The sequence below is a fragment of the Capricornis sumatraensis genome, chromosome 22, assembly GCF_032405125.1.
Source record: "Capricornis sumatraensis isolate serow.1 chromosome 22, serow.2, whole genome shotgun sequence".
In the NCBI taxonomy this organism is placed as follows: Eukaryota; Metazoa; Chordata; class Mammalia; order Artiodactyla; family Bovidae; genus Capricornis; species Capricornis sumatraensis.
This window is the reverse complement of record NC_091090.1, coordinates 29,614,413-29,731,645: the sequence shown is the minus strand read 5'-3', so window position 1 is coordinate 29,731,645 and position 117,233 is coordinate 29,614,413. Positions and strand designations below refer to the sequence as shown.

The 117,233-nt window shown below is 44.2% G+C and overlaps 5 protein-coding genes and 2 non-coding genes across 10 annotated transcripts in view; 6 read left to right on the top strand and 1 right to left on the bottom strand.

Moving 5' to 3' along the window:
- The first annotated feature begins 6,418 nt into the window (after positions 1–6,418).
- Positions 6,419–19,934, top strand: LOC138069363 (glutathione S-transferase A4). The gene is made up of 7 exons (XM_068960629.1): positions 6,419–6,456; positions 7,406–7,511; positions 13,034–13,085; positions 14,658–14,790; positions 15,638–15,779; positions 17,775–17,906; positions 19,413–19,934. Exons 2-7 carry the CDS (start codon positions 7,425–7,427, stop codon positions 19,533–19,535), a joined length of 669 nt encoding a protein of 222 aa, XP_068816730.1. The 5' UTR covers positions 6,419–6,456; positions 7,406–7,424; the 3' UTR covers positions 19,536–19,934.
- Positions 19,935–34,647: 14,713 nt separating this feature from the next.
- Positions 34,648–47,298, top strand: LOC138097934 (glutathione S-transferase A4-like). The gene is made up of 6 exons (XM_068994160.1): positions 34,648–34,734; positions 36,033–36,084; positions 38,923–39,055; positions 41,886–42,027; positions 43,427–43,558; positions 47,161–47,298. Exons 1-6 carry the CDS (start codon positions 34,648–34,650, stop codon positions 47,296–47,298), a joined length of 684 nt encoding a protein of 227 aa, XP_068850261.1.
- TRNAE-UUC (transfer RNA glutamic acid (anticodon UUC)) lies at positions 45,418–45,489 on the bottom strand. Its single transcript has one exon. It is a non-coding gene; the product is annotated as a tRNA-Glu (tRNA).
- On the top strand, positions 46,117–46,223 carry LOC138069840 (U6 spliceosomal RNA). The gene has a single exon (XR_011144108.1). It is a non-coding gene; the product is annotated as a U6 spliceosomal RNA (small nuclear RNA).
- A 27,531-nt stretch (positions 47,299–74,829) lies between the features above and the next one.
- On the top strand, positions 74,830–89,969 carry LOC138098064 (glutathione S-transferase A2-like). The gene is made up of 6 exons (XM_068994297.1): positions 74,830–74,945; positions 81,859–81,910; positions 82,737–82,869; positions 85,605–85,746; positions 88,158–88,289; positions 88,903–89,969. Exons 1-6 carry the CDS (start codon positions 74,859–74,861, stop codon positions 89,023–89,025), a joined length of 669 nt encoding a protein of 222 aa, XP_068850398.1. The 5' UTR covers positions 74,830–74,858; the 3' UTR covers positions 89,026–89,969.
- Positions 89,970–92,506: 2,537 nt separating this feature from the next.
- On the top strand, positions 92,507–107,368 carry LOC138097894 (glutathione S-transferase A1). 2 transcript variants are annotated; one of them, XM_068994119.1, is made up of 7 exons: positions 92,507–92,543; positions 99,247–99,359; positions 101,785–101,836; positions 102,596–102,728; positions 104,665–104,806; positions 106,015–106,146; positions 106,968–107,367. In XM_068994119.1, exons 2-7 carry the CDS (start codon positions 99,273–99,275, stop codon positions 107,088–107,090), a joined length of 669 nt encoding a protein of 222 aa, XP_068850220.1. In that variant the 5' UTR covers positions 92,507–92,543; positions 99,247–99,272; the 3' UTR covers positions 107,091–107,367. The 2 variants fall into 2 exon arrangements, with proteins under 2 accessions (XP_068850220.1, XP_068850221.1); XM_068994120.1 differs by having other exon boundaries at positions 92,522–92,543; positions 99,255–99,359; positions 106,968–107,368.
- A 9,823-nt stretch (positions 107,369–117,191) lies between these two features.
- Positions 117,192–117,233, top strand: part of LOC138098065 (glutathione S-transferase A1-like) — a 10,361-nt gene continuing 10,319 nt past the window's right edge. For 2 of the 3 annotated variants that reach the window (XM_068994298.1, XM_068994299.1), the window contains exon 1: positions 117,204–117,233. This exon is cut by the window's right edge. In XM_068994298.1, coding sequence (XP_068850399.1) covers positions 117,204–117,233 — 30 coding nt within the window. The other variant, XM_068994301.1, reaches the window with a different exon arrangement.

The window sequence follows — 117,233 nt, the reverse complement described above, 5'->3', positions numbered from 1 at the left end:
ACATTCTATTTTCTTCCATTTTTGAAGTCACTTTCTATAAGTACCCATAAAAGGGAAGCTTTTGAAGCCAAAAGGTTCTCCACATAAAGGTTAACACAGTGACTTAAACTTACATCCCTGCCAAGATGCATGACCCAAAAGTAAAGTTTCAAAGTAGCACAACCCTTAGAATGTTGCATTTAGCTCAGTTCTCCAGGCCTGGCCAGAGATAGATGATGAATAATTATTGTCTGTCCTCTGGTCCAATTATCAGGGCAATTTGGGGAGCAAGAAAAAATAGATGGCAGAGGTCCCACTGGTCTGTGAAGCCACAGTTACCATATGTCAAGTGTCCATCACGTGCCACATTTAAAGAACTCTAAACCCTTGTGTAGTTTCTTTCAACAGTGAGAACTCCATTGGGCAGAGGCTGTTCCATTGAGAGGAATGTTTACAGCAATTTTGAAAATGACAAAGCTAGTTTGGAGACAGAAAAAGGAAGTCCACTCTGATCCACCTCTGTCAGGCACACTCGCCTCCACTCGTGATTATCCGAAAGGCAAGAAGGAAGGTCACAGCCAGTGAACGTGACGGCATCTCTAGAGTGCATAGACTCAGTTTCTCCCAGGGCTCAAGTCACTTTTGTTTGGTTCTAGGATATAACAAGTGGAGTCAATAAAATTGTCATTTTTGTAAGTTGAAATGTTAGGTGAAAATGAATATTGGTACTTTGATAGGGTTCAGCCTAATAAGTGGGTAAATTTTTGTGTTGATGTATTAATAATATGTTGCAGCCCATGGTTCCCAAAGGGCCCTCACCTAAAATCAGGGAGCAATTTGTGTTTTCAAGAATCTGACTCAAAAAGGTACTTGACCAAGCACCATGATTGCTGGGGGCATGCAAAAAGCAAATGATGGATGTGGATTTGAGAGGTCATATTTTCCTGTTAACAAACTGGCAGCAAAGCTTCAGGAAATAAATATGTATATGTAAGCACAACTTGAAGCTGAATTTATTTCTGTATTATATTCTCATTATCTCAATCAACAGAGAATGTGTTTTCAGAGATGAGTCCTTTACTATGTGGTTAATATTTATTTCCCCTTTCTGTATTAGGAATGAAAAGTAAATTAATCTGAAAGCTTACCCACCTTGCTAGAAAGCTGGTTTAAAATCGTAAATACCCTCTAGAGAACCAGATGGATTATGAATGCCATATTCTTGGTCCTCTAGCTTATGTTAAGGTCATTACATTTTAATTGAAAAACCTACTTACCTGGTTACTATACATTATAGAATTTTTTTTCTATTACTTTTGTAGGGCCTCAATGCAGAAAATATTTCTCTTTTCATCCTCTTCCTCTTTCCTTTGTTTATCAGCAGACAATTTCCCTTATTCATTTGAAAGTCAAGAAGCTGACACTGCATTGAGTAAACTAGAAGGCTGAAAAAAAAACAAGGTCAGTTCTAAAGAACTAGCAAAATCCTCTAAAGTTCTCTTTGATTCTCACCCTGAAATGGGTAAAGGATGCATTGAGCATACAAGCTGTTTACTGTAGAAAGGGAAAAGTCACCAATACTTTGTTAAGTAAAAAGAAAATACTGCCTGTTGCCTGTATTTTTAGTTATTATAAGATTATAAAATCTACTACAAGACACCAAGAGGAGTGATAAGTTTAACTATACCTATCCACAACTGTACCTCATGTCAGGCATAAAGTTTTATGGGACGTCAGGAGACGGTATAGTGCCCAAGGGTTCGGTGACAGTGGTTATGCCAAAGGGTACGTGTGTGAACTGCAGGGAAAGTTGCATGAGCTAAAAGCTATTCTTCATGTGATTGTTCATTTCACAGTAAGCTGCTGTTAATTACTAAGCCCTCACCCAGCTCATATATGATTTAAATAGGAAGAAAACCGATTTTCTCAAGCAGTTTCTTACAGATCTCTTGCTTCAAGGACCATAAACATCTAGTAAACGGATGCTGTGTCATGTTCTGGAATGATAAAAAACACTTGACTCCAGACAAGCCATGTAAAACAGAATTGTTTTTAAGTAAAAATCACCAGAACTGTTGGAGTTCACAGGTACCATGTTTTCTTACGAAGTGGCATCAAGCCATTGTTTTGTGCCATTTAGGAGAGAAAAAGAATACAGGCTGTATGTTTTAGCTCAGTGTGTGATCCAAAGCAATATGTTTATAAGAAAATGTTTGATGTACTAATTATTTTCTATCATTTAAAGCATACTGTAGCAACTTGTTTAAGATATGTGGTTAATTTTTAGAATTATTTTTACAATTTCCAACCAAAGTACTGTATTTTATATAATTTATTGTGAGGACCTTCTCATGGAAACCAACCGAAGACAAACTGGGGGGCAAATATCACATTAATCTGTATTATCAGTTTCTTACAGACACTGCTAATGTGAATTTTAAATGGCCTGACTAGTCTTCTGATCTTGGACATTTCAGTACTGACAGCAATTTTGTCACTTGACTTGATTACAAGGGAGCAACTAAGAATATATTTAATTATAAAGCAAATATTCATAATGATGAGAAGATAGGAGGACCGAAAACTATTTACTCAAGCCCCTTCTGAAATAAAATGTTCCTTTTTGAATAGTTTGTCCTAAGGTGTTTAAAGACGTTAACTTTACTTAAGGAAAATTCTGCTCCAAATAAAGTTACAGTTTAAGAAAAATTGATTTGAGTGTTCCGTTTTTCTTGTTATGTTCTTCCATCAGACAATAACAGTACTTTTTCCTAATTTGAAACTTTCATATTTTATAACTTCTTAACACCTATTAGAGTATTTACTGCTATGAAATTGGTAGCATATACTTAGACCAGCAGTAGGAAGCAGTATTTTGCAATGTGGAGACTATTTAAATTTAGCTTTTAGCAGATTAGGTGACTAGGAATATTTTAACAAAACAAAAAGCACATCAAAACAATTGCTTGTTACTGATTTCATCATGATAAATACCTACCTTGTATTTTTCTAGTTTTCACAATACACTCACATGTACAACATAAACATGCACAGTATAAACCTTCAAAAGAAGCTGATACCTTCATGAATTCCATACAGGATTCCACAGGAAATTCATTTACCAAACATTCTTTGAGTCCTTGAAAGAATTTTGAGGGAAAATGATTTACCAATCAACCTTGTATTGGTGAATCCATAGATGTGCCCTAGCCTACCAGAACACCCCCAACCTGAGTGTGTCATCACCCCATTTGTCTAGTGACTCCCCCATCTCCCCTCAGCCTTCCCCTCCACCTTTTCAGATGCCCCATAGATTCAAGCTCTCAGTCATCCTTCCTGCTATCAAAGCCTGCTGTTAGAACAGCTGAGACTGAATTTAAACCATTGTAACTCTTTCTATCGTTTACTTACAAAAGCTCCTCTTAAACTGATTTTTAAAGCTTTTGATTTTTATTAAGGCAATGTTACCTGCTACTGGGGGGAAGGGTCAAAGGCTGAGACAAGTTCCCATGGCCTCTGAATATAAATATATATATCCAGTAGGTAGAAAGACACCATGAATAAGACTGTCCCAGGTTGAGAGGAACTCCAAGGGTCTCCAAGAACAGAATAATTTCAGGGGCTTCCAAGGAGCAGAATGACCTAAGGGTACTTTCATAGAATGGCAGAATTATAACAGGATTTTTTTTTATTTCTCCACAAACCTGTGTAATGAGAGTCTTATGACACTGCCTTAGTTTCTCTTTTAGGTAAACAAGATTGCTAGGATGATGTAACGTCTAATTTATTAGGTTGGACATATAAGTGTCCTTTTTCTTTTCTTTTGGTTAGAAGAAAATAGTAAAATACCAGCAATTTGATACGGTTCAACCAATTAGAAGAAGCAGATATAGAGGTTTAACTGATCAACAAAGTTGATAATAGTGTTTTTCCTGTTTAGTTCAATGAAAGTGAATCTTTGCAGAAAGGTGAGCAGGAAAAAACTGATAAAGATCACCTCCAGCAGGTCTGAAAAATATGGCTTGCCTACCTATGTCAAACTGAGTAATGTCTGTGTTAAGTCAGAATTAGAAAGATGAAATTGAATATATACTATTATCCCTGTGTGAAAATGACTTCCATTTCTAGGGGTGCCCAGCTGTTCTTATTTGCTTTTCTTCTTACTTTACATACTTTTTCTGGATACTTGCTTTTACTGCCAGATTAATCCATCTCAGTCCTCTCTTCTGAGCTGTCACTGGCCTCTTTCTTTAAATGTAAAAAAAAAAGGAATTTTATTTTTTTAGTTAAAGTATAGTTGATTCACAGTGTTATGTTAATGTCTGCTATACAGCAAAGTGCTTCAGTTATACATAATTCTTATTTACTATTCTTTTCCCTTATGGTTTATCACACGATATTGAATATAGTTCTCTGTGCTGTACAATAGGACCTCGTTGTTTATCCATTCTATATGTAATAGCTTATATCTGCTAACCCTAACCTCCCACTGGCCTTTCAACTGTCTAGTGACATTTACAAGTGTGTGGCTTTTGAGAATAAAAGACAAACCCATTCATTATTATGTCCTCCAAATCTTTATGGAGCTAGAAACCAAAGCACCATTCATTGTTTCTTTCCACAAGTGTTCTCTGAATGTCTTCTCTGCCCTAAGCATTATTCTAGGATCAGGGTATACAAAGGTACATTTTAAGAAATATGAAAACCCTCTAACCTGTTGGAATTTACATTCTATCAAAATTCCAGATAGATAACAAGATAAATATATAGTATATTATATGACAATAAATGTTACGAAAAGTAAACAAGAAGGATGGAAAAGAAAGCGTGTGTGCTTAGGGAGAGGGCATCAGTTTAGACTTCTCTTCCTCCCATCCACCCCCTTAATATCTTACCTTTTCTTACCTATCTTCTTCTAATTTATGATGCTACTGTAATACACACAGATATTTCCAGGTTTCTCTTTCACCACCCTGAACAGTCTCAATTCACTCTCCCTGTTTTTGCCAGAGAAATCTACAGAAAATAAATCTGATCTTGTCAGTTGCTGTAATTGATCAGCAGCACAGGCCTCTCAAGCCAGGTATTTTCAAGAACCCCTCCTGGGTGAAAACTAATCAACATTTATAGTCTGCGAAGGCAATGGCGACCCACTCCAGTACTCTTGCCTGGAAAATCCCGTGGACGGAGGAGAAGCCTGGTAGGCTTCAGTCCATGGGGTCACTGAGGGTCGGACACGACTGAGCGACTGCACTCTCACTTTTCACTTTCATGCATTGGAGAAGGCAATGGCAAACCACTCCAGTGTTCTTGCCTGGAGAATCCCAGGGACAGGGGAGCCTGGTGGGCTGCCGTTTATGGGGTCGCACAGAGTCGGACACGACTGGAGCAATTTAGCAGCAGCAGCAGCATAGTCTGCGAAATAGGAGAGGCTGCCTCAGGAAACAAGAAATAGTCCTTTTGGAGGCATATATTTTTAACCTTAAAATTTGTGTGAATTTTTCTATAATAATTTTGATAGTCTTAAAATATTTTTTAAAGTTCCAGCTTAATTACCACCCAGATTATAATTTTCGCCCCACTGATACCCCTATCCCAAGGCCCGCACTTCCTAGCCTGTGGATTAAACCAGTTTTGTCGAAAGTGTAGGAAATGAAGAGGCTCAAGATTTCACTGAGTCAAGGAACAGGAGATACATATAAATTAAAAATACATGAGGAATAAATAAAGTATAATAGATTATAATAATAAAAGCTGTAGAATTGTCAAAAGAAAGGCAGACTGCCACGTGCAGCGCCTCATTTGGATGTGTCTGGAGTCTTGGAAGCTTGACTACCCTACGTTCTCCTACAAATGGACCTTGAGAGCTTGTTTGGAGGTTCTAGCAGGGGAGCGCAGCTACTCGTATACCCTTGACCGAAGACCGGTCCTCCTCTATCGGGGATGGTCGTCCTCTTCGACCGAGCGCGCAGCTTCGGGAGGGACGCACATGGAGCGGTGAGGGAGGAAGGGGACACCCGCCTAGCCAGCCAGATCAGCCGAATCAACCCTGGCGATCAATGGGGTGACAGATGTCGCAACCAGATCGCCCTCACATCCGAGAAAGTACGGTCGTGCACGCAGTATATAAACTACAAGAAATTTCGCTCTTTCTGCATATGTCGACTTTCTCTTTGCTTTCTAAGTGCCGGATCTCTAAGCTATATCTTAAACTAAGGTTCAAACCTAACTAACACTTAAAAATTATTCCCTTAAATTGCAAAAATTGCTATTAAAAAGGGCTTGATTTGGAGTTGTCTGCGTATTTTCCAGCATGCCTTGCAGATGGGTGGAGCATGCTAAATATTGCCGTCTCTATTGGTGAAATATTCTGGAGCCTCGCCTACCGAGGGCGCCTCGGACCGCCCACTGGTCCCCGGGCTGCAGACCGCTCGCTGGGCGGCTTTGTGCGGTTCTGGTCACTCCAAGTGGAGCCAGGTCTGTCTCCCTCTTGTCACTCCCACCCCCCCTTCCCCCCCTCTTCTTGTTTCTCCCGGCTCCGAGTCTCTCACGCTCCTTCCCCATCCTGGAATCACCCCTGCATTCATCCTATCCCTGTCTCCCTCCTGCGGCCCTGTCCCTGTTGGGCAGACAGGAACCCCCTGGGTTGGGGTTGGGGGTCTTGCTTGGTCGGCGTGCGTATCCCTATTAACCCGCCCTGTGCAGTTCAGAGCCCTGGGTGGAAGGCTCTGATGGTCTCCCAGCGCGGACTGAGCGGCCGCGCGGAGCGGTAAGAGCCTGTCTCCGGTGCCGAGCGGTGGCCTGGGTGCAACAAGGGCCTGGGGGCTTCTGTCCAGGCGGGGCGGGGGTGTGCAGGGCCCGGGGCCACCACCTCGGGCCTGCCCGCAGACGCACGTCTTGCAGACAATAGTAATAATTGACCCCTCCTTCTGTTGCTGTGAGGCTCGAATCTGATGCGTGTGAAAGTGAATTCTTGCAGAGGTTCCATGGGTGTGGACGTCTCCTCCGCGGTCCTTGGTCTGGCCTGTACAGGCCGAATTTGGGAAATCTCAGATTTTCAAGGTCAAAGTATATGATGTTCTGATTCTGTGAAGTCCTGTGCTGCTAGCCCACATGTCTTTAACAGGAAATAGCCCCCCGCTTTCCAAGATCCAGAATAATAAATCATAAAACTATGAAACTATTTGAAAGGCAAATGTGGTGGTTGTTTTTTAAGGTTTTAAAATGGTGGTCTGTTTTTACTGATTGAGGGAAAACGCAGTTTAAAAACAAAAAACAAAACCCCCACAAAATCCCTCCTCCCCCAACCCCCACAGAACCCCCCAGCTTGTCAAAACCCTGAATATTCAGTTAGCCCCTGAATACTGGGCTGAGAACGCGAAATTGGGGCTGTTCTTTTGCGAGGAGTGCTGCGTTTGTATTTCAGAAAACCTGAAAAGGCCGTGATGGCCACGAAACCCAAGCTCCACTATCCCAACGGACGAGGCCGGATGGAATCTGTGCGATGGGTGTTAGCTGCTGCCGGAGTCGAGGTACCCTAGCTATACTGGTGTTTCTGCACAGATTTGTCTTATAATGTTGAGCTCTGTCCTCTCCCAGTAATATTACAGACCTGCTTCAATGAGTCAGAAGAGTTCTTCCTCTCAAGAATTTTTCTTTTTCTAAATGAGAGTGTAGTTGATGAAATTCTGTTTTACTTTCAGCCTTAATCATTTGCTTCTGACCTAGCACCAGTAAATATTTATAATGAGGAAAACAGGCATGAACCTGCAATTTGCCAATTACACCCAAAACTTGATGACCATAAAATCTCTAGGTTTAGGTTTGTTTCCTATTTACTTGAGTGGCTTCAGGCTTGAAGCCCCTGCATGCCCCTATGCTTTGGCCCACAGTGGTTTTGGTCTTGTTTTTGCTCCCTTCTTGGAGCTGCTTCTTGATAGAAACATAAAACAGGTATTAGTAGTCACGATTTGGGTGCGTGTCTGTGGTTGTGCCTGGGGCCCTTTGTGGAAGTAACTGCTTGTCGAATGCCCCTCATTCTGAATTTGATGGATTTACTCTCATTTTAACCTGTTCCCCTCTTCTCTGTTTCCTGTAAACTACTAATTTGATCCAGAAGTCTGATCAAATCCAGGCTCCTTTTCCTCCTTCTGTCTCTTTTTTTATTTCCTTGCCAGACTGCAGCAAAGGTGGTAGTATGGACATATTTCTCTTATGAGTCATCACAGGCACCTGACGTCAGCCTGTCTCGTTTTCAGCGTTGCTGAGTGTGATCATTGTGTTTCCGTGACATCAGCCTATTCCCACAGTATGAAGTTTTGCTCTGTTACCCTTTCAGCGACTGTCTTTGCAGCCTTGATCATCACCGTTGTTAGGGGTTGCAAAATGGTGATTTTTCTATTTCTGTTATTTCACCTAAGTTTAACTGTGATTCTCTTATAAAGAGTATTTGTTCACTGGTTATGTTCTTAATTACCTTGAAGCACATTACAGTTCACTTAAGAAAAGCAGGATAAATGCTTGATTCTTTCTCTCTGTCAATTTTCAGAATAATGAGTCATTACCCTACCAACCTCCAAAGGTGGTAAATGAAGATAGTTGGGTTTGGGGTTTTGTTTTTATTTGTTTGGTTAGGCTTTGCTTTCCTTGCCTGTCATTATATTTCACCACATAGCATTTTACAGTTTTCTAAGTTAGTTGATACCATTTTTATATATAGTTTCTGATTTCTGACTTGAGAAGTTGGAAGGTCTGATGCTCCTGGGGCCTCATTTTCATAGGGCAGCCGTTGCTGACTCTTAAGAGGGTCAGCCCCTACAGATGGACCTTTCTAGTTTACGTAGTCTCCACCATTCCCTATGATCTCAGAACACTTTCTCTAGTTGCGTTAAGAAGAGAGTGCAACAGTTCTTGATCCCTTGACTTGCGTCTGTTCAGCTTGTTTATGCCACCTGTCTAACCCTGTGGGCTTCTGAGCTTGCAGTTGTTGTCTTGTGTGTGTAGATACTGGAAGCCCTTGTCCGAATCCCTTCCTCCCTAGCCTCATTCTGTGCTTCCTACTCAGCTGTGGGTCAGGATTCTTGGTTACAGTCATAGCAACCCAACCCTAAGTAAGTTAAACAGAAGGGAACATGGGTCCTATGATCCACCTCCCCCGGACCAGGCAGGCAGGTAGTAAGTACTCTGGAGAGTACTTACTTAGCCCAGCATGGGGCGTGGGTCTCAAGTCCACTCTGACCAGGTTCTCTAACCAGGAGAAAGACTGGCCCCCCTCATGAGGGCTGACCACATGGTTTACAGGAGCAATGCCCCAGAGTTGGTACCGGGGATCCCTCCCATGTCTGCGTCCAAAGGCATTTTCAGCCACATCTGTGTTCAGTCAGATCTTCAATAGGCGGGAGGGCTGGGCTACAGCAGCTGGGTGAGTTCATGATTTCCAGGGTCACAGTGTCAGGTAGAGCCTGACGTGTAAAGCACGCACATCCCAGTAACCAGGAGCCTCACACCTGCTGAGAGGCAGCCTGGCCTAATTGCAGGAGTCAGCATCTTCCGACGCATACTTGGTTTGAGTCCTCAGACCCTGCTGTGTGCTGGATGCTGCATCTTGGCTGCTTGGAGCCTCATTTGCCCAAAGACCCACCACGCCGGGTCAGATCCTCCTTGTGAAGAGGAGGAATGAACAGTGTAAAAGAGAAGAGATAAAGAGACACAGATGCATAAAACAGCCCTTTGGACTCTGTGGGAGAGGGCGAGGGTGGGATGATTTGGGAGAATGGCATGGAAACATGTATAATATCATACGTGAAATGAATCGCCAGTCCAGGTTTGATGCATGATACAGGATGCTCAGGGCTGGTGCCCTGGGATGACCCAGAGAGATGGCATGGGGAGGGAGGTGGGAGGGGGGTTCAGGATGGGGAACACGTGTACACCTGTGGCGGATTCATGTTGATGTATGGCAAAACCAATACAATATTGTAAAGTAATTAGCCTCCAATTAAAATAAATAAATTTATATTTAAAAAATAACAAAAAAAAAAGAGAGAGAGAAGACATGAAGGCCACACACTCCTCATTCAGGACTTCTGGGCAGTTCGCTCAGAAGAAGAGGGTGTGTGGAGAGGGAGGGAGTGCATGACGTGGATGGGGGCACTTCTCCAGAGGATCCCCTGGGGGACCAGCACCCCGTCAGGGAACAGAGACCGCTGATTGTGTGGACAGAAACTGCACACTGTCTGTCCTTACAGCCCCGGGGCAGCCCCCAGACAGTCGCCAGCTCCTCCAAGCTCCGCCTCGTGCGCTTTTTACCTTCCTTCGTCTCCCGCCGTCTCATCTCCTGTTCTGGTGCTAGTTTCTTCTTACAGACCAATAGTTTTATAAAGTTTGACATGAGAGAGTCTCTCTAGTGAGAGAGAGCATGCATTTTGTTACATGTTTCCAGGAGTCAGAAATCAGAATTGGAACCATTTGGAAGGAATTTTTAAAAAGTTTTTATTGAAGTATAGTTGATTTATACTATTTCAGGTGTACAGCAAAGTGATTCAGTTATATTTTTGAGATTCTTTTCCAGTATAGGCTATTACAAGATACTGAATGTAGTTCTCTGCACTATACATTAGATCCTTGTTTATCTATTTTGTATATCTGCTAATGCTACTAATATTTTGTATATCTGCTAATCCCAAATTCCTAATGTGTCCCTCCTGCGCCCTCTTCCTCCACGCTGGTAACTATAAGTTTGTGTACTATGTCTGAAAGTCTATTTCTATTTTATAAACAGGTTCATTTGTGGCATTCTTTTTTCAAGATTTCACATATAAATGATGTCATATGATATTTTTCTTTGACTTACTTCATTTAGTATGTTAATCTCTAGGTCCATCCATGTTGCTTGGAAAGGCTCGTTTTTCTTTAATGTACATTCCTGGTCTCTCCCAGCTACTGGAGGTGGATCTTGGAGGGATGGGCCTGGGGTCTGGCACATTCACACGCTTTCTCATGTGCTTTGTACATGATCAGGGTCATAAAAGTGTGAGAGCAGAGGTGCAGTAGAAACACCTTGGCCTCACAGCTGACCGGCTGGGCGTTTGGACAAACGCCCAGAACGTTCTTACCCTGAGGCTACTGCTTCCTGGGCCCCAGATGGAGTGCCTCTAGGGGCACCGAGGCCCTCTCCTCACACAGGAGGGCTGGGAATAGGAGAAGCCATGCCTTCACCCCGTCATCTTGATGCCCGTCTGGTCGACTAGGTGAAGTAGAGGAAAGAATGGCCAGGTCTGTGCTACGCCTCTGTCCTTCCTGGGATGACATGGGGTGAGGGGCAGCGCAGGGCACAGGCTCGACTGGGAACCACCCAGGGACTTGGGGCCTCGGTGGGCATGAGAAGGACATCAGTGTATTCCAGCGAGCTGTATATGTCACAAGAAAAGGGACTTTCCAGTGTTTCTTTTCCTCCCAAACTTTTAGTTTGGAAACTTTAAAACCTACAGAAAAGTTGTAATAGTAAAATGGATACCTTTCAACTAAACTCACCAGGTGCCAACATTTTGCTGTTTGCCTCCTTCCTTCTTCTGTCTCTGCTTTTTTAATTCTTAATCATTTGAAAGTAAGTTGCAGACATCAGCGTGTGTCTTCCTGTTAAGAAAAAAATAAAATTGTCCCCATAACAGTAATAACATTGTCACAACTAAGGAAATAACATCAGTTTTACAACATCTTATATACAATCCAAATTCAGAAGTTGCCTCTTGTGCAGCAAATGTCTATATAACTGTTAAATGTATCTCTTTAGTAGTTATAACTACCACTCCCCCATCCAAGATCTAATCAAGATTTAGACACTTGGTGGTTATGTCTCTAGTCGCTTTTCATCTAGAACAGAATCTACATTTTGTTCTTTTCTTTCATACTCTTTACTTAACAGAGAAGGAGTGTGTGAAGGAGGGATTGAATCTCTTGCATGAATTTCTGCCAAGAGAAATAAAGAGTCAGTAATGTGACTTGGAGGCCAAATGGCCTGGAGAATTTTCAGAGGCGGTTTACCTGGCTACAGTCGAATCCCTTGTAAATAAAGATTTGCCCTTGAGAGCCTGGCTCATGCTTTTAGTCGGGAAGTGGATGGATGTCTAGGAAGCGGGAGCCAGACAAGTGATGAAGACCACGGAGCGGGAGCCGCAAAGGCAGAAAGTCTGTCCCCCCAACTGGCTTCCAAACCTGCCCATCCTGGAGGAGCTCAAAAACAACAGTTCTGTAGGTTGGAAAGAGTGCAGACCATTTGTATACTGCAGAGTGTCGCATGTTCTGGATACACCCCCGTTTCACCTTGCACCTCCGTCCAGGTTGAATTGGTTGGGATGCTGTTTCTGCAGTGTCGCTGTGTCTTCACTGTCACAGCAGGGACTGTGAGATGCCTCAAGGTGGCCCCAGTGGGGAACTGAGCTTGACCACTTGGGTAGGTGGGTGGTGGGATTCCCACATCTGCAGAGACATTTTTTCTTGGTCATAATAAGTAACCTGCGGGATGATGCTTTGTGTGAATATTCTATGCCCAATGACCCAACGATTTCAGCATCTTGATCCTTATCAGAGTCAGTTATTACATTATAGGGTGAAAATTGGTGATTTTCTAATTTTATTGTTAATTAGGAACAATTCTGCATTAATTAGTGCTAATTCTGGAAAAGAGAGCCTTCTTTCTTCCTTTTTTTGAATCATCATTTATGGACACAAGGATTTTTTTGGTTGATGATATTCTCATCTGTGCCTGATATCACTTGAATTGTCCCAAATGTGGCTAGGGAAGCCCTCTTGGGTAGGGTCCCACGTGTCTTTGCCTTTGACATATATCTGTTAGTCTTTGAGTACTTCCTCACTTTTTGACATAACAGAATCAACTTTTACTCCTGGGAGCCCAAGAATATTTAGAAACCAAGATATGGGTACTGAGTATGTTCTCCTGTCTGTTTTTGGGGCAGTTTAACTTGGTATTTTTGGTCCTAAAACCGTAATGACATTTCCCTTCTTTTTTTGGGGGGGGGTGTCTTTTTAAATTTAGTTCGATGAAGAATTTTTAGAAACAAAAGAACAGTTGCAGAAGTTGCAGGATGGTGAGTATAAAAATGTATTACTGTCGATAATGCTGATTTTTTAAAGAAACAATGTTTAAGTGGAAGGACAAAGATCCAGCTGACACTAAACATCCAGAACAGTATCCTAAAACCAGACAAGCAAGGGGGAACAGTGGCCGAAATTGCTAGAAAGTCACTTGATTTTCAGTAGTTCTATAAAAGCCAATCAAAGGGGGAGTAGTTCTTCCCTCTGTGCACCGGGCAGCCCTTCTCCATCTCTCTCTCCTCCCCAACCTTCCTCCACCTTTACCCCTCTTTCTTCCACTTCCTCATCCCTTCTCTCCTCAATTTCCACCTCCTACCTATTACCTGAGGCATCTGCTTGAAGTGTGCAGATAAAAGTCCCCGTTTACACTGGGCTGCTTTCTCAAGTAAGTACCAAACAGATGAGACAGCAGTAAAAGGCCTGCCTTTAACTCCTGGTCACACCCTCCCTCCACACCCAGACCCCTGTAAGCAGCCTCCTTCCTTGCCATCAGAAGGGTCCTGAGGTCCAACTCAAGGATCCCTGGAGAGGTACCAGCTCGGCAGGGCTGTGATGTCTCCATCATGAGTGACACTGCGCATGTGCTGAGTATTCATCTGCCCTCAACCCGCCTCAAGCCCTCCAGGACTGGGCTCTGTGCTATACTTGTGACTGTTCCTGGGGTTTGCTGTAGGTAAAGTGTTTGAGACAGTCTTCTTGAAGAAAGTAAGGGGTGACTTTTTGACCAGTGACTGCATATTTGGCAGTAGCTGGGCTGTGGCAGTGGATGCCTATACGTATCAGTCGGTGTCTTGGGCTTCGTCATCAGACTGACAAAGTGACACAGTCATAGACATTCTACGCGGATGGGTTGTTTTGTTTTGCACTGGCCATTGCAGGAGCCGCCAGCCACGTGTGACTCCTGAGCACTTGTGTCCATGGGGACGAAGGAAGTGACTTGTAAATTTTTCAAAAGTTTTAGGACTTTGCTGGTGACTCAGTGGTTAAGACTCTGCACTTCCACTGCAGTGGGGCTTGGAATCAATCCCCACTCAGGGAACTAAGCTTCTGCATGCCCCATGGCACAGGCACAAGTCAAAAAAATATTAAGCTTTAAAAATTTTTAATTGCTGTAGAGTTCCCTGGTGGCTTAGTGGTTAGGATTCTAGGCTTTCACTGTTGTGGGCCTGGGTTCAATCCCTAATCAGGGAACTAAGATCCTGCAAGCTGCATGCCTCAGCCACAAAAAAAATAGAAAATAAAAAGTTCAATTTAAATTTAGGCTTAACTATATGCATGTTACTACTGGCTACCGTATTGGCCAGCACAGCTCTGTAAAGAGATGTCTTCACTGTGTTACCCCTCACCCTTTACACTGAGACTAAGTGTTTTTCCTGGAATGAAAATTGAAAGGTTTATGTCCATGCTAGTTTTAAGCCTTGTTTTATGGCTAAATCAGCACCCCTGAATGAAGTTGGGGGAGCTTTACACTATTTCTTAAGGCTGTGGCCCCATTCAGCAGAACATTTATCGAGGGATGGGGGAAAGGGGAGAGAGCACTTCTAACTCCAGGCTTCTGTTCCCAGGTAACCACCTGCTGTTTCAGCAAGTGCCAATGGTTGAAATTGACGGGATGAAGCTGGTGCAGACCCGGAGCATCCTCCACTACATTGCAGACAAGCACCATCTCTTCGGCAAAGACCTCAAGGAGAGAACCCTGTACTGTGGCTCCTCCAGAGTGTTCTCAATTGTACCTCTACCAATGCTTAGCTCATTAGCCATCCTCCACAGCCCCCTGGTCCACCACATGGCCTATATCGTTAGTGCGAACAGGGAACAAACCTCCAGAAAGGTCATCAAGACCACTTGGAAAGTCAGTACAGAGAGTCTGAGTGAAATGAGAGGAAAGGATTGAGTTCGGATATTAGAGATTGTGTCTGGGGTGTGGTGCAGGTTTCAACATCCTTAAATGCTTTGATATTATTATTTTTTTTACCATTCTTGCAAATCTATTATCACTGAGTATTAGGAATCGGAAGCTGTTGTGACATTCAAGGCCCAGAATACTGTGCACTGGCTTATAATTTGAACTCAGAGCCTGGTCTTTGTACCTCCTGGATCATGCCCCTGGGCAAAGTGTTAGGCTCCAGTGTCCTGATGGGGTTACTAATAGTATATTCCTCATAATGCTGTAGGATTCAATGAAATGTTAGATGTAGGGTATTTAGCACCACTCCTCGTACACACTGAGTATTCTGTAAATGGTACCCACTATTTTTACAAATGTGAAGTTGTACACATCCTGAGCATGGGTGCTGGAGTGAGGGGCCAGGAGAAAGGACATCCATAACTCTGGTACTTCGAGATTTGTGATGGGTTTCTCTGAAGAAGTTTTCTGATTTATAACTAGAGTTGACTTTGCATCTTTGCTGTTAAGGGACAGGTGGAGATGAATGTTTCTTGATACTTAAGTAGCCCGAGCTGTAAGAGCAAAGCACTCTGGATATTTAGCTGTGGGGGCCAATGAGGGGCCACTGAGTAAATGCTTTTTGTGTGTGTTTTGAAGGATTGACATGTATGTGGAGGGGACCCTGGATCTTCTGGAACTGCTCATCATGCATCCTTTCCTCAAACCAGACGATCAGCAAAAGGAAGTGGCTAATATGGCCCAGAAGGCTATAATTAGATACTTTCCTGTGTTTGAAAAGGTAGGTGACAGCAAAGCCTGTGAAGACAGCATCACTAGACCACAAAACACCCCTCTTCTGCTCAGGCAGAGTAAAAGCTGAGCCCTGCTAGACCAAGCCTCCTGGGTTCCAAAGAGCTGACAGTTGCATCAGCACAAAGCCAGCATGTCCTGGAGCCTCCCCAACTCTTCCAGAGTCTTCCATGCTCTCTGGCAAAGATGCAGGCTCACCCCTGTGTGCACTGTCATTGCTTGCCTTTGCCAGGGGCCACCCTGTACAGGACACACACAGAAGAGCAGAAACCAGCTCCTTCATTCCTTCTTTCGTTCCATCCTACTTGGTAGTTGCATATGAAGAGAAGAACCATGGCTGTTTTATCTCTCTTCCCTTTTGTTCTCTTTTGTTATCTTCCTTGTCTCGTTTCTGTTTTTCTGAGCTTCAGCTCCTCCTCTCTTTTCCTCAGTGGAGAAAGACTATTTTAAATGCCTCAGTTAAAAAACAAGAGCAAGTAAAAGCCGGGAATTGGCAGATTTCCTCTGGCCATTGACGTGGAAGTAGCTAAGAAGGAAGAGAGGTACTTTCTGAGCGTTTCTGTCCTTGGTTTCATGGTCTCTTGCCTGCAGGAGCTTTGTGAATGTAAATATGATAATGCAGAAATGGGCTGTGGTGAGGGAGGAACAGGTGTCTCGGATAAAGGCACTGCCAGCTTCTGTCTCCCTGTGAGTCAGACTACGTCAGAACTCTGCTAAACATACGAGCTAAAAGTTATTACTTTCTTATTTATTTAGTTATTTATGGCTGCACTGGGTATTTGTGGCTGCACACCAGCTTTCTCGGGTTGCGGTGAATGACGGCTACTCTCTAGGTGTAGCGTGGGGGCTCATCATCATGGTGGTTTCTCACGTTGCCGAGCAGGAGCTCTAGGGTGCGTGGGCTTCAGCAGTTGAGACACGAGGGCTCAGTTGCTCCACAGCATGTGGAAACTTCCCAGACCAGGGATCAAACTCGTGTCCCCTTCATTAACAGGCAGATTCTTACCCACTGGTCCTGTTACCTTCTTTTTACACGTAATGAAAGAGAAACACAGAGAGACTGGGTGACATGCCTAAGGTGGGAGCCGGGACTGGAACTCTGGCCTCTGACTACAGTTCCAGACTCTCTGTGTTTCTCCAGTCTGGCTCCAGTCACTCTGTTTGATTTGGAATCATCTTAGAGTCCCTCTCTCTCTCTCATACACACACAGGCACGCACATACACATATCTGCAAAGGGGCTCTCCCCTAGTCTCCCCCTGTTCCTTGCTTCTTTCTAATTGCCATCTATTCCTATGAATCTCTGCACCTAACCCTCAGTATGGGAGTCAGGATAAATTCTCATTCTTTTTATTTTCTTGGTCTTGAAAGTGAAGTGAAAATGTTAGTCGCTCCATCGTGTTTGACTCTTAGCAACTCCACAGACTAGCCTCTGTCCATGGGATTCTCCAGAGAAGAATACCGGAGTAGGCAGCCATTCCCTTCTCCAGGGGATCTTAGAAGATGTTAAAGGAAGCCTGCTTTTTTAATTTACTGTCGTGTCTAGTTTACGACTGTGAATCCTGACAGTCGTAGAAACACAGAACTGGGAAATGAGATTAGACTCCTTGGACAGGACCAGTGGCTTACTTCTTACATCCTTCCCACCATCTCCTGAATGCACGAGGATTAATTCTTTTCTGTAGACACATTTACAGCTGTATCCTTTTAAAGCACCAGATGCTAAATCCAGAATTAATACTTCCTTCTGCTTTTCAGGGTCTCATTCTGTTATAAAGTAGAGACCTATGGATGCTGTCATTTCTACACCTTTTTTTTTGCTGATTCTCTCTTAGGGAACTTCCTCTTAATTGATGTTATTTGTAAAAAGATAAAAGAAAAAGGCCATGGTTTCAGCTCTTCTCAGATGCCGCACTGATTCCATAGCTATATTAGTTTCCCCATGTCGACTATTGTAACCGATATAAAACATTTATACCCTGCAGGTTTTACGGGGTCATGGACAAAGGTTTCTTGTTGGTAATCAGCTGAGTCTTGCAGACATAATTCTACTCCAGACCATTTTGGCTCTAGAAGAGAAAATTCCTAATATCCTGTCTGCCTTCCCTCACCTCCAGGTAAATAAACTAATGTTTTAGAAGATTGACCTACAACTCTTGGGCCGTCCTTCAATGTCTGTTGATTGACTGGCTCTGTTTTTGTATGTGTATGTAATTTTTTTGGTTCTCATTATGGTGGTGTTGTTGTGCAGTCTCTAAGTTAGGTCCAACTGTTTTGTGACCCCATAAACTGTACCCCGCCAGGTTTCTCTGTCCATGGGATTTCCCAGGCAAGAATACTGGAGTGGGTTGCTATTTCCTTTCCTTCTCCAGGGGATCTTCCAGATCCGGGTATCAAACCTGCTTCTCTTGCGATGGAAGGCAGGTTCTTTACCACCGAGCCATTGGGGAAGCTAGATTCTAGTTACTAAAATGAAGCGAAAGTACAGACTTGAAATTGGTTTTCTGGTTCCCAGGCCCTTAGAGCTGAGCAGTTTTTTACACATGAAACAAGTTGTCTCTTGATTTTGCTGCATGACTACACTCTTGGAACAAATTCCATGCTAGAATTTTTGTTAATATTAGTGACATGTGTGAATACTTCTGTAAACATGCTTAATTAAGGCTGTGCTTTGTACACAGGAGACATTTGGTAAATAGTAGCTTTTTAAATAAATGACCTCTTTATTTTGAAAGATTTTATTAGAATAATTATAGACAATGGATGTTCAGTTCCCATATAATTTAGAATTTTTACCAGATCAAATGGATTTTTCCTCTCAATTACTGAAAATTGTTAAGATTTGACTCTATGAATGAAAACAGATTTTTTTTCTTCCATTGCCATTTACATGAATATCTGGTGTCTGAACCCTAGGCTACAAAAATGCAACTGGCCTTCTTCCACACATAGCTGGAAAGAGAATTCATTTGTTAATAGGAGTAAAAATGTCCAAGGAAGCTGAACCTTAAAATGCAACTTGTAATGTCTGATGAATTTTAAAAGTATTTTTATTTAAACTTTTTTCTTAAGCAATACATTTGAGGTACTTCTCATGTCTTTTTTGTGCTTCTTCTTTTTCTCTTTAAGCAAGTATAATCCCATCCTAAGTATCTTTTTTATTTTGCTGTCTCTGAAGAGAGTTGACATCGTGGTATCAATTTGCATAAAGCCTGGTTTAGATCCCAACCACTGTGGCAGAAATTGTAAATAATCATACCAACAGATCAGCCCCTCAACAGATGTTGGATTATGGCTCTGTTTGGATGCCTGTAACAAATATTTATTGCAGACATTTTGATGGGCCATTTTGCAGCACCATATTTTCATAGAATGGCTCAGCCAGTAAAGAATCCACCTACAATGCAGGAGACCTGGCTTTGATACCTGGGTTGGGAAGATATCCTGGAGAAGGGAATAGCTACCCACTCCAGTATTCTGGCCTGGAGAATTCCATGGACTGTGTAGTCCAAGGGATCGCAAAGAGTCAGACATGACTGAGCAACTTTCAAGTTCAAGTTCAATTTTCATAGAAACAAACACCTTTGCTTTTATCCTTGAACTTTTGCGTTTTCTCTTTTCAGGAGTACACAGTGAAAATCAGTAATATCCCTACAATTAAGAAGTTCCTTGAGCCTGGCAGCAAGAAGAAGCCTCCCCCCGATGACATCTACGTGAGAACCGTGTACAACATCTTCATGCCGTAGGACAGCAGTACAGCTGTGAGTGAGCACTGCCCCCGGAGACTGCTGTGTCTGCAGTAGTGTCTTAATTGAAGCCAGGCTGCCATGATCCAGCTCTGTCGTGGTGCTGTGTATCTTGTTCCTAAGTTGGTCTTTGATGTCCTGATATCTCTTTGAGAAACATCCACCTGGTTTTTTTGTCCAGTGAGTGAGTGTTACAGGACCTCTTCTGAAAAATTTTTGAAGAGGTCAGCCTTTAAGTTAGATCTGCTCTGTCTGTTCATTTCCTGGTACAAGGATAGGTAGGACCTTGTATCATCTGTCCTCTGAGTTTTTGTCCTCTCCTAAGCCCATTCTCAACCCCCTCCAGTATCTTCCTGTTTTTAGTGTCTAATAACAATGGAGTTTTTACTAGATAGCGAGTAACTCTCCTCTGAGCTATAATAGATCTGTGGTAGTGATGAATGACTTTGATATTCACTAAAATAAAAGATTTACAAATCATTGCCCTGCTGCTAGAATTTTTAAGTTAAATTATTTGGAATATATAATGCATTCACATGGTTCAAAAATCAAAAATATACAAAAGGCTGTACAAGAACTTCCCTGGTGGCCTAGTGGTTAAGAATCTGCCTACCAATGAAGGCACAGGTTTGATCCCTGGTCCCGGACCTAAAATCCCACATGCCATGGAGCAACTAAGCCCACTCACCACAAGTACTGAAGCCTACGTGCTCTAGAGCCCATGCTCCACAACAAGAGAAGCCACCTCAGTGAGAATCTCACACACTGCAACTAGAGAGTAGGCCCTGCTCGCTGCAGCTAGAGAAATCCCGTGCGCCGCAACAAAGACCCAGCACAGCCAAAAATAAATAAACTTATATTGTTGGAAGTGTTTCCAGCCCTGCCTCCCAGTTGTTTTCAGTTCTGCTCCCTGCAGGTAAACATCATTATCATTTGTATATCCTTCCAGTTATATTTGACATAAGTATAAGAAAATATAAATATATATAACTTTTATCCTATTATTACCCAAATGGTTATTTAGAGGCTTCTAGTATTTTTGCACTTCAGAACTAAAAGTATGACTTATTAGTACTGTTTTAAACATGTGTTGACTTGTGTCTTAAATATTAATTGAGCTCCTATTATGTGCCAGGCAGGGTGCCAGAAGGCAGAACCCTAAAACAGAGCCCTGCTTTAGAAAAAAGTCACCACGCAGTAGGCAAGATAGATGCATCAATAGCAGAAGTAATTTTAGGAAAGAAAAAATTGCCGCTCGAGAGGAGCTAATACTTGGGAATTTAAAAACTGGAGAAAGGCAAGTATTTGATCCATGTCTCATAAAGAAAACACACTCGTTTCTTACTGCAAGAAGGATTTCTGCCCAGATGTGAAAAAACAGTCCCGAGATGACCCTTCATGCCTGTCACAATCAATGTAAGCCCCTTGGAGTTTTATTAGAGGAAAATCCAACACAGATGTGGAGATGGTTTTCTGCCTTCACATTTTCACAATTTGAACACTCAGTCATCACTAGATACTTACGACTGCTGAAGGAGCAAGGGCTGGCAGCACGTGCATCATCGGGCAGGCCTGGGCAGCACTGGTGTCCAGGCTGATGCTCCCACCAGCCTCCTGGGAGCAAAGGAACAAAAAGAAGAAACTGAATAGGTGTGGGGATGGGGGTGCGGAAAGAATCACCTTCTCCACATACAGGTCTGGCCTTGGCTTCGGGAAGCTGATCGCTAAGCCTTGGAATCTCTCTTACCATTTAGTATTTGGAGACGTGCCTGATAGGAGTATCTTTGTTTGCCAGAGGCCCTGGGCCAGGTAGATAACAACGGCTATATCATTTCAGGCATAGGCTTTGAGCCACAGCAACCATGGGATGTAGGGCGGTGCTCTGGGTCATGTGGTGTCAGCCCTACTCTAGAGGGGGCTGGAGACAGATCAGCCACCGGGTGATCAGTCATGCCCACGTGATGGACCTCCAATAAAACCCTGGACTTCCGGTTCTGCCGAATGAGGACATCTGGACACTCCCAGCCTGGAACCCTCCTGGACTCAGTCCTGTGTGTCTTTTCCCTTGACCGATTTTCATCTGTGTACTCTCTGTAGTAAACCGTTGCTGTGAGTATGACCGTTTTCTGTGAGTTCTGTGAGTCTTTCCAGCAGACTGTTCGGGCATGAGGCCATTTGGGGGACACTGTGTGGGCTTCCCAGGTGGCACTAGTGGTAAAGAACCCACCTGCCAGCACAGGAGAAGTAAGAGACATGGGTGTGATCCCTGGGTCAGGAAGATCCCCTGGAGTAGGAAATGGCAACCCACTCCAGTATTCTTGCCTGGAGAATTCCATGGACAGAGGAGCCTGGTGGGCTACAGTCCATGGGGTCACAAGAGTCAGACACGACTGAACAATTAAACCATCACCACCGTGAACCTGCAGTTGGTGTCAGAGCAAGGGCGGTCTTGGATTGTTCCCTTCTAAAGCTTCAGTGAGGGCAAACACTTTACCCTCACTTGGAGATTAATTTACACATGGGAGCAGACACTGACTTGGTAACAACCAGGGATCTCTATCGTTGAGTTGTGTAGGACAGCAGGAAATGGCAGCTGTTATATGACTGGCTGGGATTTCAATACCCAGGGCCGTTGCCTGATAATATTCGAGCAGACCAGAAGCCATTGTGCAAACAGTGCTTTGTGGGTTTTAATTCTCTCAGACACAAGGGGGCCCTCAAGGCTGGCTCTTGGAGAAGACAACCAGTCAGGAAGCGCTGAATTGGAGGATTAGCGAAAATAAAGATGAAGGCCAAGCTGCCTCCAGTGAAGACAGGTTCTCACATTGCTCTGCTCAGGGTTGCTGCTGCTAAGCCGCTTCAGTCGTGTCCGACTCTGTGTTACCCCAGAGACGGCAGCCCACCAGGCTCCCCCATCCCTGGGATTCTCCAAGCAAGAACATTGGAGTGGGTTGCCATTTCCTTCTCCAATGCATGAAAGTGAAAAGTGAAAGTGAAGTCGCTCAGTCGTGTCTGACTCTTAGCGACCCCGTGGACTGTAGCCTACCAGGCTCCTCCGTCCATGAGATTTTCCAGGCAAGAGTACTGGAGTGGGGTGCCATTGCCTTCTCTGCTGCTCAGGGTTACACGACCTTAAATCATTCAGTTTATTTCCCATGTTGGAGACAAGTTCCCCCTCCCCCATCCTGCACAGGTGCAGTTTCCTGGCCTTGTCATAACCTTTTTGGGGGGTCCAGACCTTTTAGTCTCAACAGCCCCCACCGTCCCAGCTTCATGAGCCACCAGACTCTGGTTAAAGAGCCAGGAGGTCAGGCAGCAGATGATTGTCCTCAAAGATGTCAGCAGGCTGTGTTCAGGAAGGCACCAGCCGTGTGAGGCAGGGAGACAGGGCAGAGAGGACCCATGAGGCCCTCGGGCTAGACCCCACAGCAGCTCAGCCAACGGGGTGGAAGGGCACCCTGCAGATAAACGGGGCAGTTGTGGGGGCTCCAGTGTCCTCTGGGACAAAAGGAGGAGCTGAAGGGTGTAAGGTTCTGGCATCTGTCAGAGAAGGAGGCGCAACAACTAACGAGCCCAGGACCCAACATAAGCTGCTTAGAGGGGCTTTGGTAGACTGGGTGCCCAAAGGAACACGAGACACTACTGCCTGGGTCCCTGAGGAGGGCGGGTATGGAAGGGCCTGTGGAAGGAACAGCAGAAGGTGAATTCCAGGGGCCAGGGTCTGCAGCAAATGGCCCAGGCTCTCATACCTGCTGGTGTTCCCACTTTGTTGTATGTGCATTTTATTCCCCTAACCCAAATTGTCTGCCCAGAAGATTCCGTACCAGGCTCCTTGTTTCATCAGCCTCAACGTTCCCACTAAGGGAGTCTTCTGATCATGAACTCTGGCCCAACCCCACACCCCATGTTTCTTTCTCATCAACCTATTTTATTTTCTTCAAAGCACTTGACACCCACCATCAATCTCTCTGTTTAACCAATCTGTGTCTTTAAAGTGGATTTCTTGCAGAAAACCAAAAATAAGGTCTTGTTTTAAAATCCACTGATGAATGTTTACAACATTCATATGGAGCTCTGTATCATGGTCACAGGTGTAAAGCCTTATATGGAGGCCACAGAGGTGGAGGCCACAGAGGTGGAGGTCATCTCCAAACTGACCAAGTCCCACAGTAACCATTGCCATGAGCCTCCCTGATCTAAACTGGCCAGCTCCCTGACCCCATATTAGGAACATATACTCACCCAATTACCCACCCTATAGCACCCTAACTAATCACCTAATGCAACCCTTCCACCAGGAATTTTCTTTGTCTTGAGACTATAAAAATTGGCTACTAATCCATGAAAGGAGTCAGCTCTTCCTTGAGCCAGCCCGCTGTTCTAACAGTGTCTCCTGCTTTAATAAACTCTATACTCCTCGCATTCTGTCTCGTGTCTGGAGATTCTTTTCCAACTTGTGCATAGACCACGACAGTTCACATTTAAACTGATTAGTGATGTGGTTGCATTAATCTCTACTCTTTTCTTCTTTGTGTGACTCTTCTCTATTTGTTGCCTTGGTTCTACGCCCCCCACTGTTTTTGCTTTGTCTTCTACTCTTTTTCTGCCCTCTCTGTTTTAATTGAGCATGTTATACAATTCTATTTTTTCTCTTTTCTTAGCATGTCAATTATAGTTTGTATTTTTCTGGTTTTAGTAGTTGTTCTGAAGTTTGTAATATTTATATACAGCAACACTAAGGCCGCTTCCAACAACACTATATCACTTCACAGGTGATGCAGGTACCTTATCAGTTCAGTTCAGTTGCTCAGTCATGTCCAACTCTTTGAGACCCCATGGACTGCAGCACACCAGGCTTCCCTGTCCATCACCAACTCCTGAAGCCTACTCAAACTCATGTCCATCGCGTCAGTGATGCCATCCAACCATCTCATCCTCTGTCGTCCCCTTCTCCAGCCTTCAGTCTTTCCCAGCATCAGGGTCTTTTCCAATGAGTCAGTTCTTCTCATCAAGTGGCCAAAGTATTGGAGTTTCAGCTTCAGCATCAATCCTTACAATGAATATTCAGGACTGATTTCCTTTAGGATGGACTGGTTGGATCACCTTGCAGTCCAAGGGACTCTTAAGAGTCTTCTCCAAAGCCATAGTTCAAAAGCATTGTTTCTTTGGCACTCAGCTTTCTTTATAGTCCAACTATATGACCACTGGAAAAACGTTAGCCTTAACGAGACAGACCTTTGTTGGCAAAGTAATGTCTCTGGTTTTTAATATGCTGTCTAGGTTGGTCATAACTTTTCTTCCAAGGAGTAAGTGTCTTTAAATTTTGTGGCTGCAGTCACCATCTGTAGTGATTTTGGAGCACAAAAAATTAAAGTCTGTCACTGTTTCCACTGTTTCTCCATCTATTTGCCATGAAGTGATGGGACCGGGTGCCATGATCTTAGTTTTCTGAATGTTGAGCTTTAAGCCAAATTTTTCATTCTCCTATTTCACTTTCATCAAGAGACTCTTTAGTTCTTTGCTTTCTGCCATAAAGGTAGTGTTATCTGCGTATCTGAGTTTATTGATATTTCTCCTGGCAATCTTGATTCCAGCTTGTGCTTCATCCAGCCTGGGATTTCACATGATGTATTCCGCACATAAGTTTAAATAAGCAGGGTGACAATATACAGCCTTGACGTACTCCTTTCCCGATTTGGAACCAGTCTGTTGTTCCATGTCCAGTTCTAACTGTTGCTTCTTGACCTGCATACAGATTTCTCAGGTACCTTATAACTGCTTATAATTCCTCTGTCCTACCCCTTATAACACTGTTGTCATAGATTTCTTTTATCCATAAGCTATAATCATTTGATACATTGTTGGCATTGTTATTTTGAACACCCTGCATTTATTTGCTTATATATTCATACAGCCTGTCTTCCCCAACTAGAATGTAAGCACTACCACCAACGCAGGAATTGAGTCTGACATACATAACCCTGGGGCTAAAACAGTACCTGGCACAGAGTGGTACTCAGTAAATATTTGTTGAATGAGCCAGAGGAATCTTTCTTTCTACTTACTTGAGTAACTTGATCAAACATCCAAACAACGGATGTAAAGTGAAGCCCTAGAGGTATGTACAAACTGGAATGCTCATTGGCCAATCTCTTGAGGGGGTAGAGCTTTCAATTATAAAGGAAAGGGTTATAAACCCGCACTTAATCCCCCTGAAGCACCCCAGAGAGGAGAGCCAGGAAGAGATAAGGTTAGTGGTGAAGTTCTTATCTGCTCTTTTTAGGCTTAGTTGGATAGTTTATTTTGTGACCAGTTTGTCACTTGTAGTCAGAAATTTTTTTAATTTTATGGTTAACTGAATGACTATTATTTCCTTTTATTTTTGTCGAAGTATAGTCGATTTAAAATGCTGTTCCATTCTCTGCTCTACAGTAAAAACTATTTCTAAACTTGCCTATATCAAACAAAAGGAACGGGTATTTTTTTCTGCAGAGTAGATACACAAATGAAAATGAAATAGCAAATGTACATCTAAACAAGGCCTTTGAAGACTATCATTTCGGTGCATGAAATGCGCATAATGTCAGACATTCAAATGCCCTTAAAACTGTGTTACATATTAAGTGTAATTTCACAAATAAGTATGTAAGAGTCAAGTGGTATTTCAGTTGATTGGCGCACATAACGCCCTTGGTGGAACTTAACGTTTATTAAGTTTTGAGCCATTACATTTTCTCCTCCTTGTCCAAACTGCATCGTTTTGAACACAGCTGAAAAGAACACAGAAATCACCCACCCTGTGCCGGGTGCCTAACAGGTAAACTCAACCTCCTGCGCCCCTTGTATGCTTGGAAGATTCAGTTCAAATGACCTGACACTGGGGTTTTCCCCTGGGGTCTTGCTTCCCCAGGGGATGGCGCCAAGTTGAAAGCAGGAGTCTCTAAGTCAAACCCTGACACAGGTTTTTCTAGAATTTGCCCCAGTTTTTAACAGCAGTGGGCCATGTTGTGGTTCACTTTGTTTATCCTCCAAGGAGTCTGGGATGAAAGTCTCCTCGCTCAGCTATACTTTTCATTTAAGTAAGTTCGTTAGCCTTGCGGGAAGACGTCAACATGAATCAATCTGTTAGACTTTAATGCAAAGGAAATTTCATTTCTGTAACTGAAATATAGAAGATGCTTAGCATGTGAACTTGGAACAAAATTACCTCCCTCATCATCCTATAAGTAATCCCCACTCCCGCCCCACCCAGGAATAGGGTTCAGCTATTTGTGTCTTTAAAATGTCATGTAAACACTAGTGCAGCTTTTGGTGAGGGTGGGGCGGGGGTGGGGGCTCGATGTAGGAGACTTTCCCTCTGATAGCAAGTCAAATCCAACTAATTAAGGTGTCAGATCCAGGGACTTCCCTGGGGGTCCAGTGGTCAAGACTCTGTGCTCCCCGTACAGGGGGCACAGGTTCACAGGGGGCACAGGTTCGATCCCTGGCTGGAAAACGAAGATCCCACGCGCTGCCCTGCTTTGTCATGAAGGCAAACGGTTCTGATCCACTGGAGAAGCAGAATAAATGTCAAGGATATTTCTAGTGATAATTCGCCTCTTGTATTCTGGCCCAAAACATCTGCTAAAACTGGCAACTACTTAAGTTAATCTCTCAAAACTTTCATTATCTTGAAAATTCAATAAAAGCCTGCTTTTTGCCTAACTGAAATCAAGGAAAATGTGCGTTGGTATGCCTAAATTATCCAGAACAACTGTTAACATTGTCAGCAGAATTTCACACCCACCGCCCCCGAAAGACTGGCTGATTTCCCAACATGTATGTTCAGCAGATAGGAGTACAGGGCGAATGAATGTAGGGGGAAAGAAGTAAGATTAGAAAGACTGTTAAAGCTGAGAAAAGGAAGATGATTGAATTCTGAACCAACTCCTCATTTTACAGTTGAAGAAACTGAATCTGTTTTTCCAGATCTGCCCAAGGCTTGAATCTACACACCTGATACTTGGTTAATCTTGGAGATTGGAGGAGGCCTTGCATTCTAGGGATTCCTCTCTTTAAGGGGGCCAGTGTAAATGATTCAACATAGGAAATGGACTTAGAATTCTGCCTGATTCCCTCTCCCCTTTCTTTTCTCTGTTCTGGCCCCACACCCTCCTGCACATCACCATTTGCTCAGCCTGCTTTTTAAACATCAGATTCTGCATTTCGTGCCTGTTCAGCAAACCCTGGGAGAACCTGGGGCCACACCCTCAGCCCCAGGTGTAGTTTAGTTTGGCTTTCACTCTAGATCTGGCTCCTCAAGCTTAATTTTAGTACAGGTGCATCTCGTTTTTATTGTGCTCTGCAGATATTGCACTGTTTCTTTTACTTTTTTCCACAAATTTTTGTGAAACCCTGCTTCAAGCAAGTTTGTCAGCATCATTTTTCCAATTAGCATTTGTTCACTTTGTGTCTCTGTGTCACATTTTGGTAAATATTGTAATATTTCAAATTTTTTCATTATTATTAATTTGTTATGGTGATAAGTGATCTTTGATGTTACTATTGCAAGAAGATTATGACTTGCTGAAAGTTCAGGTGATGGCAAGCATTTTTTAGCAATAAAGTATTTTCTAATTAAGCTATGTACATTTTTTTAGACGTAATGGTATCGCACAGTTAAAAAATACAGTTTAGTATGAACGTAACTTTTATATGCACTAGGAAACCAAAAAAAAAAAAGTGTGCCTCACTTTATTCCAATATTAACTTTATTGCCGTGGTCTGGAACCAAATCCTCAGTTTCTCCGGGGTCTGCCTGTGTACAAATGAATCCCCTGGTGGGGGGGGTCTTGTGAAAAATGCAGCCTCTAATTCAGTAGATCCGGCCCAGGAAATGAGATTCTGCGTTTCTAACAAGTTTCTAGACAAAGCTGATGCTGCTGGTCCAAAATCACACTTGTAGGAACTTCCTTGGTGGTCCAGTGTTTAGGCCTCGGTGCCTCCACAGCAGAGGGCATGGTTCAGTCCCTAGTCAGGGAACTAAGGGCCCACATGCCACACAGCCAAAGAAGCAAAGCAGAAAACAACAAATACACTTCCAAAGAATGCCTTCCACTTCCATTGGATTTTTTTTTTTCTCATATGTGACTGTTGCTACAATCTGGAGATATAGATGTGTGTGTGTGTGTGCATGCACACGTGTGTGTGCGCAGGCGCATGTGCCATTTTTTGAGTCCTTACTATGTTTGGCAGTTTGTACACTATCACATTTCTACCACTAACCAAATGATTTAGGGACCATAAGGAAACTGTAGCTGAGAGGTTTAAAAACTTACTCAGGTGAGAAGAGGAGCTGAAATCTAGACACAGGTCGTTGCTTTTGTTGGTATCCAGGGCCTGACTCAGATACATGTTCTTCCACATTTCCTAAAAAATTTTTTTTTTATTTTAGTTTTATCTGCTCAAATTTTTGCCCACTGGTCTTTTGTTTTTTGTTTTTTGGTTTTTTTTTTTCCCACTGGTTTGGACAACACCAGTTGGTTTTGTTTTTATTATTGAGGTATAAGTGTTCTGTATATATTCTGGATGAGTTCCTCAATCAGGTATGCTTTGTAAATAATTTTTCCCAATATTCGATTTGCCTTTTCTTTTTGTTAAAAAATACCTTTTGAAAAGCAAAGTTTTAAATACTGGTAAGTGCAATTTTTTAAAATTTGTGGTTTTTGCTTTCTGTTTTTTATCACATTAGTCATTGCTTAATTTACAGTCACAAAAAAAAGAAAAAGAAATTTAGGGCATGCTTGTTACTGAAAGACCACACACCAAATATCCAAAGGCTGTCATACCATCATGACTGCTTTCTGCCCACCTTGCCTTGGGCAGCTGGGGCTCTAAGTGGGATACGCATAACCCTGCTCACCTCAGGTAAAGCCGCACACAGGAGAAGTTCAACACCCCTAAGAGATGAGTCTCAATTCCTAATGTCAAAAGGGTCATGTAGGAAGGGTTTCCCTGGTGGCTCAGCAGTAAAGAATCAGCCTGCCAATGCAGGAGACGTGGATTCGATCCCTAATCAGGAAGATCCCACATGCCGCGGAGCAACTAAGCCCTCCACGGAGCAACTAAGCCCTCCACGGGGCAACTAAGCCCATGTGCCACAGCTATTGAGCCCACATGCTGCAACTGCTGAAGCCCACGTGCGCTAAAGTCTGTGCTCCTCAGCAAGAGATGCCGCCACAGTGAGAAGCCTTCATGCCACAACTCGAGATAGCCCCCACTCCCTGCAGCTAGAGAAAAGCTCTCATAGCAACAAAGACTCAGCACAGCCAAGATAAATAAATTTAAAAAATCATTTTTGTAAAAGGAGTCACGCAAGGAGTCTACTTTGGGAACAAGGTGTATTTAATTCGGGACACACCTGTCAGTCGAGGTCAACATAAAAAGCAGACTTGAAGAGATGCGAGTGAATCTATACTCAGCGTGACCCCTCAGGCTCTTGTTCTTTCAGCAAGCTGTGTTCTCAGAGCTGTTTGCATTTGGGATGAAATCCAGAAAGAATTCTTTTGTTCTTGGCTTCTTTGTTTCCCACGAGCAGGATGAATATTTCCATCACACCTGTTCTTTCAAGCTTTGACAATGTACTTTTTTTTAAACAATGAGAGTGGGGTTTACTTTCTGAAGCGTAAACTTGGGCCTCTGTGTTGCCAAGTTGTGGTTTGAAATTAATCTTTATTGAAATTCATTAGAGGTCAAGGATAAAGGACTCAAGAAGTTGGTTTAGGCCATTAATCTATAATGCCTTGGGAGTAGGGAGAGGTGGGGCTGAAGGAACCAAACGTATTTATATATACCTAATCTGTAAGGCTCTGTCCTTGTAATACTATATTCTGCATCTCTTAAACACTTATTCTGACTTACCTCTTCAGGGTCTGGATATGTCTATCACTACATATAAGGTTTTCAATGGCAGAAACCACATCTTATTTATCTTTGTATGACTGGAGTGTGCAACCTGGGACTGTAGCCATAGAAGGAGATCCATAAACATTTAACGTTGAAAGAATGAAAGAGCAAACACAGAAATCTTAACAAATGAAAAAACTGGTCTCTGTATATGCCTCATTGAGGTAACAACTGCCATGTGTCTAGGATAGTGCCAGGTTGGTTCTGCAGGAGATGGAAGAACTATGCCACGACTCCTGCCTACCAGGAGTTTAATATATTGTCGTGTTGAATCCAGGGGAGCAGTTCATCCCGGGCTATGGTGTGAGACTGTAAGATGTACTGGGCCCCTTGTCTGTCTCTGCTATTCTAGAAGGAATAGACCTCCTGGGATGGGTTGGGTGGGGATCAGAGTCCTGTTGAGACTCCATCATTCACCTGAAAGCCCAATTCGGAATGTTGTGGAGCGCGGGCTGAGAGGTGAGGAAGAGTGGCTGGTTGGCTAGAGGCAGCCGTCAGTGGGGCACATGAACACTTGCTGGGATTTTTACAAGAAGTGGTGGCTGGTTACTGCTGCTGCTAAGTCGCTTCAGTCGTGTCCGACTCTGTGTGACCCCAGAGACGGCAGCCCACCAGGCTTCCCCGTCCCTGGGATTCTCCAGGCAAGAACACTGGAGTGGGTTGCCATTTCCTTCTCCAATGCATGAAAGTGAAAAGTGAAAGTGAAGTCGCTCAGTCGTGTCTGACCCTCAGCGACCCCATGGACTGCAGCCTTCCAGGCTCCTCTATCCATGGGATTTTCCAGGCAAGAGTACTGGAGTGGGGTGCCATTGCCTTCTCCGAGCTGGTTACTAACAACTAGAAAAAAAGTTTCTGTCTTTTGAACTGGAAGGTAAGATTGCAGGCTATGGTCCTGTTTATCTGAAATGAGTTCTCCTTCATTGTAACCCTGGGCTTTGGAGGTTCCCTTGGGCACCAGGGAAGACTTGGAGGTAGTGGTGGGGAGGGGAGTGATTCATCCTTTAACCTCCTACACATCTTGAGAATGTTTGTGGGTCAGGCAGAAGTAAGTGAGCCGGGGAGGGAAATTGTGAACACAAAGGGTCACGTAAAATTCCCAAATACATTTCCTTATAGCAGCAAACCATGCACGTGCTCCAATTACCCTCATAATCACAAATGAAGGCAAAAACCACACCAGTTTTTACATTTTAAATATCTTCTATTGCAATATCTGGTCAAATTTCCTGAAGTTTTACCTCTCTTTTACAAATATCAGTTGCATTTGTGACAAACATAAATCATGTATAAAACAAGCCAATCTTAGCATAAAAAATTCTAAGAAAAGACCACATCCACCTGTAATTTGATTAAAGAAGCACAGAAGACTCTAGTTGATATGGGTGAGACATTATGGTATGTATTTTATCTATTAATTTTTTTCAATCCTTGGTCTTCACAACAACTCTCTGAGGCAGGGAATACAACCACTACCCTCATCGTAAGGATTAGGAGACAGAGGCCTAGAGAGATGGAATAAGGTTGTACAATAGTGAGGACTCATGACTCTAAAGTGCAGAGCCCCCAGCCTTTGAAAGACGGGAATAGTCACACTCACTTATCACTTCTGCTTGAGCATCCAACCCCATGTCTAACACAGAGCAGGCTGTACATGAACAGAATCAGATGCAAACTTGGGTCCACTTGCCTATGCTCAGTAAAGCCAATCTACTGACACTGGGTTGTGGTGACGGAAAGAGTGGCACTTATTGCAGGGTACCAAGCGAGGCGTCCAGGACAGCTAGTGCTCAAAAAGCGCAAGCTCTCCGATGGATTTCAGCAAAGCATTTTTAAAGGCCAGGTGAGGGCGGGGGCTGGTATCACATTATCAATCCTCAGGCTCTGGTAGGTCTGGGGCCTATGTGCTCATGATCGTCAAGTAGTTAGTTTCTCCCATTTGGTGATGGTTTTAGCATCTATAAAACAACTCGAGAATGTCCATCAGATGCTGTTAGTTAGGTACTTCAGAAAGGAGTGACAGGAGAAAAGGGGTCTGTTCCCAGAAGTCCCCACAAAGTCCTACAGTGAGTCACAAGCTTTCTCACTGATCGTTCTCTTGGACAGGCCCGAGAGGTTGTTACCCACATCCAGGAGGTTGCACTCAACGGAGCCCAGGCCTCGCTCTCACTCAGTGACTCTCCCCTCATTCCATTCCTGATGCCAGACTGCTCTCCGCTTGTCCAAAGTTTGCAGCTTCTCACTGATTCCACCTCGAAAGCACATATCTCTACATCCCTTCAAATGTGGACTGCCACGCCAGCAAGAAGCTTGTCCCGTTCTTAACACGTTTAGAATGGCATTTTGCTTACAGTCCTTTTGTCTGAGAGAGTTCTATATCATTGGCACCATTGGTAGCTGACTCTTGACAAGAATTAATACATAATCTGGAGCCTTCAAATCATGACACTCAGTGGCCACATGAGGTGCCCATCTCCTATGAGCAGTCCAGGGCTGTGAGTTTTCATCTAAGAGAATAACCAGACAGAAGAAAGACTATTCAGCCTACATTTTAGCACCCACTGCTCAGAAACAGCTTTTTGGAAGCTACCAGAGATGACTGTATTTAGATCCACGGTTTCTAAACCAAAGGGTAACTTTCAACTTTGGCTAACTAGGGGAGCAGAATAGAATCACTATAAAAAGAGGTTTACCAGGATTTCCTTTGTCCCATTGGCTTTATTTCAAACAGAATTTGGACCAAACATTTCAGGAAGACAGAATGACAGGCAGCAACCTCAGAGCAGCCCCAGTTTGACTTACCTCCTCATCCCTGTTTGTCAGGGCAGGTAGAGAGGGGTCAAATGGTGGGAGCGCTGTGCACCCAAGAGAGAGAGGAGAGACGGAGCTTCCCAAGTGAGACACTGGCATTCGACTTCACCAGTATGGCTTGATTTTTGTCTGAAAGCTGCAGAATGCCTGCAGACCTGGAGGGGGTCCTCTGAGCCAGGACCCATTTGTCAGTTGCCAGTTTCATTTGCCTCCTGACACATGCTCAGGGTCTGGAAGCTGGCCGTCTGGGTGTGAATGTCCCAGGCACAGGAGCCATCTGTGTGGCTGCGCCTTCCTCCTTTTGATTTCTAAGAGTGTGAGGGGCTGCTTCTATCTGGTCCTTAATCATCCTACAAGGGATACTCCAGGAGATCAGAGGGTTCAGCAGTTATCTTGTTGGAGAGAGGTTAAGAAGACACAGTCACCGTCTCCTATTCTCATATTTTCTCCACATTCGGTTGATTGTGCAATTCGTTTCAAGGTTTGTTAGTAGTGAGTGGCTGGACCTAAGCATAGCTTCTCTAATCAGAACTGTGGTGCCTTTTTAATCATTGTGTCTCCCAGGACAATACAGTGGTGGGTTTTCAAGAAGCTCTTGAAATTCTCATGCAGGAGCTAACCAGGCAGTTTAAAAGGAATGAATCTTGACAATCGAACATAGGCAGTGCCCGGGAAGTGGCAAGACAGCAGGAAAGGACTCAAACTTCTCCAAGAGTTAAACTGTAAATCCAACGCAGAGAAGTGGCTGGTTGTGGGGGAAATGGCTTCAAAAACCTGCAAGACTTTGAGAACCCAAGTGACTCTGTTCTCATAGGATTGTGGGTACTAACAGTCACGTTTCTCATCATAAACTAACTACTGTTATTCTGATTCTTTACTTCCTTGCGAGTTTTGTTAGCAAAAGCAGCCACTTTAAGTGGGATCCTGGCTAGCACGTTAGTGTGGGGCAGTTTGGTGCTTAACTGGTTTGTTTGTTCTTTCCCTATTTCTTAAATTGTGAGATAGAGCATACACACAGGAAAGTGCAAACGTATTTCTATACAGTTTAAAAATTAATTATAATGGCTAATTACTAATTCTGTTTCAGAAACAGAACGTTATCAGCATCCCAGAACCCCCATACCCCGACTCCAATCACAGCTCCCGTTTCTCCTCACTAGAGGTAACCACCATCTTGTGTCTGTCATAATCATTTCCTTGCTTCTCTTCATACTTTTGCCTCCTATGTATGCATCCCTAAATAATAGTTTTGTTTCACCAATTTTGGAATTAAGGGGAGATACACCATGTAGTCTGTGCTAGTTGGTTCTTTTAAATATATTTTCTTATTTTGCCCTTCAGAAAACCCAAGCCAGCAGTCATGGCGGCCAAACCCAAGCTCTGGTACTTCCACGGCCGAGGCAGGATGGAGTCTATCCGCTGGCTGCTGGCTGCAGCTGGTGTGGAGGTTGGTTCCCGATTGAGAAATGGAAGAGGGGGTAATCTGGGTGAGACTGAAGTGGTCCTCTTCACCTTTCAAATGTCAGGATGGTTCCTTTCAAGCTGTATCCACTCTTTCCCTTTCCAACTGCCTTCCTGAGGTGAAGGTGGGCTCACAGTCCTCTGCTTAAACAGGGGTAGGAAGGGAGACGCCTAGGGAGGTGTTCTGGAAGCTTCCTGAGCCTGGAAAGATCTTGAAGGATCACAGATTGAGGAGAGAGAGGAGACTCACATTTGAATCATTCTCTCAGTTGAGACCAGCTCATTTCCCAGGGTCTTTCCAACTCTGGTCAGCCCTTCAGTCCTGTTCTACCCATGGCTGTCCACTGGAACCTCAGGCCCAGCTGCAGCTTGCCCACCAACCCTTGGCCCTTCTCCTAAAAGCCTACCCCACTGGGATCTTTCCCTAACTTCAGTATTTTTTCTTAACCCTCTCTCTGACTTTTTCATAGATTTTTTACAAGTGCTTTGGAATTGTTCTGTTTCATGCAGGTGTAGACTCCCTTGTCCCTATTTGAGTGCCACCTCCTCTAGAACACAGACTTAGGATCTTCTTTATTTTGCTTTATTTTACTCCCTTTATCTTAACCCCCATCTCAAGGTCTGGTGTACAAAAAGTCACTCTGTCCCACAAAAGCTCTGGAAACTCCATCAGTAAATGATGGTACCCCTACCTGAATAATGATCTTTGGGTCCCTTTCACTGAGTACGTGAACAAAAAGAAATGCCTAATTTGACCTGATATGGAGGGAGGAGGATGCAGAAGAGAGAGAAGAAAAAAAGAGAAGAAAAGGGAAGAGGAGAAATCAGGGGGAGGAAAGGGCAAGAGTTTGGAGAGAAGGCAGAGCTAAGATGCGGACAAGGAAAAATATGAATGGGGGCTTGGGGATCCTTTAAGCAGGCAGCACCTAAGAAAGGCTGCCAGTCCCATGTTAGCCTAAGCTACTCTTACAGACATGGTCTGTCAGAGTTTTCAGCCACATGGTAGTTGATAACTTTGTGGTCTTTTCTTTCTTCTTTTTTTTTCTGGTTCAAGGTGATTTTTCATTTGAAAATGAATTTGTATGTTTATGCAGGAGATGAAAACACACTTATCCACTTAAAGGAGGAGGGTATCCTCTCAGTAACAAATTCTTGAACCAGTGCTAATTTTTTAAATTCTTTTTTATAAAATTTTCATTCTGGAAGCTGTTGGGAACTTTATACTGTAAGCATTTCTTTCTTTCTCTCACCTTAGGTCTATAACAATATATCTTTTTTTTTTAGTTTGAAGAAGAATTTCTTGAAACAAGAGAACAATATGAGAAGTTGCAGAAGGGTGAGCCTAGATTTATTCAATGTTATCGTATGGGAAAAATAAAACAAGATACGTTCCCAGAAATATTCGTTTCAGCACAGAACTCTAGCATGACAACCATTGGAAAAGGCACAGAGCAGGGTTGCTAGCACTGACTGTTCACTGTGCCCCCAGCATAGAGCTAAAGGTGTGACCGGCTCTGCCTCCTTAGCCTCGTAAAAATGTATCAAGTAGGTTATGACTCTGGCCTCGACTCAGCGACAGCCTGGGTTGATCCAGTGCCAACTGGCTCAATAATCCCCATCCCACCAGAGAAGCCTTCAAGGATTCTTCACAGTGATCCAGTGGGCCAGAGGAGAGGGAACAAAAGGGCGGGTGAATTAGATCTAACATATTCCCTGGTTCTCGTGGTTCGTATTCACTTTTTCTTAGTGGTTTTAGCAGATAAACAGAGAGCATTTTACCAGGTCACAACTGTAGAATCAAAACTATAGAAAAGATCATTACATTTGGAAGAAGTTCTTAATCCCTACAATTCCCCGATTTTCTCCCACTAAGAGAGAAGACTGATACTTCCCCAGTCCTACTTCTCACAGCCATAATGTTATTTTCTTTATCTAAGGAAACCCAGGGTCCCTATTGTTGTTGATAAGCAGTCATGAAATTACCACAGATTATTTTTTGAGAAAGACTTTCAGAGAATCATCAGCTGACCTGCCATTTACAAACGGCATGGCTTTGGGCAGGACTTTTCATTTCTCTTCATCCTGTCCCCTTGCCATACAGTAAGAGAATCTTTCTTGTCTTGACTGCAGAGTACCAGGAAATCTCATGGAGAGGGAAGACCTGCTTAGGCCTTCCCTAATTTTCATCCCGGACCTTTATTATCTAGATAGAATCCCTCTGAAGCGCCTCTTCCCCTCTTCCTCTTCATTTCTGCCCCATTTTACTCTAAATAAGGACAGTCACATAATAGTGGTTAAATACCTATGCATTGAATAAATGAATGGATGTTGTTGTGTAAACTCTTCCATGATCAATCTGGCAGGAAATGTTAGGGATTTCCCTAGCATGCCTAACATTCCCTAGAAATGCAGGAAATCCTAAGGAACCCTCCATCCCTCCCTGGGTCTGTGAGGCTGTTGAGGACAGCCTCCTGGGGATTGCTGCCATCTGTAAGCAGGGGCAGCCAGAGAGAGCACTGGACTGGGAGTCAGGAGGCCCCCTTCTGCCGGCTTAGCTGTCCCCTCTGGGTCCAAGCAAGTCACTTTGCCCCACTGGCCTCCACAGTGCACTGTACGTAATATGAACAAACTGAACTAAATGATCTCAAAGGTCCTCTCCTGTGTTCTTGATCTGAGACTTTCTTCAATTCTTCCGAAGAGGATCATCAGCTCCTAGAAGCAGGGATCATTTCTAATGGCTGTTTGCATCATTCATAAACAGCAACATAGAGCTCAGCTTTAGATGTTTATTCAGTTTTGGAGAAATGTAGAAATGTCTCAGAAAATGAAGGTTTCATAGTCTCTCCACTAAAAATAGTATTGATATTTCTGAAGTACCATCTTGCCCAAAGAAACTCAGTAAAATGGGCAGGACAGATACTGTTACAGATCAGAAAATAGGCTCAGAGAAGTGAAAGACGTGTCTGAAGTCCTCCATCACCCCCACAAGACAGGGACACTGCTGCTGCTAAGTCGCTTCAGTCGTGTGCGACTCTGTGCGACCCCAGAGACGGCAGCCCACCAGGCTCCCCCGTCCCTGGGATTCTCCAGGCAGGAACACTGGAGTGGTTTGCCATTTCCTTCTCCAATGCATGAAAGTGAAAAGTGAAAGTGAAGTCGCTCAGTCATGTCCGACTCTTAGCGACCCCATGGACTGCAGCCTGCCAGGCTCCTCCTTCCATGGGATTTTCCAGGCAAGAGTAGTGGAGTGGGGTGCCATTGCCTTCTCCAAGACAGGGACACTGGCTCCCTGGAAAGCTGCCACCACGTTCCCACGTCTCATTAGGTCAATTATTGGAAGCTGGGGAAATTAACTGTGGCCTTTGCCAGTGCGCTAGTGAAATCTGACTCCTATTCTGGGTAAAATTCCTTATTCTCATTAATGTACAGGTGTTAGTGAAAATTTAAAGGCTACTCATTCCTTCAAGACCCCATGAAAAAGTACATCTTTAAATGCAGTATTTATACAGGCAGTTCACTCAGAAAGAAGAATAATTTGATTTTACTGAACTTTGATTGTTGACAGTATTCAGTGTTTTACTTATGTTATGATGTTTCATCTTTTCAAAATCCTGCTCGATGGATATTACAGCTATTTTAGAGAAAAGGAAACTGGAGCTCAGATAAGTCATTTGCTTAAAGTCACAGGGCTTGAAGGGCCAAAGCTGACATTTGGGCCCAGGACCTGGGTTCTTGCTGTCACATCCATCCCATTGTCACGCAGACCTAGAGTGATACCCGTTGTACTTTTTAAAGAATTCAGACTCCATCCCTGAATCAGAGTATCTGGAGGGTGGGGTGAGTATTTTTAACAACCACCTCTTCCAGGTGATTCTTATACACCTGAAACTTTGAAAACCAAAAACACTGATACTATAATTCAGTCAGAGCAAATGTAGAAAGCCTTAAATAACCATGATTAACCAACATGCAAAAACCCATGAACCTATCAAGCAAATCTCACATTTTCCATTAAACAAATGGTAGGCATTTCCTCAGCAACTGGGGTCTTAAACTCACCCCTTTGGATGAAAACTAAGAATCACTCAACAAATTTAGAAGTGGACCCTCCTGCAGGCTGACCGCAACCATGGAGGGAGAGTCTCTTAACCTAATCTCTTCGCTCAAACCACAGATGGACGCCTGCTTTTCGGCCAGGTGCCTCTGGTTGAAATTGATGGAATGGAGCTGACACAGACAAGAGCCATCCTCAGCTACCTTGCTGCCAAGTACAACTTGCATGGGAAGGACCTGAAGGAGACAGTCAGGTACCACAGTGCCCGCGCCAATACTTGGTTCTTCTCCAAGCTCTGTCTTCCTACACTGAGACCCAGATCAGGTGCAGCCTTTCATCCTGGAGGGAGGGCAGGAGACAAGGGGACAAGAGGAGGTGCTTGTGCTACCCCGGTATGTCTTGCGCATGCTCTGAACACCTGCTCCTGGATGCCCCTTCTACTCTTCACAGAGGTCTGCATTCGACATTCTCATATTCTCTCCCCACTCCTAACAAAGTTTGTTCTCATAAAAAGATCTCATAAACTACTCTGCACAAAGGTGGCAATGACTGATTCAGCAAACAAATATTGAGCATGTACCAATGACCTATTCCTGCAAATAATGATATATAACATGTCACCATGAAGCCTAGGGACTTAAGTCAGCAAGGACTTGTTATTGCTCACTGGTCTATGGGGGAAGCCTTGGTGGCTCAGTGGTAAAGAATCTGCTTACCAATGCAGGAGACTTGGGTTTGATCCTTGGGCCAGGAAGATCCCCTGGAGAAGGAAATGGCAATCCACTCCAGAATTCTTGCCTAGGAAATCCCATGGACAGAGAAGCGTGGCAGGCTACAGTCAATGGGGTTGCAAAAGAGTTGGATACGACCGAGTGACTAAACAATGCCACCAGTCAATGGGTCATCTGCGTGTCAGCATTTTCAGGCCAGGCTTAATGTATCTTGGCTGGACTCACTCCTAGGTCTGTGGTCAACTGGTAGTCAGCAAGGAGAATCTGGTTGGGGTGCTGGCCGACCATCAGTTGGTGAGCAAGTGGCCACCTGTCTCTGTCTTCTTTTCCCGAGCTTGTTCTCATTGCAGCCAGGTAGGGTTCTCAGAGAGAGTGAAAGCACACAGGCTGTTAGCTTCTGGGCTCAGAACTGGGACCTCATTCTAGTGGTCAAATTGAGTCATGAGGTCAGCCCAAGCAGCAGACCCCATCTACTAATGGGAGAGCTGCCAAGCTTTATCACAAATACTGAAGAGTGAAGATCTGTGGCCTCTTTTTTTTTTGCATTTCTACACCATAGGGATCCACTCTGTGCTATGCACTATGCTAGGCCTGGCTGACCATGGCTGGGTTCTTTCTCCCAGGAATAGTGCAGTTTTACAAGAAATGAGTAAACTTAAAATGAAGACTTGCAACAGTAAAAATTTTCCTGAATTTGTGGTTGGAGATCTGTTCAGGGGACCTATCACAAATTATACTCAAAATTTTGTAATAACCTATAAGGAAAAATAAATATATCTTATGTACTTATAACTGAATCACTTTTCTGTACACTTGAAACTAGCACAATACTGTAAATCAATTATACTTCAATAATTAAAAAAAATTAGTCATCTGTTCCAATATCTCAGTTCAGTCCAGTTTAGTCACTCAGTCACGTCTGACTCTTTGTGACCCCATGAATCACAGCACGCCAGCTCCTTGTCCATCACCAGCTCCCAGAGTCCACCCAAACCCATGTCCATCGAGTCAATGATGCCATCCAACCATCTCATCCTCTGTCATCCCCTTCTCCTCTTGCCCTCAATCTTTCCCAGCATCAGGGTCTTTTCCAATGAGTCAGCTCTTCGCATCAGGTGGCCAACGTATTGGAGGTTCAGCCTAAGCATCAGTCCTTCCAATGAACACCCAGGACTGATCTCCTTTAGAATGGACTGGTTGGATCTCCTTGCAGTCCAAGGGACTCTCAAGAGTCTTCTCCAACACCACAGTTCAAAAGCATCAATTCTTCGGTGCTCAGCTTTCTTCACAGTCCAACTCTCACATCCATACATGACCACAGGAAAAACCATAGCCTTCACTAGACGGACCTTTGTCGGCAAAGTAATGTCTCTGCTTTTGAATATGCTATCTAGGTTGGTCATAACTTTCCTTCCAAGGAATAAGTGTCTTTTAATTTCATGGTTGCAATCGCCATCTTCAGTGATTTTGGAGCCCAGAAAAATAAAGTCTGCCACTGTTTCCACTGTTTTCCCATCTATCTGCCATGGAGTGATGGGACCGGATGCCATGATCTTTGTTTTCTGAATGTTGGGCTTTAAGCCAACTTTTTCACTCTCCTGTTTCAGTTTCATCAGCAGGCTCTTTAGTTCTTCACTTTCTGCCATAAGGGTGGTGTCATCTGCATATCTGAGGTTATTGATATTTCTCCCGGCAATCTTGATTCCAGCTTGTGCTTCCTCCAGCCCAGCGTTTCTCATGATGTACTCTGCATATAAGTTAAATAAGCAGGGTGACAATATACAGCCTTGATGTACTCCTTTTCCTATTTGGAACCAGTCTGTTGTTCCATGTCCAGTTCTAACTGTTGCTTCCTGACCTGCATACAGGTTTTTCAAGAGGCAGGTCAGGTGATCTGGTATGCCCATCTCTTTCAGAATTTTCCAGTTTATTGTGATCCACACAGTCAAAGGCTTTGGCATAGTCAATAAAACAGAAATAGATGTTTTTCTGGAACTCTCTTGCTTTTTCGATGATCCATTGGATGTTGGCAATTTGATCTCTGGTTCCTCTTGCCTTTTCTAAAACCAGCTTGAATATCTGGAAGTTCATGGTTCACATATTGCTGAAGCCTGGCTTGGAGAATTTTAAGCATTACTTTACTAGTGTGTGAGATGAGTGTAATTGTGCAGTAGTTTGAGCATTCTTTGGCATCGCCTTTCTTTGGGATTGGAATGAAAACTGACCTTTTCCAGTCCTGTGGCCACTGCTGAGTTTTCCATATTTGCTAGTCACACCAAAGAAAAAGTAGTGGATCAGGAAACCCCTCACACAAAGGTTTCTCTTGGATTGAGAGTTCCCGCTGTTTGTCAGGATCGACATGTACGCCGACGGCACCCTGGACCTCATGCTGATGGTGGCACTGGCTGCGTTCAAACCCCCAGAGGAAAAAGAGGAGAGCCTGGCTTTAGTTGTGAAGAAAGCTAAAACCCAGTACTTCCCCGTGTTTGAAAAGGTAGGCTGCGGGGATCCAGTATGGCCGAGGCAGTGAGGCCCAGCGTGAGGGTCTGCGACAGCTGGGAGCTCAGATCCTCCAGGGGAGCAGGGCGGGGCTGACATCTACGAGGGTGACCCTCCCAAGTCCCCGCCCCCGGGTCCTCCCCCTGAGCCCAGGCGGCAGTGGGGGTGGGAGGAGGGCGAGATTTGGGGGAGGGGCATACACAGTGCAGCAAGTCCCCTGGTCTACCTCCCAGGCTGCAGGGATCAGGGCCAGTGACATTCCCTATTGCTGATAAGAGTAAAGAGTGAAATCTTAAAAGGCAGAAGCTGTGTTGGTGCTGTTCTGCATTTGGACCAAAACTTTAATAAGGATTCCCAAATAAATGATGTAAAATTATGGAACCTCTAACCAAACAAAATTGGAATAAACCAAGGGCAGTGAAGGACTGATGCTGAAGCTGAAGCTTCAATACTTTGGCCACCTGATGCAAAGAGCAGACTCATTGGAAAAGACCCTGATGCTGGGAAACATTGAGGGCAGGAGGAGTAGGGGATGACAGAGGATGGGATGGTTGGATGGCATCATCGATTCAATGGATATGAGTTTGAGCAAACTCCAAGAGGTGGTGAAGGACAGGGAAGCCTGGCTTGCTGCAGTCTATGGGGTCACAAAGAGTTGGACATGACTGAGCAACTGAATAACAACATTTACCTTTGTTCCTTATTTATGGAATAAACTTGTGCTTTTTACATCTGCTACTCAAAGCAGCACCTGAGGAATTTTTATATTCGGTTTTCACTGGATGGTGAAAAGGCTCATGTTTGAACTTCTGGTATCCCACTGGTACCTTATCTGTGGTGTAGTAGCCAGATTCTAGTTAATTATGACCTTTATGTCTTCTCTGCTGGTGGGTACAGTTTTACTTAACCAGCTCTAGGCTCGTAACAGGAGTTCCACTCCAGCACTTCACCACCCAAATTGTCAGATCATCAAATTTCCAAGAAGATTGTGTGGATTGTGTGGATTGCGGCAATATATAAGGGTTAGTCGCTCAGTCGTGTGATTCTCACAGATGTGGGTTTGATCTAGCAATCTTCCTGGGTCAGAAATCTTCCCTGGAGAGGGGATTGGCTACCCACTCCAGTATTCTTGCCTAGAGAATTCCATGGATAGAGGAGCCCGGTAGGCTATATAGTCCACAGGATCCAGAGTCAGACACAACTGAGTGACTAACACACACACGTAAAGGTGTTAGTTTCATTTTATCCTTGCAAGCATTCTTGGAGATTATCAAGAAAAAGATTCTTAAGTAAATTTGATCTCTACAAAAAACCCCATGCTTTTGTTAAAAAGTGTTTAGCCAGGCAAAATAGTCTTTAGTTTTATTTGATATTCTTTATTTTTCTTTCTGCAGATTTTGAAAGACCACGGAGAGGATTTTCTTGTTGGCAACAAATTCAGCTGGGCAGACATACAGCTCCTGGAAGCTATTTTAACGGTGGAAGAACTTGAGGCTTCTGTTCTTTCCGACTTCTCTCTGCTAAAGGTAGAGTTTTAGCACCCACCCAGAGTTCAGGGAAACAGGAACAGACACAAAGACTGAAACAAAATATGCCCCCAGGCCAATCTCCAAAGAAAGTTAAAAAGGCTGTTTTAAAAATCGTTACTTCACTCGTTTTGGTAATTGTCTCCTGCTCACAGAATAGGATGATTAGGAAATAAATCCTTATGGAAGGAGAAAGATTTTTATTTCTACCATGAACATTTAATGCTTTCCGTTTTTGTGGTGCTTTGAGTGTTTGTCCTGGCTGATGGGTCTGCTTGTGTTGTTTTCCTCTCCAGCTCCTACCAGACCGCTTTGTCCCCTTTTCTCCCCCTGATGCTATCTGTTCAGTCAGTTCAGTTACTCAGTCGTGTCCGACTCTTTGTGACCCCATGAACTGCAGCACACCAGGCTTCCCTGTCCATCACCAACTCCCAGAGCTTACTCAAACTCATGTCCATTGAGTCGGTGATGCCATCCAACCATCTCATCCTCTGTCATCCTCTTCTCCTCCTGCCTTCAATCTTTCCCAGCATCAGGGTCTTATTCCAATGAGTTAGCTCTTCACATGAGGTGGCCAAAGTGTTGGAGTTTCAGCTCCAGCATCAGTCCTTCCAATGAATATTCAGTCCTTCCAATGAATATTCCTTTAGAATGGACTGGTTGGCTCTCCTTGCAGCCCAAGGGACTCTCAAGAGTCTTCTCCAACACCACAGTTCAAAAGCATCAATTCTTCGGCAGTCAGCTTTCCTTATAGTCCAACTCTCATATCCATACATGACTACTGGAAAAACCATAGCTTTGACTAGATGGACCTTTGCTGGCAAAGTATGTGTCTGCTTTTTAATATGCTGTCCAGGTTGGTCATAACTATTTTTCCAAGGAACAAGCATCTTTTAATTTCATGGCTGCAGTCATCATCTGCAGTGATTTTGGAGCCCCCCAAAATAAAAGTCTGTCGCTGTTTCCATTGTTTCCCCATCTATTTGCCATGAAGTGATGGGACCAGATGCCATGATCTTCATTTTATGAATGTTGAGTTTTAAGCCAAGTTTTTCACTCTCCTTCACTTTCATCAAGAGGCTTTTTAGTTCTTCCTTGATTTCTGCCGTAAGTGTGGTGTCATCTGCATATCTGAAGTGATTGATATTTCTCCCAGCAATCTTGATTCCAGCTTGTGCTTCCTCCAGCCCAGCATTTCCCATGATGTACTCTGCATAGAAGTTAAATAAGCAGGGTGACAATGTACAGTCTTGATGTGCTCCTTTCCTGATTTGGAACCAGTTTGTTGTTCCATGTCCAGTTCTAACTGTTTCTTCTTGACCTGCATACAGATTTCTCAGGAGGCAAGTCAGGTGGTCTCGTATTCCCATCTCGAAGAATTTTCCACAGTTGTGATCCACAGTCAAAGGCTTTGGCATAGTCAATAAAGCAGAAGTAGATGTTTTTCCAGAACTCTCTTGCTTTTTTGATGATCCAACGGATGTTGGCAATTTGATCTCTGGTTCCTCTGCCTTTTCTAAATCCACCTTGAACACCTGAGCTATGAAGGCCCTCAATTGCCCAGAGCCTCTGCTCAGAGGGTACTGCCTCTGCTTAATCGGAACCACTGAGCGACTAACACACACATAAGGGTGTGTGTGTGTGTCTGTGTGTGTGTCTATGTTCCTATGTGCCTACCTCTCTCCTGCTACACTGCCAGTCCTCAGACCTCTCTCTGAATCCTGACACTGCCAGACCTTATCTAGCTTCTGTTTCAGTTCCTTACAAAGATTTTCTCTAATAGGTGACCACAGGTTTTGTACTTCAAGAATAGCATTTTTTATTTTTTTGGCTTTGCCACACAACATGTGGGATCTTAGTTCCCTGACCAGGGATCGAACCTGTGCCTTTGCAGTGAAAGTGCAAAGTCTTAACCACCAGACCACCAGGGAAGTTCCAGAGCAACACTTTTTAATAACAAAAGTACATAAGACATTTGTATAACCCCCTCCCAAAAAAAAGACCTATAATCCTACCAACCAAATGATTATGCATTAGACTTCCTGACCTCTTATTTTACATTTTCCCCCCAAATGGCATCATGCTAAATATCGTTCTGTGGCCTGCTTTTAACATTTTTTTTCACTTATCATAAATATATTTATAGTCAACACATATTCTTCTGCAATATAATTTTATTTTCTTTTATTAGGCAGGAGAGTCTCATCTTTTTTGAAAAATCAGAACTTATATAAAAAGGGCATAAACTGTGAAATTTCATTCTCACCACCACCCTCCTACATTCTCACCTCTATCCTCCTACATTCTCACCTCTATAATCTCTTTTATTGGCTCCTGTGTGCCTGTCCAGTATTTATGCAGATATGAGGAAATATGAGTTATATGTTTGTCTCCCCTCCTCCCACTTTCTCACACAAAATGGAAAATTGTGTATATTATGTTCTGCCCTGGGCTATTTTTTTTTTAAACTAAACAATGCAATGCAATACAATCCCTGTCAATACAGGGATCTTCCTTTTTTCTTTTATATATAAAATATCATTTAAAATTACTGACCCGTGCTCTCTTTGGCAGCACATATGCTAAAATTGGAACGATACAGAGAAGATTCGCATGGCCCCTGTGCAAGAATGACACGCAAATTCATGAAACATTCCATATTTTTATATGGCACGTGTCTACATGGTGGCTATGGTCTGGGCTTGGAACGATTCTTAACCTGGATTCTGGACAGGTATCACATCCAAGATGTGTACTTGTACCCTCCATTTGTCCAGCGCTGAAAGCCATGACCAGTTCCCCCCCACCCCCAGAACTTCAAGGAAAGAACTTTAAGGTTCATGGAAGGAACAGACTGCCTCTTAAAAAAAGAAGCCAAAATCTTCCCCCTGCTTTTTTTTTTTAATTCCACTGGGGTATGTCCGTTTCTGTTTTCTCTTTCTTATTCCTGATACCACAGAAAGCAGTTCAAAACATTTTGAATATCAAGTAACATTGATGTTATCATTTTAAGGAAAAAATACCCATTAAAAAGTCTGGGAGAAACTGTGGCATGTAGCTCTGCAGTTAGGAGTATGTCTCAGCGCTTTATCCACCTTTAGGTTAAAACCTTTATGTCGTATGTACCACATATATGATTAAATAATTTTAAATTATGAAAAAACATTACTGACCTATTTCTTTTAGGGATATAACATAACTTATATAGTTTTATTTTCCGAGAAATATAAATTATTTCCAATTTTTCATTGTGGCAACATTCTTATAGTTATCTCACACTCTTACTTATTCTCTTATAATTAATTTCTAGAAAAGAATTGATACTTCAAAAAAATATGAGTTTCTAGAGTTATTGATATGGACTACCTAACGGTGTCAATGATTTTTCACTAAGAAAATTTCACTTATGCCAAACAGGCCTGCAGTTGTATTACTTTCTCAGGAATACCCAGCAAATATGATTCAAGGGAGTGACTTGTATTCAACATTCTAGGCCTCACCAATTGAGGATCTAAGCTTTCTACCTCTTGTAACAAAGTTTTGGGCTCCCTTAAAGGTTGTGACTGCTCTTAAGAGCCTGATTTTACTATTTCTCATTTCAGGAATTTAAGACAAGAATCAGCAACATTCCTACCATTAAGAAGTTCCTGCAGCCTGGGAGTCAGAGGAAGCCGCCCCCGGATAGCCACTATGTCAAGGTTGTCAGGAACGTCTTACAGCTCGAAAGGCAGCAGTCTTAGGATGGCAGAGTAAGGAACCAGTTGCAGCACTGGCTCCTGTCTCGAAGCAAAGCGAATGGTGTAGATTCTAGGAGTAATCTAAGTGCAGATTGTAAGTAATCTAAGTGTAGATTCTAAGTGTAGATTCTAGGAGTAATGTGTCCAAAAAGAACAAAACCATATTGCCATCAGCAGCAAATGCCAAGTAAATGCAATTTAAAAAAAGCCATTCTGATGTGATAAATTTTTAAGCTGGTCAATTGTGGATGATGGTTACAACTTTTATTAAATTACTACTCTGAGTAAATAAAGAGGAGGTTGATACGAAGACAAAACAAAACAAGAGCTTCTCTGATGGCTCAGATGGTTAACAATCTGCCTTCTCAGTCAGACACAACTGAGTGATTAACACGGTCAACACACACTGATATGAAATTCTTCAGGCAGAGGCCTGCAGAGGGCACTGTTCTTGCTGTCTGCATCTAAACCAGGACCATTAAGGGAAGTGGAAGTGAAAGTCACTCAGTCGTGTCCAACTCTTTGCGACCTCATGGAATTCTCCAGGCCAGAACACTGGAGTGGGTGACCTTGCCCTTCTCCAGGGGATCTTCCCAACCCAGGTATCGAACCTAGGTCTCACATTGCAGGCAGATTCTTTACAAGTTGAGGGAAGCCAGTGAGTGGTGATTTGAGAGGGCAGGATCTCTCCAACACCCACAGTGATTCTGAGTTTTGGGGACAGAAAAAAGTGGCAAATGACAAATCAGGAGTAAGATGATGGTGACACTAGTTAATCCTAAGAGGAAGCATGGGGGACAGAGAGTGTCCAGAAAACATTTTGCAGCCGTGGAAAAATCGTGGACAATTAGACAACCTTATTCCACTGAACAGAGACACCTGAGGCTAGGTTTTGCCTTGGTTGAACAATTCCAACTACAGTGACACTGAGATTAGACGCAGTGTTAGTTAATCTAGTTGCTCGGTCGTGTCTGACTCTTTGTGACCCATGGACTGTAGTCCACGAGGCACCTCTGTCCATGGATTCTCCAGGCAAGAATACTGGAGTGGGTTACCATTCCCTTCTCCAGGGGATCTTCCTGACCCAGGGATTGAACCTGGGTCTCCCTCATCGGCAAGCAGATTTTTTTTACCATCTGAGCCACACGGAAACATAACTGATGAATAATTATACAGATTGACCCAAAGTTTCCCTAGCCTTGATATACTTTCTTTAAAGGTGATTATTAAGTTCCCAAGTTGTGAAATTTGAAACTCAACCCCAGTCCAGGGCTCTGCTGGGGGTGGGATGAAGAGCTATTTAGGGTGATGTTCCAAGCCTTCTCTTGGGGGCAGCAGTCTCTGGACTGGGGCAGGGCCCCTGCCAATGACTTCGGGTAGACAACTTTACGAGCCCTAAACTGCTACTGGGATGTCTGCCCAGGCTACACACTGGATCTGTTTCTGCGTGTACACCTCGGTACATGACCTGACTTGTGAAATGACTTAATGACTCATCAGACTTCTTGCGGTTTCCTCAGGACCAACCACAGGACATGAGCATTCCCATGCTACACCCTGTCCCATCCTTTCCTCCTGCCCATTCAGACGACAGACTGCTCATCAGTTATGACAACCCAGGCCAGTCAGCACCCCCGCCCAGTCAGGGTGGAGCCTGAGACCCTGCTCCCTGTCAGTCAAAGCTCAACCTAGGGATCACATTTAGCAAATGGCCCCCTTCTCATCCCCGACCTGGGCAGCCGTGGCCAAAAGATGGTGAAGAAGAGAGGGAACGATGGGTGCTCAGAAGAAGCCTGGCCCTGTCCGTGTGGGATGGCTTTTTCATCTGACTTCCGCCAAAGCCAAGAGTCTGACCTGACAGAAACTAAGGAAAAAGAAAAAGAAATTACTTGGGGAATATTCAAACCTATAACCCAGTTTCTTTTAATGATCATTGCATGGTCTTGGTAAGTAAATCTATTTGGAAGGTTTTTACACTGAAAGATAAAATCCTTTCCTCATTAGATTGTTTTTAAAAACAACCACTTCCTGGGTCCTCACTCCTTGCCCTGGGACCTGCCTTGAGAAGCAGAGCATCGCATGGCTGGGTTCCCATGGCTCCAAGCTGGTTTTGCCTTGTTTTGCTTCATGGGTTTTGAACACAAGCCCTAGGCTTGAGCCCAACCTGGCAAGTACCCCAAAGGCACTGACAAAAGCTCAGCCTTGATGCCAGAGCAATTTTCATTGCATGATGATCCCATTAAGTGCAACTTCATGTCTTTGTTATAATTCCTTCTCTGCAGGGCTCTCTTTGGGCCCAGGGCCTGCTACACAAGCTAGTAGGGTAACTCTGGGTGCCCAAGCAAGTGAGCCTTGGAGATCACAATGACCCCCTGAGAAACATTCAAGATCCTACCTCTTCTTCCCCACACCTGTGAGTCTTAGCTTCGGACAGAAAGAGAAGGGCAAGTGAAGGTCATGGACTCAGCCTGCCCCAAGAGACAGAGGGCAGGGCCTTGCGAGTCCCTGTCCTCTCCCCCAGGGAATGCTGGTTGGAGATCCTGGTACCAACCTCGCTCTCCCGTTTCAGAAGTCTGGAATTTTGACAAATGAGAATGTCTCCTTTGGGTGGCTATGAATTTCCCCTATTGCAATGAAAGCCTATTTTTGTTTATTTGTTTGGGCCTCAGCATACAGAGAATCAGAACTATCCCCATTATCCATTCCCAGAAAATTTTAATCATCTCGAACTGAAACTGTATACCCATTAATAACTCCCCATCTCCCTCACCCCAGTCCTGGAGTATTATTAGAATTATTAATAGAAATTAATAGCATTATTAATAGAAAACACTATCATGTTTTCTGTCTCCATGAGTTTTCCTATTCTAGGTACCTCACTGCTGCTGCTGCTAATGCTAAGTCGCTTCAGTCTTGTCCTACTCTGTGTGACCCCATAGACGGCAGCTCACCAGGCTCCCCCGTCCCTGGGATTCTCCAGGCAAGAACACTGCAGTGGGTTGCCATTTCCTTCTCCAATGCATGAAAGTAAAAAATGAAAGTGAAGTCGTTCAGTTGTGTCCGATCCCTAGCTACCCCATGAACCACAGCGTACCAGGCTCCTCCGTCCATGGGATTTTCCAGGCAAGAGTATTGGAGTGGGTTGTCATGGAGTGTGTAACAGAATAGGACCCTATAGGGACTTCCCTGGACAGACACCCCCTCCCCCAGGTTCTCTGCTTAATTCCTGTCTGAAGTACCTAACTAACAGTTTCTGATGCATTTTTTTCCTGAGTTGTTTTACAGATGCTAAAACCTTCATCAAATGGAAGACGTTAACTACTTATGACCATGAGCGCTTAATCCTGAAACTTACTGGAGGCTGAGGGTTGATAATGTTAATCCCTGTGACACAACCCTATATCTTACCATTAGTCAATCCGAAAATTGTATGTGAGTTGATCACACACCTTGGGACTCCCCTTTCCCACCTGGCCTTTAAAAATGCCTCACTTTAGGATCTACTTCCCTGAGCAGGAACCGAACCCCAGTGCCCTGCATTGGGAGCACAGAGTCTTAACCACTGAGAGGCAGTGTGCTGCAGCAAAGACCCAGCACAGCCAAATAATTAAAAAAAAAAAAAAAAAAAGCCTCCCTGAAACCCACTGGGGAGTTCAGGCCTTTAGAGCATGAGTTATCCTAGACTCCTCTGGTGCCTTAAAATAAGCACTGCACTTTTCTTCCCTGCAACCCAGGGTCAGTAGATTGGCTTTACTGCTCAAAAGCAAGCAGATCCAAGTTTGGTTCAGTAGCAGCTGGAATCATACATTATTTGTCCTTTGGGGTCTCTTTCACTTTGCATAATGTTCCCAAGTTTCCTCCATGTTGCAGCATGTGTCAAAATGTCACTTCTTTTCAAAGCTGTCTTGTTTTCTTTCCTGTTCTTTTGTGGGGGTGGGAGAGGGGGGTTGTTTTTATTATTTATTTATCTGTGCTTGGCTGCACAGTGCCACATATGGGATCTTAGTTTCCCCAACCAGGGATCGAACCCACGCCCGCTTCATTGGGAGCACACAGTCTTAACCACTGGACTATCAGGGGAAATTCTGTCTTGTTTGTTTTTAACAAAGGTTAGCTTCTCTCCTGCTGTGTGACCCCCTCAGAGGCACTTGATACAGGATGCAGCAGGGTTTCAGGACCCGTGGAGCTGACACCGACCCTGGGTTGCAGGACCCTGTGCACACAGCCATCCATGTCGAAGAAGCCAGCTAGGATCCTGTTCTTCCTGGATTCTCCAACTTCAGCCCTTTTCCCCTTCACAATTAGTTCTCAGATTTACATAACCTCTCTCTGCAGTGTGTCCTTTATGCCTCATATTTAACTGTGGTAAAAGCGTTATCTGATCAAAAAGGGATTTCAGGATCAGGAAATAGGTACGGATGTAGCAGGGATCAAGGGTCCCTCCGGCTCCAACTATGCTGCTTCGAGATTAGAGGTTGCTCTAGACGAAGGTCATGAGAAAAAAGAACATCTACCGGGTGTTTTCTGCAGACCAGGCTCTCTTCCAGGAGCTCTATATCCATTAATGATTCCATCTTTTCAGCAACCTTCCAAGAGACATATGATCATTTGCGTCTGCCCAGGTGAGGAAATTGAGGCCCTGAGAAGCCCAAGGACCAGGATTCCCAGACCTGGGACTGGGTTGAGGGTGAGAAGCCAGGCTTGCTCCTGCCAGGGCCAAGACACTTTTTCTTCCAAAGTTAACAACAAATGACATAAAACACAAGCACAAACACATTATAAAACAGATCCAGATACTGTTGGGGAGCGATTATCCCATCTCATTTCTCAGCATGGTCTCTGATAACATTGAGTCCTGGCCTGCAGGGACCTCCTTGCTTGGCTCAGCCTCTGGTGAGGGCATTCTAATAAGCAGGTCCTCCAGATCTGTGGCTCAGGTTGGGAATGAAACTGTGACAAGCCCCTGTGTCCTTGTCTTTTGAAGTAAAATGCTGAGCCAAGAGTTAATGATTGGGAAATGGGAAGATGTAGAAACAAAGAATAGCTGTTAGACTAGGGAACTGGTAACAATTTGGACTATAATTCTGCCACATAGCAGAACCCCCAAACTCACAGCTCCCTGAAAGATTAGATAAAGGCCTGACACACATTCCTAAATTGTTTTATAGGAAGCAGACCCCTCCAGGTGAAAACTGCTGACCACAAGAATGTAGACCCAAAACTGGTTGAAATCAGAAAATTGATGATGCTTGAAACTTTACCTTGTGGCCAGTTGATCCAAGAATTATCCATGAGCTGATTACTCCCTGATCCTTGAACACTGTAAAACTCACTTCCCCCTCCAAGGTGGGTCACACAGCAGTCTTAAGGGTGTTAGCCAACTGTGGCCCCCTTTGTCTGGCAAAGCAATAAAAGCTACTCTTTTCTATCTCAGCCGGAACTCTGACTCTGCATTTCTGTTTGGCACTGGTGAACAGAGGCTGAATTTCAGCAGCAGGAAGAGAGAGCTGATCCATTTTCCTAGTAATGGTGATGGTGTTACTGTTATGTGTCAAAGTTCCTATTGCTCACCACACAACAGGCCAATAAATCGAGAGATGAGGTGTTGGGGCCAGGAACGGGGACTTTGTTTGGAAAGCCAGCAGACCAGAAGATGGTGGACTAGTTTCCCAAAGAACCATCTTATCCAAGTTAAAATTCAGGATTCTTTTATACTCAAGGGGGATGGGAGTGTGGCTGAAATTGCAACCTCCTTGGTGCCGACCAGACCCCAAGAGGGAGGTAAAAACCTTTGTTCTTGCAGCTGTCTATGTAGGTCTGGTCACAGTGTTACCATAAATCTCCAAGGAGACAAATGTTGTTCTCTGTTCTACAAATTTTTTATCTCTGCGAATGGAAAATCATCATACTTTAAAGGTCAGAGCCTTGAGAATGGGCTGTCCTGCGTACTTCAGGTTACAGGCAACGTTCTTTTATAGACGGTGCAGAGCCAGCATGACTAAGCACTGGCTATAGAACACAAGGGTTAGAGTTAAAGGAATAGAGCCCACCTAGAGTCAGATTTTGTGGAGTCCCATACTGAGGTCACAGGTGCAAGGCCTTGTACCAAGAGGCAGAGCCCACAGATGCAGACCCCAGAACCAAAGTCATCTTCAAACCTGATTGAACCCCATTGTAATCAATGCCAAAATCCTCCTGACCATCACCAGCAGGTTTCCTGACCCCAAATTAGATGATAAGAATACCCACCCTGGTATTCACCCCATAGCGCCCTAACCAATCTTCTAATGCCACCCTTCTAGCTTCCCTGGGCTTCCTTGGTGGCTCAGATGGCAAGCATCTGCTTGCAAAGCAGGAGACCCAGATTTGATCCCTGGGTGGGGAAGATTCCCTGGAGAAGGGCATGGCTACCCACTCCAGTATTCTTGCCTAGGAAATTCCGTGGACAGAAGAACCTGGCAGGCTACAGTCCATGGGGTTGCAAAGACTCAGACACGATTGAAGGGACTTGCCACACACGCGCATAGCCCATGCGTCAGGTTTCCCTGCCTCCACTGCATTTGCAGTGCTTTCATTATCTCTGCTTCTTGCTCTTAATAAACTCACTCCCTTCTCAAATACTGCATCTGGAAATTCTTTTCCAACCCACCCTCAGACTATCACAACAGATTGGTCATCGGCTGTTCCCTTCTTGGTGGGTGTCAAACCAAAGGACACAATCAAGTGAAAGCCCGGGAAAAAGAAGAATTTATTACTTGCAGTGTCTCCCAGTAAGAAGAACACTAGGGATCTTTCCCAAAGCAGTGTGTCCCTGAACTGCAATATTATGGACGTTTTAAGCTAAGGGTGCACACATGTTCATGAAGGGGCTTGAGCAGAAGATCATTCAGCGTAAAACTGGGCAGAGGTTGCCAGAGACCAGGCTTTAGCTGATAGAAGTCATGAGGGTCAGAAAATATCAACATCAGGACTTCGCAATGTTGGGAATAGTTAAAAGACCATTATTAGTTAAGACGGGTAAGTTAAGACAGGTCCAATAGTTAAGATTCCACACTGCCAAGGCAGGGGGTATAGGTTCAATTCCTGGTTGGGGAGCTAAGATCACATGCCCTACAGCATGGCCACACACACAAAAGTCACCATCATCATTTCTTAGGTTCCAACCAGTCTGGGCTCTCAGCAGGTGGTTATTATATCATCTTCCACCCGGGGGGAGGCCTTAGTTCTTGCAGAACTATAAGAAATGTATCAAAGTGTAATATGTATCCCTTAAGAAGGAACTGGGACTGTGTCTTATCACTGAATTATTGTTTCTTGTCTGCTGTTCCTGTGTTTCTGCATTTAGGTCCCCTAAGATTATTAATCAAGGAAACCTGTTCAAGGGCAATCATTGTGGCTAAGCTTGGACCACAAAATGGTTTCAGCCCAAGATGGCATCTCTTATGCCAAGAAAAACATGTTTGGCTCTTTTTTCTGGGAATGCTTCCCTCCTTATCTGCTTAAAATAATAATTGTGGGAGTCCTCGGGGGGAGGTTATGTGGCTTGTTCTCCTTTGGGGTATCCCCAGTTCCTGCCTGGTAAACAGAGGTCAGCTTCTGGCTAGATTTCTATTTGCTTGAGACAGTAGCCTTTTCAGAGGATATAGGGGCATTTGGCTTACCTCACTTATCCCTGCTTTCTGTTTTCTCTTGAATTCTCTCTCCATTGCCTCTGCTATTTACAAGGACACAATAAGCATAATAGCTACTGTCTTTGAGTGCCTGCTGTGTGTCTAGCTCTGTTCTAGACAGTTTCCACCTCTTAACAACTGTCTTAGAAGGTAGGTCCCAGAGAAGTTAAAGTAATTTTCCACAGTCATAGGGCAAATAAGAGGCTGAAAAGAATCTTGATCTGCCCAGCCCAGGAATGCTTGTTGTCAATCTCAGTAGCAGAGGAAGCGCAAGGATTGGGAAGTACCTGCATTGGCATTAGACTGTAAGTAACAGGGAACCAGTATAGTGAATGGGGTGTGGAGAATGCCCCCCAAGTTCCGCTTCAAGCTGGATCACCTATTCACAGAGCTGTCATGTACACCTAGAAGTAGCTGCTCTTTCCCAATAGTCTAAATGCCTTTGTTGTCCCTTTACAATTGCAAAAGAATCTGATAATCTAGTTTTATTGGACTGTTTTTCCTTTCAGGTCTTTGTGGTCGAATTTACAACTACAATTTAGCTGCATTTAATATTTCCAGAAGGTGTCATAGAGAATGGCTTTAGGTACTCAGGTGTGAAACAAGCAGAGAGAAGAGTCAGGGTTTGGAAGGAATGCCGGAGTTCAGTGAAGCGGATGATGCCTCCAGGGACACATCTGCCAAAAGGGAGGGCCAGCCCCAGTCTCTCCTGGGAAATGGAATTACAAAGCTTTTTTCACATGAAAGATTATCTGAACAGTTTCCAAAATCATCTTCAGTTTAATCAGGGCATCCACATTAAGAAAAGTAAGAAGATACCCTTGCAGCATCTGGTTTGTCTATAAACTCTAAAGATACATGCTTATTCACACAAATGAAATGAATTTAACAAAAATTAAAAATTGGACAAGCGTGTGAATGCAATGGTGAATTCAGGCTAGTGACCCTTCATAAATTTCAGTTTTTCTCTCCTTCCAAACCTGGAAGGAATACAGAACTGAAGATGACATTTGCCTCCAAGTTGGCCAAATATGAGGTGGGAGGGCAAAAACAACAGAGACGCATTATCCATGGCAGCCTCATGGCTGGCCCTGGGCAGGGAAGCCTCTGTTCCCAAATGCCCGCCAGGACCTCCTGCAGGAGGGTCTGACCCTTAGCAGCTTCTGTAGGTCTGGCCCCACAGTTCAGTGCTGCTCCCTGTATCAAAAAGAATTAAGCATTGAAAAGTAGGATTGTGGGAAAGGGGTCCCTTTACTCTAGAGGCAGAAAGATGAAATGAGTTCTCTGCATCTTTTAACACAGGTATCTGTGAGAACATAAATGTTCTGCCCCACCAGTCCACAAGTGCTCAGTTTGACCACTGCAGAAATCGCTGACAGAAAAGAGATAACATCCCTGGGTCAGCAATTCTGGCTGAACAGTGCTGTATGTGTCTGTTGCCAAAAGTGAATGATTAAGACCAACAGCTTGACTGTAATTGTGGCAGAACACAGCAGATGGGTCTGAAGCACTGATTCTTGAGACTTCAGCCATGGGCCCCCACTGCCCCCTGCTCATCGCGGTATGAATGGCTCCATCTGCAGCGTGCTCTTGAACTACCCACATGGTTCACGCATTTCACTGAAGTACAGCCCTAGGTCAGCAGCGTGATCATCCCCTGGGAGCTGAAATGTAGAGTCTCAAGCCCAGCCCCAGACCTGCTGAATTTAACCTGCGTCTTAACAAGATCCCACATATCTATGTGCCCACTGACATTTTAGACACGGCCTTGTATTCTTACTCATCTTTGCAAACAAACACACTCTTAGCTCCCCAAGACTGGGTCATAGAATGTGACCCTCAGCAGGTTTGAGAATGTTTTATCTCCTTTCACCCCCTATCTGCTGTCTATACCATATAGGAGCCATATAAACATATATCACACATATAAACATATATAAACATTTGCTTATTGAGGACAGTTTCAAGACTGCCTCTGACTCAACTAACCAGACACAAAAGATACTCAGGAATAGGGTTGCAGATTTAGCCAATAAAAATCCAAATGGCCAGTTCAATCTGCATTTCAGATTAGCAATGAATAGTTTTTTTTGGTACAAGTAGGTCCCAAATGTTGCCCATGTCCTGTGTTTTATCTACTCAGGAGTCGAAGCCCCGGGCTGCCCTGGCCACCTTCCCACTCTGTCTCTGCTTGTTTTATGTCTGAGACCCTCTCTTTCTCCCAGCGGTGGTGGCCTTGGTACAAGTTTCAGACCCCAGTTCATGGTCTGCTTCCTTTCCTCCGTGAGGGTGAGAGGGATGTGGAGACTCTAGCACAGACTTTGGCATCAGAAAGAACAGGGATCTGGCTCTGCCAGCTGGATGACAAGCACATTTTATCTTTCTGAGCCTCTATCTCCTTAGCTGTAGAATGAGGACCTTGGTCCTTTCAGTGCTGTGGAGATAGTGCCTGGAACAGAATGCCTCCACCGCCCCATCTCCCTGGCAGCCTTGGTTGCTTTTGATAACTGTTGTCCTTGGGTCCATACTCTTCTCCAGTTTCAACTCCAAAACAGGATGTGAACAGCACTTACGATACAAACCAATGCAGCCTCCACGTAGCATCTGCTACTGGTCTGCCTTCAGTTCTGATTTAGGCAGTTCCTAAGTTGCAAATTTAGGCTGAGATTCTTCTTCTTTTTTTTTTTTTCAGGTTGAGATTCTTTATTCAAGTAGCTTCCCAGGTAATATGTTAAGAACATAGTTGTAATTTTTGCAACTATGGCAACTATTTGTTTAAGAAGAAATCGTATTTAACTACCACCAATCAATAAGTTTTCGTGTCAGTGGTCTAAACTGCATTTCTAGCTAACACATATTTGGGGCAATTTACACATTCAAAGTTATGACCAACCTAGATAGCATATTCAAAAGCAGAGACATTACTTTGCCGACTAAGGTCCATCTAGTCAAGGCTATGGTTTTTCCAGTGGTCATGTATGAATGTGAGAGTTGGACTGTGAAGAAGGCTGAGCACCGAAGAATTGATGCTTTTGAACTGTGGTGTTGGAGAAGACTCTTAAGAGTCCCTTGGACTGCAAGGAAATCCAACCAGTCCATTCTGAAGGAGATCATCCCTGGGATTTCTTTGCAAGGAATGATGCTAAAGCTGAAACTCCAGTACTTTGGCCACCTCATGAGAAGAGTTGACTCATTGGAAAAGACTCTGATGCTGGGAGGGATTGGGAGCAGGAGGAGAAGGGGACGACAGAGGATGAGATGGCTGGATGGCATCACTGACTCGATAGAAGCGAGTCTGAGGGAACTCCGGGAGTTGGTGATGGACAGGGAGGCCTGGCGTGCTGCGATTCATCGGGTCAGAAAGAGTCGGACACGACTGAGCGACTGAACTGCACTGAACTGAACCCATTCCACAAGAAGCATGTCCTTTTTTCCCTCTTCTATTTCCACCTGCTTTTTCTGTTCCTTTTAACCACGATCGCTGGTACCACTAGAGGTCAGCAGAGGCAAGAAGGCCCATTCTATTCAGATGGGCAACTTGGTGAGAGGAAATCGAACTTTTCTGCAGTATTTTTTCCCAAATTGATGTATATATATATTTAATCTTTATTTTTATTAGGTATATTATACAAGTTGTACTGATGGCTCAGATGGTAAAAGCATTTGCTTACAATGCGGGAGAACTGGGTTCGATCCCTGGGTTGGGAAGATCCACTGGAGAAGGAAATGGCAACCCACTCCAGTACTCTTGCCTGGAAAATCCCATGGACAGAGGAGCCTGGCAGGCTACAGTCCACAGGGTCGCAAAGAGTTGGACACGACTAAGCAACTTCACTTCACTTCACTTCATACAAGTTGTATATATATTTAATAATATCTGAATAATTACAAAGGTAAAGAGTACCAATTTTATGAAGTGTGTTGCTTCTGCAGTTTAATTTGATTTTAAAGTCAAATCAGTAGCAAGGCCAGTCCTGCTCTTAATGTTGCAGATGCCAGCTTAGGGGTCTGGGTTCCAATTAAGGAAACAATTTTTCAAGACAATAAGAAAGAAGAGCTTGGATTAAAATATCAGATCTACTTGCTTTTCTTCAGTCAAGATTTTGACTTTGGCTTTTGGTTTCCAGCTTGCCCAATTTCTCTTAACATAGACATTTTGACCTATAGGTTTGCATTCCACTCTGGGTCAGCTTGTTCCATTTATGCCTGTAGGCCTCTTTTACCTTCTGTGACCTCTTTCATGCTCTGCATACTTCCAAGCACTTTGTTCCAAGGAGGGAGGGGTGTCCTGCCAGGGGTCCAAATCTGGTGTGGTTCTTCTCAACCTAACACCATCGCCATCTGGCTTTCACAGAGACACCAATTTGATGACTGGAGAGATTCAAATTGTTTATTTCCACAGTAGAGCCGTGTAGCAGAAGGGAGAGATATTGAAATAGACGTTCTTTCTAGACTACTTTATTGAAATGAATTTGGAATTTCTAACCCGTGTTGTAAAACGAAAAAACTGGTTGCTCTTTACATACTGGGCAGAAGCCAGGAGACTGGACGGTTGTTTGCTTTGCCTTGGCCTGTGTCTCTAAGGGGGAGAAGTCCCCCTCCTGGGAATGTCACAGCTTTCCTTCTCCAATGACTGGACAGAAATACACATCCTTGGCTCCCCATTCCTGAGTCAGCTAAAAAAGAACCTCTGCTCAAGGAGGCCCAACAATCTGTGCTTTTATAGTCCTTGGGGAATTCTTTCACAAGCACAGCTGGAGGAGCACTCCTCCGAGGAATGCCCTGAGGGTGGACTTGCCTTCGATTGCATTTCTGATAACCTCCTCTTTGCCTTGGCTCTGCCCCTCTTTTTGTGAAATTCTCCTGGAAAGTCTCTCCCAGCCTTTCAAACACCCCACTCCATCACCCTCTCTCCAACACTACCGCTTGAGCCCTGGAGGCAGAGACTTTTGCGGTTAAGATGCTACTTGTACATATAGCTCCCCTCTGTCAACACAGAAGGCAGATGATTGTGATGATGGGCAATTGTGAGTAATTGTATGCCAAGCATTTAACACATATTATCTTTTGAAATATCGCAGTAGTCTTACTGATGAAGGATTAGGTTCAGAGATGGTAAGCCACTTTCCAAGTTTCCTTAGTGATTGAGACAATTTTTTGCCTAGAACTCAAAGCCCCACACTTCTTCATGTACAGTTACCATAACTGGTGAGCTACAAGGACATGCTAAGCTAATACAAGGCAATGCAAAGCCAAGCTAAAGCCTGCGCCCAGGATTGGGTGGGAATGAGGCCCATGCTAATGTGCATTCTGCCCAGCACTAATGCACTCAGGATATGGTGTGCTGTCCTGAAAAGCTGTGCCAGGCTCCATGACACAGGGTGATGCTGGACTGTGCGGATCTGTGCCAAGGTAAAGTGAGTGCTGCTTCTGTTAATGGAGGAAAGTTTGGGGACGACTCCTTCCCTGGGCCGCAGTTCTTGGTAAGGATACAAAGAAGAAGAATCTAAGGTCTTACCTACTGCACGAAAGTTTACTGACAATACTGAAAGAAAGAACAGAGAGAACATCTCAAGAGAAAACTGGGCCACACCAAGAGAGAAAATGGTCCTGGAAAGCTAAGGTACAGAGTTTTTAAGGCAAGGTCATTTGCATAATCCAGGGGGTCATTGACTGACAGTCTTGATTGATAGTTGCAGGTTATAAAACAAGGTGCTCTACTGTGCGTGTCCTGCCCATAACTCAGTCTGTTATCATTAGATGTATGTGTTCATGGAATATCTGTGAGCAGTTAATGAGTCCAATGACCACCAAAAGTTACTTTATTAGATGATAATGTGAGGTGTGTCCATGTACAGGAGTAGCGAAATTTCTGCCCATTGGCTGGTGGGGGATTTTTCTGGCCCCTTGACTATTTTGGAGTACTGTGGGGTAGGGGGCACATTAGAGGGCGGGGCTGGTAAATTGCTTGGTGGGATTAGGCAGCCATTGGACGTTTAGCTGAAGGGGCCGCCTCTCCTTGCTCTCCTCACTAAAATTACATACATCCTGACCTCCCCCCGTTACCTCTTCAGAGCAGTTTGTCAGAGATCTCTGATAGGCTGTCTCCTGGACTACGGTTTTCATTTTGCCCCAGATAAAACTTAACTCACAGCTCTCACGATGTGCAGTTTCTTCACTTGACGTGTCTCTCCCTTCTTCTTTTCTGTTTGTAAAGAAAGTTCCCTTTTGCTTCCTGTCTGTTCTCCTGATTTTAATTAATTTATAAAGAAATGATAGTATACTAAAATTCCAGGGCATTCTAAAAGAAAATTAACTTACTCATAATCTTGTACCCCAATTCACATTAGTTTTCTTGTTCTGCTCCTTTGTGTCTTTGCTTCTATACATGTATTTGTCACCATAGTGTAGAAATAATTGAGTATTTTGATTCTTAATAATTGCCTGTCTAAAATATTTTATCACCTTTTTCTAAATGTCAAACACAGTATAGGCTTAATGCATAACACTTTTGAAAAAGCGACATAACGTGGTCACATACACATCCTGATTTCACAAGCCGAAGATAACCATCGTTAATCAACAACATGTGTATGCTTTCAGATATCCTCACATACCTCCTATAATCTAATGGGGTTTTGGCATTTAGGAAGCAATGTGATAGGAGTAGAAATGTAATTATTAAGACATACATATCATGCTTTTTTACTGCTCTGACCTAAGCACTTTGCACATCATTCTCACAACAGACTTAAGTCTTGCATTCCCATTTAACAGATGGAGAAATTGAATTACAGAAAGAGAAGATAATTCACCCCAAGCCACATAGCATCAAGTGCCACAGTGAGTTTACCCGGGCAGTCTGTCTCCAAAGGCTGGGCCTATAAACCACCACCATGACCAGAAGTCAAGCGCTTACCCAGCCCTGGTCTGTGTGACTGTGTCAGAGAAAGGTTCCAGCAGGCAGTGACACTTTAGCAGGCCTCAGTAGTGAGGGGGAGGGTAGCCAGGAAAGAGGAGGCAGAAGGAAGGCAGATATAAAGAGAGACTTCTAAGAACCAAGAGCCCATGCAAAGGCAGGAGTGCAAAGAGAAAAGGAGAAAAGTATTAACGTGAGAGTGTAGGGGTGAGGGCGGAAGAGTGGCTGAAATGAGGCTGGACAACAGTGGGGGGCTCTGGGGAGGGGCTTTCTAAACTCTGTGTGAGAGTCTGATCTTGACCCTTTTGCTCCCCCACTGCTGCTAAACAACTTTGTGAGCCCTGGGCATAGCCCAGACACATAAAGAGCCCAAGAGGAAAGCACACGGTGTCGCAGGGCATCTCCAGGCCAGCCCCCAGCCTGCCCTTGCCCCAGGTCCTTGGGTGTGCCCCATGCAGCAGCTCAGGCAATCAATGGGCTGTGTCCCTGCCCCTCAGGCTGCAGAACAGGTTTGGGCCTGCTCACATGCTCCCTCCAAATGGGCCTCCAGGCTGGTCACAGACATCTCAGCAGCCAGAAGAGGCTCAGGGAAGGGTTTTAAGCCAGAAACTGATAGGATTAAATCTGCTTCTTAGAGAGATCCCCTTGGCTGCTGCAAGGAGGGTAGAATGAAGGACCACAGGACACAAGCCTAGACAGTATATGAAGCCAAGTAGGACCCTTTGGGACCCTCTCAGGTGTATGATCCCACTTCACCCCCTGTCGCTCCAACTCCTTGCAGTAAAAGACTTTGCTTTAGTCCCTTAGGCTGCCTCCGAGTTCTCAGAAAGTCAGCCTCAAGGACTGATCTCTGAAAAGGATGTGAACGTGTAGCAACAAAGAGTTGTAGTTGGGCCAGGAGAACTGGTGATAAATTGAAACAGTAGATCAGCGATAGAGCAGAGTTACAGAACCTCTAGTTCCACCCAGAAGGACACAGATAACAAAATCTGATGCACAGTCTTGAAATGTTTTTATAGAAACCTGACTCCCACCAGAAAGAAACTGCTGACCACAAGCCCATCAGACCAGTTGGGACCAGCTGGTTGATGGTATTGACTCCTGAAATATCACCCTGTTATCTCACCACCAATCAGTACAGAGGAATGAGAGTTGATCAAGCACCCTGTTACCCATATCCCTACTATTGCCTTTAATAACACTCCCCTGAAAGACCGGAGTTTGGGTAAACTCCAGCAGCTGGTGATGGACAGGGAGGCCTGGCGTGCTGTGGTTCATGGGGTCGCAAAGAGTTGGAAACGACTGAGCGACTGAAGTGAACTGAACTGAAAGACCTCAGGGAGTTAGGGTTTTTGAGCATGAGCTGCCTTTTCTCCCTACTTGGCATCTGCAATAAAGACTATATTTTCTGGCATCCACCGACCACCCCCTTGCTGCACCCCCAACCCCCCAGAGTTCAGTCTCAGGCAATTTCCACAGGGTTCAGATTTGTTACTTTCTAGCTTTGATTAATTCTTCCTACGTAATTTCCCCAGTGTGAAAGATGAGACAGACCAGGATGGCAGGTAAGGAGAAACCTCTCAGGATGACAATGCAGCAATGAAAATGGGACCTGACGGGAGACAGTTACATTCAGCCTTGCTTTTCAGGTGTTCGGTTTGGTTTGGTCACGTGAGTGTATGTTCCTCGATTCTTTGTCTCGTCACAACAAAGATTTGGAGTGACGGACATTAAAGCCCCCTCAGCGTGTCACAGCTCTCAGGTCTTGGATAGACTGTGTTATAGCTCTCAGGTCTCCAATGGACCGTGTTATAGCGCTTAGATAAATCAGTGTTACAGCTCCGTGTTACAGCTCTATTTTATTTAGAAGATAGCAGGAAAATCCATCTTTGAGGCGTGAGGACACGTCGATCTAAAGACACAAGGAGAAGAGCACCTCAGCGCGAGGGAAGACAGAGAGAGGGCTGGCTCTGGCTCCTCTATTTCTACGCTTATCTCCCCCTGGGCCTGTCCTATGTAAACTGGGCCAGCAGGAGTGTTGTTTGTTTTACCCGAGGTCCTCACTCTGGTCCGCGGACCTTCCTTTGTTTCATTTCCGCGGGCTTTTCCCTTCCTTGTCTTGTAGCCACCGCCATTTTGGACTCTTTCCCTGTTCTACCTACCTAACAGTTTTGATTTTGAAACATCAGCTGGTGTTAAGACTCTCCATTAGAGAACCAGGGAAAAGGAATTACTCTTCTTGGCTCCCCAAGATGGATCCAAGAATGAGAACGGCCTAACAGGAGAATAGTGCTCAGATTCAGCTTCTTACCTGGATCCTTCCTATGGGATGGAGACACCGGGAGAAGGAGAGAAATGGGGTGGGTGGTGGGGACCTTCCTGGCCACCTTCCTGCTGTGTCCAGTGGACTTTAGAAAAAAGCTACTTGTTTCCTCCTCAAGGTGATGTATTTGTGACTGTTGACATACTCAACAGTGCAAGAATCAAGGTTGTTAGCAGAACCTAGGACATGAAGAAATCAGAACATGAAAATAAAGCTCTTTGTTAACAACAACAACAACAAACCCAAAACAAAACAAACAAAATGACTATACTTCACAGATGGCTCAGTGTTAAAGAATCCTCCTGGCAACGCAGGAGATGTGGGTTCTATCCCTGGGTTGGGAAGATCCCCTGGAGAAAGAAATGGTAATCCACTCCAGTATTCTTGCCTGGAGAACCCCATGGACAGAGGAGCCTGGCAGGCTACAGTCCATGGGGTCGCAAGAGAGTCAGACACAACTTAGCAACTAAACAACACGAAAAACAACCACAGCCTAGAGTTGGCTTTATTGTGTGCAGGGCAAGCAGACCCAAATCCAGGTTTTGTAACACATTGCAGGATGCTATGGAAGTTGTACAAGAGATGATGACAGCCTGCATGGCAGATAGGGTGGTGCCGAGAGAAGAGAGGGACTGGTGAGAGTGAGGGGGAAATGGGGAGATGTGGAGAGAGGAAGCAGGGTCAAGGAAGACAGGAAGCTTCCAGCCTGGGCCACAGTGTGGATCAACAGCATCAGTCTCAGATTTGGAACCCGATTTCTGCTTGGGCTTTGGTCAGGGTCTGAGTTACTGGAAGGACAGCCGGGTGGACATGTCCAGAAAGCAGATATACTCAGGCCACACGCCCAAGAGACAGATCCAGGCAGATCTCCTCCAGGACACCTGCCCGTGGCGTGAGGTTGCTGATTTTCCCCCAGACCCTCAAGTTGCCCCCAAGTGAGTTGCCAGCCCTGTGTCTGCCTTGGGGAGAAGCGGGAGGGATGACGTCTGAGGGACAGAGAATGTGAGTTGTGTTGCCTGTGCATGGGTTGGAAAAGAATTTCCAGACATGAGGCAGAATGAGAGGAGAATAGAGTTTACTAGAGTGGGAGACGCTGTTAGAACAGTGGGCTCAACGGAAAGCTGACACTTTCATGTTTGACTCACTGCAGATGCTGACTGCATCCATGAAATTAAAAGACACGAGCTCCTTGGGAGGAAAGCTATGACAAACCTAGACACCATATTAAAAAGCAGAGACACTACTTTGCTGACAAATGTCCATATAGTCAAAGCCGTGGTTTTTCCAACAGTCAAGTGTGGATGTGAGAGTTGGACCATAAAGAAGGCTGTAAGTGGGTGAGTGTTAGTTGCTCAGTTTTGTCCAACTCTTTGTAATTCCATGGACTGCAGCTGCCAGGCTCCTTTGTTTTTGGAATTCTTCAGACAAGAATACTGGAGTAGGAAGCTATTCTCTTCTGCAGGGGATCTTCCTGACCCAGACCTGGATAGAACCCAGGTCTCCTACATTGCAAGCTGATTCTTTACCACCTGAGCTACCAGGGAAGCCAGCCACCAGGAAAGCCAAAGAAGACTGAGCACCAAAGAACTGATGCTTTCGAACTGTGGTGCTGGAGAAGACTCTTGAGAGTCTCTTGGACTGCAAGGAGGTCACACCAGTCAATCCTAAAGGAAATCAACCCTGAATATTCATTGGAAGGACTGTTGCTGAATCCAAAGCTTCAATACTTTGGCCACCTGGTGGGAAAAGCCAACTCATTGGAAAAGACCCTGATGCTTGGAAAGACTGAAGGCAAAAGGAGAGGGGGCGGCAGAGGATAAGATAGTAGATAGCATAACCAACTTAATGGACAGGAATTTGAGCAAATTTTGGGACACAGTAAAGGACAGAGAAGATTGGCATGCTGTAGTCAGTCCACAGGGTTGAAGAGTTGGACATGACTTAGGGACTAAACAACAACAACAAGCCAATTTTTACAACTTCAAGACAAAGAAAGTTCCTGTTGGAAGGGTGGCATTAGGTGATTGGTTAGGTGCTATAGGGTGGGTATTTTTACCTAAAATGCAGCCAGGGAGATGGCCAGTTTAGTAGATCCAGGAGGCTCATGGTAATGGTGGCTATGGGGCTCGATCAGTTCTGGATATGACCTTGGTGCAGGGCTCCATATCTGTAGCCTTGGTACAAGACTTTACCCCTGTGGCCTTGGTAGAGGGCTCTACAGGTTGCTTGCCTTGGAGCTGGTTCTGGGGATAGGAGGTGACACAAACCTGTTTCATCCCATGAACGACGCAGATCTGTGCTCCAGTTCACCTTCGCTCCTTTCCTGGCCAACTGTTCACACCTGATGGCACTTAGCTCCTCACCTTAGTACTACCCAGGGAGAGCTGGGTTTCCCTCTGGGCCTCTCCCAGAGCCCAGTAAGTCTCCAATAATCCTGAAAGCCACTGGCCTCCCCTGCTATCTGTGAGCTCCTGGTATGGGCATGGCCCTGCTGCACTCCCTGGGCTGCACCGTGAACAGTCATGTGGTCGTGTGAGATTTAACGTCAGAGGAGACTGGGTAAAGGGTGTTTGGAAACTCTGTACCACTTTTGCAATTTTTCTGTAATGTAAATAATTTTTCCAAAGCTTAAAAGATACATATTAAATCATGTATTGATTAGACAAAAATGAAACCTGCAGTTTGCATCCAACTATTGCTAACAATTGTTAAAGCAAGGTGATGGGTATGTCAAAGCTCCTTATAACTCTTTTCTACATTTATATATGTTAGAATTTTTCCATTAGGAAAATATAAATTATGGGAATTCCCTGGTGCTCCAGTGGTTAGGATTCCATGCTCTCACTGCTAAGGGCCCAGGTTTAATCCCTGTTCAGAGAACTAAAATTCCAGAAGCTGCGAGGCAAGCCCACAAAAAGAAAAAGATGTATTTTAGGTAAACTGATGAAGTCCCTTTCATGTGCCAGGCACTGTAGTTAAGCCTTTGGCAGTCTTGTCCTCAAGGAGTTCACAGTTCACAGGGGTAAAGCAGATATTAAACACATAAGGTTGAAATTATGATATGATAATAATTACTTTAAACAGGGTATAACCTATAAAAATATAGAACCACTATGCTGTACACCTGAAACTAATATGACATTGTAAACCAACTATAATGGGATGTTTAGAAAAACTTCAAAAACAAACAAACAAAAAAATTAATATGTTAGAGGACACACGGGAATTGGGTGTTCCAAGCAGAAGAAACAGTATATGCAAAGACCCTGGGGCTGGAGAGAAAAGCCAAGGTGCAGTCAAGAAAAGAACGGTCTGAAAATGACTCAGGTGATGCAGGGAGCCCTCCCACCACCTGGAGCCCTCCCACCCAGAGCGAGGGCAAACTGGGAAGGTTATTTGGGGGTGTATACAATTGGGGTTGCAATACCATTCCTCATGTAGTTCTTTTTACCACTTTAGATTGCTCTCTCCCTATTCTCTCGACCATATCCTCATTTCTGCCATCACCCTCTTATGTACACTCTCCCTCTCCCTCCAAGATTCTTCCATCTGCCATAAACTTGGCATCCCATTTCATGAAAGCGTGGTCCCCACCAATCTGCTGGACAGCCAAATAAATCTAGAATCTCTGTGTGTGCATTTACGGATCACCTTGAAATGGAACGTTGTTGATTTATCATTTTCTTTGTGGCATGTACGGAATGTTCTGCCAGCCTGCTCAACTGTGTGTGGCTATTCCCTATTGGACCCACCCACCCCACCAAAGCGGGGGCTGGTTGTTAAATTATTAAAGCATCTAGCATACACCCAAGGATTGGCATCAAGGAACTGAGCAGAGAGGCAGCAGGACTTTTATTAGGTTGGTACTGACCTTATCATCTTCATATAGTTTCTCGTGTCTGTTTCAGGAGGAAAATATTTTTCAATTTGTTATTTTATGTGGGTACCTGGCGTTATTGCCTTTTCTTGGTGTGCTCAGGAGATGATTCAAGTGTTGTTTATTAGTTCCTCAAGGACATGTCTTTAGAGGAAAATAATAATCAAGAATTTAGAAAGTGAGGGCAGAGAATTTGATGATTTGGGGAAAATAAGAGTGTTACTAAGAGCAGTTTGAAAATGCAAACACATCAGTGCTGGGAGGGATCTGTGAGCTTATGTTAGAGTTGCCTTCTCTGGACTAGATGGTGTATCAGTGTGATTCATATGGAAATCACACAATTTTGCTGGACTGGAATTTGGCAGAGTCACACATTTGGGGAATCCCACTCGAGCAATGAGGAGAAAATATATGTGATTGGTTGCTTGTCGCTTGAACTGGCAGCTCCTGTTGGGAAGTCAGTCATCAATGGCGGTAGGTCAGAATCTGAATCTGCACCTCCAAGGCTGATTTGCCCACCGTGAGCTTGTTGCTTGTATGAGTTAGTTTATGACTGAGCACAGAGTAGCTTTCTGCTTTCCCTTCTTCTCCTCCACCTCCACCTCCTTCTTTGTGTTCAATAATAGGGACCAAAGCCTGGGCACAGTTTCTTACGAAGAAAAGATTCAAAATTGCAAGTGAATCTAAATGCATAGGGCTATTTGGATAGTAAGGCAAGTGCATGTGGATTTATTTCTCAGGCAATTCAAGAAAATAATGCCCTTCTCTTGTTTCCAGCCCAACAGATAATTTGCAAATTCTGTCTACTTGCCAACTTAAATATTCTCCTGGGCTGCCCTGCCAAAGCACTTGCCCAATTTTTTTGCACAGTCATTAGGTTTTCAGTTTGTGGGAGAGTTCTAGTGTTTTGATAGTCGTGTTTAAACAGCACAATGTTGGGTTTTGTAAGCAGGATTGATTACTTTATGATCATGATCCAAGTTTATTATTTAATTGTTCTAAACTACTGAATTGCGAAATTGCAAGTCCTCTAAGGGAAATGCTAAAGAACACGTGTGGTTCTTGGGCTGTCTAATATTGCCACGTTACACAGAAGGTTTGTTGAATTTTGAGCAATGTCTTGTGTTAAAAACTATGATGATGTCACTGCTTCCTGACAGCTCACAGGTTAGTGGGGGCACAGAAACTGAAATTTCTGCAGGCTGTGAAAATTCAATAACAAAATAGATACAATAGGAAGAAACTAGTCTGTCTGTCAGGAGGACTAAGATCTAATCCAGACTTCATCACTAACTCGATAGTTGGCCAACACATGCTCTCTCTGGGGTACAGTGTATCGATTACACACTTGGAGGAGTGGCTAGCTGACTTCTAGCTCTATAACTCGAGAATTCTTGAGGGAAGAGCTAGGTACATCAGTGGAGCACAGAGCTGGTTTCTAAAATGTACATGAAGTCAGTAGGTGCAAGTGAAATGGCTCAGCCATGTCTGACTCTTTGTGACCCCATAGACTGTAGCCTGCCAGGCTCTTCTGCCCGTGAACTTTTCCAGGCAAGAGTACTGGAGTGGGTTGCCATTTCCTTCCCCAGTGGATTTTTCTGACCCAGGGATCGAACACGGGTCTCCCACATTGTAGGCAGACGCTTTACCATCTGAGCCACCAGGGAAGGCCCCCAGTAGGTAGGATGCAGCATAATGGGAGTCAGCAGAAATGCCAACTTAAAAAGAATAAAACAAATGTCTCATACACAGAAGCCTCAGAATCTCAAAGACCCTGCAAAATCATAGTGAGGTTGGAGCTTCCAGGGCAAAAGAGAATTCACAGGGGAAAAAAAAAAATGAAATAAGCCCAAGGGAGAAGATTTGGAAATAGAAATGAAGAACAAACACTTGTAATGTCTGTGAATAGGTTTTAGACAAAAATGAGGAGCACCCCTAATGTAGGGTAGGGAGGGGTGGAAAAGTCACAGCCTGGATGATGCTCCTGTGAAGGTGGAGCCGACCCAGGCAGGGCACAGCAGCCTGTGCTTTCTCAGGCTTCACTCCCCTTGCTCTGACTTGCTTGACTTCTAGAATCATGATCCTTGGCTCAGAACCAATTAAAATGAAGTCACCGTTGGGCTCTTTGTGCATGGTAGGTTGTTGACACACCTGTTCTTCTGACTAAATTTAAACCCTTTAAAAGCAGGTTCCACATCAGGCTCCTATCTTGTTTCCCACCAGCCATTCTCTCTTGATACCTGAAACTGCAGAAGGGGCCTGAGGGGAGGAAGCTTGAAGGAAATTTGTTAAAAAGAAGAAATACATCATGTGTCAGCCAAAAACAAGGTGTCCATGAAGAAAATAGATGCACAAATAAATAAACGGCTTCTGGAATGTTTAAACTATTTTGACAGAAAACTCACGTTTTGTAACCAAGCAAGTGAGCTCCTTGTCCCAAGAGAAAGACCAAATGCTGGGGCAATGGTCTTTTTCAACAGCAACAATAAAGGCTTTATAGTAGGTCAGCTAAGCAAGGAGACAGGAAGCAATGCTAAGATCTGTCTTCCTGATCCTTTTTGAGTGGCATATTTATCTTAGGAGTAAGAAGCAAGTGGGCAGGGGGAGTGCTCAGAAATGGTTAGTGTATAGTAAGTGTAAGTTTCAATGCAAGTTTTAAGAGTTCTCTGTGCAAGCATGGCATATTTTCAGCATGTGACTTCTAAAGTTGACTGTCAGTCATCCTAGTCCGTCAGTGTGAGTGGGCAGTGCTCAGCTGGAGAGGCTGTCATCAAGTTGCCCCCATATCTGTAGTTACTCTGCTAAGTAAGCTGGTATTCTTGGTGTATCATTTTGTTTCTACCTTATGGGCCTTGTAAGTTACAGGGTACCAGTTTCACACGCCTTTTTTGAAACATAACTATTGTGCAAGGACTTCTCTGCTAAAGATTCAACAACCACAAAATCTCACAAGAATTTAAAAAAAAAATTTTTTTTTTTTTTGGCCAGAGGCCTGTTGACTAAAAATGGGACTGAAATTGTCCCTCCCTAAGTCTAAGCAATCAAATCCTTGCTTTTAAATGACTCCTGTGTTTCTGTACTGTCATCACTGATAAAACTTTCCCAAGACCACTGCTGAACTCACCCAGCCACGCTGGGGACAGGCGCACTATGCTACTGGCAGCTCCTGGGGATGATGTTAAGTAACCATCCTCCGATGACAGGACACCAAAGAAGAATCCAGCCCCAAATGTCACTAGTGCAGACACCTTAGACTAGAGCAACATCCGCCGGACTTCTTTGGCTGGTCCCAGTCACAAGTGTCTCTTACGTTTTACAACAAAGACCACACAATCACATACTGACACATTACTGAGTCCCGGTTCATACTGTTCACCACACAGCCATCCATTTTCGTTAAACAGAGAAATGAGGTGTTGAGGCAAGGCCTGGGATTTTACTGGGAGAGCCAGCAGACTGAAAAGATGGTGGACTAGAGTCCCAAAGAACCATCTAACCTGTGTTAGAATTCAAGCTTATACTAAAAGGGGAGGGTGGCGTGCCTGGTGGTTGCAAATTTCTTGTTGCCAGCCAGACTCATAATGACACAGGATGTGAATTCTTTGTTCTTCCAACCATCTACATAGGTCTGATCATAATGTTTCTATAAACCTCCAAGAAGGCGAATGTTATTCTTTGTTTTGCAATTGTTTTATCCTTATATGGAGGAAAAGACTTTTATCTTTCTATGAAGGAAAAGACTTTGAAAATGGGCTATCCTATGTATTTCAGGCTATAGGTAGCATTCTTTTACAAGAAGTGCAGAGCCAGCATGACTAAGCAAAGGCTACAGAGCACAAAGGTTAGAGCTAAAGGAATAGGTCCAGTGCGAAGGCAGGTTTGGCTTCGCTGTTACAGACACTCACACGACAAATGTATCTGTTGCCAAAACTCAGCCTCTGTTCACTGGTGCCAATGCAGAGACAGAGTTCTGGAGGAAGTAGAAAAGAGTAGCTTTTATTGCTAATGCCCTCAAGACTGTGACCCACCCTGGATGGGGTAGTGAGGAGATTTATAGTGTTCAGGGAGCAGGATGTGATCACCTCATGGATAATTCTCAGATTGATTGGCATCAAGGTGAAGTTTCAAGCATCATCAATCTTCTGGTTTCAACCAGTCTAGGGTCTATGTTCCTGTGGTCAGCAATTTTCATCTGGAGGAGATCTGCTTCTTGTAAAACCAATTTAGGAATATGTGTCAGGCCTTTATCTATATCTTTCAGGGAGCTGTGAGTTGGGTGATTCTGTTATGTAGCAGATTTATAGCCTATATTGTTACCAGTTCCCCAGCCCAACAGCTATTCTTTGTTCTCACATCTTCACATTTCCCAGTGGTTAACTCTTGAGTCAGCATTTTATTTCAAGAACAAGGACAAGGGGAGTTGTACATGGTTTTGTAATTCAAATGAAAGTTTTAGCAAAAAGTGCTTTCTATAATTGTATATGATACACCCTCATATTTATTATTATATAGCAGTTGAAAGACACTACTCAGAACCTGCTGTATTAATTTCACAATCCGCAGTGGGCCACAATCCATCATTGGCACACACTGGTATAACAAAATCCCAAGACACTGATGTCAAATAAAAGTGCCTTCATACAACCACTATAGAGAACAGAATGGAGTTTCCTTAAAAGACTAAAATTAAAATCACCATGTGACTCAGCAATACCATTCGTAGGTGTATGCCCTGAGAAAACCATAATTTCAAAAGGCTCATGCAGCCCCATGTTCACTCCAGCACTATTTACAATAGACAGGGCTTGGAAGCAACCTAAACTCTGGATGAAAGTGAAAGAGGAGAGTGAAAAAGTTGGCTTAAAGCTCAACATTCAGAAAACTAAGATCATGGCATCTGGTCCCATCACTTCATGGCAAATAGATGGGGAAACAGTGGAAACAGTGGCTGACTTTATTTTTCTGGGCTCCAAAATCACTGCAGATGGTGATTGCAGCCATGCTTACTCCTTGGAAGGAAAGTTATGACCAACCTAGACTCCTTGGAAGGAAAGTTATGACCAACCTAGACAGCATATTAAAAAGCAGAGACATTAATTTGCCAACAAAGGTCCGTCTAGTCAAGGCTATGGTTTTTCCAGTAGTCATGTATGGATATAAGAGTTGGACTATAAAGAAAGCTGAGCACCAAAGAATTGATGCTTTTGAACTGTGGTGTTGGAGAAGACTCTTGAGAGTCCCTTGGACTGCAAGGAGATCCAACCAGTCCATCCTAAAGGAGATCAGTTCTGGGTGTTCATTGGAAGGACTGAACCTCCTGTTGAGACTGAAACTCCAATACTTTGGCCACCTGATGTGAAGAGCTGACTCATTGGAAAAGACCCTGACGCTGGGAAAGATTGAGGGCAGGAGGAGAAGGGGACGACAGAGGATGAGACGGTTGGATGGCATCACCGACTCTATGGACACGGGTTTGGGTAAACTCCGGGAGTTGGTGATGGACAGGGAGGCCTGGCGTGCTGTGGTTCATGGGGTCGCAAAGAGTCAGACACGACTGAGTGACGAACTGAACTGAACTGAAACATTCATTGAGGAATGAATGGATAAAGACCATGTGGTACATATATATACAACGGGATATTACTCAGCCATAAAAAGGAATGGAATTGGGTCATTTGTAGTCTTTCATACAGAGTGAAGTAAGTTAGAAAGAGAAAAACAAATATATGTTGATGAATATATATGGAATCTAGAAAAATGGTACCAGTGAACCTATTTGCAGGGCAGGAACAGAGACACAGATGTAGAGACAGACCTGTGGACACAGGAGGGGAAGGGGTGGTGGGCCAAGTTTAGAGAGAAGCACTAGCACACGTACACTAGCTTGTGTGAAATAGACAGCTAGTGGGATGCTGTCGTAGCACAGGGAAGTCCGCCTGGTGTCTGCGACGACCTAGAGGGGTGGGAGGGAAGCTCAAGAGAGAGAGGATAGACGTGTATGCATATAGCTAACTCAAGATGTTGTACAGCAGAAACCAACACAACATTGTAAAGCAAATATGTCCCAACTGTTTTAAAACAGTTTTAAAAACAAGGTACAATCGAATGGGCTCACCGCTTACTTTAGTCAGAATGTACCTCAAGTAATTTTTGTGAAGGTGGAATGAGGATAAAAGTGAGAAAATGCCCACTATGTGACAGACACTAAACGCATGCTAGCTCCTTTCCGTGTACTATAAAGGTAGGTCACTGGCATCTCTTTCTCTAGATCGTAAAATAAAATTCATCCAGCAGTGAAAAACATATAGAATTCCAATAAGAGAAAAGGAATAAGTTTTGTCTTCTGTGGAGAGAATTTAGAAGGTTTAGGGACAGTCAGGGCGGGATTCAGACACAGTTAATGCTTTTGAACAAGACCACCTGCCAGTCGAGGACCGACCCGGCTCCCTGCTCCTCTCTTGTCAGTGAAGTGTCCTGGTTTGAAGTCCCCTCACCAGCCCCAGGTGACAGCTGAGCAAGATTAAGCCCCTGCTCTATTTAAGTCCTCTGAGAGAGGACAGATGCAATCTGAGACTTGGTTTGGTGCAACTTCACAATGACACCCATTGATAGGTGAGAATTTAGACCAAGGAAGAACCACACGGGACTGTTCCAATGCTGCCATGAAAAAGGGAGACGCTACCCCTTCTGTTCAAATGGACTGGACGTTGTAAAGCGCAGTTTGCCTCTGTGGTCTGATTCATCCAGGTTCACGGGAAGTGAGGAACTGCTATCATGGCAGGGAAGCCCAAGCTTCACTATTTCGATGCCCGAGGCAGGATGGAGGCCATCCGGTGGCTCCTGGCTGCAGCTGGAGTGGAGGTAGGTCCTCTTAACTTGGGTCGCTGTTGACTATCAAAGCACTTTCTCACATGAGCCAGACCTCCGCATCAAGGGATCTGAGTATGATTTTGCATTGCATAAAAAAAGCTGCAGATTAAGAAAGAAATGGACTGATCTGACAAAATGAAAATGTAAATAATCCTGCCCATGGAAGAGCATAGAAATATTTTTTTTTTATTTGAAAGGAAACAAAAGACACATCAACTAGTCCAACTGTGTGAAACTTACTTGGATTTCATTTTAACAAACAGTAAATATTATTTATGACACAATTCAAGTAGAAACTTGATTGCTGATTGAATATGTTATTAAAGAATTATTGTTAGTATTTTAGGTGTAATTTTTAGGTTTATTATTATGTTTATGTTCAAAATAGTTCTTTTGGTTTAGAAATATGCATGAAGTATACATGATATGATACCAAGAATCTGCTCCATTTTTACATAAAGGGGAATATGGATGGGCATATAGATGACACAGGACTGGCTTGAGTTGATAATTATTGATGCTGTTGAAGGATATGAGAAACACTGTATTTCTTAAAATTTTTGTACATGTTAGAAATTCCCACAATAAAAGAAAAACTGTATGTAATATAAAAGAAATAGAAATAGAATAGAATTTGCGACCCCATGGGCTGTAGCCTACCAGTCTCCTCCCTCCATGGGATTCTCCAGGCAAGGGTACTGGAGTGGGTTGCCATTTCCTTCTCCAGGGGATCTTCCCGACCCAGGGATCGAACCCAGGTCTCCCGAATTCCAGGAAGACGCCTTAACCTCTGAGCCATCAAGGAAGCCCAGAATACAAAATAGAAATTGAATAAATAGAAATAGAATAGAAATAGAAATAAATAGAAAATAAATAGAAATAGAATAGAAAATAGAAATAAATAGAATAGAAAACTGTATGTAATAGAAAATAGAAAAATAAATGAAATAAAGGTTAAGATATAATCACAAATATGGGAATGAGCCAACTGTAACACACCACTTGGCAAGATTTAATATATTCACTCAGCAATAATTTTGGGTGGGAGCACTTTAGGGCTTCCCTGGTAGCTCAGCTGGTAAAGAATCTGCCTGCAATGCAGGAAACCCCAGGTTGATTCCTGGTTCGGGAAGATCTGCTGGAGAAGGGATAGGCTACTCACTCCAGTATTCTTGGGCCTTCCTGGTGGCTCAGCTGGTAAAGAATCTGCCTGCAGTGTGGGAGACCTGGGTTCGATCCCTGGGTTGGGAGGACCCTCTGGAGAAGGGAACAGCTACCCACTCCAGTATTCTGGCCTGGAGAATTCCGTGGACTAATGTATAGTCCATGGGGTCACAAAGAGTCAGACATGACTGAGTCACTTGCACTTTCACTTTTGTGCCAGGCTCTGTACTAAGTTCTGGAGATACAGAAACGAATGAGACAGACGCAGTCCTTGCCCTCAGGCAGCTTGCACTCTAGTGAGGATGCAAACAAGTAAGCGGGTGATTAAGAGAGAGATGGGAGCATCCGCAAGCACCCCCAGGCATTTTATAGTGTTAGAACACCACACTCCCAGGAGCAAATGCAGGACTGTTGATGGTGCTAGTGGTAAACAAACCGCCTGCCAAGGCGGGGGGAGAAGTGGGCGACAGACGAGGAGATGGCTGGAGGGCATCATCGACTCAATGGGCATGAGACTGAGCAAACTCTGGGATACAGTGAAGGACAGAGAAGCCTGGTGTGCTGCAGCCCATGAAGTCTCACAGACCTGAACAAGTGTTTTCCTCAGTGATAACTCTAGTGGCCATGCATGGATGCTAAGTCGTTTCAGTCATGTATGACTCTTTGAAACCCTATGGACTATGCCCACCAGGCTCCTCTGTCCAAGGGATTCTCCAGGCAAGAATACTGGAATGGGTTGCCAGGCCCTCCTCCAGGGGATCTTCCTGACCCAGGGATCGAACCAGCATCTCTTCTGTCTCTTGCATTGGCAGGTGGGTTCTTTACCACTAGCGCCACCTGGTATTCATTGGAAAAGACCCTGAAGCTACGGTCCACAGTGTCACAAAAGTCAGACATGACTTAAGGATTTCATATGTAGTGAAAGGATTTTTTTCTAAAATTACCCTCATTTTTACCAAACACAGCCAAGACGAATTTGTTTTTAAGATAAATTTGGTGACTTCCCTGGTGGTCCAGTGTTGCAACTAAAGATCCCACATGCTGCAAATAAGACCTGGCACAGCCAAACAAACAAATGAATAAAAATAAATATTAAAAGTAAAGATAGCCAGGGCTTCCCTGGTGGAATAAGAATCTGCCTGCTAATGCAGAGGACATGGGTTCAATCCCTGGTCTGGGAAGTTCTCATATGTCATGGAGCAACTAAGCTTGTGCACCACAACTGCTGAGCCTGTGTGCCTCAACTACTAAAGCCTGTGCACCTTAGAGCCTGTGCTCCACAACGTGAGAAGACCCTGCAATGAAAAGCCTGCATAACCCCACAAGAAGTAGCCCCCACTTGCTGCAATTAAAGAAAGCCCATGTGCAGCAACGAAGACCCAGCACAACCAAAAGTTAAATGAATAAATTTTAAAATTAAAGATACCCATTGATAATAATAATAATAGTTTTAAAAAATAAAATGTTTGGTCCCTTGACTATGTAAGGTATTTAATGCTGACTCTGGGTGTAACTCCTCAGAAAGAGTCTCAGAATAAATTCCCCAAAGGCTCTCAAGGCCAAGAAAGCCGTGCCAAAGGCCTGCTATCAGATTTGCCCAGCTGGATTTCTCTCTTCTACAGGTTTTCAAAATAGTTTGAGATTCCTGTATATATCAGGAGACAGTCTTTTTTTCATTTACCTGACATACATAAATCCAGACAGACAGAGATCCCATAGTTTTCTGCTTGAGATTTAAAATGTCTCTTTGCCTCCTTTTTTTTTCCCCTTGGCTTGAAGTTCTACTTAACCCAAGGCCAAAGTCTCAGGCAAAGTGGGCTGTGTTTGTATCTCAAGGACATGGTAAGAGTTGATATAGCTTTTTCCTAGGCATATTTTTATTCTCTCAGGGTCAGAATTTTGAAAAAAAAAAAAATTACTTCTGCATGTTAGCTTTTTCTAATTGCACATAAGAGCTAGTTTTGCAATTAAAAAAAGAAGTCTTGTTTTAACAAATTTTGTGGTCATACTGTCAAGAAAAATCATCTTTCCTTTTTTTTTTTTGTAGTCATAGTTTCATAGATAAAATATAGGCCAAATAGTGTCAAATTGGTCTTAATAATAGGCGCAGACTGGCTGAAAAATGTTGTTCCAGAAAGGTTTATTCTTCTGAGGACGTAGGGGTCTTAGTTTGCTCAGAAATATCTGGAAAAGTAAGGGAACATGTAGGAGTGGGAGAAGCTTTGTCGTTCCCCCACCCCCCCGCGAGAGGTGGGAGAAGTTAGAAGGAGATTGTTTAGAATGTTAGGAGAGTTTTTTCTCATTATAGTAGCCACATAGAGCAGAATTATGATAAAAGGCTTTGAAAACTTGAACATAAGGAAACAATCCGTTATCTCATCCTGTGGCAATAAAAATTGAATTGTAAGAGATTCATTTTCAGGCCATTTTCCTCATCCTCCAATTTACATAAAGGCCAGGCACTGTTTCAATAAAAACTTGCTAGTTCTTAAGGATACACTCCAGAGGTGTTTCTTCTGGCTTAGAAAGGGATCCTCCTACATTGAATAACCTGCAACCCAGAACAGAGACAGCTTCTAGCTACGTAATGCACCATCCTCTATACATTTAGGAGACACCTGAAGGGGATTCGGAGCGTCCCCTGAATTTACTTTAACCTTATTCCTTGACAGGGTTTGGGGCATCCCCTAGCCCCCACTGATTTTTAACCAGCAGTCTCCAGTTGTCCTTGGCACCTTAAGCAAGGTGTCCTCCTTTCATACCTGGAGAGGACATGTGGACCAGCACATAGTGGTTGCAGGCTTTCCCTTCAGCTTTAGAGATGGCAGATACTGCCCAGGATGTAGGCTGATTGGAACTGGCCTGCTCAATAAGTAGTCTGTCCCAGCCTATGGGCTGCCAAGGCCTGGAGTGAAGGGGACTCCTGGAGGAACTGGAGTTGGCTAAAGTGGAAAGTGCCACAGCGGTCAAGTATGGGCTTGGCAGCCGCAAGACTTCAGGTAGTCTTTCCCCAAGAGGATTTTAAAGAATTAGGTAAAAAAGAAACCTTGCTGTGCAACTAAGGCGGGAAAGAAAATCCCAGCACCATGGAAGAGAGAGTGAAAGTCAGGAGTCTCCAGCCAATAGTTTTTGCAAGATCTGCAGTTCACCTTGCAACCTACTCCAGTGTTCTTGCCTGGAGAATCCCAGGGACGGGGGAGCCTGGTGGGCTGCCGTCAATGGGGTCGCACAGAGTCGGACACGACTGAAGCGACTTAGCAGCAGCAGCAGCAGCAGCAGTTCACCTTGAATTCCTGGGTTTCTCACCAAATGATCTCGGAGAGACTGCCATACTGAAGAGAGATCTTAGTTCCCTGCCCAGGAACTCAACCAGGAATACTTATCACTAGACCCACCAGGGGCTAGAGGCTAAAAGCAAAGTAGCCCCGGCTCTTTTCTCCATTTGAAAGCAAGAATGTTTCAAGGAGGCGAAAACCGTAAAAACAGGTGCAAGGTTTATGGGCGCACAGCATATAGAGAGCACACGGGGAAGCGGTTTATTTAAGACAGAAGCAAGGCAGAAATACACACCTAGAAAGAAAATGTATAGGTGTCCTCTCTAATCAGGAGAAGCATAATAAAGGAGCGAATTAAATCACTTACATAAGACAGTCCTTCCAGATCTTTGTTTACCTTTGGCCAATTAGCTTGTTTCTTTTTTCATATCTGTCTGGTCCTAGGACCCTCCCCGGGATGCATGCACCTTTTGGCTAAGATGGATCCCACTGCAGGTGCCTGTGGGTACATGTCCATACTCATTGTGTGAAGGCACCCCCTCCATTTTTGACCCCAAGGAGATTTCCTGTGGATGTGCAGACAGGGAAGTCTTCCTTGACCTCAGGAGTGGCCACTTTATCTCTTTATTCCAGCAGAGCTCAGCTTCAAGGACAAGGGCTCTGTCCTTGGTGTTTGAGTGAAAACAAGGCATCAGCTTTATTCCACTTAACAAACACCAGCAGCCCAGCCCAGAGGCCCATCAATCACCTACCTCAGAATCATGGAGAAACTCTGGAGATATGATCCCTTAGGGGAGAGCAAGCAGTAAAGGAGGGTCTCAGGTGAGGTGGGGTCCTGCAAAGGAACCTCTAGTGTGCTCTCTTAGCCTCCCAACATATTTACCTGAGCCTCAGATTCAGTTGAGTTTAGTCACTCAGTCGTGCCTGACTCTTTGCAACCCCATGGACTGCAGCGCTCCAGGCTTCCCTGTCTATCCATCACCAACTCCTGGAGCTTACTCCAATTCATGTCTATCCAGTCAGTGATGCCATCCAACCATCTCATCTTCTGTCATCCCCTTCTCCTCCTGCCTTCAGTCTTTCCCAGCATGAGGGTCTTTTCCAATGAGTCAGTTCTTTGCATCAAGTAGCCAAGTATTGGCCTCAGATTACAAAGGAGCCTCAGATTATACTTTCTTGATTGCTGGACATTAGCTTGGTCTGTTCTCAAGTGTGTGAAGAAACAAGTACACAGAAAAACAAACTGAACCATTCTAGGTTGTTTATTTTCTATAAATCAACAACCAATAGTTTTTGCTATGGTCCAGCCTTGGGGTTCAAGGATGTGTTCAGAGTCCATGGGAAGGATGAGTTCAGCACAGGAGGGTGAAGAGGAGGAGACGCTGAGAGCATCCAGGCCTCCTCTTGTCTAGCCCAGCCCGAAGGAGGAGAGTGTGGGGCAAGGATGACCAGAGGCCACTGGTCAGGACTTCTGGGTTCTCTGGCCCCGGAGGCTGATCCTCACAACTCCATTCATCTCCCTCAGCCTCATAAGCAACAGCCCACCAACAAGTCCCATCCTTCCTCTGACACCTTCCCACAGTGACCACCCACCACCCCTCATGCTGTCTTGAACTGGGCACTTTGCGAATTGTTGCCCACACACCTCCCTATCTGTGTGGTCTAACCCTGTGGAATCCTGTAGATCCACAATAAACTGTTTCACTGAGTCAGTTGAAAGTAAAAGTGAAAGTGTTAGTCACTCAGTTGTGTCCGACTCTTTGTGACCCCATGGACTGTACCCCACCAGGCTCCTCTGTCCATGGAATTCTCCAGGCAAGAATACTGGAGTGGGTTACCGTTTCCTTCTCCAGGGAGTCTTTCTGACCCAGGGATCGAACCCAGGCCTCCTGCATCACAGGCAAACTCTTTACTGTCTGAGCTAGAAGGAAGCCCGAGTTAGAAACCTCCCAATTCTCAAACTTTTCATCATCAAGACCCTTTTTTAAAATAAAAAATTGAATGGAGGGAGGTAAGATATAGTAGAGGTCCCTGGTGGCAGCATCTTGGGAGTCAGTGATCCCATGAAAACCCCATGCTGGGGGACACCCCAAATTTCTGCCTGATTTCACAGAGAGAGAAAGGCTTTCCAGAGACTAGTTAAAACTCCATAACTAGAAGAATTTCCCAGTCCCTTCCCTCCAGTGACTTTCCCCTCCCCCCAAATCATTACCTCATCACTGACAGAGGTGGGGACAGGGTAGAGGTGAATTAACCTGCATAATAAGCAGTTACTTGCTGCAACCCACGCTTTTATCTTGGTGGCTCTAATCTAAATCTCCAAATGGCCTTGATCACTGTCCTCTGTGCACCCTGCCGAACTTGGAAATCCTACAGTCTCCACAGCGGGCAGCAGACAGAGGCCATGCAAGTTAAGTAATGCTATAGAATGAAATAAAAACTCATGGACTGTTTCTGTTTTCCAGTTTGAAGAGAAACTTATAGAAAGCTCAGAAGATTTGGATAAGTTAAGACATGGTAAGAAACTGAATTCTTCTAATGGGAGGATCTAGTAGCAGCCATAAGTTGAGGTTTGAATACCAGCAAGGCCTTGTGTGTGCAAGGTAGGAATGGGGCCAGAGGAGAGGAAGAAATGTGGTTAAAGGTAAGGGTGGGGCTCCTTGAGAAGGTCTGGCAGCTCACTTGGGACTAGGAAGGGCTGGAACTCTAGTATTTGCTAAAGGAACTAGCCCCAGTGCCCTGTGAACGCCCTTGCTGGTCTCTCTCTGCTTTTCTGCGCCATGAGTGACATATCAGTTCAGGATGCCACACAGCCCTCCCACCAAAGGTCAGGAAAACACATGCATCAGAGAGAAGAGGGGAAAACAAGGCCCAGAAATTGCCATGAACCCTTTTTTCTGGCAAGTTTGACAAGTCTAGCAAAATTGCAGACTCAGTGAGCAGGAAAAGGGACCTGCACATAGAAATCTCTCAAAATCTGCCTTATATGATGTGAGACTTATTTAGAACTTCTCATTCACATTGGCAACCAGGTGGCGGCCCTATTGCAGCCTCTTCCAACTTCTTTCTAAAACATCCCTAAAGACAAATAGACTCAGAATTAGAAGGAATCGCCCATGTATCTGAATGGCAAGTAAAAAGATAAATGAAATAATGGGCTAAAAAAATAAAAGATTGAGCAGGAAGAGGACTATGGGAAGCCAAAAACAAAATGCCACGCTGCTTAATTATACCAGGTCATTTTAGTATTTCTATTTATATCTTCAGTTATGTCAACATTTTTTTTCATCCTAAAAGGGTGTAATTCATCCAATATTTCTCTCTTCTTTTCTCCTTTCAAAAGATGGGAGTTTAGTGTTCCAGCAAGTGCCAATGGTTGAAATTGATGGGATGAAGCTGGTGCAGACCAGAGCCATTCTCAACTACATTGCCACCAAATACGACCTCTACGGGAAAGACATGAAGGAGAGAGCCTTGTACGGTATTTTTTCCGTTCTTTCATGAGTGATAAATAGGAACAACCCTAGGTGTTTCCCTGAGCGATTAGGATGTGTTCATGGGGATCATGACCAACAGCAGCTATAGACCTTAATGGTGTAACTGAGCTCTAGTACAGCAAGGACCTGTGAAGAGGAGAGAAGAGTAAACTTGGAGTGGAATCAAGAGCTTACGTAAGAAGTTGTGGTCCGTGGGTACAGCACCGTGACGAAGGATTCCAAACACGGGTAAATTATTAAGCCGGGAGGAAGGTGGAACCTCGACTCCAGAGGCTCACACTAGACGCCCAGCAACAGCTAGAGTCAAGGGACAAAATGTCTGAGTGTCTAGAGGATAAAGTCTGAGAAGAAGAAGATCTAAAGGAATTGATTCTTAAGTTCCAGAAATGTTAGAATGATAACCAGGAGCTCAATTTATCAGTCCTCTTTATGGACTGGTCACTTGACAGGGGATAACAAAGTAGATAACTTTGGGGATAACAGTGGATAACAAAGGGGATAACTCAAGACACCAGAGTCATCTGGAACATTTTAATATAAGTCTGAAGCAGCCAGATTTATTCAATACAAGCAAAACTGGGGGGAATCCTCTCTGTTGCAATGGGACAACCTGACTGATACTAAAATCATGTAAGGAACTGTTGGCAGTTACTCAAAAAGTTAAAGAGTTACCGTATGACTCAGCAATTCCGCCTCTGGGTATACACCCAAGAGAGTCAAAGACACATTCACGTATCACAATTCAAGTTCAGCATGATGCCTGCCAGTGGGTAGCAACATGAGAGCACAGCGCTGTGGTCAAGAGCACAGGTGCTGGGGTGGAATGGCCAGCACTCCCATCGCAGGTTCATCACTAAACAGCTCGTGACTTCAGACACTTTCATTCACATCCCACTCTTTACTATTTTATCTGAAACCTAGTCTTCGGCTCCACGGGATTATTTGTGAGGATGTGTGGCTGGACCGCACTGATTCCGTTTTGCCCCCTCTCCCCCATCTTCAGGTCACCAACACTACACCCTCATCTTTCTGCATGCTGCTCTTTAGCCTCCCAGCAAAGAATGTGCCCCAGCTGGATGAGTTCCCCATCAGTTTTTACCCTTGCCTTCATCTGATAAGAAAACTGGAAGAATGTATTTTGTTGACACAGAAGGTTAATGGTCACGAGACCCCCAGGGGAGGAAAAACCACCAGTTCCTTCAGTGTAGACTTGCTTCTCACTTGGTAGTCAGATTCTACTTTTAGTTTTGACCCCTTTAAATTCCCCTAGATCCCTTTTGGCAGAACAAAGCGCGGCTGTAATTGTCTGCGGAGCATTGTTTGCACTGTCTTTCCTGCCTGTTTATAAGTTACCCACAATAAACTTCATAGTGAAAAAAAAAGTGGAAACAAAACACATCCACACTTGAACTTGAACACAAAAGTGCGCAGCGTTCATAATATTCAAAACGTGGAAACAAACAAAATATCCAAGAACTGATGGATGGATGAACAAAGAATGATACATCCCTGTGATGGAATGTTTTAGTCATGAACAGGAGTAAAGTGGAGCAGGCCATGGTAACCCACTCCAGTATTCTTCCCTGGAAAATCCCATGGACAGAGGAGCCTGGTGGGCTCCAGTCCATAGGGTTGCAAAGAGTTGGAGACGACTGAAGTGACTTAGCACGTATGCAGGAGTAAAAAACTGATGTATGTGACAACATGGATGAACTTTGAAAAATACTAAATGAAAGACACCAGACACAAAAGGCTACATATTGTGTGATTCCAAATATATGAAATGTCCTGACATTCAAATCCATAGAAATAGAAATAATAGTTGAGTGGTTGCCTAAGGCTATAAATCTGAGGAAATGGGGAGTGACTGTCAAGGGTACTGGATTTCCTTTTGGATAAAACGATAAAAAAAAGTTCTGGAATTAGAACATGGTGATGATTTCAGAATGTACTAAAAAGTACTGAATAGTCCCATTTAAAGGATGAAAGTAATGCTATGTGAATGTATTTCAATAAAGCTTTTATTACCAAACAAAGAACAACTCTTGTAGGAAATTCTTTTGGAACAAAAACAAAAAAAATCATTTGGAATTTTCATTGTAGAAACTGTATGAAGAATTGTACTATTTCAATGGATATTTTGGGTGGCGTCTTGAGAAATGCAAATGAGGCCAGAGTCGGGCAATCATATATGGAGGAGGTTGTGGAATCATTTCTATCAGAAATAACCAGAGGAACTACTGATACTGGGCATCTAAATGGACCTAGTGGTGTAACAGGATGAGAAAGGGAGAGCTAGAGGGACATGCCTGGGACCACTGGGCCAGGACTCTCTCTAGACGTGACTGAGGTGGTGCTAATGCGTCACACTAATTGTGCAGAGCTACGTCACAGCAGAGAGGGCAAACCCGGGTGTGGTCTCAGAGGTTACCTGCAGGGATTTACCCGTTTCTCTCATGCCTCTAGGAATGGGTCCCCAGTGTGCTTTGTCCCTATATTTGATCATGCGTATAACCAAAATATTCGCTATGTCTACCTTGATGGCTTGTTTTAGAATGAAATGTTAAAATTAATAAAAATCGTAACTCCATGACTGGCTTAGAAAATTGTACCCAGTGGAGAATTACTTTATCTGATGCCCCATTCTTATCTATTCTTAAACTAGAAAATCTAAGGCAGGAGACATTTGGCAATTTGGCCATTTTGTCTTTCAGGATTGATATGTACACAGAGGGTGTTGCAGACTTGAGTGAAATGATCATGCTTTTGCCACTATGCCCACCTGATCAAAAAAATGCCAAGTTGACCCTGATCCGAGAAAGGACAACAAACCGTTATCTCCCTGCATTTGAAAAAGTAAGTGGACTGTTTAGTGGTTTTGACATTGAGACAAGAGTACAAAGGAAGATAGTGCCTGGTGTTGCTGGGGAATCGACCTTCACTTCTGTGAATCTTCCTGAATACTAATGCAGTATCCTGATTCTCAGGGCATTTTCTAAAAATTGACTCTGAGAGGAAATTGTACCAGTTTTACACACATTATCATTTGTCAGCATAATTTCTATTGACTCAGACCCAATTTGAAATTCTCTATTCAATGGAATTTCATGGTTTTACTTAGAGCTTGGGCTGTGGAAGTTCTGAGAGCTACATGGGAGCCTGGGGTAGATGGATCCTGCAGAACAGAGTGTACGGGCTTTGATCCAAGAAGAACATGATGTCAGCAATACATCAGAAAATATTCTGGTACCATGTCTAGGGAGACATGAGAGCAGGTGCCTGCCAGGAGAATGTGGAAGTGTTTCTGGGATGGATGAGATATTTCTAAACATAGATGGGGGCAGTACTGGGGAGGACGAGTCAGAGGAAAAGATTTTCAGGAGAAAATAATCACAAATTTTGGGGATATGGCTCTCAGACTTTTGAAGGAGGTCATGCAAAGCCAAGGAAATAATGTTCCATCATTATACCTAGTATATATCTTAATTAATGTTTCTTCTTGAAGAGGATAGCATTTCAAGATCAAAATTACCTAAAATCATGCTAAACAGAAATGACTAACCTAGAAAAAAATGATTTTAAGAGATTCAGGAGGGTTACATACATATATAAAGATTAACACAGAGCATAGGATCATTCTTTCATTTATTTAGCAAATGTTAATTCATTGCTTGCTTATCTGGCCATATTCAAGGAGCAAAGAATTTAATAGTAATCAGAAAGCACACCCTCCCAGCCCTTGAGGTGCTAAGAGTTTATGCAACATTCACAAGATGATAAGCTCTTTGATGATTGCAGTTTGAGTTTATCTCTACTTTGATTTGTGGGTTGAGAAGATTCGCCTAGAGGAGGAAATGGCAATGCACTCCAGTATTCTTGCCTGGAAAATACCATATACAGAGGAGCCTGGCAGGCTACAGTCCATGAGGTCACAAAGAGTTGGACAAAACTGAGCATGAGCACTGACGGACAGAGGGTACTTTGAAACAAAGGGCTCCGTGATAGCATAAGTAAAATTATCTTCTACAAAACATGTTTTGATGTTATTATATTCTTTTCCAAATGATTATCCATTTGTCCATGATTTTCTATTTTTTGCTTTGTTTTCTTTTTTAGTTGCTCAGTCATATCCAACTCTTTGTGCCCTCATGGACTGTGGACCACTAGGCTCCCCTGTCCATGGGATTTCCCAGGCAAGAATACTGGGGTGGGTTGCTATTTCCTTCTCCAGGAGATCTTCCCGACCCAGGGGTCAAATCCCGGTCTCCTGCATTGCAGGCGGATTCTTTACCACTGAGCCACCTGGGAAACTCTCCGTGCTTCTGTATGTATATATAATCTGAAAGTGTATTTGCCAAAATGTTATTACGTTAGTTAGTGGTGCTGTATGCATTTTTCTCTTTATACATTATGATTTTCATATTGCTAGAATATTTTAATAAATGTAAGATATTTCCCTAACATATTATTATGAAACATTTCATACATGCAGAAAAGTTTAAAATGTATAAAATGAACTCATATGAACCTACCATGTGGATACCAGAATTAAGCTTTGGTTTCCATAATCATGTGTGATTATCTCTACATTTCTCCTCTGTCAATCAAACACATGATTTTGGCTATATAACAGAGTGAGTTAAGTCATCAGTGAAGTTCACCCCCAGACATTGTAGCATGTGAATTGTAACATAGTGCAAGTCAGGAGTAAGCGAGAAGGGACTTCAAGTTGACCCAGGTTTATTTCAGGCCCCAGAGAGAGAGAGGGAAATCAGGAAGCAGGAAAGAAGAGAAATATAGATTGAAATAGTTTGCTCAGGGTTGAAGAAGGTTGTTAAGAAAGTTGGAGTCACTGCCCAAGGGAGCAAGATGAGAGGGACAGAGAGAGAGAAAGAGAAGAGAAAGAGGCGAGAGAGATGGATGAAGGGTCATGTTGTGGAGTTCAGGGCTGTACGCTTCAGGATGTGGGGTCAACAGCAACACTGTGCAGACGATGCTAAGCCCTTGGCCCAGTGGAAGAAGTAAGGCAGCCACAGCAAGGAGGGAACAGGAAAAGGAAATTATAGTCTGGCTTCCACTGGGGTTGAGGAGGGAACAGCAGGGACTCAACTGGCCCATCTCACTGAGTTGGGGGGAGCAGAAGGTCTGGGGTCCCCACCCGCCCAGTGAGGGGCAGAGGGGGAAGTGGGGCTGGGTGGTGGGCAGGGGAGGAGCAGGGCCCAGGCTGTCTGAACCTGCCTTCCTGATCTGACCCCTCCATTCGCCAGGTGCTGAAGAGCCACGGACAAGACTATCTTGTGGGCAACAAGCTGAGCAAGGCTGACATCCACCTGGTTGAATTGCTCTATTATGTGGAAGAGCTGGACCCCAGCCTTTTGGCCAACTTCCCTCTGCTGAAGGTGAGCTCTCCCGCTGCCCTGGACTGGGAGGGAGGGGGCCTGGGGTGGCGGTGGAGGGGTAGGGGTGGGGATGTGCCCGCACCCCCCACCTCAGAATCTGTTCTCTGAACACTGGGACTGCAATGCTAGGGTCCCCACCGTATCATTTCTTCCCCTCAGTTCCTGTTCCTTCTCTCACACCTTGATTTCTCTCTACCAGTCTCTCTCTGAGGACAGGTTGGTTCTGACTGACCTCACAGATTACCTTTCATGTTTTCTGTCTTTACTTTCAGCCCCATCTGCTATCTCTTCTTGTCTTGATATCTGGAGCCTTACTCTGTGCTGATATCTGACACTTTTCTCTTCCTCACACTGCACTCGAGGGTGAACCTGCAGGACTAAGTAGGAAGATTGGGACGCTGAATGGAGCCTTGCGCTAAGACATCTCTGGGGAAAACGCCATTGGGCTGTCATCTTCCTGGCTCACTGGGTGTCCATGTCCAGCCTTCTCCTGGTGCTGATGGAGGGGCCTCAGCTGGGCCTTGTCTAGGAGGGTCTCTGAGTCCCTGCTGGCTTGTGTCAGTGATGGGGTGGTCTTTAGCTGCACTCTGAGCTGCACTCTTGTGGGTTGCAGGGCCTGAAAACCAGAGTCAGCAGTCTCCCGGCCGTGAAGAAGTTTTTGCAGCCTGGCAGCCAGAGGAAGCCTCCGGGGGGCGAGAAAAGCCTTGAACTAGCCAGAAAGCTTTTCAAGTTTTAATAAAGCCAGTGGGGCCCCCCAGGACATTGAGGACCAGACTTATGAAATTCCTGGCAATGAAGTTTTTATCTAAGTGTAGACCCTGGGTGTTGTGAGACTAATAAACTATTCCAAAGTTTTAGTAGCCATTAAAGAATAAAGCTCCAATGAGCAGATTTAGTTACTCTTTTTCTTTAGAATCAAATATAAATTCAGATTTTCCATCTCTTTCTAGCACATCACTTTTTTGGAATTAAAAATTAAATACAAAAGGGAAATATAGATTATGTCATCCCCTTGATTTTTTTTGTAGGAATTATCATATAACATCCGTCACATAGCTTTCAAAGAATCAAGTATAGAAATTCATAATCTGACATTCTTAGGTTTCCACAGGAAAGAGTTATTTTTCTGGTGTCAATGAAAACAATCAGTAAACAATAATAAGAACAGGCAAGAGTTTTACTTGAGCAAACTGAGGACTAGCCAGAAAGATACCTTCCCAGATTACTCTGAGCAGCTTGCTCTGGACATATATGTTTTCCAGCACAGTTTCGTATATCTTTGTCAAAACAAAGGACATTAAATGAGTTGGGGATACATTTCTTCAAGATTGAAAAAAAAACACCACACAGATCAGCACGTGTACAGTCAGCATGGCCTTGGCACCTGGCACAGGACTCTTATCGTGGAAGGCAGACCAGCATTGGAGTCCCAGGAAGGAAGGCATTTACTCTCCCCACTCCGCACCCCTCACTCCTGCCCCACATCTGCTTGCAGGATACAGGATCTTAGTTCCTTGACCAGGGATCAAACCTGTGCCCCCTGCAATGCAAGCACGGAGTCCTAACAACTGGACCACCAACTAAGTCCCCTAATCTTTATTTTTAACATGGACTATCTTTCCTTCTGGTCAAAGTGCTCTTGTCTCTAATAACTAAAGCAGATATAGAATGTACGTTTGGTTGGCCACAAACGGGTATTTCAGTTGGCATAAAATTCAAGTCGACTCATGTATAAGTCAGAATGACTTCCATATATCTCAATATGTGAATATTTCTTTTATCACTGGTAATGGCAAAAAGATATTTTTAAAAATTTTCTTTGAGAGACATTTACCTTCTGATAATAAAAATATCTTTTCTTATGCATTTTGAACAGCTATTTTTTTCTACTGTGGGCTCTCCAGTGTTCAGGGAGGCTGGGAAATAATGAGAACCCAGTGGACCCAAACTGTGCTCAGGGGACCCTGCTGTGGCCACCTGGTCATCACAGCTCTGCTGTACGAGGCACTGTGGGGCCCTGCACAGGGGCCTCACTCCCATTTGACAGGTTCCCCCAGATCAGATCTCTATGACACAGGTGACGTGTGTGAATTTGATACGAATGAATATATATACGTCATTTCCGCTGGCCTCTGAAGGAGCCAGGGAGCCTGGAATGGGAGTGATTGTGGCTTCAGTCACATGCGGGGCCTGCTGTGAACACTCCCCAGGAAACCTGGCCTTCAGAGTATCAGATTCTCTTCTTGCTGGAGTGAGCTGCCCGCCTCACCCTCACCCCGGAACCCCCAGGTGAAGGGGTGGGGCCAGAGAGACAGACACATGGGGTCCCCGACTGCCCTTCCCCCTGCTCTGGTCTGTTCTCCACTGATCAAAAATTATCAAAATATTTTTCTAAAAAGCAAACCTGAGAATCACCACCCTGTTTTACCTCCCTCAGTGACTCTCGCTGCCCACGGCGTGCCCTCCTCCCTTCCCTCCTCACCTCCTGAGTGCCAGTCCCATCACACAAGACGTGTGGGGGTGGCCTGCCCCCTGCCTGGGCATCTTTGTTCCCTCCCAGGCCAGCTCCACCCCGGTGGCCAAACTGAGCTCTGTGCTCCCTGGGGAGACCTGGACGCACCTCTTTGCTTCCCCCAGAGCCCAGTAAACCCCCTGAAGGCCACTGGCTTCCCTCAGCATCTGTGAGTTCCTGATGGGGGCCCAGCCCTGTGTAATCCCAGGCCTCCACCATGAATCGTTGTACCTCCACACACTTCTCCCTGGCCCAGGGGTCTGGGCTGTGGGAATGCCTCACAGTCCCCACCCACTCTCATCTGCCTGACAGCTCTATTCATTCAGCCAAGTCTTCAAGACCAAGATGTTCATATCACTCCACAGACCTTGCTCTGATCCTAGTGTAAATAAACCAACTGCACATAAGTCTTTATGAGACATTGGGAAAATTAGAATGCTGAACATTTAATCAAATGAATGAACTTTAAGTATAAAAGATATAAGTTATAGTGGGATGGATGCCGTCATGAGTTGTGTAAGATTTGCTGCACAGTAATCCTGTGCTCTGGGGAAGTAAACAGGTCTGTGTGTTGGTTTTCTATGATTGCTGTATCAACTTACTACAACTGGGGGGCTTAAAACATGATGAATTCTCCCACACTTTTGAAGGCCTGAAACCAAAGTTAAGATACTGCATTGCCTCTGGACACTCTTGGGAGAAGTCTTCACTGCCTCTTGCGGCTTCTGGTGGCTCTTTGCATCCTTCCTTTCCATGACCCATGGCCACATCACTTCCATCTCTGCCTCCATCTTCACATCTCCCATATGTGTGTGTCTGTGTATTTTCTCTTCTGCTGTAAGCACGCTTGTTGTTGGGTTTGGGCCTATCTATATAATCCAGGATAGTCTCACCTCAGGTTCCTTAATTGCATTTACAAAGACTCTTTCTCCAAATTCCGTCCCATCCAGAGGTTTCAGGTATTTAGACGTGGACATTTTTTTCTTTTGGAGACCACCATCGTGGCTCAGATTGTAGAGAATTCACCTGTAACTCTCTACAGGAGATTCAGTTTCAATCCCTGGGTCAGGAAGATCCCCTGGAGGATGGAATGGCAACCCACTCCAGTATTTTTGCCTTGAAAACCCCAGGGACAGAAGAGCCTGAAAGGTACAGTCCATAGGGTAGCAAAGAGTCGGACACGACTAAGCATGAACCCATGTCATACAATGTTTCGGACGTACTTATATGAAAAAATTACTTATTATGTGTCTGAAGTTCATATCTAATTGGGTGTCCTATATTTATCTGCAACTCAGGGTGAAGAGTATGGCAAAGGTCCATGTGAGCCTTCATGACCACAGCCCCTTGGTGTCCCCACAGTAGATTTTATAATCTGCTTTAGTGCCCGTTTCCAATTCATGAAAGCCAATTCAAGACAATTAAGTTTTCTCCAAAGGCCATCCTTCATCAATTGGCAAGAGGATACAATCAACTTGAAATAGTGTGTTTAATCTTTAATTGCTGATCTTGAAAAGAAGTTATTAACAGGGTGTATCCTGATAAGAGGACAACTTGCCTTTTTCTTTTTTAATCTAGTGTAGAACCAGTGGCCCTGAATACCACGGGAGTGGCTTTTCCTTAACAGGACTCTGCCCCTTCCAGAGAGGAGGAGTCAGCCTGTCAACTGTAACAAGAGCTTATAAACACATGTGAACTTGGCACTGAGGTGCTGAGCCAAGTGGGAGACAGACTTTCGTAAGGTAAGTGCTGATTCTGCATGTCTGTATAATGTGTCCTTAGCACAAGAAAAACTGTTTCACGTTCATATGTGCCTTCTTGCTGTGGTTGGGGGACATTCAAGTTGTTTAGTCAATTGCTGTTGGATACAGAAACGTAAAAGTGAAGAACGTAGAAAACTAAGCATGAGAATTTAGATCTGAGAAAAATTAATGATATGAGGGGAAAAGAGAATGGCAGAATTTTAGACGATCAGAGAGTGTGACCAGTACGAGAGGGGAGAGTAGGTGTTTATGCTAAAGCTGCCTGCTCTGTAGACACAGTCGACACACAGCAGGTGTGAATTGCAATGCGGTAATACTATGTGGACTTGGAAACTCAAAATTAAGATTTAACTATAAGAGGAATGACTAAGTGACTGCCAGCAAAACTGGATTTTAACTCAATCTTTGCTTTGACTAGCCAGCTGGCAAGTCCCCCTCTGTCTGTCTTGGAGCTCAAGCAATTCATGGGAAACCTAGAAATTGGCTGGAGCAGGGTTTATCAACCTTGGCCCTATTGACATTTCAAGCTGGGTAATTTTTTACTGTGGGGACCTGTCCTGTATATTCTCTTTTTGTTGTTGTTTTAGTTAAAAATATTTGCTATAGAAATGTACATTGAATTAGGCTTAAGGAATGTACTTAATAACAGTGTTGACATATACATTGATATTTCTTAAAATTTGCAAAGTTGACGCCTCTTAGATACTTGCAGTGATAGTTTAAAAGTTTTAAGAGAAACTGTCACTTCATCAATATGGATGACACAATGAAGATTAATAATGTCACTTTCCCTTTCACTCTGTACTTGTAGAAAGAGCACAGGCTGCGGGGGAGGTTCCTTCCTCATGTCGTGACTGCCCGGAAAGTAGGCTAGAAGATAAACGTGGCTACAGCAGAATCACTGTATTTTACAAATTACCGTGTCCTGGAAGATTACATAGTTTAGTAGGCAGCTGCACCAATCATAGATGTCTCCAACTAAATATCCAATAAATGTGCCTGTTAAGACAAAAGGGCTGTAGGATGAATTGAGAAAGCAGCGATGACATATATACGCCATCACGTGTGAAATGGGCGACAGTGGGAAGCTGCTATACAGAGAGCCCAGCCTGGTGCTCTGTGACCACATAAGGGGGGTGGGATGGGAGTGGGGAGGGAGGCTCACAAGGGAGGGGATATATATATATATATATAAATATATATATATATATATATATATAAAAAAAAATATATATATATATATATATATATATATAATTGTGACTGATTCCAGTTATTGTACAGCAGAAAACAACATAATATTGTGAAGCAATTATCTTCCAATTAAAAATTTTTTATATTAAATTTAAAAAGACCACAGGATTGATGGAAAAAGCTGGATAGAGTGCAGACTGAGGAGTAATGAACCATCACCACCCCCACCACCCCCAACATCAGAGACACCTCTGGTCTCTCGCCAATTATGTGGCACCCTTCCACCTAGTTTTAATAACCAACAGGGTCCTCAGGCGTTGCCAAATGTCCTCTGGGCTGGGGGAGCAAAATCAGCCCCAGTTAAGAATCACTGGTTCATATGACTTTTCAGACTCCTAAACACAGGAAGTCTGGATGTGAAAACTAGGTAATACAGGAGCAGAGAATTAACTTCCAAAAGTAAAGAAATTCACGTGACTGGAAGGTACAAGTCATTTGAATCAGAATGCAGGAGTGAACCATGCTCTTTTACCACTATTACTATTGGGGGTAAATCAAAAGGCTGAGGCAGGAGAGGTTCAGTGAGATCCTGTGAAGGTCCTAGAGTTGTCCAGGGCATGGCAGTTCACAGGGGAAATAAGGTACCTAAGTCTGAAAAGAGAAGATGCTGAGACTGGGATGAGAAGAAGTACTGTGCAAGATGCTACAGAGAGCAATGTTTCGATGGGGATGAGGTTTGACCCCATGAGAGTCACTGGCTTGGAGGCTGAGATGCTATGGCGCTGGGGCCAACCGGGGCAGGTGGGCAGCACCCTCTGCTTTCTCAGCCTGCAGCCTCTGCCCTTGTTCTCACTTGCTTCGCTGAGAGAATCACGGTCCTTGGCGTCGAACCAATTCAAGTGAAGTCATTGCAGGGCTCTTTGTGTGCTGTCAGTTGTCAACAAACCTGTTTTTCCAACTAGATTTCAACCCCTCCAGGGCAGGGACCACATCAGATTCCTCTTGTGTTCCCCACCAGCCATCATTTCTTAGTGCAGCCAACTGCTCAATGAGTGTTAGTTGAGGAGGTTTGAAGGAAACTTGTTGAGAAGGAAATCCGTGGACAGGTCAACCAGAAAGAAGATGCTGAAGAAAGATCAGTGAAGGGACAGGAGGGTGGAGAGAAGGGTACTGAGTGGGAGCCCCTGGACTCCTGCTACAGAAAGGGGTGGGCTTCCCATTGCCATGGCTGGAACCCATCCAAAGGGCCTGGGTAGGGGGGCAGAAGATTCCAGAGAGTCCAGATCAGGGAGTGAGTGGGAGGGAAAGGCCTGGGGGAACGGAAGGCAGGGTGCATGGTTCAGGGACAGAACCAGGGGTCTACTTCAGTCTTAGGGTTTCAAAAGGCTGTGCCAGACTTCGCTGAACCTTAGCCAAAATCTTCCTGTAATCCAGGTTAACTAGTCAGTGAGCATCACTGATCTTTCACACAAGACAAATAAAAAGAGAACCAGTATATCAAGTAGTTGACAGAATCTGGATATGTATAAAATCCTGTTCCTACTAGAGCTATAGGGGCTGAGTCGACTTAGCACAGCAGAGCATAGCATGAGAGCTGGAAGTTAAGAGGGAGATACCAGATAGACAGACACACAGACAGAAGCCTCACGTGCTCCCCAGTGTGCTCACTCACCCATCTCCCAGGAACTGGGAGCAGGACGGAAGCTGGATTTGCTGCTCCCTATTATGAAGTTTTTATGCCTTATCTAATTTAATTTCCTCAACAGCCCTCACTAGTAGACATGGCTGTATTTCAAAAGAGAACACTGAGGTACAGAGATTAAACAACTCCCCTGGGTTTATTTATCTTTTAAGGAAAGGAGTTGGGCTTTGTTTCTGAGCCTTTCTCTCTGCTAAAAAAAAAACTGTCATTAGGAGCCCCCTCCCACCTACTCCCTGAGATACAGCTCCTTTAGTTCACACTGGAATTATCCCTAGACACATTCCTTTTCAGAGAATATAAGCCTACGTCCTTGTGAAGGTCAAATATAGTGATACTAGTGCTCAGGATACTCACAGTAAGTCTCTAAGGTCTGAGGTAAAGTAAGTTATGTTTTTATCCATTTTTCCTTATATCAAGCCCCTAAGAATCAGCTAACAGAATTAACGTTGCCTTCTCTCCCATTGAACTGTTAATTGGCCAAAGGATTCTGAATGGGGAACAAACTAATATCGAGGGTCTCAGAGAGCAGCAGAGAGGAACATAAGCATTACCCGGTTGCGGGGGGAGCCCCAGACCAGAATTCAGAAGATGCCTTCAAAGGACCCCAGTGCTCACAGAGCTCTTTGAATTTGAATTTCCTCTTCCCGACAATACGATACTAGAAGCTGTTTCCGGGGTTGTCCTGAGGGTGGACACACTTGCTAGACAGTGAGTGTGAATCGGGAACACACGTGTGTGACTGATGGCAAGTCACTGAATCTCTCTAGCTCTCATTTTCTGGGAGCCAGGAAGTTTATATCACGTTTGCCCCAGGCTTCAAAAGGTGAAGAAAGCTACTTATAAGAAAGATATGATGAAGTATCGTGTAAGTTAAAACTTCATTTCCCTTAGTAATGTGATCCTTGGTCACTGGATAAGGGAGCTTAGTGTGAGGAGGATCTGTGACCTCCAGTTCACAGCGACACCTTTCTCAGAATTCTGCTGAATCACAGCTCCTCCGTTGTCCACAATAAGTACAATATACACAATCTCCAACTTCAAGATGGACAAGTTAAGTATGTTTCTAAGGAATTCTTTATTTTGCAAAGGTTAGACCATTGATCTCACATTAATAATGTGGATATGTAAATAAAAAAGTAAACCAAAACTAAATAAATTTTTTTAACTGTGGATTTTGAAAACATTTTATCTAAAACTCAAGTTTTCATACTTTATCTGCTAAAGAGAAGTATATTTTTGTCCCGAACTCCTCAACAAAAAGTTGCAAGATTTTAATATTTCCTAAACAGAGCTGGGATGTGGATAGAAAACGCAGCTGTTTCTTCCTATGTTCTGGCTTTGGGTTCCTACTTTTAGTAAGTCCTGTATGTTTCTATTCACTCCCATGAGAGAACAATTGGTTTGGTCACAATGTTTGAGTTTTCCTGTAACATCTTACAGAAAAACCCAAAAGAACTTTTTGGCCAACCCAACAATTTCTGTCCATTGTTGGAGCCTTTGAGTTTCATTCTCTGGTTCCCTGCTATGTCCACTCCACACACAGGCTGCTGAAGTCTAGGGGCTTTCAAACTTCACTGACCTGAAAAGAGACAAGTATCTCTTACCAATGCCATGACCAAATGCGTGTGCCCACGTGCTTTCTTCTACCCGAACATACAATGCACGCATAGCTGAAATGAAAAACTCATGAAACAATGCTTTATTTTAAAAACTGGAAAGTTTCAGAGTCCACTGAAGGATTGTCATGCCTATTTTGAAAAATGTTAATATGAAAAATGAAGCCAAGACTTGGGTTCATATAGATATGGGTTTGAATCCCAAGTTTGCCACCTACTTTGTGCAAGTTACCCTAGAAATCTCGGTATCCCCAACTGCAAAATGAGAGCAATGGCAACTTCATAGCAGGTGACTCTTGTAGGGTTAAATGAAGACAAATTTGTGAAAATGCGCAGTGCATGACAGACATAGGACAAATGTCAGTTCCACCTAGACTGTACAGTTAATGCAGTAACATCCCTTTCTCTAGATACAAAATGTACGAATAGAGATAAAATAGACAATTCCAAGAAAATGGAAGTATTTGGCATCCTGTATCTGTGGAAAGAATTGGGATCTTTTGAACAACGGTTAAGCAAACTGAGCTCTAATTTCAGCTTTTGAACAAGTGCAGCATTATAGCCAATGAGCTGAACATGGACTCTGTCTCCTCCTCCTCCTCCTCCTCCTCCTCCTCCTCCTCCTCCTCCTCCTCCTGTCTGTGAAGTCCTCTGGCTCCAAGGCCCCCCCTTCCCAGGGCCTACATATGTGTGGGTTCCTGCCCTGCCCTGGTTTTAATCCTGGGTGTGGATTTCCATGAATGTTATTTAAGCTCTGGGGTCCATTTCATTAACTGAAGAATGGAGATAGTTATTTCATGGGATTCTTGTGAGGATTAAAGATACAATGTATTCAAAGCAGTCAGCATTCAGTTCAGTTCAGTTGCTCAGTTGTGTTCGACTCTTTGTGACCCCATGGACTGCAGCACGCCAGGATTCCTTGTCCATCACCAACTCCCGGACCCTACTCTAACTCATGTTCATCGCGTTGGTGATGCCATCCAGCCATCCCATCCTGGGTCATCCCCTTCTCCTCCCGCTTGCAATCTTTCCCAATATCAGGGTCTTTCCCAATGAGTCGGTTCTTCGCATCAGGTGGCCAAAGTATTGGAGCTTCAGCTTCAGCATCAGTCCTTCCAATGAATATTCAGGACTGATTTCCTTTAGGATGGACTGGTTGGACATCCTTGCTGTCCAAGGGACTCTCAAGAGTCTTCTCCAACATCACAGTTCAAAAGTATCAATTCTTCAGTGCTCAGTTTTCTTTATGGTCCAACTCTCACATCCATATATGACCACTGGAAAAACCAGCCTTGACTAGATGGGCTTTATTGGTGGTCATAGCTTTTCTTCCAAGGAGCAAGCATCTTTTAATTTCATGGCTGCAATCACCATCTGCAGTGATATTGGAGACCCAAAAATAAAGTCTTTCACTTTCCATTGTTTCCCCACCTATTGGCCATGAAGTGTTGGGACCGGATTCCACGATATTAGTTTTCTGAATATTGAGCTTTAAGCCAACTTTTTCACTCTCCTCTTTCACTTTCATCAAGAGGCTCTTTAGTTCTTTTTGGCTTTCAGCCATAAGGGTGGTGTCATCTGCATAGGTGAGGTTACTGATATTTTCCCCGGCAATCTGATTCCAGCTTGTGCTTCATCCAGCCTGGGATTTCACATGATGTACTGTTTATATAAGTTAAATGAGCAGGGTGACAATATGCAGGCTTGACGATTTGGAACCAGTCTGTTTTTCCATGTCCAGTTCTAACTGTTGCTTCCTGACCTGCATACAGATTTCTCAGGAGACAGGTAGCATTGGGGCAGGAATATTAGGAGTTTTGCAATAAATACTAGTTCTCTAATCTTTTTCCTCCCTGACACCCACCCATGCATCCATATCACAGACTCACCTCTTAGCCTGCCAAAAAAATCAGATTTTACCCAGCATAGACTGGACAATGGTTTGGTGGAATTTCCCACAGGTGGCTGTTGAGAGTGGGAATTTGGGCTAAGGAAGACGTTCCAGGGACTCTTCCAATTGCCCTGAGGGAGGCCGACTTTTCAGCATAGTTGGTGCTGTTCAGCCATGTATCATAAAGGCGTTAGATTCTATGCCCATGTATCATAAAGGCGTTAGCTTCTATGCTTTTATTCTTTGTTCATTCATTGATGCATTTGTTGGTTCATTAAGGGCTACAGGAACCAAGAGACTGCACCATGGCAGGGAAGCCCATTCTTCACTATTTCAATGGACGCGGCAGAATGGAGTGCATTCGGTGGCTCCTGGCAGCGGCTGGAGTGGAGGTAGGTTTCATCTCCAGTTGGATCTAAATTGACCGTGGGTGCCTAGTCAGTCACTCAGTCATGTCCAACTCGTTTCGCTCCCATAGGCCAGAGCCTGCCAGGCTCCTCTATCCCTGAGATTCTTCAGACAAGAATACTGGAGTGGGTTTCCATTTCCTACTCCAGGGAAACTGACCATATCAAACTACTTTTCTCACAGAGGAGATTTTCCTTATTAAATGATCTGCTAAGAATTTTGCTTTAAAAACATTTATTAGGGATTAGATTAAGAGATTTTCATTGATATTTCTTCTTCTCAAGGACAATAGAAAACAATAGAAAATAAATTTGTGTTTTTATTTGTTTTTGGCTGTGAGGCTTGCAGGATTTTAATTCTCTGACTAGAGATCAAAAGCAGGCCCACAACAGTGAAAGCCCATGTCTTAACCACTGAACTGTCAGAAAATTTCCTGAATTTTGATTTTTAAAACTGTAAAATATTTATTACATTCATGCAACAATTAGAAATATGAATATTAAATGTCAATTTATATTAATAACTATTGTTAATATGTCAGGCATTTTAATGTATTGTGGTCAGTTTTAAAATAAGTTTAGTGAACTAGTAATATACCATGAAGTATTTAAAGATGAAATATATAATATCTGGGATTTGTTTCAAATTATTACCAGGGACAGGGGGTAGGCATATGGATGTCTTGGGATTGGGTTGAGCCGATAATTACTGAAGCTGGTAGAAGTTTACAAGGAGCATCATTGTATTTTTTATTTTGTGCATGCCACGAATTTCCATAATAAAAGACAAAAATATACGTATTAGAAGATAAATGTAATTAAAATTAAAACATAAACCAGAAATATAGAGCAATGCAGATTGTAGCAAACTGCCTGTTGGATTTAATGCATTCCCTCAGCAATGAATTTGTTGGGCACCTTGAAGTGCCAGGTTTCGTGCCAGGTCCTAGAGATACATGAATCTTCAAGACCGACACAGTCCCTACCCTCAGGCCACTTGCACTCTAGTGAGGATGCTCACATGTATGTGGGTGATTAGAAGAGGAGTGGGAGCACCTGTAAAAACTCCATAGTCTCAGTAGTAAATGGATAGGCTTCTGTGGAACTCTGCTGAGTGCTGCCCTCTAGAGGTGTCACTCAGAAAAGCACTTCTCAGCCCAGGTCAGAGGGAGCCAGCAACTCTGTGAGGGTTTCCTGGAGAGGAAGTCATGGGCAAAATTCAGAGATCTGGTCCCTCAGCGGAGACCAGTAAAGGAGGGCTTCAGGTGAGGTGGCGTCCTGCAAAGGGAACCTCTAGTGTGCTCCCTTAGCTTCCTAAAAACATGTTTACCTAAGCCTCAGATTATACTCTCTCGATTGCTTCAGGAATGCAGGGCACATTAGCTTGGTCCGTTTTCAAGTGTGTAAGGAAACAAGTACACAGAAAATTCCAACACTGCCATTCCAGGTGGTTTCATTTCTATAAATCAACAACCAACATTTTTCCCTGCGGCTCAGCCTTGGGGTTCAAGGATGTGTTCCGAGTCCCTGGGAGGGATGAGTTCAGCACAGGACGGTGAAGAAGGGGGAGACAATGAGAGCATCCAGGCTTCCTCTTGTCCAGCCCAGCCTGAAGGAGGAGAGTGTGGGGCTCGACTGACCAAAGAACGTTGGAATTCTGGGTTCTCTGGGCCCAGAGCCTGATCCTCACAACCCCATTCATCTTCATCAATTTCACAAGAAACAGCTGACCAGCCAGCCCCTTCTCACAATAACTACCCATCCGTCACCTCTCAGGGTTGTCTTGAACTGGGTGCTTTATAAATTGTTGCCCACACACTCACTATCTGTATGGTCTCACCCTATGGGATCATGTCAATCCATAATAAACTACTCCAATGAGTCAGTTAGAAATCCCCAATTCTCAAACTTTTCACAATCAAGACCCTTGTTTACAATAAAAAGTTGAAAGGAGGGAGGTAATATACAGCAGAGGACCCTGGTGGCAGCCTCTTGGGGGTCAATGGTTCCATGGATACACCATACTTGGGGACACCCCAAAATCCTGTCCTGATCTCACAGGGAGAGAAAGGCTTTCCAGGTACATTAAAACTCCATAACTAGAACTTCCCAGTCCCTTCCCTCCAGTGATATTCCCCTCCCCCCATATCATTACCTAATCACTGACAGAGGTGGGGACAGGGCAGAGGTGAATTAACCTGCAAAATAAGCAGTTACTTGCTGCAACCCACGCTTTTATCTTGGTGGCTCTAATCTAAATCTCCAAATGGCCTTGATCACTGTCCTCTGTGCACCGGCCGAACTTGGAAATCCTACAGTGTCCACAGTGGGCACCAGACACAGGCCATGCAAGTTCAGCAATGCTATGGAATAAAGTAACAAAAACTTATCGCTTCTTTCTGCTTTTCAGTTTGAAGAGAAATTTATAGAAAAACCAGAAGACTTGGATAAGTTAAAAAATGGTAAGCCCAGGAACTAAATTCCTCTGATGGGAGTATCCAGTAGAAGTCTTAAGTTGAGGTTTCAACAACACCAACGTGCTGTGTGTGTGTGGTGGGAGTGGAGTTAGTAGGGCGGGAGAAATATGGTTAAAGGTAAGAGGTAGGTCTCCCTGAAAATGTCTTGCAACTCACTCGGAACTAGGAAGGGCTGGAACTCAAGTGTTTGTTAAAGGAGCCAGCCCCAGTGCCTGTGAATGCTTCTCTGCCTTTCTGCATCGTGAGTGACCACACAGTGCTCCCACCTAAGGTCAGGAAAAGGTGAAGATCTGAGAAAAGAGGGGAGAAACGGGTCCAGAAGTTGCTGTGAGTCCGGGTTTGGCAAAGTAACATCCTAGCAATAATGTAGATTCCGTGAGCAGAGAAAGGGCAAACTCTCTGAAAACATGTCTTATGTGTTCCGAGATTTTTCTCTGGAACTTCCATTAAATGGCATCTGGTTGGCACACTTGTTGCAGCCTCTTCCAGCTTCTTTCTAAAACATACATGAAGACAAATCAGCACAGATTTACAAGGGATCGCCCATATGTCTGAATGGGAAATTAAAAGATAAATGAAACAATAGGATAGAAAGTAAAAGGCAAACCAAATGCCATCCTGCTTAAGCCTACCAGGTCATTTTAGTGTTTCACTTTATATCTTCAGTTATTTCAGCAAACATTTGTTCATCTTAAAAGGGTGCAACATATCCAACATTTCACCATTCTTTTTTTCTTTCAAAAGATGGGAGTTTGATGTTCCAGCAAGTGCCAATGGTTGAAATTGATGGGATGAAGCTGGTGCAGACCAGAGCCATTCTCAACTACATTGCCACCAAATACGACCTCTACGGGAAAGACATGAAGGAGAGAGCCCTGTACGGTAGTTTTTAGTTTTATCGTCACAACTAATAGTAACAACTTAGGTCCTTCCCAGACTGAGCAGGATCAAGGCAAGGCATCATGACCAACAGGATGGTATAAGCCTTGTGGGGCATCACTGAGTCCAGTATAGCAAAGACCTATGAGTATGAGGGAAGAGTAAATCAATTTGGAGTGAAATTAACTGCCTATGGAAGAGGATACCGTCCATGGATATAGCACAGTGACATGGCTGGTCTGTGAAGCAAAGAGGATGGTAGAACCAAGACTCCAGGGGTTCAGGCTTGTTTGAACTGGACACCCACCAACAGCCAGAGACAAGGGACAAAGCATCTGAGTGTCTAGAAGATAAAGCTTAGAAAGGGCAGGATCTAAAGAAGTTGGTTCTTGAATTCCAAAAATTCTAAGAATGATGACCAGAAACTTAATTTATTAAACCTTTACATGGACTGGCCACTAGACAAGGGTTAGCAGAGGTTGAGCTCAATATGGTAAGCTTACATCAAGCATTTCGACATAGTTTTAGTCAGCTAGATTTTTCAGTACAACTATATCCTGGGGGTGAGGGGTATTCTCTCTGTTGTGATGGGACTACATGCTGCTGCTGCTGCTAAGTCGCTTCAGTCGTGTCCGACTCTGTGTGACCCCATAGACGGCAGCCCACCAGACTTCCCCGTCCCTGGGATTCTCCAGGCAAGAACACTGGAGTGGGTTGCCATTTCCTTCTCCAATGAATGAAACTGAAAAGTGAAAGTGAAGTCGCTCAGTTGTGTCCAACTCTTTGCGACCCCATGGACTGCAGCCTATTAGGCTCCTCCGTCCATGGGATTTTCCAGGCAAGAGTGCTGGAGTGGGTTGCCATTGCCTTTTCCAGGGACTACATGATTGAAATTAAAATCTTATAAGGAACTTCCCAGGTGGCGCTAACATTAAAGAACTTGCTAGCAATGCAGGAGACATAAGAAACCTGGGTTTGATCCCTAGGTCAGGAAGATCCCCTGGAAGAGGGCATGGAACCCATGCTAGTATTCTTGCCTGGAGAATAATCCCATGGACAGAGGAGCCTGGTGGGCTATAGTCCACTGAGTCACAGAGAGTCGGTCATATCTGAAGCGACTTAGCACTCAAGGAGCTACTGCAGTTACTCTAAAAGTTAAACATAGAGTTACCATATGACTCAGCAATTCCTTTCAAGAGGATTAAAAACACCCCCACACTAAAATTTATACTCAGAATTTCATAGCAGTGTTGTTCATAATCAATAATTGGAATCAACAAAAATGCCCATTAACTGATGAATAAAAGAACAAAAGTTGGTACATCCATATAGTAGGATATTATTTGGACATGAAAAAGGATGAAATGTACAATCTTGAGAAATTCAAACAAAACCAGAGTCTTGCAATTGTATGTGGAGTTATGGAACCAGGTTCTATGGGAAATGACTGGAGAAAGTGCTGGTGTTGGGACTCTAAATGGGGCTGGTGTTCTAACAGGATGACAGAGGAAGAGGGATGTGACTGCGACTGAGGTGCCAGGACTCTGTCTGGACATGACTGAGGTGGTACTAATGCATCACACCAACCATGCTCAGACCATGTCATGGCAGAGATGGCACACCCAGGTGTGGTCCCAGTGGTTACCTGCACTGATTCCACCCGATTCTCTCATGCCTGTGACTGTGGATGGGCCACTGATATGCTCTGTCCCTATTTTTGGTCATGTGTACAACAAAAAGATTACACATATGTTTACCTTGATGGCTTGTTCTAGAAGGCTAAAATTGATTTTAAAAAACAAAGCTAAATCACTGGTGTAGAAAAATGCACCCAATGGAGGAGAATTACTTTGCTACCTCTCAATGTCTCATTCTTACCCATTCCAAAATCTAAGGCAGAGACATTTGACAATTTGGTTACTTTATCTTTTCAGGATTGATATGTATTCAGAGGGTGTGGCAGATTTGGGTGAAATGATCATGCATTTGCCACTGTGCCCACCTGCTGAAAAAGACGCCAAGCTGACCCTAATCCGAGAAAAGACAACAAACCGTTATCTCCCTGCATTTGAAAATGTAAGTGGACTTTTCAGCATTTTTGGCAGTGAGGTCAGAGGATGAAGAAAAATAGTGCCTGGCTTGGCCAGGGCATTAACCTTCACCTCTGTGAGCCTTTCTAAATACTAATGTAGTACTCTGAGTCTCAGGGCACTTTATAAAAATTGAATGTGTAGAAGAATTGTACTAGTTTTACCCAAGTTATAATTTTTCAGCCAAATTTCTATTTACTCAAACCCAGTCTGGAATTCTCTACTCAATGGAATTTCATGGTTATACTTAGAGCTTGGGCTATGGAAGCTCTGAGAGCCACAACTGGAGCCTGGAGTAGATGGATCCTCAGAACACGGTGCAGGGGCCTTGATTCAAGAAGAGCATGATGTCAGCAATACATCAGAAAATATTCTGGTGTCCTGTGTAGGGAGACATGAGACCAGCGGCCCGTCAGGAGAATGTGGTAGTGTTTTGGGGATGATTGACATGTATCTAGATAGATATGGAGGCCGTGGGTTGGAGAGAAAGAGACAGAGGAGAAATTGTTCAGGAAAAAGTAATCTAGATATTTTGGGACATGACTCTCAGACTTTTGAAGAAAGTGAAATAAAATCAGTGAAGTAGTGTTCCATCATTATGCCTAGTATGTATTTTAGTTTTTTCTGTTTGAACGTTTCATGATCAAAACTACCTGAAATCAGGCTCAACTTAAAGCATGAACCACCCACCCCCTCAGAAAAAAAGATTGTAAGACCAGGCAATGAGAGCAAAAGAGATGAGAAGGAACACAGAGTCCGCATTAGTTTGCTCAGAGTGGTAGAAGGCTGTCATGAAGATGGAGACACTGCCCAAGGATGAGGGAGAGAAGGACAGAGAGAGATGGATGAAGGGTCACGTTGCGGAGTTCACGGCTGCACACTTGAGGGTGTGCAGTCCACAAAAACATGGTGCAGACGGTGCTAAGGCCTTGGCCCCGTGGAAGAAGAAGTAAGGCAGCCACAGCGAGGAGGGAACAGGAAAAGGGAATGGTGGTCTGCCTTCCACTGGGGATGAGGAGGGAATAGCAAGAACCTGCCTGGCCCGTCCCTGAGTTGGAGGGAGCAGAAAGTCTGAGGTTCCCACCCGCCCAGCGAGGGGCAGAGGGGGACGTGGGGCTGGGTGAGGGGCAGGGGAGGGGCAGGGGTCCAGCCTGCCAGGACCTGCATCCCTGATCTGACCCCTTTATTCCCCAGGTGCTGAAGAGCCACGGACAAGACTATCTGGTGGGCAACAAGCTGAGCAGGGCTGACATCCACCTGGTTGAACTTCTCTACTATGTGGAAGAGCTGGACCCCAGCCTTTTGGCCAACTTCCCTCTGCTGAAGGTGAGCTCTCCCACGGCCCTGGGGGCCAGCCACACCCCTACTCGGCATCTGCTCTCTGGACCCTGGGACTGGGGTGCTAGGGTCCCCATCCCTGTCCAGACTCGCTGCCCCCCGGTTTCCTCAGTTCACTCCAAGGCCCTGGTCTGGAGTGTGGAAAGAATCTGTCAAGCCAAGGACATCGGAGGTGGACTCTGCCCCACAGAAAACGCCCTGCCTTTTACCAGGAGACAGACCCAGGGCTGGATCTCTCTTGGCCCCTCTTCCACTTCAGCCTCTGTCCTCATTTCCTCTTCGCTCCCCTCTGTCCCACGTGTGTCCCTCTTTCCCTGAGTCTGTCTGAGTGGGTTTCCTACCATCTCACTTCTTCCCCTCAGTTCCTGATCCTTCTCTCACACGTTGATTTCTCTGTCCCCGTTTCTCTCTCTGAGGGCAGATGGCCTCCGACTGACCTCACACACGACCTTTCATGTTTTCTGTCTTCAGTTCCAGCCCCGTGTCCTAGCTCTTCTTGTCTTGACATCTGGAGCCTTAATCTGTGCTGATATCTGACACACTCCTCTTTGTTACACTGCATTTGAGGGTGAACCCTTCAGGATTGATGTGTAGGAAGATCGGGAAGCCGAATGGAGTGTTACACTAAGACCTCTCTGGGGAGAACACTTCTGGGCTGTCCCCTTCCTATCTCATGGGCCTCCTCCTAGTGCTGATGGATGGGCCTCGGCTGGCCCTTGTCTAGGAGGGTCTCAGAGTCACTTCTGGCCTGCGCCAGTGACAGGGCTGCTCTTTAGCTGCATTCTGAGCTGTGCTCTCATGCATTGCAGGCCCTAAAAGCCAGAGTCAGCAATCTCCCGGCCGTGAAGAAGTTTCTGCAGCCCGGCAGCCAGAGGAAGCCTCCCACAGACGAGAAAAAAATAGAAGAAGCCAGGAAGGCTTTCAAGTTTTAATAAAGCTGGCGGCTGGCGGGGCTGTCTGGGACAAATTTGAAATTTTCTAACAATGAAACAATAAAGCTCCTGTGAGCAGATTTACTTCCAATGTGTTCTTTTTTCACTATGATCTCCTTCTCGCCTTCAAGGTTTGGAATTAAAAGACAAATAAGAACAAGAAACAGATTATATATTCCCTTAATATTTTGCAAGGATCATCCTATAACATCTGTCACGTAGCCTATCAAAGAGAAAAGTGTAACAGTTTATATCTGACAGTCAGGTTTTCTCAGGAAAGAGCTACCTTTCTGGGGTCATGGCAGAAAGACATTTTGTTTAATTCTTTGAGAGATAATTTCCATCTGATAATAAAAATGTCTTTGCTTATGCATTTTTGAACAACTCTTTTGTCTATTGTGGGCCCTCCAGTGTTCTGGGAGGTGGGGAAATAATGAGAACCCAGTGGACCCAAACTCTGTGCTCAGGGGACCCTGCTGTGGCCGATGGTCATCACAGTTCTGCTGCAAGAGGCTCTGTGGGGCTCTGCACAAGGGCCTCACCCGCATTTGACAAGGTCCCCAAGATCAGACCTCTATGACACAGGTGACGTGTGTGAATTTGATGTGAATGAATATATATGACGTCATTTCCCCTGGCCTCTCATGGAGCCAGGGAGCCTGGATTGGCTCTGCAGTGAACACTCCCCAGGAAACCTGGCCTTCAGAGTCTCGGGTTCTCTTCTTCCTGGAGTGAGCTGCCTGCCTCACCCTCACCCCGGAACCCCCAGGTGAAGGGGCGGGGCCAGAGAGACAGACACACGGGGTCCCTGACTGCCCTTCCCTCCCTGTGGTCTGTTCTCTACTGACATCAAAATATTTTTCTAAAATGCAAGACTGAGAATCACCACCCTGTTTTACCTCCCTCAGTGACTCCCACTGCCCACGGCGTGCCCTCCTCCCTTCCCTCCTCAACCCCCGAGTGCCAGTCCCATCAAACAAGACGTGCGGGGGCCGCCTCCTTCTTGCCTGGGCACCTTTGCTCCATCCCAGGCCAGCTCCACCCCGGTGGCCAAACTGAGCTCTGTGCTCCCTGGGGAGACCTGGACGCACCTCTTTGCTTCCCCCAGAGCCCAGTAAACCCCCTGAAGGCCACTGGCTTCCCTCAGCATCTGTGAGTTCCTGATGGGGGCCCAGCCCTGTGTAATCCCAGGGCTCCACCATGAATCGTTGTACCTCCACACACTTCTCCCTGGCCCAGGGGTCTGGGCTGTGGGAATGCCTCACAGTCCCCACCCACTCTCATCTGCCTGACAGCTCTATTCATTCAGCCAAGTCTTCAAGACCAAGATGTTCATATCACTCCAATGCTATGGACAGACCTTGCTCTGATCCTAATGCAAATAAACCAACTGCACATAAGTCTTTATGAGACATTGGGAAAATTAGAATGCTGAACATTTAATCAAATGAATGAACTTTAAGTATAAAAGATGTAAATTATGAAATTTTAATGTGATAGAATAGTGTGATTATGTTTAAAAAAAGAGTCCTTACCTCTTAGAGGTAAATTTAATAATCGTGGGATGGATGCCATCATACGCTGTGTAGGATTTGCTGCACAGTAATCCTGTGCTCTGGGGAAGTAAACAGGTCTGTGTGTTGGTTTTCTACAGCTGTATCAACTTACTACAATTGGGGGGCTTAAAACAACATGATGAATTCTCTCACACTTTTGGAGACCTGAAGCCAAAGTTAAGGTACTGCATTTCCTCTGGACACTCTTGGGAGAAGTCTTCCCTGCCTCTTCTGGATAGGGAGCCCTGGCGTGCGGCGATTCACGGGGTTGCAAAGAGTCGGACATGACTGAGCAACTGAACTGAACTGAACTTTCCATGACCCATGGCCACATCACTTCCATCTCTACTTGCATCTTCACATCACCCATATGTGTGCATCTGTGTATTTTCTCTTCTGCTGTAAGCACGCTTGTTGTTGGATTTGGGCCTATCTATATAATCCAGGATAGTCTCACCTCAGGTTCCTTAATTGCATTTACAAAGACTCTTTCTCCAAACTCCGTCCCATCCAGAGGTTCCAGGTATTTAGACGTGGACTTTTTTTTTCTTTTGGAGACCACTATCGTGGCTTAGATTGTAGAGAATTCACCTGTTATTTTCTGCAGGAGATCCAGTTTCAATCCCTGGGTCAGGAAGATCCCCTGGAGAATGGAATGGCAATCCACTCCAGTATTTTTGCCTTGAAAACCCCAGGGACAGAAGAGCCTGAAAGGTACAGTCCATAGGGTAGCAAAGAGTCGGACACGACTAAGCATGAACCCATGTCATACAATGTTTTGGACGTACTTACATGAAAAAATTACTTATTATGTGTCTGAAGTTCATATCTAATTGGGTGTCCTATATTTATCTGCAACTCAGGGTGAAGAGTATGGCAGAGGTCCATGTGAGCCTTCATGACCACAGCCCCTTGGTGTCCCCACAGTAGATTTTATCATCTGCTTTAGTGCCCATTTCCAATTCATGAAAGCCAATTCAAGACAAGTAAGTTTTCTCCAAAGGCCATCCTTCATCAATTGGCAAGAGGATACAATCAACTTGAAATATTGTGTTTAATCTTTAATTGCTGATCTTGAAAAGAAGTTATTAACAAGGTGTATCCTGATAAGAGGACAACTTGCCTTTTTCTTTTTTAATCTAGTGTAGAACCAGGGGCCCTGAATACCACGGGAGTGGCTTTTCCTTAACAGGACTCTGCCCCTTCCAGAGAGGAGGAGTCAGCTCGTCAACTGTAACAAGAGCTTATAAACACCCGTGAACTTAGCACTGAGGTGCTGAGCCAAGTGGGAGAGAGACTTTCGTAAGGTAAATATTGATTTTGCATGTTTGTATAATATTTCCTTAGCACAAGAAAAACTGTTTCACGTTCATATGTGCCTTCTTGCTGTGGTTGGGGGACATTCAAGTTGTTTAGTCAATTGCTGTTGGATACAGAAACGTAAAAGTGACGAACGTAGAAAGCTAAGCATGAGAATTTAGATCTGAGAAAAATTAATGATATGAGGGGAAAAAAGTATGGCAGCATTTTAGACGATCAGAGAGTGTGACCAGTACGAGAGGGGAGAGCAGGTGTTTACACTAAAGTTGCCTGCTCTGTAGACACAGTCGACACACAGCAGGTGTGAATTGCAATGCAGTAATACTATGTGGACTTGGAAACTCAAAATTAAGATTTAACTATAAGAGGAATGACTAAGTGACTGCCAGAAAACTGGATTTTAACTCAGTCTTTGCTTTGACTAGCCAGCTGGCAAGTCCCCCTCTGTCTCTCGTGGAGCTCAAGCAACTCATGGGAAACCTAGAAATTGGCTGGAGCAGGGTTTATCAACCTTAGCCCTACTGACATTTCAAGCTGGGTAATTCTTTGTTGCGGGGACCTGTCCTGTATAATGTCTTTTTTTTTTTAAGTTAAAAATATTTTCTATTAAAAAAATTAAAATAAATTTTAAAAAATTGCTATAGAAATGTACATTGAATTAGGCTTAAGGAATGTACTTGACAACAGTGTTAACATATATATTGATATTTCTTCAAATTTCCAAACTTGACGCCTCTCAGATATTTGCAGTGATAGTCTGTTTAAAAGTTTTAAGAGAAACTGTCACTTCATCAATATGGATAACACAATGGAGATTAATAATCTCACTTTCCCTTTGACTCTGTACTTGCAGAAAGAGCACAGGCTGCGGGGGAGGTTCCTTCCTCATGTCGTGACCGCCCGGAAAGTAGGCTAGAAGATAAACGTGGCTACAGCAGAATCAAATCCGGTGGACAGAGGAGCCTAGTAGGCTACAGTCCGTGGGGTCGCAAAGAGTCGGACACGACTGAGCAACTTCACTTCACTTCACAAAATACCTCATCCTGGAAGCTTACATAGTTTAGTAGGCAGCTGCATCAATCATAGATGTTTCCAACTAAATATCCAATAAATGTGCCTGTTAAGATAACAGGGCTGTAGCATGAATTGAGAAAGCAGTGACGACATATATGTGCCATCACGTGTAAAATGGGAAGAGTGGGACGCTGCTACACAGGGAGCCCAGCCTGGCACCCTGGACCACCTAAGGGGGTGGGATGGGGGTGGGAGGGAGGCTCACGAGGGAGGGGATATATACATATCAGTTCAGTTCAGTTCAGTCGCTCAGTCGTGTCCGACTCTTTGCGACCCCATGAATCGCAGCACGCCAGACCTCCCTGTCCATCGCCAACTCCCGGAGTTCACTCAGACTCGCGTCCATCGGGTCAGTGATGCCATCCAGCCATCTCATCCTCGGTCATCCCCTTCTCCTCCTGCCCCCAATCCCTCCCAGCATCAGAGTCTTTTCCAATGGGTCAACTCTTCACATGAGGTGGCCAAAGTACTGGAGTTTCAGTTTTAGCATCATTCCTTCCAAAGAAATCCCAGGGATGATCTCCTTCAGAATGGACTGGTTGGATCTCCCTGCAGTCCAAGGGACTCTCAAGAGTCTTCTCCAACACCACTGTTCAAAAGCATCAATTCTTCGGCGCTCAGCCTTCTTCACAGTCCAACTCTCACATCCATACATGACCACTGGAAAAACCATAGCCTTGACTAGACAGAGCTTAGTTGGCAAAGTAATGTCTCTGCTTTTGAATATGCTATCCAGGTTGCTCATAACTTTTCTTCCAAGGAGTAAGCATCTTTTAATTTCATGGGTGTGATCACCATCTGCAGTGATTTTGGAGCCCCCAAAAATAAAGCCTGATACTGTTTCCACTGTTTCCCCATCTATTTCCCATGGAGTGATGGGACCGGATGCCATGATCTTAGTTTTCTGAATGTTGAGCTTTACGCCAACTTTGTCACTCTCCTCTTTCACTTTCATCAAGAGGCTTTTTAGTTCTTCTTCACTTTCTGCCATAAGGGTGGTGTCATCTGCATATCTGAGGTTATTGATATTTCTCCCGGCAATCTTGATTCCAGCTTGTGTTTCTTCCAGTCCAGCGATTCTCATGATGTACTCTGCATAGAAGTTAAATAAGCAGGGTGACTATATATATATATAATTGTGACTGATTCCAGTTATTGTACAGCAGAAATCAACACAATATTGTGAAGCAATTATCTTCCAATTAAAAATTTTTTATATTAAATTTAAAAAGACCACAGGATTGATGGAAAAAGCTGGATAGAGTGCAGACTGAGGAGTAATGAACCATCAGATGCACATGGGAGGCAGCCCCACCACCCCCAACATCAGAGACACCTCTGGTCTCTCCCCAATTATGTGGCACCCTTCCACCTAGTTTTAACAACCAACAATGTCCTCAGACATTGCCAAATGTCCTCTGGGCTGGGGGAGCAAAGTCAGCCCCAGTTAAGAATCACTGGTTCATATGACTTTCAGACTCTTAAACACAGGAAGTCTGGATGTGAAAACTAGATAATATGGGAGCAGAGAATTAGCTTCCAAGAGTAAAGAAATTCACGTGACTGGAAGGTACAATTCATTCGAATCAGAATGCAGAGCAAACAATGCTCTGTTACCAGTATTACTATTGGGGGTAAATCAAAAGGCTGAGGCAGGAGAGGTTCAGTGAGATCCTGTGAAGGTCCTAGAGTTGCTCAGGGCATGGCAGTTCACAGGGGAAATAAGGTACCTAAGTCTGAAAAGAGAAGATACTGAGACTGGGTAGAGAAGAAGTGTTGTAGCCACGCATTCAGGAAAAGGACTCACTCAGAAGGACAGTGCTGATAGTGGAGTGCCGTTTATTACACCGGCGGGCTCAAGGCAGTCTCCTCTTAGCCAAGGACCCCGGCCAGTATTTGTGAAAACCTTATATACCCTAAGCGTATGTGTCTAAACCCACCTCCCCAATTTCCCTGAAACTAATCTGAACAAAGGAAAAAGAAAAATACAATCATAGTCAACCCGAGATTCATATGCCTTAAACCTAGGTAGTTAACAGTGGACAATTATCAATAGGCTTGTGGTCATTCCCCAATAAACATAATAGAATGTATGATGCTATTTGGTTACACAGATATAGGTGATGGAGAGCCCTGGGGCTCTTCCTTCCGGGGGCCTGTTTTTCCATTTGGTATGTCGTTTTCATAGACACTGGGCATATAGCTCAAAGTCCACAGTCTGGCCCAAGATGGAGTCTTGCTTTCAAGATAGAGCCGGTTCTGTTTCCTCCTTCAGAAGTACTGTGCAAGATGCTACAGAGAGCAATGTTTCTATGGGGATGAGGTTTGACCCCATGAGAGTCACTGGCTTGGAGGCTGAGATGCTATGGCGCTGGGGCCAACCGGGGCAGGCGGGCAGCACCCTCTGCTTTCTCAGCCTGCAGCCTCTGCCCTTGTTCTCACTTGCTTCGCTGAGAGAATCACGGTCCTTGGCGTCGAACCAATTCAAGTGAAGTCATTGCAGAGCTCTTTGTGTGCTGTCATTTGTCTACAAGCCTGTTTTTCCAACTAGATTTCAACCCCTCCAGGGCAGGGACCACATCAGATTCCTCTTGTGTTCCCCACCAGCCATCATTTCTTAGTGCAGCCAACTGCTCAATGAGTGTTAGTTGAGGAGGTTTGAAGGAAACTTGTTGAGAAGGAAATCCGTGGACAGGTCAACCAGAAAGAAGATGCTGAAGAAAGATCAGTGAAGGGACAGGAGGGTGGCGAGAAGGGAACTGAGTGGGAGCCCCTGGACTCCTGCTACAGAAAGGGGTGGGCTTCCCATTGCCATGGCTGGAACCCATCCAAAGGGCCTGGGTAGGGGGGCAGAAGATTCCAGAGAGTCCAGATCAGGGAGTGAGTGGGAGGGGAAAGGCCTGGGGGAACAGAAGGCAGGGTGCATGGTTCAGGGACAGAACCAGGGGTCCACTTCAGTCTTAGGGTTTCAAAAGGCTGTGCCAGACTTCGCTGAACCTTAGCCAAAATCTTCCTCTAATCCAGGTTAACTAGTCAGTGAGCATCACTGATCTTTCACACAAGACAAATAAAAAGAGAACCAGTATATCAAGTAGTTGACAGAATCTGGATATGTATAAAATCCTGTTCCTACTAGAGCTATAGGGGCTGAATCACCTTAGCACAGCAGAGCATAGCATGAGAGCTGGAAGTCAACAGGGAGATAGCAGATAGACAGACACACAGACAGAAGCCTCACGTGCTCCCCAGTGTGCTCACTCACCCATCTCCCAGGAACTGGGAGCAGGACGGAAGCTGGATTTGCTTCTCCCTGTTAGGAATTTTTTATGCCTTATCTAATTTAATTTCCTCAACAGCCCTCACTAGTAGACATGGCTGTATTTCAAAAGAGAACACTGAGGTACAGAGATTAAACAACTCCCCTGGGTTTATTTATCTTTTAAGGAAAGGAGTTGGGCTTTGTCTCTAAGCCTCCTTTCTCTCTGCTAAGAAACACTGTTACTAGGAGCCCCCTCCCACCTACTCCCTGAGATACAGCTCCCCTAGTTCACACTGGAATTATCCCAAGACACATTCTTTTTCAGAGAATATAAGCCTACCTCCTTATGAAGGTCAAATATAGTTATACTAGTGCTCAGGATACTCACAGTAAGTTTTTAAGGTCTGGGGTAAAGTAAGGTACGTTTTTATCCGTTTTTAACTCATATCAAGCCCCTAAGAATCAGCTAACAGAATTAATGTTTCCTTCTCTCCTATTTAACTGTTAATTGACTAACGGATTCTGAATAGGGAACAAACTAATACTGAGGGTCTCAGAGACCAGCAGAGAGGGGGCATAAGCCTTACATGGTTAAGGGGGAGCCCCAGACCAAAAGTCAGAAGATGTCTTCAAAGGACCCCAGTGCTCACAAAACGAGTGAGCTAGGAGAGCAGCTTCAGCTCTTTGAACTCGAGTTTCCTCCTCCTGACAATAAGATACTAGAAGCCGTTTCCAGGGTTGTCCTGAGGGTAGACACACTTGCTAGATATTGAGTGTGAATCGGGAACACACGTGTGTGACGAATGGCAAGTTACTGAACCTCTCTAGTTCTCGTTTTCTGGGGGCCAGAAAGTTTATATCACTTTTGCCGCAGCCTTCAAAAGGTGAAGAAAGTTACTTATAAGAAAAATGAGATAAAATATTATGCAAGTTAAAACTTCATTTCCCTTTGTAACATGATCCTTGGTCACCAGATAAGGGAGCTTAGTGTAAGGGGACCTGTGACCTCCACTTCACAGGGACACCCTTCTCAGAATTCTGCTGAATCACAGCTCCTCCATTCCCCATGATAAGAAAAGTATGATATACACCGTCTCCAACTTGAAGACTGATGAGTTAAGTATGTTTCCAAGGGATCTTTTACTTTCTAAAAGTTAGAGCACTGATTCTTACATTAAAAATATGAATATTGAAATAAAAAATAAATAAACCAAAACTAAATAAAATTTTTAAAATGTGCATATTGAAAACATTTTGTTATCTAAAATTCAAGTTATTCATACTTTATCAGCTAAAGAGAAGTATATTTTTGTCCTGAACAGTCAACAAAATGTTGCAAAAAGATCTTAATGTTTTCAAACAGAGCTGGGATTTGGATAGAAAGTGCAGCTGTTTCCTCCTATGTTCTGGCTTTGGGATTTCTGCTTTTACTAAGTCCTGTATGTTTCATTCACTTCCATGAGAGAACAATTGGGTTGGTCATAATGTTTGCTTGAGTTTTCCTATAACAGCTTACAGGAAAACCCAAAGGAACTTTTTGGCCAACCCAATAATTTCTGTCCATTGTTGGAAACTTTGAGTTTCATTCTCTGGTTCCCTGCCATGTCCACTCCACACACAGGCTGCTGTAGACCAGGGGCTTTCAGACTTCACTGACCTGACAAGACCCAAGTACCTCTAACCACTGCAATGATCAAATGAGTGTGCCCATGTGCTTTCTTCCACCTGAACCTGCAACAAACACATAACTGAAACTGATAACTCATGAAACGATGCTTTCTCTTAAAAACTGGAAAATTTCACAGTCCACTGAAGGATTGTCATGCCTATTTTGAAAAATGTTAATATGAAAAATGAAGCCAAGACTTGGGTTCATATAGAAATGGGTTTGAATCCCAGGTCTGCCACCACCTTTGTGCAAGTTACCCTAGAAATTTTGGTATCCCCAACTTCAAAATGAGAGCAATGGCAAACTTCATAGCAGGTGATTCTTGTAGGGTTAAATGAAGACAAGTTTGTGAGAATGGGCAGTGCATGACAGACATAGAGCAAATGTCAATTCTACCCTAGACTGTACAGTTAATGCAGTAACATCCCTTTCTCTAGACGTAAGATGCACCAAGAGAGGTAGAATGTACAATTCCAGGAAAATGGAAGGATTTGGCATCCTGTGTAGGTGGAAAGAATCAGGATCTTCTGAGCAACAGTAAAGCAAATATGAGTCCTAATTTCAGCTTTTGAACAAATGCAGCATACTAGGATAGGAGCTGAACATGGACTCTGTCTCCCCTTCCTCCTCCTCCTGTCTGTGAAGTCCTCTGGCTCTAAGTTCCCTCCTTCCCAGGCTCCCAGGATCTGTACATGTGTGGGTTCCCACCATGCCCTGGTTTTAATCCATGGCGTGGATTCCCATGAATGTTATTTAAGCTCTGAGGTCCATTTCATTAACTGAAAAATGGAGATACTAACTATTCCATGGGATTCTTGTGAGGATTAAAGATATAATGCATTCAGAGTGGTCAGCATTGGGGCAGGACTATTAGGAATTTTGCAATAAATACTAGTTCTCTAATCCTTCCCCTCCCCGACACCAACCCATGCATCCATACCACAGACTCACCTCTTAGCCTGCCAAGAAAACAGATTTTACCCAGTGGAGGCTGGACAATGGTTTGGTGGAATTTCCTACAGCTGGCTATTGGGAGTGGGAATTTGGGCTAAGGAAGACATTCCAGGGACTCTTCCAACTGTCATGAGGAAGGCCAATTCTTCAGCATTGTTGGTACTGTTCAGCCATGTATCATAATGGCGTTAGCTTCTATGTTTTTATTCTTTGTTCATTTCTTCATTCATTCATTCACTTGTTGGTTCATTAAGGGTTATAGGAACTAGGAGACTGCCATCATGGCAGAGAAGCCCATTTTTCATTATCTC

Excerpts from the sequence above, each read along its gene's own strand:
- LOC138097934 (XM_068994160.1), top strand. The coding sequence starts at position 34,648 with ATGGCGGCCAAACCCAAGCTCTGGTACTTCCACGGCCGAGGCAGGATG. Across the intron at positions 36,085-38,922 it reads ATATGAGAAGTTGCAGAAGG|ATGGACGCCTGCTTTTCGGC; the intron begins GTGAGCCTAGAT and ends CTCAAACCACAG. Across the intron at positions 42,028-43,426 it reads ACTTCCCCGTGTTTGAAAAG|ATTTTGAAAGACCACGGAGA; the intron begins GTAGGCTGCGGG and ends TTCTTTCTGCAG.
- LOC138097894 (XM_068994120.1), top strand. The coding sequence starts at position 99,273 with ATGGCAGGGAAGCCCATTCTTCACTATTTCAATGGACGCGGCAGAATG. Across the intron at positions 102,729-104,664 it reads GACATGAAGGAGAGAGCCCT|GATTGATATGTATTCAGAGG; the intron begins GTACGGTAGTTT and ends TTATCTTTTCAG. Across the intron at positions 104,807-106,014 it reads ATCTCCCTGCATTTGAAAAT|GTGCTGAAGAGCCACGGACA; the intron begins GTAAGTGGACTT and ends TTTATTCCCCAG.
- LOC138069363 (XM_068960629.1), top strand. The coding sequence starts at position 7,425 with ATGGCCACGAAACCCAAGCTCCACTATCCCAACGGACGAGGCCGGATG. Across the intron at positions 14,791-15,637 it reads GACCTCAAGGAGAGAACCCT|GATTGACATGTATGTGGAGG; the intron begins GTACTGTGGCTC and ends TGTGTTTTGAAG. Across the intron at positions 17,907-19,412 it reads CTGCCTTCCCTCACCTCCAG|GAGTACACAGTGAAAATCAG; the intron begins GTAAATAAACTA and ends TTCTCTTTTCAG.
- LOC138098064 (XM_068994297.1), top strand. The coding sequence starts at position 74,859 with ATGGCAGGGAAGCCCAAGCTTCACTATTTCGATGCCCGAGGCAGGATG. Across the intron at positions 85,747-88,157 it reads ATCTCCCTGCATTTGAAAAA|GTGCTGAAGAGCCACGGACA; the intron begins GTAAGTGGACTG and ends TCCATTCGCCAG. Across the intron at positions 88,290-88,902 it reads CCAACTTCCCTCTGCTGAAG|GGCCTGAAAACCAGAGTCAG; the intron begins GTGAGCTCTCCC and ends TGTGGGTTGCAG.